Source organism: Canis lupus, chromosome 8 (genome assembly GCF_003254725.2).
Source record: "Canis lupus dingo isolate Sandy chromosome 8, ASM325472v2, whole genome shotgun sequence".
NCBI lineage: Eukaryota > Metazoa > Chordata > Mammalia > Carnivora > Canidae > Canis > Canis lupus.
The window spans coordinates 44417064-44549968 of record NC_064250.1 but is presented as its reverse complement, the minus strand read 5'-3'; the positions used below and the strand labels follow the sequence as shown (position 1 = coordinate 44549968).

Sequence of the window (132905 nt, the reverse complement as noted above, 5' to 3'; positions counted from 1 at the left end):
AAAGAAAAAAACTATGGTGCAGAAAAGGGAGGAGCCTCCCTTCAGGCCCTGGAGCCCCCAGCTGGACCACAGGAGCCCTTCTGGCCCATGGCACCAAACGTCACCTGCCCAGATGGTCCCGTCTCTTCTCACAACTGACTTTTGCACAGGCTACAGATTTGGGCTTTCAGAACCCCCAGCAAGCCTGTGCTGTCTTCTACTCCTATCATCATCCACCCTGATGTTCCTGGTGAAGTTGTAAGTGGAGCTAAGAGGGCAAACACAAATGGAGCTGTACACTTGTAGACAAGATTTGCTGACTGTGAGGAGAATCTTAGGTTTCCGTGTAGTCTTGATGCTCTCAGTGGCACTTGCCAGTTGTGTGCCCTTGGGCAAGCCACTTCACTGCTCTGAACCTCTTCTGGAGCAAGTTGACCACCAAGCAGCTTTTGTGCCTTCACTTCTGGGAGTATATGTTAGATGGAGCTGAGGGTGAAAGCAGATGGGAAGACGCCTGTTGGAGGCTATTCTCCCTTTCTTAGTCTCCTATTTCATCATTCAGCTGCATGGAAGACGCCTTCTGAAACTTCTATATTGACACTCTCATGCTTTAGTGCTGTGACTCTGTATCTCATGCCATATGGCTTAGCTTCATCCTCTGCAACCCAGGAGAGGTGACAAGTTCAGTTCTATGCTGGATGCTGAGACTGAGAAGAAAGATGACTTTTGGTTGAACTTCAAGGTGAGTTTGTCTAGGGCCCATGTAATCTTTAGAAAGCAGATTGGGCTAAGATGGAAAAATCCAAACTCCTTGCTAGAGAAGATGCCATGAAAGGTGCCATATGCCGTGTGCAGTCATGTGAATTGCTCCATGTTTCTGGAAAGCAGTTTGGCCGTGTGGCATTAATTCCATAACATGGGCCCAGAAATTGAATTCAGTAATAAACACTAGCTACAGTATGCCCAGCACTGTTAAGACTTGACCTATGTTATCTTATTCACAACATCTCAACATCTTTAAGAGCAGACCCCATTTTATCTCCATTATATATTGAGGCAAATGAGGATCAGAGTCAAATAATATGCTCAAGGCCACACAATTATGAAACGGTGGAACGGTTAGAATCTTTCTGATTCTAACATCTGCACTTGTATCACAAGATGAGTCAGATGAGGGATGTCTGGGTAGCTCAGTCAGTTAAGCCTCTGACTCTTGATTTTGGCTCAGGTTATGATCTTAGGGTCATGAGATCGAGACCCACATTGGGCTCCCTGCTCAGTGAGGTGTCTGCTTGTCTCCCTCTCCTGCTCTTCCCGCCCCCCCCACTCTCTCTCTTAAATAAATAAATCTTAAAAAATAAATAAAGTGCTCCTTATTTTTGGAATTTTTAAGACTTTTTCTTACATAGAATATATGTTACTTCTACATTCGGCAAAAAAAAAAAAAAAAAAAAAAAGGTGAATTCCGTAGTTTGGGGTATTTTCCCATGATACCAGGTTCTCCTGCAGTTGTTCCAGAAGTCTAGGCCACTTGCTTGAAGGCTGCTCCCTGCCCTGAGTAATGCAGCAAGGTGACTCCAGACCAGGGTCAGGATCAGGACAAGCTTCCAGGTCCTAATGGAATCTCCCCTGACCCCTTTTCTCATTTCTTCCTCCAGTTTGAGAGATGATGCTGAAAGGGTGAGTCATCTGCAGAATGCAAGCAGATCCTAGTGAGGAGACAGGAACAGAGGAAGTTCTGGAAGGAAGTACCACGGAGGTCTCCTAGAGGGCACAGCTTGTTAAGAATATCGGGTCCTGGGCGGGCACACAGTATGCTCTTACACTTGCAACACACCCACACAGCACACAGACCTCAGCACAAGGAGCTGGGCTGGGGTTGGGTACACCGCACCCTGTTTACTTGACTGTGGAATGTGCTTCATTCAAGGCTGGGACCCATGTGCTAATCCTCTGATCCCTGCGGTTCCCACCCAATCTAGTCTGACCAGCTCAAGTTGGAGAACATGTTTTGGCAAAGGTGGGTGGAGTCAGGGGTTGTCTGCTGCTCAGACCTGCTCCTCCTCTCAGACACTGGTCACACTGTGGCCACCCAATCAGGAGAGCCCCCTGCAGAGTCTCAAAGGCAGGCACTGGAGGCTTCTTTGTGATCAAGGGAAAAGGGGAGGGTTGGGACACCCCAATGTCTGTAGCAAGAGTTCCGTATTCTTTAACATGGCCTTGAGGGTCCTTCACAATCTGGTCCCAGCCTAGCATAATTTCCCTGCCCCTAGCACTTCCTCACACTCAGACTGTACCCTTCCCTGTTTCCCATAAGATTTAATCTTCCAGGAACGGAGGCCTCCTGCTGGAGAGAGCATTACCTTCTTTATGAGCAGATGCTCTTCTACCTACCCAGGTGTCTAGGCTGACTGTAACCTGATGAAGTGGTTGGATTTGGGGTGGGAGAGGCAAGAGAGCATTAGGCCAGGGATGGAGGGAAAGAGTAGAAAAAGAGACGGGACCCTACCCTCTAGAACACCACACTCTCCCTGGTGAGACAGAAAATGCTGGCATGCACTGCACACAGCAGGACTCCTATGACAAAGGCAGTCCTGGGGGCCACGGTCAGTGAGCAGTGGCCTGTTAAAGAGGTGCCAACTCCCATCATGCTCTGTGCTTTACCCAACCTGGAAAGAGAAGAATCACCCTTCCGACCCATGCTGACTGAGGGCCTACTCTGGGTGGCGATTCAATGTGATAGGCAAATTCCAGTCCTGTTGGGGCCCAGACAGGTCGATGAGGGATGTGTTCTTGAGAAGATAGGATGTGGTAGGGGGCAGTGGTGGCTGGAGAGGCCTGCCCCATCTGAGGGCATCCACCAAAAAAAAGAGTGCATAAACACAGCCCCCCTGTACTTTGAACTCTGAGAGTGGATGAATGAGACAGAAAAGGGCTGTTGCCTTTTAGGAATGTACCCTGTAGTGGAGAAAATCAGTTGAGGCCACAAGAAGGGCACCGGGGGAGTACACACAGGGTTTGTGGGGGGCGGAGGGAGGAAGTGGGGTCTAAGCTGAGGCCAGAGAAGAGTAAGATTCGGCCCCTGGGTGGTGATGGTGGCGGGGATCCCAAGGATGATTCTTGCAGTCCCTGTGAAGGGGCTTTTTATTCTCTGCCAGATAGCTTCTCTTGCATTCCTCACCTCACAAGGCACTTAGTTCTTGTAGCCTTGTCTTTATCCTAAGTGTTGGGCTTAGGTAATAAACCTTAGCAGAGATGGGAGGTAGAGTGGGTGCTTCCAGCTGGGATCCCCTGAGCTGTTTAGTTGGCTCCAGCATGAGGGGGACCGTGGATCTTTAAGGAGGCTTTCTGTGGAGAACCAGAAAAGGGTGTGGCAGTGGGGAATAACACATGGGGTGAAGGGTTTGGGGCACAGGGGGTCTTGACCCCCATCTCTCGGCAAGTGATATTAATGACAGGCTATAACAGCCCCTCCCTCCTTCCTCTGGCAGCGCATATTGAGAGGTAGAGCAACAATTTTCAAAGTCTATGGATTTTCAAGTCTATAGACCCCTGGGGGTCTGCAAGGTCAAAACTATTTTTCCAGTGATATTAACTGTTATCCTTTTGCTGTGTTGATAACTGCACCAAGAGTGCCAAACAGTGGTGCATAAAACTCCTGGCACCTAAGCACGTGTCATGGCAGGAACGCCAAACTAGACTGTACTTGTACCCTTCACCACCACGCACTCACAAGAACGGAAATGCCAGTTTCACTGAACAATGTTCTTGATAATACAGGAAACATTATTAATTTTTTTGCATCTTGATTCATGAGTACATCTTTTTAAAATCCCATGTGATGAAATGTAAAGTTCACATAAGGGCCTTCTGCAGCAGATGGAAATCCCAGGGTTGTCTCGAGGGAAAGCACATATGTGATTGAGTTGCCAGCTGAACAAGTTGCCATTTTTTCATGGAACGCTGTTTTTACTCGAAAGATTGATTGTCAAGCAAACTATGGTTATTTGGGCTTGACGACTTGGCAGATACTTTCCCGAAAATGAATGAAGTGAGACTGTTACTTCAAGGAAAACAGACGACACTATTTGTTCCCAATGATAAAATTCAAGCTTTCAAGTGAAAAGTACGATTTTGGAAAACTTGAGTCTGTCATGAGCTTGACAACTTCCCCACACTTAAAGCCTTTTCTGGTGAGATCAGTAGTGTAGTGATATTAATGAATGTGATTTTGATGTTCTATAATGAAATATGTCAACATTTGCAAGTTCTCCATAACTCATAAACTGATATTTTCCATAGGACAATGGCATAAAATCATGCATCAAAAATCTATTCAAAGTCCAAGATAGGGGCACCTTGGTGGCTGAGTGATTGAGCATCTGTCTTTGGCTCAGGTCATGATCCCAGGGTCCTGGGATCAAGTCCCACATCAGGCTCCCACAGGGAGCCTGCTTCTCCCTCTGCCTATGTCTCCGTCTCTCTGTGTCTCTCATGAATAAATAAAATCTTTAAAAAATAAAATAAAGTCCTTTGATGTATCTTGGACTTTTTTTTTAAGATCAGAGGATTTTTTTAAAAAGATTTTATTTATTTATTCATGAGAGACACAGAAAGAGAGAGAGATGCAGAGACAGGCAGAGGGAGAAGCAGGCTCCACACAAGGAGCCTGATGTGGGACTCGATCCCAGGTCTCCAGGATCAGGCCCTGGGATGAAGGCGGGGCTAAACTGCTGAGCAACCCGGGCTGCCCAAGATCACAGGATTTTTTTAAATCCCTGGGATGCAAAGCTGGTTCAACACTCATAAAGCAATCAATATGATAGATCATATCAACAAGAGAAAAAACAAGAACCATATGATCCTCTCAATAGATGCAGAGAAAGCATTTGACACAATACAGCATCCGTTCCTGACAAAACTCTTCAGAGTGTAGGGATAGAGGGAACATTCCTCAGCATCTTAAAAGCCATCTACGAAAAGCCCACAGCAAATATCATTCTCAATGGGAAAACTCTAGGAGCCTTTCCCCTAAGATCGGGAACAAGACAGGGATGTCCACTCTCACCACTGCTATTCAACATAGTACTAGAAGTCCTAGCCTCAGCAATCAGGCAACAAAAAGAAACAAAAGGCATTCAAATTGGCAAAGAAATCAAACTCTCCCTCTTTGCAGATGACATGATATTGTACATAGAAAACCCAAAAGACTCCACCCCAAGATTGCTAGAACTCATACAGCAATTCGGCAGGGTGGCAGGATACAAAATCAATGCCCAGAAATCAGTGGCATTTCTATACACTAACAAGGAGACTGAAGCGAGAGAAATTAAGAAGTCAATCCCATTTACAATTGCACCCAAAAGCATAAGATACCTAGGAATAAACGTAACCAAAGAGGTAAAGGATCTATATCCTAAAAACTATAGAACACTTCTGAAAGAAATTGAGGAAGACACAAAGAGATGGAAAAATATTCCATGCTCATGGATTGGAAGAATTAATATTGTGAAGATGTCAGTGCTACCCAGCGCAATTTACACACATAATGCAATCCCTATCAAAATATCATGGACTTTTTTCAGAGAGTTGGAACAAATAATCTTAAGATTTGTGTGGAATCAGAAAAGACCCCGAATAGCCAGGGGAATATTAAAAAAGAAAACTAAATATTAAAAAATCAATGCCAGATTTCAGGTTGTACTACAAAGCTGTGGTCATCAAGACAGTGTGGTACTGGCACAAAAACAGACACATAGATCAATGGAACAGAATGGAGAACCCAGAAATGGGCCCTGAACTCTATGGTCAACTGATATTCGACAAAACAGGAAAAGCCATCCACTGGAAAAAAGACAGTCTCTTCAATAAATGACGCTGGGAAAATTGGACATCCACATGCGGAAGAATGAAACTAGACCATTCTCTTACGCCAGACACGAAGATAAACTCAAAATGGATGAAGGATCTAAATGTGAGACAAGAATCCATCAAAATCCTAGAGGAGAACACAGGCCACACCCTTTTTAAACTTGGCCACAGCAACTTCTTGCAAGATACATCCATAAAGGCAAGGGAAACAAAAACAAAAATGAATTATTGGGACTTCATCAAGGTAAGAAGCTTCTGCACAGCAAAAGGAACAGTCAACAAAACTAAAGACAACCTATAGAAAGGGAGAAGAGATTTGCAAATGACCTATCAGATAAAGGGCTAGTATCCAAGATCTATAAAGAACTTATTAAACTCAACAGCAAAGAAACAAACAATCCAATCATGAAATGGGCAAAAGACATGAACAGAAATCTCACAGAGGAAGACATAGACATGGCCAACAAGCACATGAGAAAATGCTCTGCATCACTTGCCATCAGGGAAATACAAATCAAAACCACAATGAGATACCACCTCACACCAGTGAGAATGGGGAAAATTAACAAGGCAGGAAACCACAAATGTTGGAGAGGATGTGGAGAAAGGGGAACCCTCTTACACTGTTGGTGGGAATGTGAACTGGTGCAGCCACTCTGGAAAACTGTGTGGAGGTTCCTCAAACAGTTAAAAATAGACCTGCCCTACGACCCAGCAATTGCACTGCTGGGGATTTACCCCAAAGATACAGATGCAGTGAAACGCTGGAACACCTGCACCCCGATGTTTCTAGCAGCAATGTCCACAATAGCCAAACTGTGGAAGGAGCCTCGGTGTCCATCGAAAGATGAATGGATAAAGAAGATGTGGTTCATGTATATAATGGAATATTCCTCAGCCACTAGAAACGACAAATACCCACCATTTGCTTCGACATGGATGGAACTAGAGGGTATTATGCTGAGTGAAATAAGTCAGTCGGAGAAGGACAAACATTATATGGTTTCATTCATTTGGGGAATATAAAAATTAGTGAAAGGGAATAAAAGGAAAGGAGAGAAAATGAGTGGGAAATATCAGAGAGGGTGATGGAACACGAGAGACTCCTAACTCTGAGAAACAAACAAGGGGTAGTGGAAGGGGAGGTGAGCAGGCAGATGGGGTGACTGGGTGATGGGCACTGACGGGGGCACTTGACGGGATGAGCACTGGGTGTTATGCTATATGTTGGCAAATTGAACTCCAATTAAAAAAAAAAAAATGCAAGCGGGGCTGAAAACCACTTCACCAGATCTGAGCTTCCCCAAATGTAGCATGCACATGAACCATCTGGAGAGCTTGTTAAAACACACGTTCCAGGGATCCCTGGATGGCGCAGCGGTTTGGCGCCTGCCTTTGGCCCAGGGCGCGATCCTGGAGATCCGGGATCGAATCCCACGTCGGGCTCCCGGTGCATGGAGCCTGCTTCTCCCTCTGCCTGTGTCTCTGCCTCTCTCTCTCTCTGTGACTATCACAAATAAATAAATAAATACCTTAAAAAAAAATTTAAAAAAAAAAACACACGTTCCATATACTGATAAGCTCCCAGGTGATGGCTGGTCTGTGGACCCCACTCTGATCAGAACTGCACTGTGTGAAGTTGTGGGGAATATACAGATAAATAGGACACGACTAGGACTGAGAAACACACAGGAGAGGGGAGCGCAGATAGATACACAGATTGTTATTGTGATATAATGTGCTGAAAGCTACTGACTTCTGATCTCATGAAAAAAGTGCTGCAGAAACCCAAAGGTAGGATACCCCAATGGCTGAGGAGACTGAAGGCCACGTAGAAGAGGCTGTGGTTAAGTTTCATCTTGGGAGATGGGTTGGATTTTCATTAAATAAATTTTTTTAATTTAAATTCAATTAGCCAACATATAGTGCATCATGAGTTTCAGAGGTAGTGTTCAATAATTCATCAGTTGTGTATAACACTCAGTGCTCATCACATGTTGTGCAAGATGAGTTGGATTTTCCCAGGAGGATGGTAGAAAGGGGGATGGGGACTTGTGCTGGCCAGTGTGGCAGCCACCTTATCACAAGGGGCTCCTGAGTACTTGAAATGTGCTGTCCGGATTGTGGGGTGGCATGTGTGCAAAACACATACCAGGTTTCAAAAACATGCTATGAATTAAAGGATGGGGAAAAAAAGATTTTATTTATTTGACAGAGAGAGGATAAGAGAGTAGGGGGGTGGGGAGAAGAGGGTGAGGGAGAGGGAGAAGCAGACTCCCCGCTGAGCAGTGAGCCCAATGTGGAACTTGATCCCTGAGTAGAAGGCAGATGCTTAACTGATTGAGCCACCCAGGCCCCCCTAGACCAATGGATTTTAATATAGCATCGTACAAAAGTTCATAGATACGATTTCAGATTCCACATTCCAATTAACCTTTAAAAAAAACATAACTTGTTGAGTGTTGGTATAGTATCAAAAAAGAATACTGACAAGTATCTGAAAAAGCTATTAAAACACCCCTTCTTTTTCCAACTGCATATCTGTCTGAGGCCAGATTTTCTTCATATGTTTCAACCAAAACAAGATATTTCAACAGATGAATGCAAAAGCAGATATAGAATTTGGCTGTCTTTTATGAAGCCAGCCATTAAAGAGATGCGCAAAAATGTCAATACTGATGCTGCGTTCATAGAATTTTTTTGTTTTGGGAAACATGGTAACTTTTCATTAAAATATGTTATTTATGTGAAACTCTTAACAAAATAATTATTTTCATTTTAAAACGAATCAACAGGGATCCCTGGGTGGCGCAGTGGTTTAGCGCCTGCCTTTGGCCCAGGGAGCGATCCTGGAGAACCGGGATCGAATCCCACGTCAGGCTCCCGGTGCATGGAGCCTGCTTCTCCCTCTGCCCGTGTCTCTGCCTCTCTCTCTCTCTCTCTCTGTGACTATCATAAATAAATAAAAATTAAAAAAAAATTTAAACGAATCAACAGATTAAAACCTTTTTCTTGGGCAGCCCGGGTGGCTCAGGGGTTAAGCATCTGCCTTTGGCCCAGGGCATGACCCTGGAGACTGGGATTGAGTCCCACGTTGGACTCCTGCAGGGAGCCTGCTTCTCCTTCTGCCTGTGTCTCTGCCTCTCTCTCTCTCTCTCTCTCTCCGCCTAATGAGTAAATAAATAAAATCTTTTAAAAAACCCTTTTTCTTGGTTTTACTTTCAAATTAGATAAATATTGTGGGTACAATGCATGACCATGTGCAGGCACTCTTTTGGGGTCTGAAAGTACGAGAGGATTTGAATCACCACCAGATGGCGCTAATGGGAACAAAGAGGAGGTGGGGGTGCGGAGAGGGAGAGGGAATTAAAGTGGGATTTGCAGTAGTGAATTTCATAGTGAGAGATTTCCTAATAGCAATGATATTTGTACACTCCATAGGAAAAAGAGTGACAGGCCCAGGACTTAATCAGTGGGTTTTCACAATCTAAATTAGATAGGCAGATTTATGCCAAATAATATGTTGGACCTTTTTTTTTTAATGTCTTCTAACAAAAGCCAAGCACATTCCTTGGAGAAGCTCCCTGCAGCCCGGGGAAACTAAGCAGATTAAACTGAAAGAGCTCAGTCTTTTCCATTTTGTGTTGCTAATAAGATAACATTAATCTCTGGGGTTTAAGAGTGAAATTTAGGCAGATTCATTCCAGCAAGGAGAGCTCTGTGGAACCTCACAGCCTGCCGCTCCTTCCCATAGGCCTTTGGAAGGCCAGAGTGGAAGAGGAGGTGGTAGTTGGGGTGAGGGTGGAGAGAAGATCACCTCTCAGGGACTTAGCTGGCCTCTGGTGACAAAACAGTATAAATGTCTGGGCTTTGTTTATAAGGAACTATAAATGGGCCTTGGGAAAACTTGAAGCCAAATTTATGTTTCTTTCAAGGGCAGTGTGAAATAGCTGACAAAGGATAGAAATCTCTTCCAGAGGTGACGTGTTTAGTGGCAATGCTCTTTTAAGGGTCACCAGTGAAAGGAGCCAGACCTTCAGCTTTGGGCTGGCTTTCTGAATGCGTTTATCAGTTGCTAGAGAAGTGGGTGTAATGTGGTATGGACTCCTTCCCCTCTAGGCTGGGGTTTACATGTGCCCTCTGACAGTCATTCACTCATTCATTCATTGACTCATTTCTATCTACATAGTTTAGAGCTTGCTCCCTGGGTGCTAGGCACCAGGCCGGGTGCCAGGTCTGCAATAGAGGCTGAACCAGACATGGTTCCTACCCTTGGGTGGATTTGTTTGAGAAAACAAGTCAATACTGAAGAAATCTTAACATTGTCATGTCACCACCACCACAAACTTTTAAAAATGTTTCATAGTCCAGGATGCCCTGGTGGCGCCACCTTTGGCCCAGGGCAGGATCCTGGAGTCACAGGATGGAGTCCCACGTTGGGCTCCCTGCATGGAGCCTGCTTCTCCCTCGGCCTGTGTCTCTGCCTCTCTCTCTCTCTCTCTCTGTGTGTGTCTCTCATGAGTAAATAAATAAAGTCTTAAAAAAATGTTTAGTAATCCACTCAACTTGTTCCCTAGCAAAACTATCAATACCATCAGCCAAGCTGAATGGTCAATTTTCCACATGAAGATGGAGATGGGCGTTAATCTGCTAGAAAGAGTGGGTGGGGTGCTATTTTTTTTTCAGATTTAATTATTATTAAGAGAGAGAGTGAGAAGCGAAGGGGCAGAGGGAGAGAGAATTTCAAGCTGACTCTGAGCTGAGTGTGGAGCCTGATGTGGGGCTCTATCTCACAACCCTGAGATCATGACCTGAGCTGAAACCAAGAGTCAGACACTTAACTGACTGGGATGGTGACCCTGGAAGTGAAGAGAGGGAGACAAATATTCACCATCTCTGAAGTACAACACCCAGGTCTTACTGATAAATAATGTGGAAGTTCCATCCCTGAGCATTTCTGTGGTGCCTCCTTTGCTCTGGGCAAAGTGGTAGCATTTGCCCGGGCGGGTGGGGGGGGTGCGGAGTTCAACCCTGACCATATAGTGGCTTGCAGCTCTCATACGAATGCATTATGGGGGGTTGAGCACCTGGGTGGCTCAGCTGGTTAAGCGTCTGCCTTTGGCTCAGGTCATGATCTCAGGGTCCTGGGATGGAAACCAATGTAAGACACCCTGCTCAGTGCGGAGTCTGCTGCTCCCTCTCCCTCTACCCTTCTCCACCCCAATCCCGCGCACGTGTGGATACATGTTCTCTTTCTCTCAAATAAATAAATAAAATCTTTAAAAAAATGTGTAGTTGGGGCTAACATCTGTTTGGGATGATATACAAAAATGAGTGCACCGGGTTCAAGGTTCCCTGTCCCCTGTTATTCTGGCTGATATGTCTCTTAGGCACCAATTTCTGCTCATCAACCTAGAAAGGTAGGAGAAGCAGAGCTGATTTATGAATGAAAAGTAATCAAGGCTGGAACCCAAAGTCTCACTTTCAATTTTCAAAGCCACTGATGACGCAAAATCCACTCAGCATCCCCAGAGCAATCCAGGAATCTTGTGTTTCTCCGCTGGGAAAAATGGTAGCACAGTGACTTGGAAGCTCCGGGTGGGAGTGAGCAAAACTGTTGGTGTGAATGGCACCTGACCAAGGGGCTCTTGGCAGAAGTTGGAGAGTGATGGACAGGCATTAGGGAACAGGGGACTGTTTGGTGACAAGCATTAGTGTTACCAGGGAAGTGGGAGACCAGCAAGGACAAATTCTAACAAAATATTAGGAGCCTGTCTGTTCGTTTGTTTTTAATTGCAGAGAACGTGGTTGCCAGGATTTTAAATTGTAGTGCTCTAGGCATGTAATTAAGCGAGAGGGCTTAGTTGGCACCAACTGGGATGCCAAGTTGTTGATGCAGCTTATGAGAGTGATCTTCTGATATTAAAATTCAGAGGCTGAGTGTGTGTGTGTGTGTGTGTGTGTGTGTGTGTCCTTAGCCCTATTTGATGTTTTTCCTTAGAGTTCCCAAGCTCCAAGTAAAAAGGACCAGCCCTCTTAATGTTTTTGTTTTTTGCTTTGCTGCCGGTGGGAACATTCCCATCTAGGCCTCAGATTGGCCTGCGGCAATGATGCTCTCAGCTGAAGGAGTTTCTGGATCTGAAACAAAGGTGGGTCATCTCCGCTCCATCGTGAGCCATCCCATTCATTGCAAAGGCCCCATGTAATCTCTTCTTCAATTAAAATCACAGAATTTGGGGATCCCTGGGTGGCGCAGCGGTTTGGCGCCTGCCTTTGGCCCAGGGCACGATCCTGGAGACCCGGGATCGAATCCCACGTCGGGCTCCCGGTGCATGGAGCCTGCTTCTCCCTCTGCCTGTGTCTCTGCCTCTCTCTCTGTGTGTGACTATCATAAATAAATACAAATTAAAAAAAAAATAACAGAATTTTAGAGCTGAGTGTGAGCCTGGCCTTTATCTTCCCACTTTATCTATGAGAAATCTGAGGGCCAGAGTGGTAAACTGACTTGCTCAAGGTTGCTGTGCTGGTGGGTGCTACCAGAAAGTGACCGGGACCGAACCAGCACTGGACTGGCACGAGGTCTTCTCCGGTGTAACCCTGACACCCTCTGTAACGACAGAGCAGTCTCCTCTCCGTGGGCATGAATTCGCACCCTCTGACACAGGTCCTGCGTGCTGACTCTGCTGCAGAGCTCTGATGGAGAAAGAAGAGGAAGGTATTAGCCAGGTAATTGAACTGCTTTGTGAAATGGTAGAAAATTGTCACTTTTCGCGTCGTGGGGGACCATGTCACCATGGCAAAGGCAAACTTCCCAGTGGGCTGTGATGGCCTGCAAGAGTTCCTGCCCCCTCCTCAAGGTGAGCACTGTCCTCTGTTCAGCTGTGCCAGCACAGGCCCATCACATCAGGAAGGTACTGCGATGGGAGCCAGCCCTTTCAAGAGGTTCTCTTTGATCCTTTCTAGCAAGTCCCTGGGGCAGGGGAGGGGGGCAGATGGAGGTCCTATTCCTAGGATAGAAGAGGAAGGCACTCCTGAGAGTGACCAGGAGTCAGACCTGGCCTCCTGGCCTCCCCCCACCTCCTGCACTCTGTCCATTTGGACCTTGCTGCTACTGCAGATGGAGGCTTTAAAGGAGTCTCAGTTGTCTGTTCTGCAGGCCAGTGAAGGAGGAGATTCTCCACGACTCCTTATTTGAGGTGGATAAAGGTAAAGTAGCTGAGACTCTTTGGGATTGAAGAGCATTTGTGCTTTTTGCTTAAGGTGACCATGTCCTAGATGTCTTGGGAGCCCTGATCTACTGAAACTTATATTCTGATATTTGGTTCTGAAGATAGAGATACAATACTGAGTTGGAAATGGAATCCTTCACTCCCTTCCTGGTGGCTGATGTTGGACTACACAAAGCCCTCTCTGGAAAGAACAGAATCAACCTGACTCCCCCCCACACCCCTGCAATCATACCAGCCTATCATCTAGGGAGCCTGTGATGGGGACCAGCAAGGCAGTGGGTATGTCTGAGCATGAGTTTGGAAATCAGTTCTGGGTTCAGTTCCCAACATCCCACACCATGATTTACAGTGTTTTATAACTTCATCTCCTACTGCTCCTCCCTGTGCTCCTCTGCTTCTGAGCACTACCCAGCGTGGTCCCTCTAATACTTGGTATCTGCCTCAGGGCCTTTGCACTTACACTTCCTTGCCCTGGAATTCTTCCCCCAGAGATCCACATGCCTATATCCTGCCTTCTTCAAGACTGTAGTCAATGTCATCAGGTAGAGGCCTTCCATGGCCAATCTCTAAAATTGCAATCCTCCCATGCCCTTATCTTATCTCCTTCCTCTCTTTGTTTTTCCATAGCACTTATGACTCCCTAGCATAGCGTGCCCTTCCCTTAGACTTTTGTTTATTGTCTGTCTTTCCCAGCTACAACAGAAGCTCCACCTTTGTTTCAGATCCAGAAACTCCTTCAGCTTTGTTCACTGTGATATGCCCGTGTCTAGAACAGTGTCTGGTGATTGGCAGGAGCATAATGAATTTGCATGAATACATAAATTTGAGCTAGTAACCTACCTCTCTGAGACTATGTCCTTCCTCTCTTAAAAGGAAGGTGTGAGGGGTTAAATAAGACAACTGTTGTAGATAAAAATAATAACCAACACAAATTGCCTCTTATTCAGTGCCAGTTCTTAAACGTTCCAAGTGCTTACTATTATATATGGATTATTTTATCTAATCCTTCTCCCCAATCCTGTGAGGTATTTTGTTTTATCTTCATTTTACAGAAGTTGAACCTGAGGCTTAAAGAAGTTGTGTTACCTACCTAGGGCCACACAAGATTCAGGTCTACATGTGTCTGAACCCCAAGCCAGGACCCTTAACCTTGCCAACATAATGCACAGGGCCTGGTACATAGCCATGGCTCAATCAGCACTAGTTCTCATCTCCAAATCACTCAGTGAGTGAGACTTGTAGTCTGCCTTTTTTGTGTGTGTGTATGAATCTGTCCTTTCCACTGAAGACTGACATCTCGGAAGCTTCCCTTGTTGTCAGGAAACAATGTGATACTGTTAGTTAACACATTAAACATAGTACTAGAAGTCCTAGCCTCAGCTCTAAAATAAAAGGAAATAAAAGACATCCAAATTGGCAAGGAAGAAGTCAAACTTTCAGTATTCATGGATGACATGGTACTCTAAGTATAAAGCCTGAAAGACTACACCAAAAAATGGCTAGAACTGTTACACAAATTCAGTAAATACAAAATCAATGTATAAAAATCTGTTCCATCTTCCATACACCAATAATGAAGCAGCAGAAAGAGAAATCAAAGGATTGATCCCACTTAAAATTGCACCAAAAACCATAAGATACTTAGGAATAAATCTTATCAAGGAAGTAAAGGATCTGGGCAGCCCTAGAGGCTCAGCGGTTTAGCGCCGCCTGCAGCCCAGGGCGTGATCCTGGAGACCCAGGATCAAGTCCCACGTCAGGCTCCCTGCATGGAGCCTGCTTCTCCCTCTGCCTGTGTCTCTGCCTCTCTCTCTCTCTCTCTGTGTCTCTCGTGAATAAATAAATAAAAATCTAAAAAAAAAAAATGTAAAGGATCTGTATTCTGAAAACTATATAACACTTATGAAAAAAATTGAAGAAGACACAAAGAAATGGAAAAACATTCCATTCCAAAAATCACTTGGAAGAACAAATATTGTTAAAATGTGCTACCCAAGGTATCTACACATTCAGTGCAATCTCTATCAAAATACCATCAACATATTTCACAGAGTTGGAACAAACAATCCTAAAATTTGTGTGGAACCACAATGACCTCGAATAGCCAAAGCAATGTTGAAAAAGAAAAGCAAAGCCAGAGGCATAACAATTCCTGACTTCAAGATATCCTACAAAGTTATAGTGATCAAGGCAATATGGTACTGACATAAAAACAGACACATAGATCAATGGAACAGAATAGAAAACCCAGAAATGGATCCACAACTATATGGCCAACTAATCTTCAATAAAGCAGGGAAGAATTTCCAATGGAAAAAAGACATTCTGTTCAACAAATGGTGTTGGGAAAATTGGACGGCACATGCAACAGAGGGAAACTGGACCACTTTCTTCCACCTTACACAAAAATAAATTCAAAATAGATTAAAGACCTAAATATGAGACAGGAAACCATCAAAGTCCTAGAGGAGAACACAGGCAGTAACCTCTTTGACATTGGTATAGCAACTTCTTACTAGATTCATCTTCTGAGGCAAGGGGAATAGAAGCAAAAATGAACTACTGGGACTACATGAAGATAAAAAGCTTCTGGACAGCAAAGGACATAATCAGCAAAACTAAAAGGCAATCTTCAGAATGGGAAAAGATATTTGCAAATGACATATCTGATAAAGGGTTAGTATCCAAAATATATAAAGAACTTATCAACACCCCAAAAACAAATAATCCAGTTAAAAAATGGGCAGAAGACATGAACAGACATTTTTCCAAACAAGACATACAGATGGCCAACAGACACATGAAAAAATGCTCAATATCACAGAAGGGAAATACAAATCAAAACTACAATGAGATATAACCTCATACCTGTCAGAATTGTTAAAATTAACACAGGAAACAACAGATGTTGGCAAGAATGCAGAGAAAGGAGAACCCTCTTACACTGTTGGTGGAAATGCAAACTGATGCAGTCACTCTAGAAAACCATATAGAGGTTCCTCAAAAAGTTAAAAATACAGCTACCCTACAACCCAGCAACTGCACTACTAGGTATTTACCCAAAGGATACAAAAAGACTGATTCAAAGGGACACATGCACTCCGCTATTTATAGTAGCATTATCAACAATAGCCAAACTATAGAAAGAGCCCAAATGATCACCAACAGATGAATGGATAAAGGAGATATGGTGTATATATATATACCATGAAATATTACTCAGCATAAAAAATTGAAATCTTGCCATTTGCAACAATGTGAATGGAGCTAGAGAGTATTATGCTAAATGAAATAGAGAAAGACAAATACCATGTGATTTCACCCCTATATGGAATTTAAGAAACAAAACAAATGAACACAGGGGAAAAAAAGAGAGAAGTAAACCAAGAAACAGACTCTTAACTGTAGAGAACAAACTGAGGCTTGCTGGAGGGATGAGGTGGGGATGGGTTAAGTGGGTGATGGAGGGCACTTGTCTTGAGCACTGGGTATTGTATGTAATAAATCATGTAATTATATACCTAAAACTAATATCACACTGTATGTTAACTGACTGGAATTTAAATAAATATGTAAAACTAAAAAAGAAAGAAAAAAAAAGGAAAAAAAACTAAAAAAGAAAAAAAAAAGGAGGCAATGTGTATTGACAATGTTTTGTTCTCTAGGGGACCTAGATTCTGGTACTTCCTTTAACTTACTGTGTGATCTTGGGCAATCACCTCTCCCTGGCAACCTGCTTCTACTGTTGTGATGAGCACTGAGGTCTCTCTTAGCTGTAATAGCCCTGGACCGTGGGAGGACACCACAGGGTTCTGTGGTGTATGAATCATCTCAGGGACCCTGCCCCCAGGCCTTGACCTCACTCTGCTCAATAATGTAGTCTCTCCAGCCTTGATGATTATTGGCCTGCCCCCCCCCCGCCCCACACCTCTTGAGGTTGAGTTTCAGGCTGCTGGATTTGAGTGGGAGGACATAAGAGACAGCATTTCCAATGGTGTTCTAAGCACTTCTCTAGGGGCCAGACCAAAAGACAGATAAGGAAGATTTGAGAGCTTTCCTACCCAACCAGGGACAGAGTCACTACAGTAAAAGGACTTCTCTTGTGGGAATGGTCACTCAGGGGATCTGCTCAGCCTTCTGGAAATTCTGCAGAAGAGCTTGGGGACTACTTGTCTAAGAGGGCATCTGTCCAACAACCTCAATTTCCCACCACACTTCTTGCCAAAGTAATCCCGGTGACCCCCTTAATTTGCCAACCCTGACGCTGCCTCACTTCAGTTTCAACTTCTAAACTATGGATTTGTCCCCCTTCTTGTGAAATAGGGATGAAAGCTAGTAAGCTGAGCTAGCCAATGGCTTGGGTTATTTTCCTCATTTCATTCATTCATTTATTTATTCAACATTTAAGTGCTAGACTCTGCCAGGGATTCAAAGAGTAAATTATCCAGGCTGTGGCAAACTTAAATGGGGTAACTGGTAATTTGTGAAGAGTTTAATAAAAAGACTATTTTCAAGAGTGAGGACAGAGTATAGAAAAACAAGGGATAGGGCAGCCCCTGTGGTGCAGTGGTTTGGCGCTGCCTGCAGCCCGGGGTGTGATCCTGGAGACCTGGGATCGAGTCCCACATCGAGCTCCCTGCATGGAGCCTGCTTCTCCCTCTCCCTCTCCCTCTGCCTGTGTCTCTGCCTCTCTCTCTGTGTCTATGAATAAATAAATAAAATCTTAAAAAAAAAGAAAGAAAGAAAAACAAGGGATAGTGTAGTACCCTGGAGTTGGTAACATAAGGAAGAGATGATCAGCCCTGGGCTATAGGGATAAGAGTAGAGAAAACTCCCAGAATCCAGGAAAGAGCTGTGTGGTTAGGGCCCCCTGGCAGGAGTTGCATGACCTTTGGTTGAGGGACTCATCTAGCTGGTGAAAAAACACCTTCATCTCCCTCTTTTCTCTCCATTCATCTCTCTCTATTCTCTCCATGTATTCCATTGATGTAGTTGGGATGGGCCAGCCTCTTGGGGTTCACAGTAGAGCAGAGAAGGACAAACAAATCTCTAGCACAGAAATCAGACACAGCCTGTGTCCTCAAGGAGTTTGCATACTATCGGGGGAGAAAAGGAGTGCAAAGGCAGATTATAGCATGATGAATCCCTTAATAAAGCTATGAACAAGGTACAAGAGAAGTTCTGGGGTTAGGAAATAGGAAAAAAAAAAACTCTGCCAGGGAGGGTGTTAATGTGTTTGTAGGTTGGGGAAGGAAATTGGTTCCTGGGAAGGAAGACAGAGAAGTTGATTCTCAGATGAAGATCAGGCTTCTCAGAGAAAGTATGTCTAAACTGAGACCTGAAATGTGAATAAGAATTAGTGAGGACAAGAGGAGAAAGTAGTTAAGCCAGAGTGAAACACACATGTGAAAGCCAGAGGCTGAGAGAGAGCGTAGAACTATTTGAGAAACTGTAAGTAATGTGATATAATAAAGTAATGTAATATAGCAGTGTATAGGAGGACAAGTGAGGGATGAAGCTGAATACAGAAGGTCCCAGAGCATGAAGAATTCTTTTGCCAGACTAAGGAATTTGGAATTTTGTCTAAGGCCAGTGGTAAGTCCTTAAAAGGTTTTCATCAGGGGCATGATATCATTATTTGTCTTAGAAAATCACTTTGGTTGAAGAGAAAGAGTCATTAAAGGTAGAGGGATTAGAAAGAAGGTTATTTCTTTCACTGAGACGTGACAGTGCTCCAAAGTCAACTTGATGTGGTTTGAGGTGTTGGGGTTTGGAGTCAATGGCCAAAAAAGAATTCTTGAGATGTCTTGGTGCTAAACAGTGGTTTTATTAAAGCACGGGGACAGGACCAGAGTGCAGAAAGATGCTGCACTGGGATCGTGAGTAGTGACTGATTATAGAAGATTTTCTATCCTATGGAGGGGAGGGTGATGTTAAGTTTATAGGTTCCTGGGGATGGACTTTTTTCTTGTAAATCATTAAGACAGTGACAAACTGATGGAGACTCCTGTCCTGCATGACTGTGATCTCTATCAGCTAACCGCTTGTTTTTCCCTTTCCTTTGTTTTGGTGCAGCCAGGAGTGCCACATATCCCACAGGGTGTGGGGGGGCAGGGGGGATGTGGAGTGGTAGCTTGTGGTTTGCCCTCTGCTTGCCTTTTGTTACGTCATCAAACTGTTAGAAGAGTGGATGGAAAGAAGTATCCAGAAGGTAAAACCTGGTGGGAGTTTGGGATTGGATAGAAGAGGGAGGGAAAGTTTAGTCTTGGGAACATGGTGACATAGTTTGCTGCGATAAAGATCTTAAGAGAAGGAAGAATGAGTGTGTGCACTCACGCGCGCATGTTGGGGAGGAGAGTGTACCAAAGTGGAGAAGATGGAGGGTATTGATAAATAGTTTACTTTGGGGCATCCAAAGTAAACTTGGATGGTACCAGTAGGATGTGCAAATAGAAGTGTTGGTGCTTTGAACAAATTGTCCAGAAGCTGTCTTAGTGGAAGCTACAGATTTGAGAACCATCAGAAGGCAAATGATGATGGCAGCAATGGAGCACATGAGATCACCATTGAAAGAGTTAAGAGCTGGGAGGAAAGAATGCCAACAAATATGAGCTTTTTAAAGGTTGGTAGAGGTAGAGCAACTCATAAAGAAGTGGAGAAAGAGTGGCCTGAAAAGGAGAAATAAAAACAAGTGAAATCATAAAAGCCAAAGAGAATACAGGAAACTGCCACCCCCATCCATAAGGGTTATGCTCCCAGACACCCCAGGGGATGTCTGAAACCATGAATAGTACTGATCCCTATATAAAGTGTGTTTTTTCTACGCACACCAAGTTAAATTGATAAATTAGGCACAATAAGAGATTAACAATAACTAAATAGAACAATTAGAACAATATACTGTAATGAAAGTTATGTGAAAAAAAGTTATGTGAATGTGATCTCTCTCTCAAAATATCTAATTGCACTGTACTCATCCATCTTTTTGTAATGATGTGAGATGATAAAAAGCTTGCACGATGAGATGAAACGAAGGGAGCGACAGGTGCCATGACATAGCATTAGGCTACTATTGAACTTCTGACGATAGGTCAGAAGGAGGATTGTCTGCTTCTCGACCATGGTTGACCTTGGATCAGAAAGCAAAATCTGTCAAAGATGATGGAGAAGTCCTAGGCACAGGAATTCATTTCCTGAGCATCTATAGCGTGGATGCTATGGGCTGAATTGTGTCCCCCCAAAAGACATATTAGAGTCCTAACCCCTAGTACCTCAGAATGTAACTATTTGGAGATGGGATATTTAAAGGGGTAACTAAAGTAAAATGAGATTGCAAGTGTCAGCTCTAATCCAATATGACTGATGTCCTTAAAAGAAGAGATTGAGACACATTCACAGCAAGAAGACCACGAGAAGACATGGTGGAAGACAGCCATCTACAAGCCAAGGAGAGAGGCTTCCAAAGGAACTAACCCTGCTGACATCTTCTTGTCAGAATTCCAGACTCTAGGATTATTAGAAAATAGATTTTTGTTGTTTAAGCCACCCTGTCTGTGGTACTTCTTTATGGCAGCCCTAGCAACTAATATAGGGTTACGTTATGCTTTATGTGGGCATTTTAAAAAGCAAACAACACGGCCTAGGGGCCTCAAGGAACTTAGCACTTTTTTAGGAAAAGAAGAAGCGTGGAGATTAGTATAGTATAACCCCTGGGTTTGGGTAATTCGGTTAACAAACACTGTACAAGGTTAGAGAAGCGAGTACGTTGCTCTGGGCTGAGGTAACCAGGAAAGGTCTTGAGGAAGAAGTGGGATCAAACTCAGCTTTGAAGGACATACAAGATTGAGAATTGGCAGGGAAAAGGGGTGGGAAGCCTCTCTAGGGGGACAAGGCTAGCAAAGGGGTGGAGAGGAGAATGAGAGGTGGTGAGAGAGACAGTTCAGGCTGTTCAGGCTGACTGAAGGCGTGGCTCCTTGAGTAGAATTGTGGAAGATGGGGTGATATGCAAAGACCAGCACTGCTTGTATGTCCTCCTGATATCTGTTCTTTTATCCCTGGTAAAAGTAGGTTCAGCTGGTCACTTGGCCACCTAGCCAAAGACATTTCCTTGGCATTTTAGGTGTGGTCATGTGAGTAGGTTGTTGCCAAGAGAACGTGAGTGGAAGCGATGTGGACAACTTCCAGTTGTGTCCATATAAGGAAGAGGTATGTTCCTGTCACCCTTCTTTCCTTCTCCCTTGGGTATTGACAACACGTGGCTACCGTATCAGCCGTGGACTGCTTTTATTTGGCCTGTTACTTGAGAGCTATTCCTGTCTAGCTTAACCAACCATAATTTTATTCCTTATTATGACAAAGAGATATTCTAACTAATACGTACAGGATGGCACTAAATGGTGGCGGGTCCTCTGGTGTGTATTATATACAGTGGTAATTTCCAAAGTCTTTGTATGAAAAAATAGAGATTAGAGAAAGGAACAAATATTCACTGAGTGCTTATCATGCACTGGGTATTAAGTATGTGTTTTGTGTTAAAGTTATTTTATAATTCTTATGATGGCTCTGTAAAGTAGGTATTATTAGCCCTCAGTTAATATCAAAGAAACTAAGATTCAGAGAAGTGTTGTCACTTACCTAGGGGAATACAATCAGTAGGTGACAGAGTCAGGATTTGAATGTGGGTCAATGGTTCTTAACCAGAGGCAATTTTGTCCCTCAGGAGACATTTGGCTGGAGAAATGTTTGGTTGTCACAAGTGGTGCTGGTGGGGGTGGGTAGAGATGTGTTACCAGGTAGGAGGAATGCTGATCCAACAATGCACAAGACAACCCCCCTCCAAATAATTACTTGCCCCAAATGTTAATAGTGCTGAGGGTGAGAACCCCTGAGGTCTGTTCTAACAAAAGGCTCATGTTCTTTCCATTACACCAAACTATGGGGTGGGAGTTGAAGAGGGGTTTATGAAAAGCTGATATGGTAGTTGAAGAATGGCCTGGAAACATTATTTGGGGGAGGGTAAACCTAGAGTAGTAAAAAGATGAGCTGGAGAAACTAATGAAACCGAAAACCTGAGCTAGGAGAAACAGAAGCTGAGGAGACCAGTAGACACCACTGACCTGGTCCAGGAGAGGGGTAGGGCTTGAGGGGCTAGAGCGGGGCTGACAGAGGGAAGACCACTAAGTGTCAGTGTCAGAACCTGCTGACCAGAAGTATCTAGAGAATGGGAGAGGGGAAGAAGCAAAGTGGGACTAGATGACTCCACTTCTATCTGCCCTGCCCTCCCCCTCTCCGCGCCCCCTCCTCCTTCCTTCCCCAGCTCCCCCTCTCCTCCTCATCTCACTCTCCTTCCTTTCTTTTCCCTACAGTCTTCCCCCACCCATCCGCCTCTGCTTCTCTCTATCTTCCTTCCTGCTAACCCCTTTCTCTAGCAGGATCCTCTGTTTTCCTCTGACCCCAGTTCTAAGCTCCACCCCCCATCGAGTGCAGCGCAGAAAGATCTGTATTTCCTCAGCTTATCCCCCTTGACAAGAACCTGGCAAGCTCCCGCAGTGACAGGGCCAGACTCTGACTCTTCTCTTCAATCTTGCTTCCTTCACCATTTCCTGTTTGCAGGGTGGATTAAAATTTTTGACCAGTGTCTAGGATTGTTACAAGGACAGACACAAGGCTCCTGAAAGACCCCCGAGGGAATTTCTGACATGCCAGACGAAGAAGGAAATCCTTTGTCTCATTTTTGCTGTTTTCTCTGCAGTGTTTTCCAAAAACAACTGGCCTGCTGACAAGATACTCCGAGGGACTTGGGGTGGCCTTCCTCCTCTTCCTCACGCCTGGCCTGTGCCTGTCCTGGCAGCCTGCTGCCTGCGTCAGGGTCAGGGGGCTGGCATTGCCTGGCAGAAGCTTTAGTGTTTGGTCTCTGGGTCTGCTTCCCTGGCCCTCTCTCCCCCAGGACCTGGGGAGCCCTATGGAGAGGCCACCGGCATCTCACACCTTTGGAAAAACTTGGTCAAAAAGAAGGCTGCCATGATGAACGGAATGCTTTCTTTGCAGGGTTCTTTTCTCATGGGGTCAAAGAATGAATCTTGTGGACACAAAAGGGTGAGGTGATAGTTTATTTATTTATTTTTTAAAGATTTTATTTATTTCTTCATGAAAGACACAGAGAGAGAGGCAGAGACAGGCAGAGGGAGGAGCAGGCTCCTCGCAGGGAGCCCGACGTGGGACCCCACCCTGGGACTCCGAGATCACACCCTGAGCCGAAGGGAGACAGTCAACCCCTGAGCCACCCAGGTGTCCTGTGAGATGATGGTTTATTAAGTGAAGGTGAGAGCAGAAAGAAAGCTCTCTAGAGTGAGAGAGGTTCCGAATGAGTTGTCTCTGAGATCTTTTACGGTCGGTCTTTTACAGAAAACTGACCAGGGGACTGAAATCTTCTTGACGTCACCACTGATAGCACCATGATTACTTCAGCCTTTGAACAACTCTGTCTCTGATGTTTAAGACAAATGAGGTGGTCTGGCTCTGTTCGCTTATCTCTGGTTTCCTAACGCCTCAGCATTTCTGGGATTTTTGGTGAGCCTGATCACGTAGCCCCCTATCTGTCACTGCCTGGCCCCGCCTGGCCCTTACTTTCAGGCCTCCCACCCAAAGTCACAGGTTGCATGGGCCAGTCATCCAGACAGAGGTGCCCGCACCCAGGGGCATCTTCCAGTTTGTCTTTTTTTTTGTCCTAGACTTGAGAGGAGGGTTGGCCTCCTGGGGTGAAATGAGCAGGCCCTGTCCCACCCCACACTCCTCTATCACGGAGTACAGGATGTGCGGGGGGCCAAGTGCGTGTATGCTGGGGAAACAGGGAAGACAGGAGTGGGGAGGAAAGCCCCTCGCTGGAATCTGTTACACGAGCCGAGAGTGTCCCCATCTCCCTGTTGTTCCCCAACCTGGCTCTCCTGGCAAAGGTGCTGTGCAGAGTGGGAGCGAGGAGGAGAGGAAACCAGGGGTGCGGAAGGAGAGACAGCAGAGGGGGCCTAGGGGTGAGGAATGCATCTGGGCCGAACCAAGGGCAGCCCCCCCAGAAGCATGATGGGAGCTGGATGGGAATGCCCTCCCGCCTGGGCTGGAACCCAGGCTCTGCTCTTCACATGCAGCTTTGTGTATGTTACTAAACTTTCATGTTCTGGATTCTTCGATCCAGAAGTTGGAGCTAAGCCGAGGGGTTGCAAGAGCTCAATAAACGATGCGGCACATCGGACAGTGCCTGGAGCCGGGGAAGTTTTACAAGAATTCGATGTTGCTATCTTAGGTTGCTATCAACATAGGTTTAATGTTCTGTAGCTCAGTAACAGTTCTGCGCGGAGGACAGGCCCCCTTCCAGCCCTGGTAAGCTGGATCCAGGCCCATCGTGGGGTGACCGGGCCACGGGAGTGGCCGGGCCAGCACTGGTGATGCCCAGGATGGGCTGAGCCAGATCCCCTGCCAGCACAGTGGGCCTGAGACTTGGCAGATGTTGTGGAGGAGAGGAGTGAGTGGAGGGAGGGAATGGCAAGTGGCAGGATGTCATCATTCCAACAATCACCGGACTGCTGGTGAGCATCGGGCCAGCAGTGGTCAGAACAGGGAGCACCTGCCACTGCAGTAGGGAGACTGGAATGGCTAAAATGGAGAAGTTTCCCAGGAACCCACTGGGGATGAGTGGATGGGAGCCATCGCATGCGGGGGCTGATGAGCCAGTAAAGGCCATTTTAATTTTCACATCCCACCACCTTTCTCCCTTGTCTCTCCTTTCTTCTCCTGGGAGAGGCCCCTTGAAAAAGCCTCTGATGGCAGCCACCCTTGAGGGGAATGAGTTCAGGTTGTCTTCTGTGTCTTCTAAGTTTTTTTCCATATGGCAGGCTCTGGCTTTGATGAACAATATCATCACCCTGCAGGAGGGCCGATGGTGAAGGTCTAGAAGCCCCTTCCCACAGCACCTGGGTCAAGGGTGAGACCTTCCCAAGCAGGAGCAGCACTAGGTCCCCACACTCATCCTGGAGCACCACTCACATCTGACCTCCGGAGTCGTCCCCTGGGCCCTTCCCAGTCAGGGACCCTGCCTCAGATCCCTTGCTCCCTGCTTTTGGCTCTTTCTTGTGAAGGGCTGGGGACAGGGAAGGGGACTTTGGGGAGCAGGAGTGATCATATTGAATTGCAGGGCTGAGAGCCATGATGTTTAGGGCAAAGAAGAAAAGCTGCAGCAGGGTGGGGAGCAGGCCCCAGCTTCTAGCCCCCTCCTACCTCATGCTTCAGAGGGAGCAGAACTGCCTTGCCCATGAAGCACTGGGGGTAAAGCAAGGAGCGATAATGTCCAACAGAACCGGCTCTCCACTGGTTCATTAGGAAGAGAAATGACTGAGCCAAAGCTGCCAAGAACCAACTCTTTAGGATTGTTTTTTCTGGTACCTTCTGCGGCATTGCCAAGCTAAGGGAGGGATTGGGGATATCCAATGCTGGGAGCAACAGGGAGACTAAAGGCCCTTGAGGCAAACAGACATGTGTGCCTGCGTGATGACAGTGCCCAATGGCCCGACAAGGACCCTTGTGGTCTCCCTGGGCTCAGGAAGGGACTTATATGGGGTTGGTACCTCCAGACTCCCAAATCACACGGCCTTCCGCCCCGTGACTCAGCAGGAAGGGAGTTCCAGGCAATGCTGACTGTCTTCTGCAGGGATCTTGTCCTGAGAAATACCTGAGGCCACTGTGTCATGGTCGGGCCTGCTGGCTTTTCAACCCTCCCAGCAACCATCCTGCTCACCTCCCCCACTCACCGATACAATTGCTTTGTTTTTCCATCCTAAAAAAATGTGACGGAAAAGCATCTTCAAGCCAAGTCCCCTAGCCTCAGGGGTGATTTTCAAGAGTGCCACTTATTAGTCCTTTCATAGCATGTCAGGGAGGCTCGGGGGTCCAAGGGTAAGGGGCCTTGAGTGTCAGGGCAATGCCATAAAAAAGTGCCAATAAAAGCACTTACTTTTATTATATATGGGGTGGGGGTGAGAAGTATTTACTTTTTTTTTTCACTTTACTATAAAAACATGTAACATTAACTTTACCATCTCAACCTTTTTTTAAGAGTACCATTCAATAGTTTTAAGTATATTCACATTGTTGTATAACAGATCTCTAGAACTTTCTTATTTTGCAAAACTGAAACTCTATACCACTAAATACTAATTCCTCCTTTTCCCTCCCCTCAGCCCTTGGCAACCACCTTTCTGCTTTCTATTTGTAGGGTTTTAATTACTTTAGATACTTTATAGGGGTGGAATATACAGTATTTGTCCTTTTGTGACCAGCTTATTTTGCCTAGCGCAATGTCCTCAAGGTTCAAAGCACTTTAATATTTTAACGAATGTGTTTCTATGCACAGGTGTTGGGTGAATGTCAGCCCTGCCTCACCCCTACCTCAAACACACACCCTATTGCACAGGAGTTTTAGAAGCTACTCATGCCTGGATATTAAAGGAATCTCATTCCACATCCCCAAATCCTTCCTGTGGTTCTTCCCTTAGTGTGAGTTTCCAGAGGCTCTCATAGTGTGAGAAATCTATTTTGGTCACTTTTTTGGTCACAGTCTCATTTATCAAAGCTGGTGTGTCTCCTCTCTTTCTAGTTCATCCCCAAATATTTCCTCTTATATGCCATGCACTATCTAAATGGAATTCTTGCTATTTTTTCCAAACATACCCTAACCATCCTTATCTTAATTGGTTTTGCTCTTCTACTTTCCTTTTTTCTTCGAGAGAGAGAGAGAGAGAGAGAGAGAGAGAGAGAAACATGCCCATGCACATGGGGGAAGGGAAAGGGAGAGAGAGAATCTCAAGTAGGATCCACACCCAGCATGAATTCAATCTCATCACCCTGAGATCATGATCTGAGCTGAAATCAAGAGCTGGATACTGGGGCACTGGGTAGCTCAGTCGGTTAAGCGTCTGCCTTGGGCTCAGGTTATGATCTCAGGGTCCTGTGATCAAGCCCTGTATTGGGCTCCCTGCTCAATGGAGAGTCTGCTTCTCTTTCTCACTTTGCCTGCAGCTCCCCCTACTTGTGCTCTCTCTGTCAAATAAATAAATAAAATCTTGAAAAAACAAAAAAAAGATTTGGATGCTTAACCAACTGTGCCACGCAGGCACCTCTGTTCTTCCACTCTCCTTGACATGGGATGCCCTTCTCTTTTCTTACTGTGTCCAACTCATACCCATCTGCTAAGGCTGTCCAAATGGCACCATCTTCATGAAAGGCTCCAATATTTCCTTGTTCAGAAATGATTTCTCTTCCCTCTGACACCCTAAAATATTTTTTTCTGAAACTTCAGGATGGCATTATAATATCATCATTTGGTAGCATTTATCTACAAACTATTGTGTGCCATGAAATACTCTGTGCTTCACATCATTTGCTCTTCTATCTTGTCAAATAGTTACTTATGCGCATTTTCTTTCTAGGGGTATCATAATAAAGCAAGCGGGATCTGGCATTGGACAGACTTGGGATTGGACCCAGTTCTATTATCAGCACCAGGGCTTTGGGCAAATGACTTTGCCTCTCTCATGATATTTGTATGAGGGAAAAACAGATAGTAGTACTTCATATCAGTACTTGTCTTGCCTGAAATAATAGTCATGGTGAGCATTTATTGAATGCTTATGTGCTGGGAAGTTCTCCAAGCACCTTAATAATTTAAATCCTTATAACAACCCCGTGGGGTACTAGTTTACAGAGGAAGAATCTAAAACTAAGAAGGTTTAAGCCAGTAAGTGGAAGAGCCGAAATAAAAACTTTGACTTCAGGATCCTTACTCCTCAGCGTTACCAACATCTGCCTCCCAAAGGTGGTCAGCACGCAGCACAGGTGGAATGACATCTGTAGGATACTCAGCTCAGCACCAACAATTGTTTCCTGAGTGACAGCTGTGACTCTTATTCCCATTCCTATTGTGGGCTCTGGTCTGTCGGTGCATCTTCATTTTCCCCACAGCACCTCCCAGAAGTAATAAATGGCATTTGTTAAGCATTTTCCATGAATCTGCACTTGCCAGGAATCGTGGTAAGTCTCTAGCCCTAGCACTACTAGCAAATGAGTGATTGAACGATGAGTGAATGAAGAGAGGAGACAGAAAGTCTCAAATAGTGGACAAAGACTCTCTAAAAAGAGGGGTCATCCCTGCCTGGTGGTTGGCCAGGCAAGAGGATCCTGCAGCCCAGGAGAGGCCTCCCAGGGGTCTGACTTGTGTCCAGTATTCATCAGTGTTTTCATTAATGACTCAAAAGATGGAGTGCAGAGTATGCTAATCAAATTGGGGAAGCCTGTGAGGCGGGATAGAAGCTGAGCACTTAGGAGGCAAGCTCAAGCTTGCAGACAGTACTTGACAAATTAGAGAAATAAACAGAGTCAATAAACAGAGCTCCAGGAACTGCAGGCTTCAAGTGGCTCCGAGAGAGTAGCTACCTCTAATGGATCTGCCCAGAGAAGCTTTTGACCCACTTTCCTTTGTGCCTCACGGCCAAAGTCCCTGCTCCAAAAGCTCAGCTGTTCCCATGCTCCCTCCTGCCCTCTGGCCTCCTAGCCATTGGCTTCACTGGGGCTCATGGAGGGAAGGACAGGACTCCACCTGTTCCCTCAAAGACCTGAGACTTGGCAAAAACATAAACGTAGCCATGATGCCCTATCCCTACCCACCAAACTGGTGCTGCTCTTCTCTACTTCCTACACATTCTTATTATTGAGTGACTTCCTTTCTCGTTTAGGCTGCCCTGGAGGTTACTGTGACCTCAATTTCTTTGGTCAAATGCATTGGGTATGAAAGAAGGGACAAGGACACTGTGATCTTGTAGGGAGTGCCCTAGCTCTGCCCTTCCCTCCCTCTGGGAGGAAGGCAAGGTCTGGATGGTTTGGCACTTATAGAAATGTGCAGGCTTTGGAGATCTAGTTGCATCCTTCTGGAACTCTGTAGCATCAGGGAAGTTACTTAACTTCTCTGAATCAAGTCCCTTTGGTTATGAATAATTGAAAACCAGTTGGTTTGTCTTAATTGAAATGGAGTGTTCAGTTGGAAGAATAGGACAAATTCCCAGAAAACCTGAGTGCTAGTGGAAGAGCCACCGTGGGACCATGGCATGACCTCTCTTTCCTTCTCCTCTGGAGTTGCAAAATTCTCTGCTCCTGCTGATTCCTCTTCCTCCCCCTCCTACCCTTCCATACCACCCCCACATCCACCTCCTCCTTCTTCTTCTTTTCAACATTTTATTTTTAAGTAACCTCTACACCCTACAAGGGGCTTGAACTTACCAACCCTGAGATCAAGAGTCGCATGCTCCACCGACTGAGTCAGCCAGGCACCCCTCCTTCTTCTTTCTTAATTGGCCATCATGGTACATGTCCCAGCCCTACCTTTAGGGGAGCCTGACAGTGAAGACAAACATCTCTATATCCAAGGACACATTTCCTGGGAAAACAAACCTGCCCCACTGGGGTCAAGTTTCTACCCTGGCCCCTGGCCTGAGGAGTTGCTGGTGTGTGCCTGATAACAACATGCCAGCAGAAGCCCACCCTTATGGGTAGATGGAAGGTTCTCAGAAAAGAGAAAAAATAGGGTTGTGGTCTCTTAGCATCAATTTTGTCATGTAAAAATGGGAATAACATTACCGATTTCATAAAAATTAAATACTCTAGCCAAAAACACTTAGCATCACAATTAATACATAGTAAGTTTTGTTATTCATTGAACAATTGCTCTTATTCATGGTAAGGTTCTCTGGACTTGGCAGGTGGGTTTCTGAGCTGGGCTGGTCCTGTGTGGAAAAGGAAGCTCAGAAGGCATAGGTAAGGGGAGGGTTTTGAGTATGGGGACTGTGTCTCCATTCATCTTCTATTTGGGGAGACAGAGTTGTAAAAATCTAGGGAAAAGGATGCTTGAATGTTCTTGTTTGAGGAGGCCTGACTCCTAATTCCCAGCTGGAGGGCAAGTCAGCGCTACCATGTCAGGGGCTTATGCTCTCAAAACATGTTTTCATTCCTTTTCTCATTTAACTGACATCAGTTGAATACCTACTGTGCGCTAGGTACTGTTCTGGTTGCTGGAGGTCTAGCAGCATCCTGCATGGTATTTGTGTTCTAGTGAGAAAACAAGATAATAAGTAAGATAGATAAGTAAAATACGTCATATGTTACAGGCCACTGCTAAAGAGAAGAGAATAAAATGTGAAAGAAGTATGTGAAATGTCAGGCAAGTGGAGTGAGTGTTGACATTTGAAATGGAGGTAGTCAGGGAGGGCCTCACTGAAAGGTGTCTTTTGATTAAAGACCTTGAAAGAAGTGATAGGGCTATCCATGTTATGGGATAGGGGAGAGGATCCCAGATAGAGGGAACAGCCAGTGCAAAGGACCATGAAGGAATCACAGGGAGGCCAGTGTCACTGGAACAGATGGAGAGTTGTAGCGATGAAATCAGAGTATTACAGGACCAGCTCTTGTAGGATCACATAGTTCATAGTAAGGATTTCAGCTTTTATTCTGGGTAAGAGGGAAGCCATTGGAGGGCTTTAAGCAGAGGAATGACATGCTCAGACTCAAGTTTTAACAGAATAATTTTGGAATAGACTGAGGAGGTCAAGGACAAAAGTAGGGAGTCTAGTTAGAGTTTTGCTAGGATAGTAGAGTTCATATTTTAGACTGGAATGGTCATAGTAGGAGTGGAAAGAAGTGGTCAGATTCCAAATATATTTTGCAAGTAGCACTGATAGGATTTTCTCAACTTAACTACTGCTTTGTTCTACTAGCAGTGACATAAATTCCAATTCTGGGCCCCAAAACATAACTTGGCACATGGTCCTTCTTCCTGCCAGCAAATCCTTCCAATCCATGTCACTGCAGACATGTTCAAAGGTCACCCCTTTCCATGGAGACCTGAGGCATAGAAGACTTTCTTTCTTCTTTCTTTCTTTCTTTCTTTTAGATTTTATTTATTTATTTATTCATAGAGACACACAGAGAAAGAGAGAAAGGCAGAGACACTGGCAGAGGGACAAGCAGGCTTCATTCAGAGAGCCCGACGAGGGACTCGATCCAGGGTCTCCAGGATCATGCCCTGGGCTGCAGGTGGCGCTAAACCGCTACGCCACCGGGGCTGCCCCCATAGCAGATTTTCTAAGACCTCTAAGGTCACAGCCATGGCTCCTGGGGACTGGAAGCTCTAAATCCAAGTCCCCAAAGAGGAGATGTGAAGAATCTTCACAGTGGTGGCAGCTATCTTTCTTTAGTGACCTGACAGTGAAGCCCAAAAGTCCTTCCCTTCTTAGTTTTGAGGTACACATTTGGGGATCCCAAGACTGAGTTTCCATTCCAGGAAACAAATTGCCAATTTATCAAGACATGGAAGAACTAGCACCATTACAAAGAACTGAACTTGGACTCAAAGAACTAGATTTGAGTCCCAATCCTCTCGTTATGGGCCTCAAGTCTCTTTATAAGGGGGTTCAATTAGATGAGCTCCTTTTAAGCTCTAAAGGCCTGTGAAATTTGTGCAATGAAAGTATTTTGTTTATCTGAGATATTTACTTTTCCAGATTTGGCTTCTTCGGAGTCTTCACTCTTTTAACTTTAACCTACTATAATTTAAGAGAGATAGGTGAATGACGTTTTTGCAAAATGGCCTGATGTCAGAAAGGGTGCCTTTAAGCTAGGTGACCAGGCTATGACCTGGAAATCTCATCACCCTCCTGTCAATGGGCCTCACTTGGGGAGCCTGAGCTAATGATCCTCATCTCTGAAGGGAGAAGGAGTGAGTCAGCAGAAATGAGGGGTGAGAGAAGGTGACACTGCAGAGTTTACTTTCTTTATTCTCATGTTTCTTGTGAGTTGTCTTTCAGAAAGCAAATGAAACTTCTCTGTAAGCTCCAGGGCTATACACATGACATCTAGGTGACAAAAGGGCAACTTTCAGTTGCCAAGATGCAGACTTATCCACTTCTTGGGTGTCACCCTTCCCTCATTAGCTTTGTTGGGGGCCACCAGCAGGGGCTGTAGAAAAAGAATTTGAGCTCTCCTCACTTTGGACAGAGGGGGAGTCTCTATTCTGTGGTAACACAGGACCTGCCAGCTATCTTTAAGCCAGCATTGGAGTTATTCCTTCAAGCCAGTGATGTGAAAGCCCATATTCCTTTTCTCTTTTTTAAAAGATTTTATTTATCTATTTGAGAGGGGGCAGAGCAGAGGGAGAGGGAGATAATCTCAAGCAGAGTCTCCAGGGAGCAAAGAACCCAACAGGGGCTCAATCTCATGACCCTGAGATGATGACCTGAGCCAAAATCAAGAGTTGGCCATTCAACCTACCAGGTCATCCAGGTGCCCCTAGAATAGCTAGTTCTTTGGTCACTGTCCAAACATTCTGTGGATGAGAACCTTTCTTTTGTTTATCTGGAAAGATGCTCTACTGGTTCAAAGACTTGGTTCAAATATTTGTGATGCTCTTATCCCACACTTGTTCAGACTTTTCCTTCTAAACATCTGTGCTAACACATTCATCTTGCCCTTTGTTCTTATACATAGGCTCTTACTGGTGAAGCATCTCTGGTTCCCAATCCAAGAGATAATGGGCAAATGTTTCAGGAGATGTTTCTGAAGATGATAAGAAGGGAACTGACTGTTTGTCTGGGCCCTTATTCCTTGGCCCATACATATGGTCCTAGGGCATCCCCAGGTTCCCATTCTTCACACTTCTATCTTCTATTCTAGTCTAATATACTTCTACTCAGAGGTGCAAAGGCATAAACTAATCCTGGATCCCTCAAGCTGTCTGAAATTCGCCTCAGAGCTGACTTTGCTACTATCTTATTGCTTGCTTCTCTCTTAGAGGAGCAGCACAGGTCCCCGTAACTCACAGAAGCTAAGGAGTTAGAGAGTGAAGGCAAGAAAAATGAGCTACAGAAAGAAAATGGAGGGAACTGCCAGGTCACACATTGTGTTGTGTGCCCTCCCCAGCTGTAAGTTCCGATTCCCATTCTTGATAATGCCCAGAGGTCAGAAGCCAGACTCCAAATGACTATACAGCAATCCTAAAAGGAGAAACTGTATAGAGGTCCAAGTAACTGAATGAACTGGTGGGAGGGTAAGGGAACCTACACCAACTAGTTCTGTTGATATAAGTGCCTTTTGGTTGAAAGTCATAGATTTCCTCTTCTTTAAGTAGTATCTGGTGTAAGTATTACTTTACTTTTAGAATATCATTTAAGGAAAAATCAATCTATAGGTCCAGATGAAGAAGGAAGACACCACGTATGAACCTTTTTTGTCCTGCTCTTTCTCTTAGATTTGGACAGAAAGACTCAGGAGGGGAGGCTAGGGTTTTTGCAGGGAGATCTCCCCCTGATCCCAGTGGACGTAAATGTGCCCTTCTCCTCCTCAGTGTTTCATCCACAGACATTTAATGAGTAACGATGACATGCAAAAATAGGTCCTCCTGCCCAGAATGTCCTTCCCACTTCCCTTTCCAGCTGGGGCCTAATGAACAAGCATTAATCTTTTGGACCTAAGTTCCCTGAGACTTTTCTCCCTTGGTTAAATGATAAGGCTTATAATGCAAACTGCCTCAAAAAACCGATGGATGTGGAATCACTAGTAAGTGTTTTCAGATCTTTCTCTAAAAGCCACTTTCAAAGCGGAAGGAAAAGAGAATAGAGAACAAAGAGAGACAGAAGCTCCTGAAGAGAGTAGAGGAGGGGGCCATAAAGTGGTCCTATGGAGGGTAGCAGGTGACTCGGTAAGGGGAGCCTAGGGTTCTTGGAGATCACTCTAGCCAATTTCTCATGTGCTGAAGATGCTCAATATAGGATGGGATTGTTTTGGAGGGAGAAAATGAGGAGTGAATAGGCTTGAAAGAATGAATTATAAGGGATGGATTGGGGTGCCTGTGCAAAGAAGGATTTAGGGGTTAGCAGAAGGGGTTGGAGGTAGAGGTGGGGCATGGAGTTCTTATCCTGATTCTCAAGATGTTTGGGGTGGTGGAAATACCCTAAAGTCTCAGTAACACTTAAGAATATAGTGGTTTATTTATAAATAATACATGGCTAGATAAAGATATGGTCAGTGGAGGTCTCTGAATACAGAGTTGGGAACTATTTGACTCTGCAGACTGGCTGCCTCTACTTAGCAGTGAGTTCTCTGTTCTCTCCCTACTCAGAGTGTGGTCCACACATCAGCTGCATAGCATCACCTGGAATCTTGTTAGAAAGGCAAAATCTTGGGCCGTGCTCCAGACCTACTGAATCAGAATCTGTGAAGATTCCCAGGTAATTTGTGGGCATATGACAGCATGAGAAGCACTAGTGTTCTGGTGCTGACAACCACCCAGCTCAGTCCCAGGCTGTCCCCACAGTAGGATATGTGAGCTGCTGGGATTTTTAAACTCTTTGTTCCAGGATAGAATGGCATCACGTGAGGCTAAGAACCAGATTCCATTCTAAATTTAAATCGGCTTTATACTTTAGTGGGCTCATCTTTAAATAAAGTCTTTGTATATATGGTAAGAAGGGAACCACATCACCAATAAGCCTTTGACATATCAAATACAAACTTGTGTATATAAGCCTTCCTTGGCTTATATACACAAGTTAACATCAGCAATATTCAGTACAAGCTTTTTTTAAAATCACAAAACATGGGATCCCTGGGTGGCGCAGCGGTTTGGCGCCTGCCTTTGGCCCAGGGCGCGATCCTGGAGACCCAGGATCGAATCCCACATCGGGCTCCCGGTGCATGGACCCTGCTTCTCCCTCTGCCTGTGTCTCTGCCTCTCTCTCTCTCTCTCTCTCTCTCTGTGACTATCATAAATAAATAAAAATTAAAAAAAAAAATAAAATAAAATCACAAAACATAATTTCTCTATTAGTGGATTCACGAGACATTCCCTAATGGGTAACTTCTATAAATAGTCTTATTTGAAATTCACCTATTGCCACCTGCCAGTGGATGCAGGAAATCAATTCAAGCAACCTGTAGTAACCCTGAAGGGAGACCTTGAGGTCTCTGTGTAGTGAATCCCTGAAGGAGCAAAGGTCAGGTTGGCAATGCTCTTGCTGTGTCCATCATAGTTCCTTGGACCCATCACTGCTCTGTGCCTCAGTTTCTCACCAGCAAAATGATCAACATGATTGACCAAAAGAGCCCATTAAACAGCTCTCAGCTCCTTTTCTGCTTTCTTTTTTGGGTCTCAGAACAAAACTAGAAGCTGATAGAAATCTAAGCAAGTGCATGATGAGACCTAGGCCAGGACAGCCGACTTAGTAACTCCAGAGGTAGCTGTGGTCACAAGGAGTGGAAGGGAAATGAAGGAAGCTAAGGAATGTTTCCCTTCTAACAAACTCAGGCTCAGTTCTGATGGTACCTGAGAGCCCTGGGTTGCCTCGGAGGTTACACAGTCCAGTCCACTGGCAACGAGGTATCAGTACCTTCCTTACATTGAATCATGTGCCAAATAGGAGCACGGGCAATGCCTTTTTAATCTCTTCATTCCCTTATTATAGAAATGTCTACCATGCCTGATGGTCAAACACTCCAGTGTCTTTATTTCTACCCCTTGATGTTCTCTCAAAAAAAAAAAAAAAAAAAAAAGCCTTTCCTATCTTTGATTAACAAGCTTATTAATTCAAGCAAATACAGGAAATAAGCACATGGATCAGAAAGGACCAATTCTGTTTGGAGTCAGCAAAGACACCCTACTACATATTTATAGAATATTAACACAATTCAGTGATTCCCAAATATCAGTCTATGGACCAGTAAAGAATTTTAGCTTTTAAAGAAATGTAATTTCCTGAACCTCTCCATCTGTATTTTTTTAAAAATGCTGGCTGGGTGATTCTGAGACCCAGAGAGATTTTTGACCCACTTCCACCCATTTATAGATGAGGATGAGGTAGTGGAGGCCTGCCGCAGACTCAGGGTCCGGCAGCCAGTGAAGGCAGATCCAGGGAGGGTCAGGTCTCCTCGGTCACAGGTCTTTGTTTATCTGCATTTCCAATCCCACATGTATGTGTCAAAGAAACAGGAGCCCTATTGTGCTGAATCCAAAGTAATCAAAAAGTAAACATGCAAGTAACATTTTGGTAAGGTGAACTCTATTGTGGCAGAGTTGTCCCCTGGCTGAAAGATGAGAAGAACCACCATGTTCCAGTGTCCTTCCCCTAGTCCCAGCCCCAGCTCTGGCCCTCAGCCCAGGCCCTCAGCCCACATGCAGCCTGGACCCAAAGCCTCACTTACTGCTTTGGAGCTGAGGGAATGAGAGGAGAGACGAAGAGCTCCCTGTGGTTTTCGCAATTTCAGCAGATTCTAAGTCTAAGAAAATAATTTTCCTTGTAAGCTGCCAGACTCCACTGAGAGCTTAACAAAACAAATAAAACAAAACATAAAACTAGACCTACCAATAACATTAGCCAGGACCCCTGAGGCGACCATGGAAAACATCCTGGCTCTCTAACCCCAGGTGACTGGCCTGGCCCTGGGATCTCCTCCCTGTGAGCTCTTTTCCTCCTTGGCCTCTGTGCTCAGAGTTATGCATGTGACCCGGATCAGACCTTCCCAGGCAGCTCTGCCCCTTCCCAGCACACATCCCGCTGGAATGTCTTGTTGCCACCTCCCTCTTTCAATGCATTCCAAGCAGAACCCAGTCCTCCCATCACCATGGATCATCTCCCCATGCCTTTTGTTGGCCAATGCTTCCACAATGCTTTCCATCTCCTAAGCTTGAAAACCAAAAGGAGGTTTCTAGTTGAGTGCTGCTATACTCTACATCTTTGTTCTTATTTTTATGTTGGATTAAGGACAGAAGGAATTGTTGTCAAACCTGTAGATGACACAACGTTGGGGAAATTAGCAGATATGGGTAACAGAACCCAGATGAAAACATTCAGCACAAACTATAAAGGACAGACTGAAATCAATGTGGTTAAATTTATTAGGAATAAAACTGTGCATTAAGATAAAAATACAATGTTACAGTACTGTATTATTCCATTTATATGAATTTCAAGAACAAGTTTTGTTTTGCAAAACTTATCTATGGGGCTAAAATCAGAACAGTAGTTACTTCTAGGGTTTCAGGAAGGAGACTGATGGGAAAGGGGCATGAGAGAACTTTCTAGGATGAAGGCAATGTTCTGTATTATGATTGTTGTATTAGTTGAAGGAACGTATTCATGTTTAAGATGTGTCAGCTGACACTTGAGATCTGTGCATTTTATAAGTTACAGAATTATAACTCAATAATAAAAATTTTGAAATCAGTGGTATGAATGGAAGACGAAGCCACACGTATACTACAAACCAGCTGTGAAATAATCTGATAAAAATGCTAGGCACCTTTGCAGTAGAGATGCACAGAGACAATGTGGGTCCCCTGTTTTCTTAGCTGGCAGGTATGGTTCTGTGTGTGACATTTTAGGAGGAAAAGGAATAGTTGGAAAAACAAGGGCTAGCGCTGGAAAACCTGTGAGGGAAGAATTGTTGAAGGAACTGGAACATAGAGGTCAGAAAATAGAAGACTTTAAAGAGAATCCAGATGGAGGAATGTCATGTTGAAGAGAAGGCCTGGCTGGCTCCGAAGAGTGCCACATGCAGGTTGTGGATGGAAGCTACTGGAAGACAGGTTCTAGTCCAATAGAAGAAAGTAGATTCTAACAAGTATTACTACCTAAAAATAGAATGGGCTCTTTGATACAGAACTTCCTTTCCAGTCCTTAAGCAGAGAATCTACTGTTGGGGATACCATAGCTTCTGGTGTAGAGAGGTATGGCTTCCTGTGCGTATGTTATATCTGTTAGTATCTGCTGTGTGCCAGGCACTCCGCTAAAACCTAGAGACAAAATTAAGAATAGTAATTTCCCTTCCCCACCAAGAGAATAATTTTCTTCTTATTATTCCTGTTCTCCTCCTCCTCTTCACTATTATTATTATTATTCAATAATTAGTTAATACTAAACAATGCTTAATTTGTACCAGGCATCATCCATAGCAGTTTATATACATGACCACTTTTAATCTTCATGATAACCATATGAGAGTGGTGCTATTATTATCCCCAGTTTCAGAAATGAGGCACACATCTAATAGGTGTTAAAGTCTGAAGTTGAACCCATAGGACAGGACTTGACCCACAGGACAAAGGGTATATGACCACCATGGGGTCAGAAGTAGAGGCCCAGGGAGCAGATGACTGAACCCTCTGCTCCCCTGGCCCTCTCCCTCCTGCAATCCTGCAATCTTTGCTCCTCTGCCTTGGTTCAGTGACAGTAGCTGTGGAAGATCTAGGGGTGGGGACATAGAAACCCCATGAAGAAGCAGGGTTCAAAGAACCGGAAGGTTAATCTGGTGGCTGATCAGATAGGATATTTCTTGAAGCTCTACAACTCTGCTGTGCATTATAGTCACCATTAGCCACATGCAACTTTTGGATAATCAACAATGTAGCTAGTCCAAATGGAGAAGCACTGTTTGTGTAAATGACACATTGGATTATGAAAAGAGAATGTAAAATATATCATGAATAATTTCTGTGTTGATTATATAGAATCGACATAGATGGTAATGATCTATGTAATGGTAATGATATATTATTTTAATAGTTTTATTGATATAATTCACTCATTTAAATGGTAATTATATATTATTTTAATAGTTTTATTGATATAATTCACTCATTTAAAATGTACACATCAATGGCTTTTATATTCACAGACGTGTATCCATTACCACAATTGATTTTAGAACATTTTCATTACTTTTCAACATGAAACCCTGTACCCTTTACCCATCAGCCCCCATCTTCCCACCACTACCCCCCATTTCCTGGCTCTAGGCAACCCCTAATCTACTTTCTGTCTCTAGATTTGCCTATTCGGGAAATTTCATATAAATGAGATCCTACAATATGTGGTACTTTGTGACTAGCTTCTTTTCACTTAGCATAATGTTCACAAGGTTAATCCATGTCATGACATGCATCAGTACCTAATTTGGTTCTACGGATGTACCATATTTTATGTATACATTCATTAGTCGCTGAACATTTGGATTCTTTCCATTGTTTAGCTATTATGAATAATACTATTATGAACATCATTGTGTAGTTTTGTGTGGATATGTGTATTCAGTTCTCTTGAGTATATATCTGGGAGTGAAATTACCAGGTCATAGGATAACACTATATTCAACCATTCGAGGTACTGCCATCAGCCTATTACCAACAGCAGTGTATGAGGATTCCAATCCTCACCAGCACTTATCTGTCTTTTTGATAATAGCCCTCCTAGTGGGCATGAAGTGGTATCTTGTGATTTTGATTTGCATTTCTCTAGTGGCTAATGATGTTGAGTATGTGTCAATGTGCTTAGTGGCCATTGGTATATTTCCTTTAGACAAATGTCTATTCAGATGTTTGCCCATTTTTAAATTGGGCTATTTGTCTTTTTATTATTGATTTGTAATAGTTCTTTATATAGTCTAGATACAAATATCAGATATATGATTGCAAAAGGTGGGAGATTCTCTCCCATGTTGTGGCTTGTCATTTTGCTTGATGGTGTCCTTTGAAGCTCAAAAGGTTAATTTTTAATAGATTAAAAAGTTCATTTTGTCTATTTTTTCTTTTAAAAATAAAAAATTGTGCTTGTGCTTTTGGTTTCATATCCAAAGAAACATCACCTAACCCAAGATCACAAAGATTTACACCTATGTTCTCTTCTAAGAGTTTTAAAGTTTTAGTTCTTACATTTAGGTCTTTAATCCATTTGAGTAAATTCTTTGTGTGTATAATGTAAGGTAGTGATCCAAATTCATTCTTTGGCGTGTGGCTATCCCATTGTCTCAGCACCATTTGTTGAAAAGACTTTTTTCCTCCACTGAAATATCTTAGTATCCTTGTTGAAAATCAATCTGCCATAAATGTGAGGGCTTATTTCTTGACTATCATTTCTATCCCATTGATCTATTGTCTATATGCTAACACCACACTGTCTTGATTACTATAGCTTTGTTGTAAGCTTTTGGGAATTGTGGGTCCTCCAACTTTGCTCTTCCTTTTTAAGATTGTTTTGGCTATTCTGGATCCCTTGAATTTCTGTATGCAGTTTAAGATCAGTTTGTAAATTTCTGTGAAGAGGTCGTTGGGCTATTAATACAGATTGTGTTGATCTATAGATCAATTTGGGAGGTTAACATCTTAGCAATATCAAATCTTCCAGTTTGTGAATATGGGTTATCTTTCCACTCAGTTAAGTCTTTAATTTCTTTCAGCAATGTTCTGTGGTCTTCAGAGTTTAAGCTCTGTACTTCTTTTGCTAAATTTATTCCTGAGTATTTTATTCTTTCTGGTTATTTTCTTAACTTTATTTTTTTAGAATATATTATTGAAAGTAATTTTTCTGCCTACTTTTACTTTTTTAAATGTGGCTGCTAAAAAATTTAAAATTATGTAGGTGGCTCACATTTTATTTCAGATAGATAATGCTGTTCTAGAATAAAGAGGCTGAGATCAGAGGAAACAAAGGAACACAAAACAATGGTATATATCCAAGGCATTCATGATGCTATGCCTCTGGAGCTACATTTGTGAAACTTTGTGTAGAATTTTTGCCTATTATGGAAATCACTAGTCTTAAAGAGCTTCTGACTGCAATCAGAGACAACATGTGTAGTCACTTGTCCTTGTTCCACACAGAGGGGATTTAATCGGGTATAACCTGCAAGGTCTTCTGTGACTTCTCAGCCCTTGGGCCTACATAAATGGTAAAAGTGACATTGCCTGAGCCCAGGCTTGAAAAACTAGGAAAGGGGTAAGAAAAGATAGGTAGGTCATGATGACTGTCTCAAATCCTTTTATGTTACATCCAAGAAAAGGAGTAGCAGAGCCTTGCCATTGACCTTGACATTCACTCATCTCTCACCTATTCTGCTCTACCAATTGGTACCCACTCAGGAAAGTCTTCACTGATCTTCCAGGATTGATAAAGATGCCTCTTCCTTCTATGCCCTTGGTGTTTTGTAGCATTTATTACACAGATTTGAAGTTGCCTGTTTATTTTTCTTCCTTCTCTACAGACTCTGAGCTTCTCAAGCAGAGAAAATACTTTATTAACCTTTGACAAGTGAGGCAATGAATAAATGAATGTGAATGGGTGCTCTGTTCCTTCTTTCTCTAGAAGAGAATAATTTTACAGAATCACTTTTTTTTTTTTTTTTTTTTTTTAAAGATAGGTGTTGTTTAAGTGTATTTTGGCCTCGGGGACAGAATATTACATTTGTTGTCAGTAAACTCACCTCGTTCCAGTTCTGGCTTTGTTACTGACGAGCTGTGTGACCTTGAATACTTACCTTCTTGGGACTTGATCCCTCAGAGGTAAGATGAAAGGTTAAACTAGTGAGCTTTAAGATTCTTCCCAGCCCTAATCTGCTGTGAGATGCTGAAAACAGGGCATACTGCTTTCAGCTGCAGGCTTGCTTCCAGACAAGCAATTCAATTGAACAGCTGAGATCCCCAACCTTTTGCAGGGGCCTCCTCCCCCTCCCCCTCCTCCATGTCTTCACAAATATTAATAGCCAAGGGCCTCACTGAGTGTGGTTTTTAATAGAATCCAATTTCGGTCCATTTAGAGTGGGACTTTTCATGCTGACTTGGTAATTTGAACTCTGTCATGCCTGATGGGCTGAATGTATTTTCCCTGGCTATGTGGCCCGCCCTGGGCTGGGTGGAGAGGGCAAGTAGGTATTAGGAGCAAGATACAGGGGCACCTTCATCAGAGCAGCTGCAGATCAGCTGTTTCAGCCTTACAGCCAGTTTTGTCTTTCCTGCCCTGAGGCATATAAGTAGGATCCCAGGGCATTGGGAGGAAACAGGCTATGACTACTCTTTCCTGATGGTCACCTTCCTCCTGCAGCCCAGCAGCCACTGGCCTCTGCATGGAACCACAGGAAGAAAACTGGGTTGATCTTTGGGTGTGACTAGAAGACACTTGGTTCTGCATACCAGCAGATATATTCCATCTGATTGTTGTGGAGTCTCTGACATGTTAGCAGAGTGCATGTGAGAGAGCATGTGTCTTCCTCTGCCCCAACCTCCTAACCAAGTACTCATCCTGTTTGATGAGAGAGTCCTCTGAGGGCCTACAGGAAGTTCCTTCCTTCTAGAGTGCTGGGTGGGAGAATGGAGGATGAACGTAAAGATATTAGCCATAACATCACTGAGGAACCTGGGGCTCAGGAGGAGAAGGGAAAAGAATGTTTATCCTGTGCTTATTCTGTGCAGGGTACTGAGCTAGGAGGCAGTTATTTCTTAATCCTCCCAATGGCCTTTTAAAGAATATAAAATTATTCTCATATATGCGGGAGGAAAATGAGGATCAGAAAAGTCAAGCAATGGCCTCAAGGTCACACAGCTAGTGGATGTCAAAGCTGGTATTCAAACAAAGCTCCATCCGTCCACTCCAGGAAATCACGTGTTTAAAAATGGTGGAGCTGAGTGCTCTGATTTGTCAGCTGGTCTACCTCACAGCATTCCTTCACTTCGCTGGTTGTCAGAAACACTTTAGGAAGTCAAAAAAGCTATAGTATGTATCTTGAGTATTATCCGTGGGCGTCTGATTCAATGGATCTAAGGCAGAGGCTGAGATTATGTATTTTTAAAAAGCCACTTCAAGTAATTCTGATGTTCTGGAAAGCACAGCCCTGGAGCACGTGGCTTCTCTTAACCCAAGTCTCCCAGGGCTTCTTGGTTCTCAGAAGCACAGAGCCAGTCCAAGCCTGCATTTTCTCCAAGTAACATTTGCCACTGAATCCATTGTTCATTCTATTCCAAGTTCAGGGCTCAGCATTTATTGAGCATTTACTGTGTGTCATGCACTGTGCTCAGCATTCTGGCTGCAAAGAATGAATAAACCCCAGTGTCTGCCTTGAGGAACATCTAGGTAGCAGACAAGACAAACATAAACAGGAAGTTCCAATTCCTTGTAGCAAATGCTAGGTAGAGGCAGGTTCATGTTGCTTTGGGAGTACAGACCATGGGGTCAAGGAAAGCTTTCAAGCAGTGATGCCAACTGCTTGAAAACTTGGCCAACTAGGCAGAGGGAACAGCATGGAAAGGCCCAGAGACCCAGAGTCATGGGTTTGGGGAATCACAAGGGGCTGTGCAACAGTGGATTGCAGGGTACTTTTGGAAGAGGATCAGGAGGGGAGCCTGGAAGAGTCAGTGGGAGAAATTACATGGAGGACCTGTGTGTTATGCTGAGCTTAGGCCTTTATTCTAAACATGGTGAGGAGCCACTAAAGATGTTTAAGCTGTGGATGACATAATGAGATTGTGTTTTAGAAGGGGAACTCTGACGGAAACAAGAGGGTGAACCATAGACAGAAGGAGCTGGCAACAGAGATACAAATTAATTGCAGAATTAAGAATTTATGTGTGTCAAAAAGCACCATAAACAAAATTTGAAAGCAAAGCACTTGGAAAGCATTATTTGCAATGTTTCTTGACAAAAATAATATTCTTAATAAAATTACATATTGATAATAAAGGTAAACATACCAATATCAAATAAATAGAAAAATCACAAAGAAACAAGTACAAATGGTCAGTAGGCATTTGAGGATGTTATTCACTAATAGTCAAAGAAGTGTGAGTTCAAATAACATTGACATACTATTATTTTCATACCAGACTGGTAAAGATTTGGTAAGTGACAATACCCACTGTTAGTGAGGTTGCAGGGAACAGGGCACTCTCAAGCCTGAAAATAGGAGAGTGTAAAGTTTAGTACAAACTTTCTGAGGGCAGTTGGCAACATATATCAAAATTCTTAAAGATAGCCAAGCAATTTCCTTCTTGGATTTTATCCCAAGGAAATAGCCATAGGTGTGTGCAAAATTTAGCTATAAGAATGTCTGCTGCAACATTATTTACAATAGAGAATGGGAACAAATGAAATAATCACTAGAAGGAGACCAATTACAAAATGAGAGTCTATCCGCATAATGAGGATGCTGTTGAAAAAGTTTGAGAGACGCACAAAAAATGTTTCGTTCATGATATAGTAAGTGAATGTAGCAAAAGGTGCAAAAAGTGTGTCTGATATGCTACCATTTGTGACAAAAGAATATATACACATATATTTGAAAATGCGTAAATGTTTCTGGAAGGATGTACAGTACAAGTAATTGGAGGGAAACTAGATGCTGGCAGACAGGGTGGGAAGGAGATTTACTTCTTACTGTAGGGCTTTTTGTCCTTTTTGAATTTTGTATCTGTGTATGTACTACATATCTAAAATATAAATACACATTTTGAAAAGTAAATTACTAAAGAGTATATACAGTGTAATCCAGTTTTTGTAAAAACAAAGCAAAACAAAACTGCATGGCATGTGTACATTTATACCAAAAAGAACTGAAAAATAAGTCCAAAAGAATAGCAATGTTTGTCTTGGGTGATAGGATGACGGGTTGGGGTTTGTCTTTTTCTTCCCCCCACTAAAATTTCTACAATACACATGTGAAGCTTTCATGACAATAGCAAGAAAAGTATAATTTTTTTCCCCAGAGAGTCTATCACAAAAGTCCAAGCAGGAGATGACAAAGCAGGTCAATTCCAGGATTAGTGCTCCAGGTATAGTTCAGCAGTGACATCTGCAAACAAAGCGTGTAATTAAATCACAGTCCCTGTTTTGGAGAGGGATGGGAAACAGGAAGCTGGAAGGTCTGCTGAGGTGAATAGACTTGATTTTGCTTAACAGCTTTCTGAAGTCTCTGATGGACAAACACAGCAAATTCAATCACTCCACCCCAAATATCGAACAATACCCCCCAGGCAACTTTTTACTTTGGGATCACTTAACTTTGGGTCACAGTGAATGGATTCCAGTAAGCATGTGTAAGTGAACCACCAGATGGGCAGATGGCCTGTGCCCAGGGTTGTCCTCACCTGGTGCTGGTTTTCCACCTTTCTCTGTAGAGGGATGTTGACAAACTTATCCCCATCTGTCCAGCTCTGCCTCAATTTACTAGCTGAGGCAAGACCTCTCTCTTGCTCCATCTTGGGAATAGCCTGATCTTTCCTGATGGTATGAAGACCAAAGGAAACCCTATTACTCTGAACTGGTTCTGCAGTCCGCCTCTGACCTACCTCATCCTCATCCTTCAGACCCTGACAAGCAGTTTGTCAACTCACAAGCTTTCTGGGCTGGAGGCTTGGGAGCGGGGGAGGGGCAGGGGAGGTTTGCACATCTGCCTATGCTACGTATGCTGCAGGAGGGTTCTGAGTGGGGGACGTGTGGAACCATTCTGGAAGAAGAGAGCAGAGGGAAGGATATGGTAGGGGTGGGGAGAATGTGGCAGCTATAACAGCATTTTCCTTTTCCTCTTCCCCAGAAGTGAGCTATAGGCAAGCAACTGTGGGCCCCTGGATATTTCTAGCACCTTCTTGAAGCCCCGTTGGAAGCCTTTCAGGAGCTATGTGAATATAACCTGGACTGCTGGCTTCTGGGTCCCTCAGCAGTGATTAACTCCTGCAGAGGTAGAACCTCTGATTACACAAAGAACCCATAATTAACTTTGTGTTTCTTTTCAATCTCTACCTATAATTGTGAACCTTCCCCAATGCTGGGGGGGGGGGTGGGGAACCTCTAGGTGGGTTTGGATAGGCGCTGACATCAGAAAGTAGAATGAATAATACACAGAAATAACTTCTAGGTCTCAGTTGTCTTTTTCCTGGCCTGTCACTGCCCTGACCACTAGCGAGTCTGGTGTTAGGGATCTTTTTTAACCTTGGGCTAAATACAGAGGCAGCCCACGTATCATCATTCGCATAGTCAAGGCTCTTCAACTTAATATGCACTGTCCTGCTCTCCAGTGATTGTAACGGCTCAATATAATACTTTGTAGAGCAGCAGCTAACTTTAGCATAGTTAGTAGCTAGAGCTCTGGAGTCAGACAGACCTGGTTCAAACCCTAGCTATGTCACTTAAGGCCATATAACCTTGGGAGAGTTAATGTTTCTGGTTTTCAGTTTCCTTATCCACCTAATGGGAATAGTATCTCACAGGGTAATAGCAGGAAAGAAATGAGATTATACATGTAAGGGTCTGAGGATAGTGCATTTAATAAATGCTAACTATTAACATTATTGCATCTGTATATATTTTAATTTGTACAATATTGTCTCACTAATCACACAAAAAAATACACGAAAGTGCTTTGAAAAATTTAAAGCATCATATAAATTAAAGGTGTCATTGGTGATAATCTCATATGAGTATTTCTCAACTGTTCCATCTCCTTAAAGACCGGGACTACATCCTATGTCCCACGGCGTATTGCACAATGATAGGCAAACAATAAGCCCTCAGTAAATGTTTCGTATTTGACTGAAGCAACATGGCAGAGCGTAAAGAGCATAGATATCAGGAGACTAGGCTGGGATAAAATTAGTTTAAGGCAGGAGAGCCAGTCTGCAGTATAACTTATTCATTCAACAAATATTTGTTGAACACATTCTATGTGCGAGATATTGAGTCCAGATAATTTCATCAAAGGGAGGCTGTACAAGTTCCCACAAAGCCAAGTCCCTGGGCAGTCTCCACAACGCCAGCCCACTCTAATGCACAAAGGCAGCAGCCAACATTGTTTACCACTGGACAAATGGCCCCTTGCTTTGGGGGAAGCCCCGTCCTGCCTGGCTGTAAGTAGCTCTGACTCAGAGTTGGGGGAGGGAGTGACAGTGAGGGAGCGGGCTGCTTCCCACAGAAATGACAGGAATTGCTGCCTGTTAATTTATTTTTATTTACACTCACTCAGTCCACAGTTCAAAGCCCCAGGCTATACAATGCTCCTTCCCCTAGATGTCCTCTCCCCTCCCCTGCGTCACCTGTGTACGCGCTCAGGCCTTGGCCCGCTTCACCCTGCCCCTCCGCTGTCACAGCTGCCTGCTGGGTGGGAGCACGGGGAGATGGTATGTGTGGTCACCAGAGGGCACTGAGAGTGGGCTTCAATGGCATGTGAATCCTGGCAGTCTCAGATCCCCGAGTGGGGGAGAAGCCAGCAGGGGCGAGACAACAAGTGGAGGGAGGGAGGCAGGGGGTGAGGTTACCGGGGCTGGGCGTGGGGAATCCAGTGTACAAATTCACAAACACCAATGCTTCTGGTGTTTGTCTCATCCCTGGATTTGTCACGGCTGCCTTGAGATGCTCTGGTGTGTCCGGAGGTGTGGAGGGATCCGGCCCGTGGGCCGCAGCCTCTGGGGTGGTTGTACCTGTCGGGCTCTGTCTCTGTCGGAAGCACTGGCCAAAGTCAAAGCTGCAACAGCACGCTCAGCCCGAGTAAGAGTCCTCTCCAGCTGTCCCTGAAGAAGTTAGGTCCCTCTCTGCAGCGGACTCCCTACCAGAGAGGGGGAGTCTCCATGGCAGGCCACCCGCCAGACCCCAAATCTGCACGTCTCCTTTTCACACAGGGAGCGAACAGATTGTTGAGGGCAGCAGGAGGAAGAAGGAGGAGCCGGAAGAAACGGGGAGAAGGGAACAAACCCCAGGAGAGGCCCTTCACCAGGGGCCGCCTGGAGGTCCCCGCCCTGGCGCACGGCTGCAGCTCCAGCTCTGGCTCCAGCTCCAGCTCCGGCTGCAGCTCCAGCTCCAGCTCCGGCTCCAGCTCCGGCTCCGGCTCCGGCTCCAGCTCCAGCTCCAGCTCCGGCTCCAGCTCCGGCTCCAGGGAGGTGCTGTTACATGGCTTCCTTCTCTCTCTGGGAGCATCTGCTGAGCTTCATCTCCGTCAGCTGGATGTACCGAATCACGTTGGTGTCTGCGAGGAGAGAGAAACCTTAGGGAACACCCGTGGGGGCAACTGTTGGGTCTACGCAGAGTCGGGTCGGAGGTACGTCTGCAGATGGTGGCCCGCTGGGTCCAGGCACGGGAGGGGGCCGCCAGGACTCCGGCCCTCTCCTCCACCGCCCCCTACCAGCTGCAGTCGCTGGGTCCCAGGGGGCAGACAGTTAGGAGAGGAGGGCGGGACTCTGGCTTCCGTCGCTGTAGCAGCCTATACCCCAGTGGCGCTCCATGTGCGCAGCCGGTGGGGACCCTGCTTGGGCTTCGACCTCAGGCACGTCGCCCACTTCTCAGAGCCTCCATTTCTGAACACCCACTTTGTGCTTGTTACCTTCATCCCCTACTTAACCTCAGCACAATCCTGCAAGTACGGAGCCTCATCCTGGCCGGGACAGAAGGGAGAACTGAGCCCTCGGGGAGAGTGAGACGCCAGGGAGACGCACGGTTAAGTGGTGCAGCGGACTCTGCAGCCTGCCTCTCCGGGGGAGCATAGCACCTTCTTCATAAAACTGCTGTGAGGATCAGACCAGAAAAGTCTAAAAGGGCTTCATGCCATGAGCAATAAATATTAACTGAATGTAAATTTTTTTAGTTGAAGAGTTTAAAATGACTTTGCTTCCTTGTCTTGGTTTTGTCCTTATCAGTAAGGTCAGGCAACCACCTCACCAGAAACGGAGGTGTTTCCTCCAACTCTAGGCATTAAATTAGTGAGTAGGGCATGGCTGGGTCAGTGGCCTAGCTCTACACACACCCGAATATGAGGGTTACGGGGCCGCCTGGCATGTTATACTTTGGGAAGCAGAAATGAATGCTGGCTAATACTCAAAAATGCCAGGTGTAGCATCCAGAACAGTGCTGGCATATATAGGAGGTGTTCAAGAAAATTCTGTTAAATGAATCCAGTTCTCAGTCCTCAAGTTGCTTATGTAGAACATAGAACAAATCGATGACACATAAAAATAAAGATATGGGCATTCGTTAAGGATATAGACATGAGTAGACATTCGGATATTTTGCAAACTGATCCTGAAGTTCTTAAATTCTTCTTGGAAGGATAATTACATTTAAAAAAAATCACCTCTGTGAATAACAATGGTAACACCAAGTCACACTCGTTGTTTAAATATTACCTCCTCTGAGGCAGCCCGGGTAGCTCAGCGGTTTAGTGCCACCTTCAGCCCAGGGCATGATCCTGGAGTCTCAGGATCAAGTCCCACATCGGGCTCCCTGCATGGAGCCTGCTTCTCCCTCTGCCTGTGTCTCTGCCTCTCTCTCTATGTGTGTCTCTCATGAATAAATAAATACAAATCTTTAAAATTAATTAATATTAAATAAATAAATAAATATTACCTCCTCCGAGAAGCTGTTCCTGACCACCTGGCCTAAAACAGCAGCCCCTTTACTCCTGACTCTTTTACTCGGCTTTATTTTCTTCCTAGCACTTACCACGGCTAACTGTAACATTATCTATCTCTCTGTTTGTTTACTGCCTATCTGCCTCCGATATAACATAAACTTCTCGAAAGTGGGAGCTTCCTTTAGTTCACTGCTATCTACCCAGCCCCTAGAATAGTTCCTGACCCATGATAATGACCCCGACCATGATTATGACCCTGCTCATAAATGTCTGTGGAATGAATGAATGGCTGAGCTGGTGGATATGACTTTGAGTGAACGGTCCAGGTAATGCAGACTCTAAGAAACGGGATCCGACCAGAGAAGTCAGAGCATGCCTTCTAGAAGATGCTAAGCTTAGCACCAAGAGTAGCCATTCCTATTCTGTCCTGCCAACTGGAATGTGAGATCCTTACAAGTTAGGGGCTCCATCTTCTCATCTATGTCCTTGGTGCCCAGCACAAATCACGGCACCTAAGAATTCAATATGTAGTTATTAAGTGGAGAAAGCTGGATTCTGGATTGGAAAAAAAACACAAAGAATTCCCTATTCTCTCTGAAAAGGGGTATGCAAGCCCCCCGGGACCCGGACCCCAGGCAGATGCATGGACTGTTGACTCTCCTCATTTCAGGTCCCGGCCCACGCCTGGCCCTGCTGGCCATGACAGCATGCACCACAACGGGAAGGCCTTTGGAGCTGCCAGAGGAGACTGGTGGTACAAAAACAGCAGTTGCCACCTTACCTGTTGGCTGTCGAGTCCTCGCTTCTTTCAGGTAGTAGAGTGCTTTGTCATAGTCTCCCAGGTGGTAGAAGGCCACACCGGACCGGTAAAGGGCCTTAAAGTTCTCTCCTTCCTTCTTCAGGACTTTGAGGCAATACTCCTTGACTCGCTCGTAATTCACCAGCTCAGCCTGGAGCAGGCACGCTATGGACGCAGGGAGAGAGAAGGGAAAATGCTATCAGCACGCCAGACTCTCATTGTCTTTCTGTGGGTCTTTCTCCCTGCCCAGAAAAGATTTAGTAGTGTTGGGGCTTTATGCTGGGGGTACATGCCATGGGATCTGTCATCAAATAAACCAGGGTCTGGGACCCACCTTCAAGCTGTGTGACCTTGAGTGAATTATTTAGCCTTGTATTATAGGTTGAATTGTGTCCTCTCCAAAAAGATGTGTTGGATCCTAACTCCCAGATCAGAATGTGACCTTATTTGGAAACGGGATCTTTATAAAAAGATAATCAAGTTAAAGTAAGGTTGTTGGAATGGGTCCGAATACAATATGAGTGGCATCTTCACTATAGGGGCGCCTGGGTGGCTCAGTCGGTTAAGCGTCTGACTTTGGCTCAGGTCATGGTCTCAGGGTCCTGGGATGGGGCCTGCAACCTGGAATGGGACCTGTGACCTGGGATGGGGCCTGTGTCATTGGGCTCTGCACTCAGCAGGAAGTCTGCTTCTCCCCACCACTCTCACGGTGAGTAGGTCATGAGGGCTGAACTGTCATGATTGGGATTAGCGCTCTTTTAAGAAAGACCTTAGTGAGCTCCCTTTCCCTTGCTCCATGAGAGGACACAGTAAGAAGACGACTGTCTATGAACCAGGAAGCAGATTCCCCCCAGACTCCAAATCTACTACCTTGATCTTGGACTTTCTAGCCTTCAGAACTGTGAGAAATAGTTTGGTTTGAGCCTCCTAAGTCTCTGCTACTGTCATAGCAGCCCAAACAGACTAAGATAAGGGAGAAGTTTGGACAGAAGACGGAAGTACACAGGGGTGACATGATGGGAAGAAACACAGGAAAAAGATGGCCAGCTGAGGCTGGCAGGGGCCCGTGGTGGGGACCCTTCCTATTTTCTATCAGCCACCTTGGAGTAAACCATCTCTTGTTGAAGCTTTCTCTCACCAGCAATCAGCTACGGGGCCAGGAAGCTCGCGAGACCCTGGAGAGTGATGCCCTCTTCCCCTGTGTGCCCAGTGGCCTCCCCTACTTCCCCCAACTCCCTGCCCTGAGCTACGTACCCCTCCATGTGATCACACACATGTTTAGTAGGGATTGAGCAAAGATTGTGTTATACACATTGGAGGGATTACTAGAAAGGAGGAGGGGAAAAGGCAGGGAAAGGCACTTGTCTGCTTCTTCGAAGTGAATAAAAAGGGACATAGGTGGCATGGGTGCCAGGGTGTCTCAGTTGGTTGAGGTTAAGTGTCTGTCTGCCTTAGGCTCAGGTCATGATTCTGGGGTCCTGGGATCGAACCCTGCGTCAGGCTCCCTGCTCAGTGGAGAGTCTGCTTCTCCCTCTGCTCCTTCCCTTGCTCATGCTCACTCTCTCTCTCTCTCAAATAAATAAAATCTTTTTTAAGAGAGAGAGAGAGAGAGACGTAGGAGGCGAAAGTGCTCTTCCCGCCAAGACCAGACTGGGTGGTGGGAGAGAAGGCTGATGCCCGCTCCCTGTGCTCAGATTCCTCCCACGTGGAAGGAGCCGTTCTCTCTTTGGGATAGAAGCAAGTCACTGATTTAAATCTTCAGAGGTCTAACTTCAGCTGTTTTGATCCTTTAAATAACTCCCAGAGATAAGAATTGCTGATTAGGAGATCAGACCTTTCATTGGACATTTTGGGCAAGAAAAAAATACCCACCCACATCCTTTTTGCCGACTGAGGGGGAGGTGAACCACACAGTCTGAAGTTGAAGGTGTGAGAACCAGGAAGTGCAAGAGAATCAGCCCAGATCTAGAAACTGACCCATCAGGTTTCACAGGCCCCAAGGGAGAAAACCAAATAAATAGACAGAAGTGATAGGCTGCTACCCTCCCTGGGTGTGGGCATCTGTGGTCACAGAAAACCCGGATGGGCTGGCAGCCGAGAGTCCATCCCACTGAGCCGATGCCACCAGTTCCCTTTCTTTCCTCTCCTCCCCTCCCTCCGCTGTGGGGACCCCTCCCACCCCCAAGCCCTTGGAGCCCACCCTGGGGCTCCACACAGCTCTGCGGATGGGAAGGGGTTTCTGTCAAGAGGTTCTTGTGCAGCAATCTCACTGCTACCTGTGTGGGACTCAGCTCTAACACCTGATCCCAGAACTAAAGGATTTCCTGTCTGGGCTTCCATGTGCCGCATCTGGTGTCCTCTCTGCCCAGCAGGGCAAACCTCTTCCTGTCCATCTTCAGACAGACACTTCTGTTTGCTGACCTGAGCAGTATAGGAAATGGGCCTTCGTTTCTTTTAAAAACAGTTTCAATTGCCTAAAATGAGGGTGGGGTGGTGGGGGAAAGGAAGCAAAGAGGCCTGGAAATGGAAAAGATCTTCCTCTCCCAGGGGAAAAGAAAGGCTAGCCATCAAATTCTGGGAATCCTTCATTGAAAATGTTTTGAATTCCCTTGTAGATCCAGATCCTGTGGGAACTGTGATACCTGGAGGTGGACCAGGTTTCAGATCTCATGGGAGGTGGGGCCAGGCAGGTTGCAGGGTGTGGGGCCCCTGCTGACACCACAGGCAGAGTCCAGGAAGATGGACAAATCTAGAGTCAGCCTGGGTCCAAATGGGCTGCCGTCCTGAAAGCTGGGCCGGGGGTGGAATCCAGGCAAGACACCTGTGGTGCCAGCCAGAGCTCTTAAGAGGGTCTGAGATGGAGACGGTAAGAAACAATCTGGAAAGCTACCCTCAGCCCTACCTATAGGTGATTTTTAGATGCCCCTGTAGTTTGGGTGGGGAACTATTTGGGGTTCATGTAACAAGCCCAAGGGAGAGGTAAGATGGGATGTTTATAGGCACATCCTTAGAGTGGAGAAAGTTCAGGAGAGGTTGCCTGGCAGTCTCCTGATGTTCCTTCTGCATCCCTATGTCCACTCCCCAGAGCCCATGGGCTGTGGTCACATAATCCCCTTGCCCTTGCTTCCCCTCACTGGTTAATCCCTCAGCCTATGTCAGAGGTGGTGCTCAGTACCTTACTTGTACTATGTCTTTGCATCTTCACGGTAACTATGAAACAGGTTCTATTTTGATGCTTCTTTTGTAGATGATGAAACCCATTCCAGAGAATTTAAGTAACCTGCTCAAAGTCACTCAAGTAGGGTGGAAGAATTATGATATCTATCCCTTTCTGCCAGGATCTCCAGACTATTCTCTTGACCATGGGTATCTGTGGATCTGTGCCTGAAGCCTTCCAAAAGCCATGTAACCCCCGGTGAAAGCCACATCACCTGCGTAAACTTTCTCTGTGTTCCAGGGTCGACAAAGTGAAAAAGCAATAGCTAACTTCACTGGGACCCTGTACAGAGTGCTGGGGTCAGTGTTGAGCCGAAGGCTCCGTTCTGTCCTGGAGCTAATAGGCTGGTGGGGAAGGTAGATGTTCTATTATCTCGAATATTCCCATGTGCCAAGACTGAGAAGAAGGGAAGAGAGGGAGTATACTGAGGAGGGGCCCTCAACCAACATAAAGTATCATGGGAGGGCATCATAGAAGAAGCGGTATTTAAGCAGGGCTCTGAAGACTGAATGTTTCTCAACCTTAGCACTCTAAACATTTTAGGCTGGGGAACTTTTTGTAATAGGGGGATGCCCCATGACATCCCTGGCTTCTATCTACTAGATGCCAGTTGTGACAACCAAAAATATGTGTCTAGATATTGCAAAATGTCCTGTGGGGGGACAGTGATCTAGGTGGAAAGGAGCAAAAGATTTCTAGGCAGAACCAATAGAGAAAGAGGTTGGAGCAGGGGGCGGGGGGTAGAATGACTTATTCAAGGAGTTTTGAGGAACCATGCCTGACTGGAGCAGAGAGACTGAAGGGAAGGGTAAAAGGGAGGGAAGTTGGAAAAACAAGAGGAGACCAGGACACCCAGACCCCTCTGGTCCATGGTGACGATCTAGGACTTTATTCTTAGTCACTCTGAGATGATGAAATGGTTTCTCTAGGTTGATTCAAGTGGAGGCAGAAAGACAGGAGAGAGGCATAGAGGCATCTAGGAGACAGAATTGACTAGCATTAGGGAACCTCTGAAATATTTTCCCTCCACTGTTACATTCATGTGGTTAGAGCCCTTCATTCAAGAGGGCTTACTTAGACTGCCATTTTGGATTCACTGATGATTCAGAAATTTATTCCACATTGTTGTAACCTAGTCTGTATTTGAATTAAGGTTTATGTACACAGTCTATGTGCTCTGCTATATGGAATGGATCAATATTTTAAAGAGTACTAGGCCGGGAATCAGAAGAGCTAAATTCTAGCCCCACCTTTGCCACTAGCCAACAGTATGAAAATCACTTTCCCTTTCTGGGCCTCAGTTTCCTAGTTATAAAAGGGGGGACCTTCACTTGGCTGAATAATCTCTACTCTCCATTTCAATCTAACAGCCTATGAATACAAATGCTGGCCACGTAATAGAAGGACGACATTGTTTCACTGGTTCCCTTTCAAAAGGAATTCTGTTCTCCCTACTACTTATGGTGAGGCATCTTCTGTTGGGGATGACACTCAGAACTTGTAGGGTAGTGATCAAAAGGGTTTCTGTAAGACAATTTTCCCTCTACATGGAGCCTGTTTTTGGTATTGGTTTTGGTTTTGGTTTCGCATAGAGATTCCCAAGGCCAGGCTCTGGGGCAAGATCTTCCCAGAAGGAAGTAAGCTCTGCCTCTGTCAGTGTCTCAGCAGAGGAGGCTATGAATTTGGAAAGGCAGGTCTCATGCTGGATGGAGAGGGAGCTTGTTCTCACGTATGGCCTCAACTTTGGGTATATATATTTGGATTCAAAGATGTAGTCATTCGGTGGCAGAAGGGGTACAAAATGGGGAGACATGTCCACAGCGGACATGTGAAGATGGGCCTGGGCTTCCAGACAACCATATTTGGAAGCCCTTTTGAGAGAAATGTTATTAACCTTCTGGTCTCTGGGACTTTCAATGTGTTTAAATAAATGCTACAGCTTGGAATCAGCCAAGCTATGAAGAATTTAGAGAAGCTTATAGTCATGGGTGAGAAAAGGTCCTAGAAGAGAAAAGCCTTCCCCAAGCTTGCAATGGGGACAGACGTGGTGGACAGTGAAAGTTACAGGAGAAAGTTAAATTTGGGGCAGCCCCGGTGGCACAGCGGTTTGGCGCTGCCTGCAGCCCGGGGTGTGATCCTGGGTACACGGGATCGAGTCCCACATCGGGCCTCCTGCATGGAGCCTGCTTCTCCCTCTGCCTGTGTCTCTGCCTCTCTCTCGTTCTCTCTGAATAAATAAATAAATAAATAAATCTTTAAAAAAAAAAAAAAGAAAGTTAAATTTGGGGGCAAGAATTGGGCTGTAAATGTCTAATGATCCTTTGTACATGGAGAATCTTCCACTGTGAATCTTGGGTGGTTAGGGTATGGTTTTATGAAAGGAGCTGGTGGTCTTCCTTAGCTCCACAAAGGGAATCCATGGTAGGAAAGGCTAGAGAATCAGCAACTGAGAACCCTGCTGCACAGTCATGTACTCAGGACAGTGGAAATCATATGTTTGACGTTCCCCAAAGTAGCCACACTGAGACCTCAGGCTAAAACATGTCAGGTTCTACTGGCTCTGGCACCTGCTTTGTTTTTGTTTTTCCTGGTACACACAAGGCATAGTGACTGCCTGGGCAAAATGCCACTCACTGGCATGAGATGAAGGGAAGCTGGATGAGAGGAGGAAGAACAAGTTCATGCAGCCATTGGTTTTCTTCTTACAACTGATTCGCTATAGTTGCCCCGCTGCCCAGAAGGGAAAAATGAGCTGGATGGGCGGGAAGGAAAGACCAGACTGGGGCCAGGAGAAGGAGGTTGCCTCATTTTGCGGGTTGAATTGTGTCCTCCCCAAAAGAGATGTTGAAGTCCTCATTCTCAGTATCTTAGAATATGATCCTATTTGGAGTAAAGGCCTTTACAGAGATAACGAAGTCAACATGAGGTCACTAGAATGGGCCTTAATTCAATACAGTTGGCTTCTTTATACAAAGGAGAAATTTGGACAGAGACACACACATATAGGAAAGACGATGTGAAAAGACATAGGTAAAAGGTGGCCATCTATAAGCCAAGGAACACTAGGCTACCAGAAGCTAGGAGAAAGGCATGGAACAGACTCTCCCTCACAGCTCTCAGAAAGAACCAGCCTACATACCTTGACCTTGGACTCCTAGCCTCCAAAACCGTTAACAACAGCCTTCTGTTATTTTAAGCCAGTTTGTGGTGCTTTATTATGGCAACCTTAGGAAACTAATACACTGTGCCGGTTATTCCTTCGAGAGGTGGGCTCAGGAAGTGGCTATCACATTACTTGGGGGAAAATTTCTCAAAAGTGGGTAAAATCTTTGGTTTTCAGTTTTATTTTAAGGAGCAATGGCATAGTAATAAAGTGGATGGAATTTGAATCTGGATGTAGGTAACACTCAGAATATTTAACAACTGGAACAGGTCATAGCCAAACCAAAGAGGCACATAATATTGTGCCAGTTCTGGGGTGTCCTGGCTGAACATCAATTGCGGATCTGGAGATACAGTCCTGGGCTGTGGTCCAAGCTCTGCCACCTACTAGCCCAGGCCGTTGGGCATGTTACTTAATCTCCCTTGGCCTCATTCTTCTCATGTATTAAATAGAGATAATAATACCTATTTTCTGGGAACTCTTGTGAGGATAAAATGAGATAATTCATGTATGTTATATGCTTCACACAGTGCTGGGCACAGAAACGGATTCTGATAAATGCTAGCTCTTTAGGAAACCATTTGTCAAACATGGTTTCCCCAGCAACAATGTACATTCGCAGGAGAGAATCTCCATTTTGAGTCCTACATGCAGTGTGTGATACATACACAGAGCTAAAGCATGATTTAAAAGCAAATTTTCAAGAGTAGGTCAGAGACATTGTGGTGGGTGATTTAGAGGGTCTTCCTATGGCAGAGCAATGGGAATTTGGCCTGTGTGGTGAAATGACAGAAATTATACTTGTGAGGCTCCAAATCCAGGACTGCAATGACCCACCCATGAAAGTGCTGGTTTTCCCCTCTACACACATAAATGATTGCATTCAGGGTTCTGAAAACAACTCTCTTCTTTTGATTTCTCATTTTTGTTTCATGATTGAGGGTGTACATAAACTCACGTTTGCTCCAAGTGTTACCCAAACCTAGGTTTGATGCTTGGCATTACCTATCAGTTTTCTTTTCAAAGGTGTATTTTTTCTATTGGGAGCATGTGGGTACATGCAGAGAATATGACAAAAGTAGCTTTGCAGGGATCCCTGGGTGGCGCAGCGGTTTGACGCCTGCCTTTGGCCCAGGGCGCGATCCTGGAGACCCGGGATCAAGTCCCACATTGGGCTCCGGGGGCATGGAGCCTGCTTCTCCCTCTGCCTGTGTCTCTGCCTCTCTCTCTCTCTCTCTCTGTGTGACTATCATAAATAAATAAAAATTTTTAAAAAAGTAGCTTTGCAGCCAGAAAAGTGGACTTAAAGGAAGGCATGAAGAGGGGCTCGGGTCTATTCTCACTTACACATGAAACAGCCCTGAGTTAACAGGTGGTTCTACCCTCAGCTCTCTACACCCCCCAACAGCAAAGAGTAGTGCTGCTGCCCACACCTGCACCTGCTCCCTCACTGCAAACAGATGAATGGGCTCCATGGTCAGTAACTGGCTGACATCTTTATGGATGGGGAGGGGATGGACCCAAAGTAGCTGAGCTCCTCTGGGGTCCTAATAATTCAGGAGAGGTAGGAGCTCTAAACACCAGCAATGGCAGGAAAGTTAATAGGCCTAGATCTTGACTCTATAGGGCGTTAGAGAATCTGGGAGGGAAGAGGAAAGTATTTTTAGCAGAGAAATTGCTGGCCAGTTTCAGAGCCTCTGAGCTAGCTGATTCAAGACAATGTCCCTGGCACTGGCATTCATGCGAGTGTCCTTGGGTTAAGACACCTCACCTCTCAGGACTGAACTTGCAAGTGCATAAACATAAAGATCATTATGGTTGCTATCCACCTTTTCCTTGAAGGCTTGCTAGCAGGATGAAAAAAGTCTGACATCTGAGGAGAACCCTCGAGACAAATGTTTCACATTAAATCATCTGTGGAAACTTGTTTAACACGGAGATCCTGGACCATATGCCCAGTCATGCAGGTTCCAAAGGAATAGGGTGGAGCTCACTAATACACATTTTTCATTAAGTCCCCAGTGGGCACCTGCAGGGGCCCTTTACCTCCTGAGCTGGTAGTTTACGTTCTAGCATTTTGGATATTAGTTTCTTAAGGACCATGTAGTTGGTTAAACCTTGAGAACCCAGCACAGCCGTGAGGAGTTCGAGGATTACCCACGAGGCCAGACAGGTCCCAGATGGCCAAGTCCTAGAGCTGGAAAAAATCTGCACATGTGGGAAAATAATTGTTCTCAGACAGATGATCAGCTGGTGACATTTTGTTTTTTTCTCTTCCTAGTGATTAGAGATTTCTGACTGGAGGACAGAAGCCCAGGCCAAGGAAATGGGGAAACACAGCAGAAGGCTAAGATGCTCCATGATGAGCTCAAGAGAATCTAGCCTTGTACCAGTGGGCAGTGTTCCTCAATCTTTCTAGAAAGATAATAAGAGTAAGAGCAGAAAACTTTTATTAAGCATGAATGGGCCAGGCACCATTCTAAGCATTAACTCATTTCTTCTTGATAACAATCTAAGAGGTAGGTTCTAGTATCTTGTCCATTTTCTAGATTGGGAACCTGAAGCCCAAGGAAGTTCAGTCACTTGCTCAAGGTCACAAAGTGACTGTCAGGGCCAAGGTTTGAACCTAAGCCATCTGGCACCTGAGACTGTGCTCCTGAGCATTACACACACTGCCCTCCTAGTATGCTCAGCTGCCTGTAATTTATTTTATTTTTTTTTAAGATTTATTTATTTATGATAGACATAGAGAGAGAGAGAGGCAGACACACAGGCAGAGGGAGAAGCAGTCTCCATACCGGGAGCCCGACATGGGACTCGATCCCAGGACTCCAGGATTGCGCCCTGGGCCAAAGGCAGGCGCGAAATTGCTGAGCCACCCAGGGATCCCCTGTAATGAATTTTAACTCATCTCCTTCATTGGACAGATTTAAGGCATGAGTTTTGCTTCTCATGAGACATAACTGTGAGGCCTTGACAGCGCCAAACTGTGCTCACTTGATATGTCTACTTCTCATCATATCACAGTTATATCACAGTTATATAGGAAGATTGCTGGAATCTTCCTATATAACTCTCTAGATCTAGAACACTCTACACTACTTGTTTCTCTGTATCAAAAGGGAAAACAAACAAACAAAACCAAGTGCAGAGTTTCCACCAAGGCTTTTTTTTTTTTTTTTAAGTTCTAAAACCACCAGCATCTCCAATTCCATCGAGAGCCTACTGTTATCCTAATACGGTTGACATGACAGGTCTCTGGTTTCTTCCTGAAACAACCCCTACCTTAGCTGGTGTTTGTAAAACTAATCCCCACAGTATTATTTTTTAATTGAAATTTTTGTGGAGAGAACTGTAGATTCACATACAGTTGAAAGAAATAATACAAAAGCTCCCCTGTACACTTTACCCAGTCTTTCCCAAATGGTAACATCTTATAAAACTATAGTGTAATATATTAACATAACATTGACACTGATACAATCCACAGGTTGATTTTTACAGCTTTATTTGTATGATTTTTACAGCTTTACTTGTATTCGTGTGTGTGTGTTTAGTTATATACCATCTTATCATAAATGTAGATTCCTCTATATACCTCCAAAGTTAAGTTATGAAGCAGTTCCATTACCTCAAGCATCTCTCCTACTGCCCTTTTAGAACCACATCCATGTCCCTCCTGTATCCCTAACTCCTCTTTAACCCCTGACAACCACTAGTCTATTCTCCATCTCGAAAATTTTGTCATTTCAAAGTATTACATAAAGGGAATCGTACAGCGTGAAGCCTTTGAGAACCAGCTTTTTTTTTTCACTCTGCATAATCCCCTTGAGATACATCCAAGTTGTTGCATGGATCAATAGTTCATTCCTTTTACTGCTGAGTAGTATTCCACACTGTGGGTGTAACCATCGTCTGACCATTCACCTGATGAAGGACATCTGGACTGTTCCTGTTTTTTTTTTTTTTTTTTTTTTTTGGCTAATGTGAATAATGCTGCTATGACAGCTTTCATTTCCCTGGGACAAATGCCCAAGAGTGCAGTTCCTGGGTCATGAGGGAAAGCATTCAATCTGTCATCATTTAGTATGGTGTTAGCTTTCGTTGTTTTGTAGATGCTCTTTATCAAGATCAGCTAATTTCCTTCTATTTCTAACTTGCTGGGAAATTACTGTTTTCCTAGTACCTGATGATAGTGGTTTCATGTTGGGTAGTCTTTTTCCAATGAGGTCAGATCTACAGGTACAATCATCAAATTAAGCCTTTAGTTTTCCAAAGAATATAATTATTTTTCATAGTCACAAACTCAGATCATGCCTATCATTGCAGTTATTCATGAAATTTGTCTTCTTTGCCCTTCCAGACAAGCATCTGTAGGGCATCTTTTTGGGGGTTTTTTGTTTGTTTTTTTTTTTAAGTAGACTCCATCATGGAGCCTAATGTGGGGCTCGAACCCATGATCCTGAGATCAAGACTTGAGCCAAGATCAAGAGTCGACATTTCACCAACTGAGCCACCCAGGCACTCCTTGTAGGGCATCTTTAAATCACCACACAGCAAAATGGCATCATTGTGGTTTGCATACATTGTATGCTCAATAAGTAGCAACACCTAACATTTGTATATTGTTTTCTAACTCACTTGACCTTCATGATGACTATGGGAAATAGATATTATTAGCCCTGCTTCTAGAAGCTGAGGCTTAAGGAAGTTTAGTGACCTGCTAAGACCATCTAACTTGTAATGAAAGAGCCAGTGTTATCTAAACCCAAGTCCCATGTTGGTTCCACTCCAGCTGAGCTGGTGATAAAGAATGGAAACCTGGACTCCATGATTTCTAAGGGTCTTTTCTGAGTCCAGTGCCCCGAGAAGCTCTAAGAGCAGGAAGACGGCAGTATCCATTCATACCAGACTTGCCCAGCCTGGTGCCCAGGCAAGAGTTCTCTACTGATGCCTCAGCTCCCCCTTCCAGGAGTCATGTGGCTCTGTCTAGTGGGCTAAACCTCCTCCGATTCCATTCACATTCACTTCTGACCTTCTGTTTTTCCAGTCCATCACATGCTTATTTGATTCAAACAAACATTGCCAATGATTTCTTTTGTTTTCCTTGTTTAGCAACACTGTTTTTGGAGATGTCTACTTTGCCCACCCTTTGAGTTCATCACATGGATGTCGCCAGCATTCAAGAACCAGGGATGCTGCATCCCTCCGACCATCACCACACAATGTTGGGCAGAGGCTCTTAGTAAACTTATTTGATAAAGAGTCATTCATCATGGCCTATGCCTGGGGCTTCATAAGGAAAACAGAGAACGTTGAAAAGATACTGATATTTTTAAGGAACTAATATTCTTCCTTTTCACCCTCTTTTGGCCAGCACTGAGGTGGCAAACTGGCAGGTGAGAGAGTTAAAGTGAAAAACCCACTGAAGATGCTATATGTTGAAGGCTCATGTTGACAGTCCTTTTGGAGATATCAGAGTCTGCTCAACAGAGTTGTAAAGCCAGAGCCTGAGGTCCCTTCCTGTTGTTGATGCCCATCAGATGCCACTGTTCGTGAAAGAAGCACCTGGGTGCTATGGCAGTGTGCTTACGATTTTTCCCCCCTGGCCCCAAGCTCTCACTCTTGACCTCATTGTGATACACACAGAGACAAAGAAGTAGAAGGAAGAAGGTAGGACATGATTACTGCATATTGGAGTCTTCATTAATGCCCTTTTGTTGGGTTAGAATTGGAATGGGAGATGGCCAGCTGGGCCATTTGTAATGTGATGATGAATATATACGCAGCAACAGAAGAAACCCATTGCCCAAAATTATCTTTATGTGGCTGGCTCTGGCCAAGATACATGTCATGCTTACTGGCAGGAATTCTCAGACAGGATGAGGGGAAATCCCAGAAGCCAAAATCCCATCCTGTTCTCCTCTGGACTTTAAAGGACTCTTTTCCTGGTCTAATCACCTCTCCCAACACCCCTTTGCGACCCAGCAATATCTCTCCTATTCCTATTGCTTTTCCCAACATCCTCCCATGACACCAGTGTAAACATCACATCACTAGATACTTTGGGGGTAAGTTAGTTAACAGGCACATATGTAATAGAAAGAGCACCTCTGTGGCCTCTCTGTGGCAGCACCATACGTAACAGCAAAGTGTGGGAAATAACCAAAATATCCACCAGTAGGAGATTGGTTAATCTCCTTGGCCAATGGACCATGACACAGACATTAAAATCATACTGAAGAAAAATACTTTATGACACCAAAAAAATGTTTTTAGTGGAAAATATTGGTGGAAAAATAAAAATTGTAAACATTTGTGAAGCACAAATAAATTTTGTGAAAAATAAATGTGTGTTTATATCAGGGTGAGGAATTTTAATAGCAGGCATCAGAGTTCCTCTTAGGGAATAAATTATTATTGTTTTAAGAATACCCTCATTAACTGCTGTAGTGGGTAAGGTGAAACATCGAGATCAGTGAGAAGCAAATAAGGTAGCAAAAGATGCAAAAACTGCTCTGCTTTTGAAATGACTCGCATTTGAGAGTGGAAGATCCTAAGAAACAGAGAAGAGCTAGAGAGGGGGTAAAAAAAAGAGCCTGAGAAGCATGGTAGGTTGTTGCAACCTGCCAAAAATGTTCAGCAGTCACTAAGAAACTCCTGGTAGTCCAACAGCCAGGTGAGTTTTAAGAAAAAGAATTCTGAATATTCAGTTTTTGAGATGTAAACTCCTCTGTATCTTGTAACCGTCAGGAACTCTGCAGCCTGAAGTGGTGGTACCATGGCATGTGAAAGGGAAGAAGCAACAGAAGGAAGCAGATCTGCCCCTCAGCTGACACTCAGGGAGAGTGAATGGCATCCTGAAGGATGGGGGAAGGAGACTAGGGATTCCTGGCAGTGGCCCCAATACATATGTCACAAACTCCTTGTTTCCTAAATAAACTGGAAAAAGGTAGACCTCAAAGGGAGCTAGCTGATACATGTTTATATGGACACAGAAGAAAGACTGGAAGGAAATAAACCCAAACAGGAAAGAGTTGGCTGGATGACAAGTGAGTTTTACTTTCTTCTTTGAATTTCTTTGCAATATCTCCTACAATTACAATGTCTTATTTTTGTAATAAGAAAACAATGTTAATCCTCCCCCCCCCCCCCCCCCCCCCCCGCCATTATGTCTTCAAAGAGAGCAAGGGTGGAACTCTGAAGAGATGCAGAAAAGGCTGAAGGGTTTCCTGAGCAGAAAGCACCGCCTGTTCCCTGAGGCCCTGCCTTGGGAAGACCTGGGGACATAAGAGGGCTCCGGACATCACGGACATCACGGCAGAGGTGCACCTCCAAGAGCAGGATCACAAGGAGGGGCCAAAGGACATACCTTCTAGTGCTTTCACTCTTGGATGCCTGAGCAAGCCAAGGGCTTTCCTCATCCGACACCAGGGCAGAAGCTCAGGAAGCTGGCCCCGGCATGTGACACAACAGGGCAGACAAAGCAAGCGTGAGGCTGCCACAGATATCTCCCTCTCAGAGAGGCCTTGCTTTCCTCCATTTCCCCTCCCCACCAGTAAGCTTTCTTGCTCATTAAGCTCCTGAAGGAACTCAACTGATCACCACACATATCTTCTCTTCTGGCAAATCCTGTACTCAGCTCTCAGATTCTGAACTGGTCTTGCTTGTGAGAGACCCCGGGTTCTTCAGCTACTCAATTGGTTCAAATAGAGGGCCAGAGGATCCTGAGGCAGAGGATGGAAAGTGGCAGAGAATAGACTCTAATTGAGGCTTATTCGCTTGCACAATCTCAGGCCAGAGACATGTCTGCCTAGAACCTAGCAGTTTCTAAACATCTCCTGGACCAACTTGTATTCTAAGAAGCTGGAAGTAGGCACAGACTCCATGGCCCAAGGGCCCGTGGTTGTGCTGGAGTTCTGCTGCGCTTCAAAGGAAGCCGGATGGGTTACCAGTTCACTCAGCCTCCTGGGCCCAGGAACATACCAGGTAGGCAACACCCACACAGAAGGCTGTTAGTTTACACCTTCTCACCTCCCCTGCCTGGAGCCACTGACCTCTCTTTTGTCCTCTTCTGTTTCCTCCCTTGCTTCCCAGATTCCAGAATAACCTCCTTTGTGGAGTCCTTTTTTTCCTACCGTCTCACATGCTTTCCTGTCTTAGTGCCCCCTGGAGTGGGAGTTAGATTCACATAAGCCATCACTTATTAAGTGTCTGTTGTGTACCAGGCCCTGTGCTAGGCATGTGTGCATGTATCGCTTCATGTCAATCACCGTCACAATCCTGTGTGGTGCATATTATTGCTCTTATCCTATAATGGGAACAAGCTCAGAGAGGTCGGGACCTGTCCAAGGTTAATGATAGGGTCAATAGGAAGTCAGGACTCAAACCTAGTTCTGTTTATGCTAAGTAAATTTCTCTCCCATTAGGCCACATTGCCCTGCAGGTTTTCTGCCTGTCTGTTCCTCCGTGTTCTCTTCCCTCCCTCCCATACTCAATGGCAAACACAGGTGGCAAGCCCTTCTCCCTACATAGGTGTCAGGGAAGAGTCCACACATGTTCCCAATGACCCGATGGCCTCCACAGCCTGAGGGTGGAGGCCCATTCGAGCAATGAGCTCAGTTCTGACTCAGAGTGAGCAATAGGCCCAGAATCAAATTCCAAAATGCTTGGATCTGGCCCAGACTCCTGAGGGATCTTTAGCTTTGCGGCAAGAGTGGCAACTATCTGAGACACTACAACTTAGCCACCTGTTGCATCTTTCTCTCTTTCTCTCTCTCTTTTTTTTTTTTTAAGATTTATTTATTTTTAGAGAGAGAGAGAGTGGGGGTGGGGCAGAGGGAGAGAGAATCTTCAAGCAGACTCCACACTGAGCACAGAGCCTAACTCGGGGCTCGATCTCTCGACCCTGAGCCAAAACCAAGAGTGGGATGCTCAACCCACTGAGCTCCTCAAGTGCCCTGACAGTCTGTTTCTTAAAACTTTTTATTTTTCTTGCCACCAGGACTTCCTAACCTAGTATGACCAGCATTGCTAGGTTTCTGATGGTGAATGACTGCCTGCTCAGAATCCAAGTCTGAATTTTGGAATAATCTGGAAAGATCTAGCAGTAATAGGTAATATTTGGTGACATTGTTTTAGATTCCAGAGCCCAGATATCATTTGAAATAGGCTTCACTCCTTACCCTGGTTTTTTTCAGAGACCCTCTTTTGGATTCTATCATCCTGGAAGGCTGTGAGGTGCTTTATTTTGGTTTACCCCACATTTGCAAGGGTTGCCTTGGAAATCTTAGTTGGGATGTTTTATGATTATTTGTCAGCACATACCAGTAAACTAGAATAAAAGAGAGCTTGTTTCTTGTCTCTTTCCTAATCTGGCTGCTCCCAGAAAGAGAGGCTGGGGTAGGCGGGTAGCTAGACGGCCTTCAAAATCCTAGACGGTTCAGTACTCGTGAAAGGACACTGAGAGGGCACTGACCCAACCCCGCTGTTTACGTTTGGGGAAACTGAAGCTCAGAGTGATATGACTCGTCCAAACTCAACAGAACAAGTTAGCGGTAGACTCTGGACTAGAACCCCAGTTCCCACTACCCCCATGCCATAGCGAAGGCTTAGATTTGGGCTGTAAGGAGCCATGGCAAGTGTACAGTAAAAATTCAGTGAATAAGTGAGTTCCCTTCCAATGTTGGGGCTGCTGTGTCTGAGGTACCAATGGTCAGGATTTCTGAAATTCAGGTGCCAATCAGAATCTTGGACACTAGGTACACATGCTGTTCCTCAACACCAGAGGCACATTACTCATGTTCAGGATCAATTTACATCACAAGCTCTAACTGAACTCTCTTTCCTACCTCACCGGCAGATTCAAACAGTCACCAACATGCTGAGTCCAGAGGGACAGGCATCCTTCTACTGGGGGTTCCACACTGTCAGGATCTAGTTCTGTGTGTGGATAGGGGCGGTAGGCACTGCAGAAAGGGGGATGAATCCTACTGTTGAATATTAAGAGAAGTTTGGGGGCTTGGGATTATTTTGCTTGACATCTTTGGTGTTACTGTCTGACAAGGCTAGACAAGACATAGATAATATGCAGAATGGCACTAAACATTATGTTTATAAGGTGGGTTTTCTTCAGGAAAATAAAAAGAAGAAAGCAAAACGACCCATGATTTCTCTAACAGATAACCCTGTCATCATTTTTTTTAAATAAAAGCAATCATGCCTATAGTTAGGAAAGTCCAATAGTATAGAAAGATTTAAAATAAAAAGTTAAAAAAGACATGGAGGAACTTTAAGTGCGTATTGCTAAGTGAAAGAAGCCAATCTGAAAAGGCCACATACTGTATGATTCCAACTCTGTGACATTCTGGAAAAGGCAAAATTATGGAGGCAGCAAAAGACGAGGGGTTGCGAGGGTTGTGGGGTAGGGTGTAAGAGATGAACAGGCAAAGAATAGACGATGTTTAGGGCAGTGAAAACATTCTGCATGATACCCTAATGACAGATACCTGTCATTACATATTTGTCTAAAGCCATAGAATACACAACACCATCAGTGGACTCTAATATAAACTGTGGACTTTGGGTGATTACAAGTGTCAACATAGGTTCATCGTTTGTAACAAATGTCCCACTCTGGTAGGGGATGCTGATAATGGGCGAAACTGTGCAGGTGTGCAGGCAGGGCTGTATGAGAAATCTCTATACTTTCCCCTCCATTTTGCTGTGAAAACTGCCCTAAAAACAATGAAGTCTTAATAACTAAAACAAAGAAAAAGTTAAAGTCTCTCCAACTCCTCTGTCCAGTCCCCTTTTCTTTCTTTCTTTTTTAAGATTTATTTATTTATTCATGAGAATACACAGATAAGAGAGAGAGAGGCAGAGACACAGGCAGAGGGAGAAGCAGGCTCCATGCAGGAAGCCTGACGTGGGACTCGATCCCAGGTCTCTAGGATCACGCCCTGAGCTGTAGGGGATGCTAAACCACTGAGCCACCGGGGCTGCCCCCAGTCCCCTTTTCAAGTGAGGTTAACAGCTTCACTCCAGGGGCACCTGGGTGGCTCAATCAGTCAGTTAAGCGTCTGCCTTCTGCTCAGGTCATGATGTTGGAGTCCTGGGATCGAGCCCCACATCACGCTCCATGCTCAGTGAAGAGTCTGCTCCTCCCCCTGCTCATGCTCTCTCTCACTCACCCTCTCTCTGAAATAAATAAGTAAAATCTTAAAAATAAAACAAAACAACAGCTTCACTGGAATGATTTCAGATAATCTTCTTGACACCTATACATTTATGCCAGTTTATCTTTTCTTACACAGGGAATCATATAAAACACTGTTCTGCATTCTACCTTTTTATGTAGTAACAGCTTCTGGAGACTGGTCTGTATTTGCTCCACAGAACTACCCCATTCTGTATAAAGGCCACACAGTTCAGAAAGAATGGCATGAAGACAATCTTTCTTAAGAGCTGGAAAAGACCTTGGAGACCTTGAAATCCAACCATGGTCTTTGTAAGTAAGAAAACTGCAGAAGAGAAGACTCCTTGAGCCAAGGAACCAGCATGTAGAGAACTTGGAATCCAACTCCTTGTTCACCAAGTCATGCTTTCATTGTGTTCTCAAAGGTAGGGATGTCAGAAGAGAAGCAAGGAAATCTCAGCCTTGAGAAAACACCCTTCCCATTCTCTATCATTAGATGATTTTTTTTTAAAGCAAGTGTTTTTGTGTGTGTGAACTATGAAGCAACCAGCATTTGGGGGACTGTTTTAGTATATGTGTGCTTGAAACAATATGGGAGAGTCAGTGTGGATAGATATTTAATACAGAAACCGGGCATCAAGAGAGTTTTCCTCATGGATTCTATTCAAGTATCCCTGTTATCTTAAAATTGTTAAAGTTGGAGATGAGCATTTTCCTTCATTGGGTAGGTCCCACTTTCTTTCTATTTTTTTCCCTCCTACATATCCCTATCCATTTACAATGCTAATTTACACTTCTAATACTTTATAGTTTAGGAAATACATTCACATACATTATCTTCTTGTTCCTTGCCTTTATCCTGTGAGTCAAGCTAGCATGATTATACCCATTTAATAAGAGAAGAAAACCAAGGTCAGGGATCTTGTGAACAGATTAAGTTCACGTATGGTGAATGAGCCACCAGCTGTCATATAAGTCTACCTCAATTAATGTTCCAATACACACAGGGCCAGCTGGTCTCTTTAGCACTGGCTTTGGACATTCTTTGTTTTTGATTCTTGAGAGATGAAGTCTTTGCCCACAAAGCCAGAACCTAGTATCAGCCAGTCATAAAAACACAAACTAAAAAGTAAATATTACTTTCCAGGATGTTAGGAGAGCAAATGTTCCACACCACACAGAATAATATGTGTCCAACTTCACTTGGCACTAAAACTGAATAATATTTTTAAATGATGGTATATCACTCTTATGACATTAAAACGGACTAGGTCTAGGGTAATGTATTTGGGGTATTCTAGATTTTATCATCTAGTGGGTCATTTCTCATCATTGAGCCTGCGATGATTGAGACAGTAGTGGCTGAAGTGAATTCTCACTCTCAACACTTCCACTCAAATTTCTCAGGACCTCTTAACTGGAATTTGCATGAGCTGAAGCAAGGGGGACAGAAAAGAGGAGGAAGTAGGGTGGAGCTACTGAAGCCTCTTAGGCTCACTGGAAATTGTGACTCACCAGCTACTCACACCTCTCTGTCCATACAAATTCAGGTCACCTTCCTAGTGACAAAAGGGAAATTCTGACCTGGTTACAGAATGCAGGACACTTTCCTCTTACCCACCCAGGATGGTCATGGAATGGGACTCCTAATCATACAAGGCACAATCACAGTAAAAGGACCTGCAGAATATAAGATGGGAGGATCTGCAAGCGAGTTGCCCTAGAAATGCCAAGGCTTGTCCTTGTTACAAGGCTGATGAGATGAGGTCTGTGAGATGAGATGTAGTCTATGCTGCCGCAAAGGGTATACCTGAGTGGCCTTTGATTTCAGCTCAGGTCATGATCTCAGGGTTGTGAGATGGAATGGAGCCCTACGTCAGGCTTCTGGCTCAGTGCAGAGTCTGCTTGTCCCTCTCCCTCCTTCTCTGCCCTGCACCTCCTCCCTGCCCCACCGCCGCACATGTGTGCTCTCTCTCTCAAATAAATAAACAAATAAGTAAGTAAGTAAGTAAGTAAATAAATAAATAAATATAATCTTAAAAAAAAAAAAGATTGATCCATATAGATGGATCAATGAAAATTTCAGGGCGGCAAATTTTAGTATTTTAAGGAAGAAACTCCTAAAAGTGGAGGTCGCGAGGTGACTGGTTAAGATGACAGGCTTTGGAATTGTAGAGTGGCAGATGAGAAATCCCAGCTTGCCACATACTGCTTTGTGACCATGGGTGAGTGACTTAACTGTTCCAAGTTTGAGTTTTCTGTCTCACAAGGTGAGATCAAATGAAGTTATATATATTAAGTATATATATTTATAATATATTATAAATTAAATATATATAATATAATTTAAATTATAAATTATATATAATTTATATAGATTGTTTATATGCTTATATACATATATGTAGTATATGTGTATGCATGTGTATATATATTCATTAAAGGCAGTGACCTTGTCCTTCATAGTCAGGCTTCATGCCCAGGGTCTACCACTTATTAAATGCATAATTAATATTCATGGAATGATAGAATTTACTGGATTCTTAATATGAGACAGCTGTTGGAATAAGCATTTTCATTCATTTCTAACACATTCATGAAACATTGAATGGGTGCTAGGAACTGGGTTTGTCATGGTAGACTTTACTGCCATTACTGCTACTATGATCATTATTATTATAGTTGTTTTGTGGTGGTGGCTGTTAAATGGGTCACTTTAGGTGGTGATGAGTACCTCTATTGTTGGACATGCCTAAGCTTATGCTAGATGACAAGCTGGTAATGTTAACAAGAAAATTCACACACCTGTGTAAGGTTTGGGGTCACATCAAGTCTGAAATTGCAATTCTGATTTTACATAAATCTTGTCTTGAGACAGCTAGTTAGCACCACTTCTCACTTTTGTTCTTTACACACAGAAACATGATGGGAGGGAAGCATTTGTCCCTTGAGCTTCCTCCATGTAAACCTTGTCTATAATTTGAATGCTCTTTTAAAGTCCTTTTGGCAGAATGGAAAGGGAAGATCTGCTTGGATACATTTCAATCTGAGATTCTTCTAGTTAAAGTCAACCTTCTTTGGCACTACATATCCTGCTTTCTTTTCAAAAATATCTAGGAACTGTTGGTTTGGGTCCTACTAGATATGGCATCATTTTACTGCTGATATGAAAATATATATGTACAAAAGAAATATAATGAGTTTTACATTGCTAATGAATGATTTTGAGGCCACATGAATACCACCAGGATGGCTAAACTCCTTTAATCTTCGATAGCTTTATATTTGGTTATTTTATGTCTGATACCATGGTCAGTGCTAGAGGTTTTTGCTATGTGGTTGGGGCAGGACTAATTATCTTGGTGAAAATGGAAAACTGTCTCCAACATGAATATCTGACTTCCTAAAGTCACTTGGGAATTAGGAACTTGATGACTGGTTGGTTGAAACATTTGGTTTTGATCTTAGCTATCTGGAGTAGGCATAATCTGGTGGTAAAAGAGAAGAGCTGTAAGAAGAGAATGTCCCATCTGGAGGTCACTCCCAACTTGCAAAGCTCTGGGACCAGCCTTTAACTGTTCCAGATCTTGGCCTTCCTGTCCTCACTGCAGCTGAGTCCCCTGGCCTTTGACACTCCCATGTATTTTGGCTGTAGGGACTCTGACTGTAAAGCATCCTAAAGAGTTTCTGGCTAAGAGCCACCCAACTCATTTCCCTTGCAGGTAGATGAAGGACCTTCAGAATCTACTTTAGAAACTCAGCCCAAAGTCTACATTCAGAATGTTCTTTCCTTGAAAGCACCCTACAAGTTTCAATTCTCACATCATTTCTTGGAAAATGATCTTAGAAGCCACATTTACAGGCAGAGATTAATTGGCAAAGGTGCTGCCCAAGGAACAGCCTCAAAGCAACAACGGCTTGGCCAGTCAAGCTCTCTCACCCAGATGGCAAGCTCTTGGCTGAGCATCTCAGCATGAAGCCTCTCTTCTTTCCCTTTCCTTTGATCAAGTCTTACTCTCCAAACTTATCTTCTGGCTACTGGGTTACCAGTTGTCTCTAGGTATTCATGTCCTTTTTACCACTGAGCTCTTGGATTTGTAATTTATTGATCTTTATGCTTGGTTCTCTGGTTCCACATCCATTTCTGTTAAGTACCCTTTGTTTTAGAACCTGCCTCAGAGTCTATATCTAATTTTGTCCACCTTAGATGTATCTACACAGTCATCTTCTGGTACCCCATTGAGGGTGACTTCAAGAGTGGGTGACATATGTAGTCAGAAGGGTCCTGTATTTGGTTTAATGCTCTGTTGTTGCTCCCTTGAAATTCCTAACAATTTTTATCTTTGGAATAGTGTTTTGTAAGTGAAGTTCAATGGAACAATGGAACATGAACATGAGCAGAGGAGACAGGCACAACCTTTCTTTGCAGCCCCTCTTGCATACAGCATTCATGATGCTCCATGAGCACAAAATTTTGTGGACCCACAATGCGTGAGAATTCAGCAAGACCCAGCTTGAGGATAAGATAAGATCGTCAGGTCTATAACTACGTAGGCAGACATGCTGACAGCCCCAAGAGGCAGGCTTCCCATTCAACCTAGAAATTGCTTCAAATACAGAAGGAAAGCAAAAAGAAGCATGAATGACCTAGAGCCCCATCATATCCTTTCTTACTTATGTTACCATGCTGTACTAGCCAACCACTTATGCTGAAAATGATGACATGGAAGGAAAGAGTAGGGTAAAAGTAGGGAATAGTTTCTTTTCCTTCCCTTCCTCACTAAAAAGTCAAACTTGGTGGAAAGTGCACGCAGACAGAATGCATATAAGGAAATGAAATAAAAATAGTTGAGTTTGTTTTGTCAGCATTTTCACTGTTTTAGTAAGAGTAAACTACATATGCCTGTATAAGCTACAAAATGTGAATTGTGTAATTTACGTGATTTCACATACAAGGTAAGTACTTTCACATTTCCATTTAAAATTAGCATCGTGCAACATGAGGATGTACAGTAAAATTCTTGCCAATAATTTAAATTTTTAATTTTCTTGTAATGACATTAAATAGCAAATAAAAGCACCATGTCAAATCAAGAGAGAGAGAAATCATGAAAGAAAGGAAAAAAGCTTTATCTTCTAACACCTTTAATGATATTCCACCTCCACCCCCACTTTTTGAATAAGGAGCTCCACATTTTCATTTTCCACCAGGCCCCACAAATCATATAGCCAGCCCTGGTCCCATGGCTTTAACACATGTCCATTCCAGGCTTTTTCCCAGTGTGTCCTCTCTAGGCCTTGTCATACCTCTGTCCTGGGGCTTCAAATAAAATCAGTGGATATTATCTGCCCCTTTGGTAACATAAACAACAACAACAAAAATCTCTTAAACACAGCTCTAAATGGATGGGAAAATGGGTAAGTGACGTGGTAGGGTCTTGACCAAAGTCACAGGGTATGCCAAGAATAGAGGCACAAGCTGACTCTCATCTAGCCTTCAGATCCAATGCCACGGCCTCTTGGCACTTATCTTCACTCCTGGCATTTGAGTCTTGACTGTCATTTGAAAATACCAACAAAGTCATTACATGTTGCAACCTTTTGATCACAACCAGCTGGGACTACCACAGCCCCATAGAAACCATGTGGAGCAAAAGGCTCTGCCTTTCAAGAGATTCTGCATGAAACATTCCAGGGCCTCAGGGGAGTCCTGTGTCTTGTTCAAGGTCAACAACAGTCTATCAACAGGGCAATACAAGTTTCCTTTGCAGCTTTGGTAGGGATTAGAGTCCTACATTGCTCCAGGCAGGTCAGAATATCTTTACAATCACTATCAAAGTCATATGAAATTCTGAAAGAATAGAATACCTCACATCTTTTGTTTGTTTGTTTGCTTGTCTTAATTCCTTAAAGAATGAGACAGGTAAAATCAAGTCTAGGGGTCTTGCAGTACTGGCCAGATCCCTCCTAATCAGGAGGAACTCCAAGCCAGAACAGACCACAACCATGGGCACTTTGACAACTGCCTGCACACCCTTCATGTGAGCCTCTCAAGTCATCCAAATGGATTTTTAGACTAACGTCTTTCGGCATGATGCACATTCTAGCTGCCCCCTTGTTATTCATTTGGAGCCTTCGGTGAAGAGTACCAGACCTAGGTTTTCTCCAGAAGCCTCACAACAGCCTTTTGTTTGGTGCTGAGATGGCCTTAGTAGCATAGCCTAATCCTCTGGCTCCTTCTGAACTAGTCCAAGTTCCTTCCAAACCCCAAACATCTCTCTCTATGGACAGCTGCGCAGAAGGACAGATCTCTGGGAGCACAAACGTCTTCAGATTGCTTCCACCAGGAGCTGGCTGGGCTGCTCAGCTGGCACTGCAGCCGGGATGGAAGGGTCAGTTGCCTTTCTGCCAGAAAGAATGTGCAGCTGCTGTCTCCTTCCTATCAGCAGGCACCAGGGGAACAGGGTATCTTAGGGACTACACTGCACTGTTCTGGCTCTGACAACAATAATAGTTTTTCTTCCCTTTCTATCAAACGATAATCATAAACACACACTTAAAAAATTTTGTGTCGCCATTTCAAATAATCTTCACTAAAATATTTTAATAGGATGTAAAAATGCTTCGGATATAATGGTAAGTGGGAATAAAAGTAGGATACAAGAGGTCCTTGCTTTGTGAACAGTTTACATTTATGCACAAAAAAAATACAAGGAGGAAATACATCTTTAGTGGGATTAAGAGTAATTTTGCAAAAAAAAAAAAAAAGTAATTTTGCATTTCTTCCTTAAACTTTTTGATATTTTCTGAAAGAAAATACATTTTAAAGGCATGTATTACTTTTGTAATCCAACAAGAAAGGATATTATTTCTATTAGCTAGGATTTCTGAGACAGTAGTAAAGATTTTCTACATTATCCCAAAGGAAACCAACATCAAGCTTCTACTTCCTCTCCAGGTGACTTCCAGGATCCCTTCTCCCAATTGAATTTTGCATACAGGATACAGATTTTGGCTTTGACACGACAGCTCAGCTTGTAATTACTCTTCTTTTCTCTTTCATTGAAACTTGAAAATATTGAGAAAGAGCCCTATCAGAGTTTTGAACTAAGGTAATGTATTTCTTTCTCCTGGTTACCAGGGCTCAGAGCTCCAAACAGAATTTTCCAAGTGTAGAGCTTTAGAGCCCGCTTGAGACTGGATTCAGGGAGAGAGAGGCCTAGAGACAGTGACTTTGTGCTCAAAGTGTGATGTGCAAGAACCTTGATTTTGGAATTGAAAGGCTCTGGAACCTTGGGTTTTTTGGGTTTTTTTTCTTTGCCATCTTTTAGCCAGTTGTTTTAAAGACGAAAAAGTGCATTGTATGTAGAGTGCCTAGCACCATGCTCACAACAAATTATTAATACGAAGAAGGGGAGAGTGCTGGAGAAGATAGCAGAGGGGAAATGTACTACTACTCTCCATTCTCTCCCCACCGAAGTTTTCCGAAGTGCCTCTGGGGTGGGAGTGGAGGTGGAGGAGTTGGCTGGATCCTAGCCCCACCCTGGCTGGGCTTGCCTGACCAAGGACACATCTTTGGTTTCACCATGGAAATGTAACCACTCCTCGGGTAGGAGATAGGCAGTGCTAGCCACAGGCCAGCAACCAAAAGCCTGGGGTGAAGAGCAACCCTAGAATGCCCATGGACAGTACTAAATATAAGACTCCGTTACCACTCTGAAATCACCGCATTAGTGATCCAGAGTGCCTCTTCCTCCACCCATGGCCACTCTCCCCTTTAACTATTCATCAGGCAGAAGCAAGTTGCCAGAGGCTTACAGGAAATAAGGAGAATCAAGCTGTACATTATGATGGATTGAGATAGTCCCCCTTTGCTATACTACTACTTTATCTACTGCCGTTATTACTAGCACTGCTATCGGCACCACCATTTTTACAACTACTACTACTAGTCTATTAATCCCTTACATTTGTAAACTACAATTGATAAAGTGGATGGGTTTTGCCCAATTAAAGATGATACTGGGCATGGCATTATGGGAACAGAGAGGCAGGCTGGCACTAAAAACCTCAAAGGTAACAGAGCAGAATTACTGATATTTTTTTTTTCATCCCCCAACTTCCTGTGCCCAAAACACATTCACCATCCCCGGCCACACCCAGTCACTCTCCTGAAGCTACTCCGCTCCAACTGTCCAGAGCTAGTTTAGGCAACTTCAAGGGTTAGGGACACTAGGAGTAATGGCCTTTTATTGGGCCAGAGGAGCTGGAGCATGCCCCCAAATCCCACCAAACGAGGTGAGAGAAGAGTACAGAATGCCTTTCAAATCTAAGGCCACTGCACCTGCCAACATCTCCCACCTTCTCACAGGAAGGCCCTGGAAAGAACCAAGCTCTTCCTGTTTGTTTTTTGATTTTTTTTTTTTAAAGACACTTTACATTTCCTGTGCCAAAGTAAATTCTTAAAAAAAATGCTTGACTTTAACCTAAATCCCCGAAGTGAACTCTGGAATGTACACCTCACTTTCTCATCCCCACCTTGGGTCCCCTTCCTCCGCAGGCCCGGCAGCCAGCTGGGGAGAGGACCAGGGCTTCACCGAGCGAGCGAGCGCGGATGTTGCCCGCAGCTCAAGCCCAACCAACTAGGTTCCCTTTGAGATCGCTCTTCACCTGGCAACCGGGGGCCCCAGCAAAGCTCAGAGACAAGAAAGTGGCGTTCTGGAATCCATCTTGCTCAAGATGCTGAAGGCATCGCAGCAAACTGCCCTTTGCCACCGAGGCCGAAGGAACGTGGGGAAGGGAGGAGCGTACCCGCTGGGATGCGGTCAGCTGGGGGCAAGGTGAGGGCGAGCTCTGGTGCCAGTGATCCCGGAGGAGAGCGGCCGCTGGCACGCGGTGGGTGGGGGTCCCGCATGTGGACCCAGGCTCAGCGGCGAGCAGGAGCAGCGGCAGACGCCACCAGGCCAGCTGGGGCTCCTTCTGTCTGTCCAGTTATTTTTAGGTGAGATTTACGCCGGATGAGGGGGAAGGGACAACGGGATGACAACCGAGTTTGGGGAGCTATCACCGCCAAAGTCACTTTTTCCGAAGCGCCCCCCTCCCGGGCCTCCTTCCCGGAGCAGCTCGGGGCGGGGGGGCGGGGGCCGGGGCCGGGGGCCGGGGGGGGGGGGCCGGGGCCGGGGCGGGGGCCGGGGCGGGGGCCGGGGCCCGGCGCGGCGCGGCTCACCTGCCAGGCTGTTGTAGCAGTCGATCTCGATGGCTTCCACCGTCTTGCTCTGCTCCTCCGAGAGGCGGCCGGGCGGGGGGGCCGCGGGCGAGTCCCGCTCCTGCTCGCCGGGCGCCGGCAGCAGCCCCTTCAGCTCCAGCAACGCCCGGTGGTATTTGCCGATGGCTTCGCGGAATTTCTTGTCCTTGTAGCACTGCGCCCCTTGGCTCTTGAACTCGTGCGCCCGCCGGATGAACTCGGCGGGCTCGGCCGCCGCCCCAGCCTGGCCGCGCGCCGGGACCCCGCCGCCGCCGCCGCCGCCGCCGCCGCCGCCCGGGGCGCACATCGGCGGCCGCTGCGCCTCGCCGGGCGCGGGCGGGCTCGGGTTCCCCTTGGCCGCGGCCGCCGAGCCCTTCCTCTCCATCCGGCCGCCGCCCGGCGCCCCGCGAGCGCCGCGATCCGCCCGCCGCAGCCGCCGCGCCCTCCCGGGTTTAAAAGCGGCGGGCGCCGGCCCCGGCCCTGACACCCCGCGGCGATCTGGCGCCCCGCACTCCCATTCTCCGCGCCGGCTGCCGGAGGCTGCTCCCTCCTCCCCCTCCCCCTCCCCCTCCTCCCCCACCCCTCCTCCTCCTCCTTCGCCTCTTCCCCCTCCTCCCCTTCTCCTCCTCCTTCACCAAGCCTCCTCCTCCTCCCCACCCCTCCTCCTCCTCTCCCTCCTCCCCCTCCTCCTCCCCCCTCCTCCTCCCCCTCCTCGGATTGCCGTCCCCTCCCTCCCTCCCTCTCTCCCTCCCTCCCTCCCCCTGTCGCGCGCCGCCCGCCCTTCTCGCCCTCCTCCCCTCCGGCAACCTGCGGGCGGTGGCGACCTGGTCCGCGCGCGCGGGGCCAGCGGGATGGGGGACCGCGGGCCCGACCGGGGTGGCGGCGACTGTCGCTGACCCGGAAGGAGCTGGGCTCGCCCGAAGGAGGGGAGGATTAATGACAAAGACGGCCCGGTTCTTGCCCATTCAACCCAACCCTCGGAGACGCGCCTAGTCTGAAAGAGACGCAGGGGGGAAGGGTGTGTGTGTGTGTGTGTGTGTGTGTGTGCGTGTGTGTGTGCGTGTAGCGAGGGGGTCCACCAGCGAGCAGACGCATGCAGACTCACCCCCGATAGACTGAAAACTAGAAAGAAAGGTGCGGCCGGGAGCAAGGGGCGTAGGCACAAGCCCTAGCCGCTTGCTCGCGGCGGTCGGCATCAATACGTGTAAGGGGGCAGAGGCTCCCCCAGGTTGTCGCCGCCCAGGTGTGTCTCCGCGTGCGGCCGCCCAGGCGTCCGGGACACCGTGCACAGGAGGGTGTGGGGCGTTGTCTTCTGGGAGCCGCGGACACCTCTGTGGGCGGGCAGCTGTGCAGAATGAATCACAGATACTGGAGATGGAAAACACCTGTTACCGTGGGTCATCAGGCTGGGCTGCATGCGACCCGGTTCCCATTTACAGGACCGTTCCGTGCCCTTCCTCCGGAGGGTCCATTCTTTCATTCACTCTTCCAGGCAGCCTGAGTGCCCGCTGTCTGTCACATGCTGGGAACTGGCTGAGGTCAAGGGGCAAAGATACCTGAGAGACTCCTAACTCTGGGAAACGACCAAGGGGTGGTGGAGAGGGAGGTGGGCGAGGGGGAGGGATGGGGTGACTGGGTGACCGGCACTGAGGGGGGCACTTGACGGGATGAGCACTGGGTGATATGCTATATGTTGGCAAGTTGAACTCCAATAAAAAAATAAAATTTAAAAAGGGGCAAAGATGTTAGAGGGTTAGAAGCATTGCCCTAGGTTTGCAAAGTCCAGAAACCAAGGGGAGAAACCCCCAATCCTACCCCATCACCCAGATATATTCCTTGCCGCTATTTTGCTGTAATTCCCACCCCTTGTTTTCTCCACATCCTTATTTGTACAGTGTTTTTTTTTAAACAAACATGAGTGGTATGGGGTGATATATACAGTTTCCTGCTTTTTACTTTCTATGTGATTAAATAGTCTTTTAAAGCCTCGTTTTTAATGACTTTGTAATATTCATTTTATGTGTGTATCATGGTATTCTTAGCTGTTTTTCTATGGTCAGATACATTGATTCCAACTGTTTGTTATTATAAATAATGCAAAGATAATAAAAATAATAGATCCACTTATATATAGTGCTTTCTTTGTGCCGGGCACTGGGTTAAGTACTTTACATATAATAATTCATTTAATTCTCATAACAACCCAGTGAAATAGGCACTATTATTACCCCCAATTTGGACACCAGGAGACAGAGACTTTCCCAAGCTCACACTGCCAGTAAGTAGTGGAAGTGGGATTAAAATCCAAGCAATCTGGCTTCAGAATCTATGCTCTCAACTATTTTTATACTTAAAATTTTGTCCTAATTTATTTTTCCTTACAAGAAATTATGTCGATTTTTTAAAATGTCTCAAGCCAGGGCGCCTGAGTGGCTCAGTGGTTTAGCACCACTTTCAGCTCAGGTTGTGATCCTGGAGACCTGGGATCGAGTCCCATGTCGGGCTCCCTGCATGGAGCCTGCTTCTCCCTCTGCCTGTGTCTCAGCCTCTCTCTTTGTGTCTCTCATGAATAAATAAAATATTAAAAATAAAATAAAATGAAATGTCTCAAGCTCCCACCAGCAAGGTAGTAGTTTCACAACATCATTGCCAACACTGAGGGTTAAACTTTAAAAAGTATTTTCTAATTTGATGAATGAGAACTGTACATTGAATGACCTGGGGTAACTTTAGTTACAAGGGTGAACATTTTTTACATGTATAGTTGCCATTTGTATAGTACCAAGGGCTTTTATTTGGACATGATCTTAACATACTAAATTATACCTTATATGTTACAGTATCTTACTTTTCTAGGTGCGTTAACATCTTTAATCCCATTTAATCCTTACATTAGCCCCAGAGAAGGAAAATGATTCTTTACCCACACAGGGAGTTCGCAGTGTTTTTTGACAACTGAAACATTATATTATTGTAGTGGTTGAGAGGCTTTGTACTTAAGATGTACGTGGGGTTTTTATCTTTGCTGCTTCCTCGGTAAGTTACTCAATTTCTGAAAACTTCAAATTCCCTCACTTGTTATATGGGGATACTACTTACTTCATAAGGTTGTGGTCAAGTACATTATAAGTGTTCAGCAGATGGTAATTTAATCATTATTCATTAAATCCTGTCATTATTGGATCCCCTAATAATATGATGACAGACTTGTTAATCCATAAATGTTTGTCAGCCTGTGGCGCTTTTTACTATAAGGTATTATATCAGGTAGAGCAAAGAGAGGAAATTGGGATTGAGTGCTCTTCCTACTCAGGCAAATGTTGGACAAAGATCCAGGCCTGGGATTTTGGTACTGTTGGAACTAAGGTATGCGTTGGGTCGTGACAGTCACAACTATTTAAAGGTGACAAATACTGCTGTGCCAAATTGCTTTTTGTTATCCTACCATATCCTGGCTTAGTGGTGCAGTATCTCATTCTTAGATTTTGGGTTTGAGGACTGGGCTGCAAGAGACATGTGATGCATGTGGTTCTATACTGTGTGTGAGACAGAGCCCAACACAAAAGCTTCTTAGTAGCTTGGATGAAGGAGAGCATGAGTGAGGAAGGGAGAAAATATTATGGGTGGAGGGATGGAGTGACAGGAAATTTACTATGCCCATCTGTCCTACTCTGCGGAGCTGTGTGTGTGTCTACAACTGTTTTGTTTGCTTGTCTTCAGTGTGCTTCTGTCTCTAAGCCACTCACTGGTGAACGTGTGCTGGTTTCTCAGAAATGAGCTTCTCCCTTCACATGGAATTAAATAGGTGCCAAAGAGAATTTCTCAAACATCCTTTCATTAACTCTTGACCGTATGCGGAGCAATACTTTTGGAAGCAAGCAAAGATCAAGATGACAATTTGGGCATGGATTTAGGATTCGGAAACTCAATACTTCTCAAGCTTTAATGTGCATGTGAATCCCTTGGAGATTTTATTAAAATGCTATTCCCAGATTCCGTTCATCTAGGGCGAGGCCCAAGATTGTGCATTTCTAACAAGCTAGATGATGCTGATACTGCTGGTCCAGGGCCCACATTTTGAGGAGCAAGTATTTAGAGAAAAGAGCACTCTCATCTCTCCCCTTCTCTCCGGACCTTTATCTTCTCCCAGGGAGGACTTGTTCATTAGATTGGTCAGATTCCAGGAAATTAATTGGGCCATATTGAACAAGGGCAGGGCTAGGAACCTCCATGCAGCTTTTTCTTCGACTTCCTGCAGCAGGAATAGGTATGCTAAACCAAGGCCTGCTCTTGGGGATCTGGCCATCTTGTTTTCTCTTCTTCAGTTGCATAGATGAGCATACTTTTTATTGCTTCCATTTCTGATCCAATATGGCAGGACAGAGTGTGAGAAGATTTTGGTGTGTAGTGGGGAAGGAGAGGCTTGGGCAGGCCTTTACTGTCAGCTGCTTGCTCTGACTTTGTTTTCACAAGAGAGCTCTGCACTAAGAAATTCAGCATCTATTCAGGTGAAAATAAAGTAGTATTTTGACTTCTCATCTGTCGATGGCTCTTGAACGTACTGTGTGCTGGTGAACCTCACAGGGGAGAAAGGTAAGTGACCCACAGTAGGTTTCTACTACTTGAGGTCCTTTGGCTCAATGTCATCAAAACCTCCCCTTTCATCCCTAACAGGTAAGCTCTGGGCGAGAGCCAGTGAATCCTATGGATGACCTTACCACTAATGGAATAGCTCATTACTGCTGGGATACGTAGGGAGGTTTCTTAGAGAAGATGTATGTGGAGCTATTTTGTGGCAAGCACTTGGTATGGTACACAGCAGAAGGCATGGTGCTCCTGCTGGCTTTATGGGCCTCAGATTCTGTCCTGGGTTCTGACCTTGTTTCTGCTTCTCTGAGCCTATGCCTTTCTCACTGCCTACTGGTCTTAAGAGACTAAAGCCCCTTTCCTGCTTTCACCATTTCAGGCTCTGAAGCTTACATAGCTCCTAAACAGATGGCATGTGCTGCTTCCCTCTCCTTTCAGCTCAGTTTCCTAAGCATATGCGAAAGACATATATTTGAATCTCTTTTATACTAATCTAAGCTGTTCAGGGTTTGGTCACATGCCAACCAAACCAAAGCTATTTTGGGGATGTTTTTCTAATTGCATTCAACTTCACAATTTACCTGAGAAAATTACAGCATTTCCATCACCAGAATTTATCCATATTGAATCTTCAATCATCCCCCTATGGAAAAATGGGAGATATTTAACCACTTCATGCCCAAATGTAGCATTAGCCATAGGAGGCTAATATGAGCTTCGTATTTTCATTCTTCCCACATCTGTCCACTCACCCCCAACCAAACAACAAATTTCTCCAGTCTAGACATTAATAATTAATTTAATAATTCCAATCTGGCCTTATTTAGAAAAATAAGGCCTCTCTACCTATCCCTACCTTTTCCTACTGCTCAATCCACTCAGCATGCCACAACCTTCTCATACCCAATATCAATTTTGGCCCTCTGTGGGAGCCAATATGTCAGCTTTTTGGATCCACTAGCATCCCTTCCTTAGGGGACCCTTCCTTCCCCTATTCCATATGGTCCTGGTGAAGCTATCAGTCATGGTGTCTGAGGTTTGTCTCCCCTCCCCCCAACTTGCTACCACTTATTCCAGGCTTGGCCAATCATATTATTTCATCTCCCTGTTCCACAGTGATTGGTTAAGGAAGGGGAATCAGATCCAAATAGAGACAATCAGTGATTTCCAGGAGATTTACATCCAGTCCTTGGGAGAGAAAAGTTCTTTAAGTTGGGAGGATTTGAGGTAGAAGCTATCAATGGCTATCTCTCCCACCACCTGGAGGAGTATCTGAAAAATGAACAGAGGCAAAAGGATATGAGGGTAGACAGAGCTCTGGTGGTATCAATAGAGTTCTTCGATCCAGTAGTTTTTAAGGCCAGGTACACCCTGTGCTCCCTAGTATGTGAACCAATGAATTCCTTTTTATATTTGAGCTAGTTTGAGTTGTCATTTACAGTTAGAAGACTGTTGATTTATATATTCCTTGTCAGGTATTTACCTCTCTCTCTCACGCCTATTGCCACCCCAGTTTGGCTGCTGCTACATGTGGCTGGTAAATATAGCTATGCCCCCCTGCTTACAGCACATACATTTTTAAAATTCTTTTATACTCATTAAAAAGAGTTTAGTTATTCATTGACTCTTAACTTCATGTTATGGAAAATTTTAACATAAAGAAAGAACAGTATAACAAATCCTCAAGAACCCATCACCCAGCCAACATAAACAACTACCAGCAACCAATATTTATGGCCATATGTTTGATTCTGCATATGTACATTCTCTCTTATATCTCTGTGCCTTGGGACTTGACTTTCCTGTGTGTTTCATCTCTCTGTATTTCATCTCTCTGTATTTCTTATTTGCTTGCTCTTAAAATATTAGGTCTTTCAGTCAAAGGCACTAGGCTTGCTTCAAGATTTGTCATCTCTCCTGTGAAGCCTTGCTGACCTCCATATACAAGTTCAGTGGGTTTTTTTTTTTAAAGATTTTATTTATTTATTCATGAGCGACACAGAGATATAAGGCAGAGACACAGGCAGAGAGGGAAGCAGGCTCCCTGTGTGGAATCTAATGAGAACTCAATCCCAGGACTCTGGGATCACAACCTGAGCCAGAGGCAGACACACAACTACTGAGTCACCCAGTTGCCCCAAGTTCAGTGTTCCTTATGCTTTGCTCTGGTAGTTCCTTTTTCATGCTTTTATGTTACATAGCAATTATTCTTTCAACAAACATCTACTGAAAAATTTCACCATTTTAGGCATTGGAGATCTACCAATGAACAGAACAGGCAAAAATTCTCATCTTCCTGGAGTGGAGGGAGTCTGACAATAAACACCACAAATAAACAAGTTATGTAGGATGTTAGAATGTGATAGATGCAACCAAAGAGGGGGTAGTTTAAGTGTGTGTGTGTGTGTCTTTAAATTTTAAATAAACACTTAACTACTCTGCATGATGATTATCCGCCTGCTTTTTTGTCCCTGCAACTGAACTGTGGCCACTTGAAAGCAGGGGTGGTATTTTAATTTTTTGGAACCCTACACCTAGTATAGTAGTAAGCATTTTAGTAAGTAATAGTTGTGGAATAAATGGAATAAGCAGCAGAATATGAGACACAGACTAGGAAGACTGTTGGTGTCAAGGGAGGTTTTTTTTTAAGATAGTACATATATATGGAAAAAATTCCAACAGTACTTTCCATAAAAGAGCATATAATAAAAATTAATTTTTCCTTCTTTTTTTTAAAGATTTATTTATTTATGATAGACACACACACAGAGAGAGAGAGAGAGAGAGAGAGGCAGAGACATAGGAGGAGAGAGAAGCAGGCTCCATGCCAGGAGCCCGACGCAGGACTGGATCCCAGGACTCAATCCTGGGACTCCAGGATCACGCCCTGGGCCAAAGGCAGGCATCAAACTGCTGAGCCACCAGGGACTCCCTTAAATTTTCCTTCTACCCTAGACTCATTCCTCCAAAATTCTTCCCAATGGGCATTCACTGTTACTTGTTTCTCATGCATCACTCCCCAATTTGTCTACCTACCTACCTATGTATATTAAATTATAAGTATTATAAATCTCCTCACCTCTCTGGATATTATTTAATTTTACCATAACCCTATTAGGTTATCATGATGCTCATGTTACAAAAAAAGAAAACTGAGATTTTCAAAGGTGAGGTAATTTGCCCAAGATCACATAGTTTGGAAGGCTGGCTGGACTCCAAAAGCCATGCTTTTTGCCACCTTTGGAATTTTTGGACTTCTGCTCTAGGGACGAAACTAAGAGAATTTACACAGGCTGGTGGACTGGCTTAGATGATTTTTAAGATTCTTTAAGAGTCTGAAAATGCTCTGCTGCTGTGTTACCCCACCATCCATTCTCTGCTGTTTTTCTGTCTGGCTTTTTCCCTGGAAGACTGACCTCATGTACCAAGTGGGCTCCTTTGTCCTCTTGCTTCCGGTCAGCTTTGCCCAAAGGAAAGCATCCACATGATGAGACTGGAGGATGAGAGTAGAGAGAGATGAATACATTTCTTTCCCATTTCCTTCCTGCCTTGACACCATGGTTCTGGGGTGGCTATGTCCTCTTATTACAATAGTTATGACTGGTCGCCCCCCTACTTCTGGGTCCACCTGTCAGTGGACTCTCCTAACACAATTTCTTGCCTTTTGCCCAAATACCTTCCATAGCTGGCTAATCTCTGGAAGCTTCAACATTCTTTCTTGGTTCCTATAACCATGCCCACACTTTTGTAAATAGTCTCCATGTTATAAATCTCTTCAGATGAATCATTAGTTAGCTTTTATTCCCTGTCATGACCTTATGGTGAATGCTATTTTAAGATGTTATGCTTTCCAGAAGACTCTCAAAGACCTGATACTATAAGACCCAGTGAAATTTATCTCTACTGGTAAAATTTCAGGTTAGTAGGGTAAGCTATTTGGAACTAATCTGGACCTTTTTACTCTCAAAAATCTACCTATTTGGCAGCAGCCTATTTGATCAAGTGCTGAGAGGGGCTCTGCTTTTGGTATGTGAGATTATGAGTATGCATTTTTTGGTCATTGTTCCATTTCTCATAATTTTACATATGTGTCAGCAAGCATTTAACATTTTAACAGCTTTTTCTGAAACACACACACACACACACACACACACACACACACACACATTTCCCTTACAGAATTGCTGGAGAGATGTACTGGCTATGTACAGCTGCATAACAAATTATCCCAAAACTCAGCAGCTTAAAATATCATTTATTATTTTTAAACAATTCCACAGTTTCAGTGGGAGCATCTTAGTTGGGTATTTCTGACTCAAGGTGTTTCAGAAAGTTGCAGTCAAGCTGTTGGCTGGCACTGAAGTCATTATCTGAAGGCTCTACTGGAGAAGTTTTCAGTTCCAAGCTTACTCACATCCATGTTGGCAGGCCTCCATTCTTTGCTATCTGTTGGCTGAATATCTTCATTCCTTACCAGGTAGGTCTCTCAATAGGATTCTTGAGTATCCTCATGGTATGACACCTGGCTTCCCCCAGAGTGAGAGATCTAAGAGAGCCATAGTCTTTTAAAATCTAATCTCAAAAGTGACATACCATCATGTCTGCCATATTCTGTTGTTCACACAGACTAACCCTGGTACAAGGTGGTAGGGACTACACATGGGCGTATATATTAAAGGAACATTTTGAGGGCTAGCTACTTCAAGAGAGAAGTAGGTATTATTATTATTTTTTTTTATTGTATGTAGCTACTAGCTAGAACTTCAGAGGGTGTTTATATTATGTTAAAAAAATGAGTTAAGCTAACTATTGATTACGATATGTATAAAAGCATGCATTTTTATCATAAAGGTCAGGTGAAATTCAGGTCATTGAAAGGAATTTGAAACTCAAAGCTCTTTAGGTTTTCGGGTTTTTTTTTTCTGTAAATTTAACCTCCTCATTGTAAAAATGAAAAATATTATCAATGCATGTTTAAGGTGTTACAATATCATTAGTTCCTAGAACATTGCTTTGAAGCTAATATGCTAATAAAATTATTTTGTTGATTGCTACTTTATGGTTCATTTGGTTCCTAGTCTTATGGGGGGACAAGGTGTGGACTGCTTTTGACAAGTGTTGTCAATGACAGAATCTAGTGGTAGGGGTCAGGTGGCAGTATCCAGTGCCTTGTGCTGCCAATATTGTTCATTTATTTCATGGCATGAGTTGGGGACATTGTTCTTGCCTGTGTAGCCCTGAATCTAGCCCTGGTGATTCTGTAACCTACCCAATAGCAGTTTTTTGGGCAGTATTTCATTCATTTCTATTGGCAAATCTTTGGGAATATTATGTAATGGATTGTGAATGTGCTATGCCAGGGAAAGTGGAACACAATTTAGGTTGAAGTGTATTCATTGATATAATCACACTCATTGGTTATTTTGGACTTAGTGCATCTTTAAAAATTGTGGTAAAATACACAAAACATAAAATTTACCATCTTAACTATTTTTATGTATACATTTCAGTGGCATTAGATACATGCACATTATTATACAACCATCACCACCATCCATCTCCCAAATCTTTTCATCTTGCAAAACTGAAACTCTATTCCCAATAAACACTAACTCTCCCCTCACCTCCTATAGTCTTTTTTTTCTATTGTGGTAAAAAATATAAAATATACCCTCTTAATCATTTTAAAGTCTATTTTCAATTGTGTTAAGTATATTCACATTGCTGTGAGACAGATCTCCAGAACTTGCTCATCTTGCAAATATGAAACTCTATACCCATTAAAAGACTCACCTCCCCCCTCCTCCCAGCCCCTGGTAATTACCTTTCCATTTTTAGTTTTATGAATTTGACTAGATATCTCACAGAATATTTTATTTGTGGCCTCAGCAATTACATAAAACATCTTAAAGTTATAGCATTCTATTTTAAACTCATAACAACTTAACTTCAATTGCATATAAAAATTCCACTCCTTTACAACACCACCCCTCCACTTTTACTTTGTCACAACTTCTATTTTTATTACTGTATATGAGTTCACATAAATTTATAGTTATTTTTAAATATTTTTGTCATTTAAATTCTATGTACAATATTATAATAGTACAGGTTTCTATATTTGTCCATGCATTTACCTTTACCAGAGAATCTTATATATTTCACTGCAGTCTACTCTCCTTTGATTTCAACTCAGACTCTTTTTAATAATTCTTGTAGAGCAGGTCTAGTGGTAAAAATCCTCTCAGTTTTTGTTTATCTGAGAAAGTTTTAATTTCTCCCTAATTTTTGAAGGACAGTTTTTTTTTTGAATACAGTATTCTTGGCTGACAATTTTGTGTTTGTTTGTTTTCCTTTCAGAATTCTGAGTATATCATGCCACTCTGTTCTGACCTATAAACTGTCTGCAGAGAAATCCATTGATAATCTTATAGAAGGTCCCTTGTAGGTTACAAATTACTTTTCTGTTGCTGCTTTCAAGATTCTGTCTTTGATTTTAAACAGCTTGATTGTAATGTGTCTTAGTGTGGTTCTCTTTGGATTTATCATAGTTCACTTTAAAAAAAGATTTATTTATTGAGAGAGAGAGAGCATGAGTTGGGGGAGGAGCAGAGGGAGAGAGAATCTCAAGTAGGCTTCATGCCATCTGGAGCCTGATGTAGGGCTTGATCTCACAACCCTGAGATCATGACCTGAGCTGAAATCAAGAGTCGGACACTTAACTAACTGAACCACCCAGGTGCCTGTTCATAGCAGGATTCTTTAAGCTACTTGAATCTGTGTGTCCATTTCTTTCCTCATATTTGAGAAGTTGGGGCCATTACCTCTTCAAGTAAGCTCTCAACTCCGTTCTCTCTTCTTCTGGATTCCCTAATATGTGTATTAGTTCTCTTGATAGTGTCCCATAAGCACCTTATGTTTTCTTTGCTTTTCCTCATTCTTTTTACCCCTCTGACTCAATGATTTCAAATGACTTGTCTTCAAATTCACTGATTCTTTCTTCTGCTTTATGAAGTCTGCTATTGAGCTCCCCTCAATGAATTTTTAAGCTCCATCTTTTCTGTTTGGTTATTTTTTATAGTTTACATCTCTTTGTTGATATTCTCATTTTATCCATTTCCCTGATATTTAGTTGTCTGTGTTCTCCTTTGGCTGATTGAGCATCTTCATGACAGTTATTTTAAATTCATTGTCGGACAGCTCATAGATTTTTTTAAGGGGTCAGTTTCTGGGGTTTTATTTTTGTTTCTTGTTTGCCTTATAATCTTTTCTTGGGATTTGGGCATTTAAAGAAGCAGCCACTTCTCCCAGCAGTGCTGGTCTTTGTCTACTCATTTTGTGCAGGAGAAGACTTTCACCAATCAGCTCAGCTGCAGATTCTAGGACACCTTGAACCTTTTCTAATCTATTGCTCTCCATGGTGTCTACCCGTGGTTCTGCAGCTCTGGCATGCTCTCATCTCTGTTTTCAGTGGCTTCTAAATGAGTACCAGCTTCTTAAATGGTCCAAGTCAGGCAAGATAGAAACCAGTCACTCAGGCAACCCCTGGACAAACTAAAATGTTGGGCACATGGTCCACTCTTTTGTTTCTATCCTGATGGTCTGAGGGATTTCCTCCCAGTTGCTCAGCATTATTCTGCATGAGGGAAGGGCGAGTCAAATACTGCAAATTTCCATACCCTTTATGTTGGAACTCTTTCTTGGTTTTACAATGCCTTGAGTGCTGTAGCTTTTTATCTGGTCTCTAGAGTTGTCATAAAAGTATTGTCAGTATATTGTTAATACGGTATCTCTCTGGGGAAGGATGGCCTGTAGCCTCTTAGTTCATTATCCTGCTGTTGTCTTTCTCTCCGTCCATAGCCTTTAATGAACTCTTTTTACTCAAACCAGTTGAATTTGAGTACCTGACTCATATGATATTATTCCCTTGGCATCATAATGTTAGAACCAAGGAACTATCACTTTTTGATGAATGAGTTGGGAATTTCAGGCTGAGAACTTTTTTTGATCAGGTAACTCTTTTCATGCACTTCAGATAACACCTTTGACCACCACAAATGTTTGGAGTGGGACTGTGCTAGTTTCCTTATGATAACTGTGAAGTGTGGGTTTATAATTATGGAGCTGCTGAAGACAGCCAGAGTTTCTTTCCCTTCTCTTGTACTGAAGAGCTCTTCAGATCTGCAGAATTGCATTTAAACTCCTGCAGATTCTGCTGCTGTTGCAACTATATGTCACCAGCCAAACTTATCATCCATTATTTATTTCCTTTCTTTACATTCTGCCCCAGCCCTCCCACTCACAGGCTGCAGAGGTTTTGTCAGTAAATGCAGGGCTTAAGTGAGAGCCTGGGAGGAAGGTATTTTAACACAGGGTGGGTAGTGTGGAGAAAAAGAATGAAGATGAACATACAGCTTCATATACACTTGTTTCCCAGATAATCTTGTAATGGGAGTATAATATATCTACCTTATCAAGACCAAAGATTCAGGGCTCTGAACTTTCTCAGCAGAGCTCAGGCTAACTGGTGGGGACTAAGGCTTCTTAAGCCTAATATTAAGAGAGTAACAGATGAAAGCACGTATCACACCACATAGAGGAATTTACTTTCCTTTTTCTCTCTTTCCTCTTCCTTTATTTCTATTTTCCAGCCACTAAATTGCACTATAGTTGATACATTTGTTCCACAGCCAAGTACCTTTTTTGCTGAGAAGGTAAGGTATTACATTGTTTCAAGTTGGCTATTACTGGCAAAGTGCTAGCATTAACAGGGGTACCTTGGCAGAAGGCAGAAGACAGGGAAGGTCTGGAGAAGAGTACAGAATCAAAATAGATAGGCCTGAATTGGGGTGAGGGAGGGGATGGAAGGGCAGGACAAAAATATTGTCGAAATGGAGGATGATCAGATAGCTAGAGTACAAGTACAAAAAAAAGCATGCCAAATGTACATTTCCAAGTTTAGTGTATTAGCTTGGAGACTTGGGGGGCATCATACTCAGGATCTATCTTAAAAAATTTTTGGAATTATAGTTGCCTGTTACTAATCCTTTCTAAGTTAAAAAAAAAAAAAAAAAAAGCCAGGGGCAGCCCTGGTGGCTCAGTGGTTTAGCTCCACCTTCAGTCCAGGGCCTGATCCTGGAGACCCAGAATCGAGTCCCATGTCAGGTTCCCAGCATGGAGTCTGCTTCTCCCTCTGCCTGTGTCTCTGCCTCTCTCTCTCTCTCTGTGTGTGTCTCTCATGAATAAATAAATAAAATCTTTTTTAAAAAAGCCAGAGAAAGGTAAAATATTGTCTCATTTTGTTTGTGCCTTTTTTTTTTTTTTTTTTTTTGTCCTAGTAAATCTGGGTTCTCGTGTTCCTCCTGAGCACTGAGAATAAAATCCAGTCTCCTGTTTCTGGATCTAAAAGAAGAGCCAATAGGATATTGTTTTGTGAAGCAGAGACCCCTGCTGGCAAAGGTGGCTTCTATTATATGGTGAGGCACCAGGCTGTCTCCCAAGCTGTGGAGTGGGAAGCCCTATCTCTGCACCTTCAGGGTTGAAAAATCTCACTACCTCAACTTGGCCCTGGGCCAGCCTATTTCTGGCTCTATCTGCTTCTTCCTTAACTACTTCCAATGCTTAAGCTAGACAAAAACCTGTTAAACCAGAAAACTCAACACAACCATTCAAAACCATACTTTTAATGGTGTAACTTATGTGAAATAAAATGTGATAAGGCTCCATGGTACAGAAACAAATCACTGACTCTTTGAACAGGTGGCAGCAGGGGGTTGGGTGGTGGGAGAGGAACCTGAGAGGTTACCCCAACCAGAGTGGAGTGATCACAGAGAGGATTCTGAGGTCAGGCTTTTGTGTTCAAATCCTGGTTACCTGTGTGCATTCAGTAGGTGCTAACTTCTCTGGGCTTCAGAATCCCCATCTCAACAGTGGAGACAACAGTGCTTTGTAAAACTGTTGTGGAGATTAAATGCCAAATCTTTGCAAGATATTTTGAGTTTTGGGGGCATAATAAATGTTCGATACATGTTAGTTATTTTTTGTGGTAATTATTGACACCATCAAGATTAAGATATTAGACAGAAAACGGGAGCCAATATAGCACTGTTGCTAAAGAATGTGGGCTCTGTGACCTTGGGAAAGCTATTTAACTTCTCTCATCCCCAGTGTCCTCTCATAGGATTATTGTGAGGTTTACATACCAAAAAAAAAAAAAAAGAAAAAAAAGTCTCTCCTTAGCTCAATCTCTGACCAATTGAGTTAGATACAGAGACGTTTGTTGCCAAACTAGAAAATCACTTCAGTACTCTAAAAAGGAGTGGGGGATGTAGAAGAGGTTGGGGTTTCAAGAAGCTCAGCATGCTTTGAATTCAAAGGTCTAATATGTTTCAAAAGCCATACACGTCAACCTAACTTATGTTTCTGCAAGAGCTACCATCATTCTAGTCTAGGCTGGACCTTCCCGGGAGAACACCTAAGTTTGCAGGGATGAGTTAGGGTTCCAGGAGGCACTTATGGAACTGTTTGTGTGCCTGCAGCAGCTATACAGGACATGAGACATCACCCTTTCCTAAATACTTAAACAGTTAGTTGTCATTGTTTGTATTGTTTTCAACAAGCATTATGACTTCCATTACTACTGTCTTCCAGTTTCCTCTGAAATGTAGCCCAGGGAGATGCCTAGAAAGAAAAGGATCTGGATTTTAGCAGTTGTAATCTGCTTCATGACAAACACCAGGTTTTGATGTTCAGCAAGTATGGCCAGGAAGCCAGGACAGAAGATTAAATCAATGTAAGCCCATGATGGGACCATAAAAAATATCTACCAAATCCATTTCCTCTAGCATTTTTAACACAGCCCCAATATTCTACTATAAATTCAGTGGCTGCAAGGGTACCTAACTTTACATATGTCACTCATAGATTTTCCTTAGTTTTATCTGCCCTATACACTTCTTCACTTGTATCATTCACCAGCACTTCAAACACAACTAAAACAAAACCCAACTAGTCTACCCCCTTCCCCAAACTGCTCTTCCATATGTTTTCTATCTCCGTAAATCATCCCACCCAACTGCCAAACTAGCTTTCTTAAATTCTCCTTCTTCTCACCCTGGGCTCTTCACCAATTCCTATCAATTGCACCTCCTAAATATAGTTCATTTCTTTCTATCATTTGCTTAGCATAGGTCATCATCTTTTCAGGCTTAGATTATGATAATATATCTAAATCCAAATCTGACTTTGTCACTTGCCTCCTTAGAATCTTCCTCTAGCATCCCACAGCTCTCAACCCCTTGATGTAGTTTTTCAATAATCTTGCTCCTGATTTCCGCTCTAGCCTTATCTCTCCCAACCTTCTTATATATTCTGTACTCCAATCATTCTGAACATTTTTCAATTTCTTGTTCTCTCTTGCCTCTTGGCATTTGTTCATGCTCTTCCTTCTGCCTTGCATTTTCTTACCTCTCTTGTTCATATGGTAAACTCCTACTTCTCTTTCCTGTCTCTGCTTAAATATCTCTTCTTCCAGGAAGCCTTCCCCCATTTCCATCATGTGTTTTATACACTCTTTTCATGCTCTTAGACCACTTCGTTTCCTCCATCATGGCTCTGACTCAATTACCACATTCTTATTATCAGGTTCACATTAGACCAAAATGTTGAGACTATCTTTATCTTATTCAGTGTTATTTCTCTGTCACTTCACACAGTGATTGGCACAGGATGTTACATTCTAAATATTTTTAATGAACTATGAATAATAACACAAAAATGTCATTTTTGTATACTGTAGCTGTCTTAAGTTTAAATCACCTATATTTGGTGAAATCAACATGTAATAGAAAATTGAAAGATCCTGAAGTTCTCTCTTGATCTGCATCTTTGGCAAGTCCATCTTTGGGACTTTTCAACCCATCACACGCTCAGGCCAGTGCATGTAGTCTAGAGAAAAGAGTGAGCCAGGTGCTTGATTTAGGAGTGTTGAAATTCTGACTATAGTAACAGTCAAAAGTTTTCATGCCTTACAGATTCAAGAACCTATAAAGTCACTGGACTTCTCATTGAAATATTTAGGAATGACATTTGACACACAAAACACACTGAACAATCAACAAATATTTACTGAACGCTTACTATGTGCTGGACTCTGTTCTGAACATCAGACAAAAATGCTTTCAGAATCTCTCATTCTTGAGGCTTACTTAATCCTCTAACAAACTAAACCTGCTTAGCCCTCATTACTAATCCTAGAGTAGCATCTGTGAGAAACACTTGGTTAAACTTGTGTGTTTGGTTGGCATGTGGGTTGGATTTCTTATAACCTGGAAAAAGGAAAATTATTCCTGTATCTGGGACATTTGTGCAGCATAGCTAAACTGACAGAGGATATCTTTCCAGGAAATTTCCATTATTATTCTTTTTTTTTTTCCTGTTCCTTCTATGAGGTCCACTGAATTGGTTTCTTTTTTTTTTTTTTTTAAAGATTTTATTTATTTATTCATGATAGTCACACAGAGAGAGACAGAGAGGCAGAGACACAGGTAGAGGGAGAAGCAGGCTCCATGCAGGGAGCCTGACGTGGGATTCGATCCCGGGTCTCCAGGATCACGCCCCGGGCCAAAGGCAGGCGCCAAACCGCTGCGCCACCCAGGGATCCCCACTGAATTGGTTTCTGATAAAGAATTCAGTGGTGCTTTCTTTTCCAAGAGACAGAATATAAGTAGAAAAAGGAAATGTGGCTGAAAAATAGAAGTTTAATAACCAAAGCAGCCCCAATATGCCTGTGTAAGGTAGAATGGTAGGCAGTTGAAAAGACTTGAGATTCTTCCCCAAAGAAGACAAGGAACAAAACTGCAGTCTATCTTTTAAACAAACCTTACTATGGGAAGCAATGGAAATCTCATACTGTGCAGGTGGGAGTGTAGAGTAATAAGTTACTTTGATAACAATTTGGTATTTTCTTCCAAAGTTGAACACATGTGTACCCCATGACTCAGAAATCCCACTTGGAGGTTTATACACTACAGGACTGCGTACACATGTGCACCAGGACACAGGTTTAAGAGTAATGCATAGCAGTGTTACTCAAAATAGCCTCAAAATGAAAACAATCCAAATGTTTACCAAGAACAGAAAGTATAAATTATGTAATATTAATACAACTGAACACTATTCAGGAGTAAAAATGAACAAAATACAACTATAAGCATTTAGATCAACTTAAAACATAAAGTTAAGCAAATAAAGACTCAACATGTAAAAAGAGTTATTATATGATCTCATTTATATAACACCCCCAACTACCAAAAAAGGCAGATGTAATCAATTATGTTTAGGAATGCATTGTTAGGTGGCAAAAATAAAGACAACCAAGGAAGCCATTATCATAAATGTCAAGACTGTGGTTACCTTCAATGCAGAGAAGGAAGTTGGGATAAGAAGAAACACAAGGGTAGCCACATTCTATCCTTTCACCTGGGTGGTGGTTAAATGACATTCACTCTGTAATCATTAAGCTTTGTAACTTTTTTTATACACACATATGCAAATACACACACACACACATATATATATTCCTCCTCTCCAATAAACAAGGTTAGGAAGGCAGTCTTCCGTGGTTTGGGGCAGTCAATAGTAGTGGTTAAGAATGTAAGCCTTCCTAACCTTGGATTATTGTGAACTTGACTATGAAAATCATCTCTAAAGTCCTTATTTACAAGACTATTTGATCCAGACATACTACGACAGTTGGTACTATTCTGATAAGTTGGGGATGGCTGTTTTTAAACGACTTTTCCAAGGACTGATAGTTAGGAAAGAAACCCTGGTCAGGGGGTTAGACTGATATTAATCAGGAGTTTTGAGTTCCATTTTCAAATGAATCAAAACAGGTACATTCCTTTCTTCCTCTTAAACTGTGCTTCTCAATCCCGGTTATATGTTGGAATCACCTGGGGTAGCTTTAAAATGCTGATGCCCAGGATCCATCCTCAGAGATTCTAATTTAATTGGTTGGGGTTGTAGCCTGGGCATCAGGATTTTTAGCCTAATTACATTAAAATCTCCAGGTGATTGTAGTGTGCAACTAGAGCTAATAATCAGTGCATAAAGCCTAATTTCATTTTGAGCACATAAGTCAAAGTACACGGTATTCCTCATTGATGAATGAACCATATAGAGTGAGAAATTCTGAATATTATTTCTTTTTTTAAAGATTTTGTTTATTTATTCATAGAGACACAGAGAGAGAGAGAGAGGCAGAGACACAGGCAGAGGGAGAAACGGGCCCCATACAGGAAGCTGGACGTGGGACTCGATCCTGGGTCTCCAGGATCACACCCCAGGCTACAGGTGGCACTAAACCGCTGTGCCACCAGGGCTGCCCCCTGGATTTTATTTCCAGACTTGCTCCTAACTAGCTCTGCAAGTTCTTCCCTTTCCTGTGCCCTAATTTACTTATCTGCAGAGCAGGGAAAATGGGCCTCATGACATCTAAGGCTTTTTTCTATCCTGACTTTCCTTAGTTAATACTAATGGTTTCTTCCTATTTTAAAGCTACAAATGACCCTTGAAACCTTTGTAGGATTTTGTATGTTAGATAAATAAAATGAAATAATAGTGCCACCATTCTTCTTTGGCCACTTAATTTTCACTGAACAACTTTAGAAAAAATATATTTATCAACTAAGTAATAGGTGTCAGGCACTGAACAAAATTAATATTTTTTCTCTCTTAGAGTCTGTTGGAGATAACACAGGAGGAAGAAAATGGTGAACAAATGGAAATATTTGTAATCACTGATAGATGCCATGCAAACAAACAAGCCCAGCAGGAAGCTCATGTAGAATTAAAGGGGGGAGGGAGGCTGCCCTCAGATAGTGTGATCATGGGGATCACAATGAAATATTGACAGGATAGGAAGTGTTAATTCACTCAACATTAACAAATATCTATTGACCTCTTCCTACAGGCCAGGCACTACTCTTGGTCTTAGAAATAGAGCAGTAGGAAAAACAAAAACAGAAACAAAAAAACAAAGTCTGGGCCTCAAGGAGCTTGCATTTTGGAGGTGACAAGAAGGCCCAGAAAATTTGAAGTCTGTATGTGTATACAGGAGTAGTGAGTGGGATGGGTAGGTATTTCAGGTCAAGGAACTATCTACTGTAAAGGTCCTGCAGATGGCAGCTGGGTATTTCAGGAACCTAAAGCAGGCTAGTGTGCCTGGAGCACAGAAAGGGCAGTGAGACTTGTTTGGAGAGGCAGACTGGAGCTAGTTTGTAAGAGGTCTCCCAGGCCAGGAAATGAGTTAAGCAAATATGGTTTATGCAAAGCACCTAGACTGAATTTGAATGGAGTCTGCTGAATGTAGGTTTAAAATCACTGTTCTGGGTTAGTATCTTAGCTGATGATTGAGCCCCACATCCATTCCTTCATCAGCTATATTCTGGAATCTGAAAATGCAAGAACTACTGCAATGTCTGCATATTACCCATGGGGCTGTTATTTTACCAGTTACTTGGTGGGGTCATGGAGTGGTGAGTATGTGTGCATCCCTGGGAGGGAGGATAGGGCTGTAGCCTGTCTGGATCCTTAAAAGTCGAAGATCTGTGACCCATAAAAGAAGAGGCTTCATGAAAAGATTTGGGCCAAAGAGATCTACAATAACACCAAGAATATATTGGTCATATATTCATTTCTTAATTCCACAATGGACATTTATTGAAAACTTATGACCACAGGAGTTACCCCAAAGAAGAGAGACAGACAATCTGATTATTATAATATAATGTGGAAAGTGTTGCAGAGATGGGGACATGGAAGAGAGCTACTGTTATAACTCACAGTGGTGATGGGAAGGGTCTGGGAAGAATTCCAACTCAACTAACTTGAGTTGCTTCAACTAAATTTTGAAGGGTTTTTAGGAGTTGGCTGGATAAAAAAACAGAAGGGTATTCTAGGTAAAGAGAACTCCTAGGGCAGAGGGATCAAGATGAAAGAGCTTAAAGTGCCTTGCTAGAGACAAAAGGTAGAGAGATGGGGTTGGAGAGGAAAACAGAGGCCAGGTCATAAAGGGCGTTGTAATCCATGTCAAAGAATCTGGAATTCATCCTGAGGTCATTGGAAAACCATTCCATAACTTTAAGGAAGGGAGTGACCCATGATAACTTTAAAAATGAATCATAATAATTAACAATGATTGATTCCTTATTGTGTGCCATGCAGTCTTTTGAGGCCTGCCAATGTACAATGACTCACTTAATCTCTAAATTCCTTTGAGTTGAGGACTATTATTAGCATCATTTTGTAAATGAGGAAGCTGAGGCACACTTAATGCAGGAACTTCTCTCAGGGTGGCTCAACTAATAAGCGGTTGTACTAGAATCCAGAACCAGGCTGTTGGCTCCAAAGAGAAGCACATATAAGTACTATGCTATCTACTTAATTCCTTGTCACCAAAGTAGGGTTCCTGGACCAGGGGTGTTAGCATTACCTGAGAACAAATCCTGGGCCTCACTCCAGAACTACTGAATCAAAATCTGAATTTTAGTAACATTTACCAGGTGGTTTGTATGCACATTAATGATTGAGAAGCATCAGCTTAACCCACATGAGGCAACTGGGCCAGAGATGATGAATTGGAAGCCAAATACCCCATCTAAAGAGAAATACCGTTCTAGATCCTGTTGATTGGTGAATGCTGAAATGTACTGAGCACCCCCACTCCTACTGCAAATTCATTTTTCACATTTTGATGGTGGGGAAGGGATATGGATTTTTTAGAAAAGCCATTTTGTGGGGGCATCACTGTATTGGCCGGCAAAAGATGTTTGCAAGTAGAATTTGGCTAGCAGCTGCCAGTGTAAAATCTCTGGCTCACAGTTTAGAGATTTAGGGGCAGGGAGAAGCTTCTGTCCCCTTGGGTCACTTTAAGTAATTTCTTTGTCTCTAAGCTGACAAATATTTGAGAATAATGACTAGGAGTAATAAGTCTAGGAGTAAGGAACCAAAGAAGCCCCTTCATCTGTGTTTCGCCTAAAGTTTTGAGAGCTGCCTGTTCTAGGTGGTGTTTATGTTGGTTTGGGACCAAATCCATAGTTGGTAAGAAAAAGCAATTATTTTCTTGGTGTGTCTTATGGTGACAGAGGAAGACAACTTGTCAAGAATATAGGGTTGGGGATTTTGACTGTCTGTCATTGTCTTTCCAGAGACTAATCAAAATGCGTATGGGTTTGGGAACCCAGGTACCTTGGGAACTCGGATGAGCTTCTAAGTCAGTGGGGTGGCCATGGGTGAGGGGGGTCCTCTGTGTCTGAAGCTGGGTACCAGAGGGGGACCTGTGGTCTGCTTGCCTGCCACAGGAAGCCCAAGCGGCAGGTTCTAACCTGCTGTTCTCCCCCAGGTTAGACCCTCCCTCTGCATCCAGCTGGCGCTCCCCAGAGGTGGGTCTGAACCCTCCTGGCCCCATGTCTGTGATGCAGGCACAGTGGCTTCAACTGGGGACAGGGGGCATGGAAAAAAAAAAGTACCTTTGGAATAACTGTACAATAGGTACAATAATGTACCTTTTATGATGTATGCTATAAAAAACAGGTGTTTTTTAGTGAGATTGCACTGTTCTCTGCCAAGAAACCTAAAGTAAGCAGCACAGATTTTCTTTTGCAGACTTGTAGGTAGCAACTAGAAGTTTTAAGTGATACGATATATATAAATTTTATTTTAGAAGTATCATGGGAATATGGAGAATAAGCTGGAAAGGGTAAAGACTGATGACCAATAAAGAGGCTATTTGAATGGTCCAAGAGAGGAGTGAATGATATCCATGCATTCACTCAAGTCAAATAACTGGGAGTCACCTTGGACTTTCTCATTCCCACAGCCATTCAGTCACTGAGTCCTTCAAATTATACTTTCTTGATGCCCATCACATTCATTCCTTCCTCTTACTTCCATTGCTATTTTCCCTATTCAGGTCCATGTTCTTTTTTTACTTAGACTGTAGGCAGAAGTGTCTCCAGTCACTCTACTTTACAACCTGTCTTTCATGTAACTACCAGAATGGGCTTTCTAAGACAAAAATCTGACTTTTTCATTACTCTAAGTAAAAGAATTCTCCAGGGGCACCCAGATGGCTCAATCAGTCAAGCATCCAACTCTTGATTTCTGCTCAGGTCATGATCTCAGTCAGGGTGGTGAGACTGAGCCCCACATTGCAGCAGCCTTGGCACTCAGCTGGGAGTCTGCTTCTCTCTCTTTCTCCCTCTCTCTCTCCCTCCTTCTGCCCCTCCCCCACGCATACACACCCTCTCTCTCTTTCTCTCTCAAATAAATAAATAAATAAATAAATAAATAAATAAATCTTTTTAAAAAGTTCTCAGGGCGTCTGGGTGGCTCAGTCGGTTAAACATCTGTCTTTGGCTCAGGTCATGATCTGGGGGGGGGGGGTCCTGGGATTAGCAGGTCTGAGGCTCCCTGCTGAGCCCCTGCTTCTCTTTCTCCCTCTGCCCTTTTCCTCACTCATGCTCTCTCTGTCTCTCTCTCTCAAATAAATGAATAAATATTTTAAAAAATAAATAAAAATTAAAATTAAAACATCACAAATTAAAAATAAATTTCTCCAGTGGAATATAAGCACTTCAGGGACTGGGCTACAATTTGCTTCTTTGCTGTATCTTCTACTCATTCATCTTACTCATTACCCACTTAACCCCCAACATCCAGATATTAGAGAAATGTTTGCAAAACTTTGAATATGCCAGGATGCTTCATGTTTACATTTTTCCATTTCCTTTCCTTTTTCCTACCTTCTCCCATCTTTTCTCCCCTTTCTGCCTCATTTGGAAAAACATGTTCATCTTGCCAATCAGCTTTTGCTGAAAACTCCATCCCAATGCCTTCATTATTTCCTGGGAAGAATTTCCTAACTTCTAGTGTGTAGCAACAGCATAATAAATATTTTTAATAATTATTTATTGAATAAATGAAAACATGGGTGTGTGCTCTTTTCCTAATTCATTAGTGTAAGAGTTTGGTGGTTGTTTCCTAATCCCACATCACTGTTTAGGAGAGCTTGTTCATTCCCATGGGCTTCAATTATCACCTCTACAGAAGTAACTTCCAAAGAGGCTTAAATTCTGTGTCCCTTATTGCTTCCTAGATATTCTAGTGGGAAAAATAAGCCCCAAGCAGGTCAGTGACCAGAAGTCTATTACAATAGTCTAAGTGAGAGGCAGTGAGAATGAAAATTAGGCAACAAATTGAAGAGACATCTGAGATGTAAGTTGCATCCAGGCCAGATGGGGAGACTCTTGCTAGTGTTCTGTAATGACACAATATGTGCTGTTGTCTGCTTTTCCTGTGATGAAGGGTGACACAGGGAGTGCTTGCAGGACTGAGGAAGGACAGACATTGTCAGAGCACCCCTCCTTTTTCCTTCCCTTTTTTTCTCAAAGTCGGATTTACAGATGAGTGAGAAACCAATGGAGTTGGTTACCAAGAAGGGAAAATTCTAGTTTCTCCTCTAAGCTCTAGGTCTAATCTTTGGTCTCATGATTCCCAGGTCTATAAAATCAAGACTGCCAAGTACTTTTAGTAATTGCATGACATTAGACCAAAAAATGTCCTTTATGCCCTTTATTCACAATTTATGGCTTTGGCAGATTGGCGTGGTGGACAGCTGAATCTACCTCAATTGACTACCAGATCTGCTGTCTCCTGGATTCACCTAGAGGACTGTAGCTCCAGGACAAAAATCCAGGCAATTACAAGGCTTTGCCTGGCAGGCATCCTGGGGGAAGCTGCTCTTCCCACACCAGACTTGGTATGCCGCCAGTGCATCTGGAAGAAGTTGCAGTCAAGGACTCAAGCCATTTTTGAGCCAACCATACTCATGTGCCTATCTGCATTCCCAGTCTAGGAACCTCTATTTGGAGGCCCCTTTATGGTGAGGCTTTTGTTGATACACTGTTCAAGCACTTCCACCAAGACCTTGGCCAAGGCAGTTTTCTCCACTTGGACTCAGTACCTTTTCACACCATGCTCTTTCCCCTCTTCCTTCCTGTGGTCCCATAAATCCATAAAAAAGCAGGAGCTTTTTTGTTGTTGTTGTTCAGAATTCCTTGGCAGTGAGATGATATCCCCATTCGTGCTTCCGTTTGATATATGCCTCATGCCATTCCATGGGGAGAAATAGAACACTAGTGAGTTAGTGTCTTCCTCCTTTCCCTCTTGCCTGCACTGTTGTAGAAAGCAAATAAAAAGGTTTGCTTGTTATTTTCATTTTTGGCCTGTTATCCTAATGAACCACCTCAACACCTGGCAGCTTGGCCCACATCTGTTTAGGAGCCCTGTTGTTTAAATAGGTGTAAGAATATTCCATCCCAACTCCCTTCTGCTAGGGCTCTGGGCTCTTGAAATAAGAGCTTCTTATTATACATGCTATAGATTCTGTGTTTTTCCTTTCACTATAGCAAGATTCAAACATGTTGAGAAAAGGAGAATGGATAATCCAGATGCACATTAGATTGCATTAGAAAAAATATTGAAACTTCTGAAACAAAACTAGCATTTTTGCTTGGCCTACAAAATAATGTGACTAATTTTGGCCAGATGGAGCATGATTATGAATTAGCTACATGTAGACTGGATTTGAGACACTAAACAATGACCCACTACATTGCTTTAAATTACACAGATGAGACTCTTTGCCCATGGTAGTTTAATTATTTTCTTGGAAGGCATTACAATTCTTTATCCAGAAAGCCTAATGAATTTTATAATTACCTTTTCCTCCAAAGTCCACAAATGATGATTCCCCATTTGGATTGGTAAAGAAGAACCCACAGTGGGAAGCATTACTGATGTGTAAAAAACTCAGGACAGCATTCCTTTGCTGACCATTCCCATTTTTTGCACATATCCAAGAGTCAATTGAGGTCCGTGCACCTCTGGGCCTGGGGGAGGAGCAGAGCAAATTTCTTTTACCCCGCCAAGGCTCGTATCTTTATTACTTTCAGAGCTCCTGCCTTGGATTAGTCCAGCACTTTTGTCTGGATTGTTAGGAGCTATTGCTTAGTAGGCATCCAATTCGCCCCCCACATTGACATCTGAGTTCCCATTATCAAATACAAGCCTCTATTGACTAGCCAATGCCTTTAGGATCAAATCAAAACTCCTAAGCAAAAAACAAACAAAAAACACCTAAGCAAATAAGATCTGGAACACCAGTCTCATTTTCCAGCATCATCACATTGTATGCTCAAGGCATCATATCCCTGCTCTCTTTGAACAAAATCCCTTCTACTTCTGTGTCTTTGTACCAATTATTCCCCTGGCTAGAGCAAAGTGCCCATTCTCATTCCTCTTCTAGGAGCCATCATACTCACCTTTTGATTCCAGTTTGAATTTTAGTTGTTATGTTCAATACGTTAAAGATGGAAGAGCAAAATGGGAGAGAGTAAGGGTACCTAAAGCTTGGACTGCACCACCCATCGCTGTGAATTTGAGTGACTTGTTTATCTTCCCCAAGCTTCTGTTCTCTCAAAAGTAAGTTGGCAACTTTTTCCTCCCAGCTTCACTGAAGTAAAATAGACAAAAAACTATATATATTTATATTGTAAAATGTAATGGTTTGATATATGTATAGATAATGAGGTATTTACACAATCAAGTTAACACATCCATTACCTCAGTTACCTCTGTGTGTGTGTGTATAGTGAAGACATGTAAGATCTACTCTCTTAGCAAATTGCAAGTATATAATACAAATTATTAGTTATAAACCATCATGCTGTACGTTAGATCCCCAGAACTTATTCATCTTACAACTGAAAGTTTATACCCTTTGACCAACATCTCCCTATTTCCCTCAGCTCCTGGAGACCATTCTACCCTCTGGTTCTGTGAGTTAGAGATTTAATAGTCACTACGTATGAGACTGTTGGGAGAGCTAATTGCAACAACCTTTTAAAACTGCCAAAAAAAAAAAAAACTGCTTAACACTGTGCCTGACATATTGTAAGTACTTCATATGTAAACGCTATTATGTCTATTTGACGACATTTTCTCCAATTCAGTTGTATTTTGACTTGTTATGCTTTAGCTTAACTAGCTTTTATGCTTAGAATTGTATTAGTTTGCATGAATTGAATGACCAAGGTAATAGTCATTATCACTTCTAGTTTATTTAGGCCTTAACATTTACCACAGCTGTATCTTATGAAGTATGGTTGAAGAACTTATATGGAACTACCATGTGATAGTGATATTGTAAATTTAATTCTATCAAGAACTATTAAGCCAGGATCAAGTTTTTGTATATTGGGGATTCTTAGAGTCCAGTCAGGTATATTTAGTACTTTGCATTAATAACAAGCAACATTTACATAATCAAATAACTTAAAGACTCTACCTTTGTAAATTCTTTCTATTTATGTTCGCTATGCTTATATAAAGAAAAGTATTTTTACTGAATTTATACACACGAGTGTTATTTTGAATACCATTTTGGACTTATTCATTCTAATTTCAAATTTGACTTATTTCAATTACACAGCAAGGTCGAATTTATTTCCATTCTATATCAAATGCCCCAGATTTAATAGTGATTTCTTTAAAAAAAAAAAAGATTTTATTTATTTATTTGATAGAGCCAGAGAGCACAAGCAGGGAGAGCAGCAGAAGGAGAGGGAGAAGCAGACTTGCTGCTGAGTGGGAGCCCTTTGAGGGGCTCGATCCCAGGACTCTGGAATCATGACCTGAGCCAAAGGCAGATGCTTAACCGACTGAGCCACCCAGGTGCCCCTTATTGTGATTTCTAAACTAGCTTTTGAGATCTGATCAACTTTTATATATAAATAACAATTTTCTGCCAAGAGGGGTAATATAATTTGCAGTAAAAATTATTTTTGAATGACTAGCTTCATTTTTGAGTGTATACATGTGTACAACTATGTTTCACTCATCTAAAATTACAAATTTAAATGTGTTAAGAATAGAAACTCTCCCCCATTATTCCACAGCTCCACAGGAGCTTTACAGTTACTGACTTTTCTTCTACAAACCTATAATAACTTGTAGTACCTCACTTTTCACTTTGTATCACAATATTGGTTCACAAGGCCATTCTGTGCCCATCCACAACTGACAACTGAATGAATAAATAAAAATGAATAGATGAGTGAATACTTAAAAGCCAAATTGTTTCTTCGAGTGATCTATCCATGAATCAGACAGATGTTCTCAGGTTAGGCTATGGCATATTAAAATACAAAGTCCTGTTTGACTGTTGTACCTGATCCCCTGCCCGATATCCTTCACCCAGCTGAATATGACAAATTTTGGGAAACTATGGAAGGGCACAAAGCCAAAGTTGGCCTAAGATCCCCAACTTAAACAGTAGTACCTGCTCTGGCACAACGACCCCAGCCACCAAGGGCTCAGTGAAGATCCTGTCTTGATCAATACCTACCCTAATTTCAGACCCGCTTCTGAGACCTCATTCTTAGGAGTTCAGGTTGGAATCTGGTCCCTCTTCTCCTGGTATGTTTTCAAAACTGACAGAGATAGAAAAGAAAAACTTACTCAGGGAAGAAAATTGGATCAAATATTTAACACCGCACATTAAGCCTGGTAATAATGACTAGATGTATCACTGTCCAAATAAATTTTATATTAATCATTAAGAAATAGCAAAATAAAATAAAATACAAAGCAAAATAAAATAAAAAATACAATAAAATAGCAAAATAAAATACAAATGTGAGCACATGTATAATATGGTTTCACATTTTACATGGATATACTGTATATCCACATGGTATATGCATTGGTACTCTTCAAGTCCATGTAATTTGGGAATGACTCATATCAGGAACTGGTGACAAGAACAGGCACTGTATTACAAAGTCTGGCATTTCAAACATTTTTGCTGTTTTGATTTTTAAAAAATTCAAAAATATTTTATTTATGTATTTGAGAGAGAGAGAATGAGAGGGAGTGTGAGAGGCACTCTCCCTGCTGAGCAGGAAGCCCAATGTGGCAACTCAATTCCAAGACCCTGGGACAATGACCTGAAGCCAAGGCATCTGCCTGAGCCACCCAGGTGCCCCATATTTTCTATTTTTCAAGTCAATTTTTAATCTTTTTAAAATCTGGATCTGTGAAATGACATTGAATCTTACGTTTGAGCACGGGAAAGTAAAGAATTAGCTCACATTATATGCCAGGTTCACATAAATCCATACTCACAAGGACAGAGCTCTGTTAAGGAACGGGTCATTTTATCTGGCAGGAGATAGAAAATGAACCCAGAAATTTTCTTTCTACCAATAAGTGTTTGGTAATGGTAACATAAATATATTCCATATGTGGTGCTAAGAAAATAAAATTACTTTTTTTTTGTCCATGTATTTTAGATTTAGAAATAAAATGCAAACCGCAGGAAAACTCGGCAGGAGATAGTTACTGGAGAATACAAAGAGCATAATTATTAGGAAGGCAAGCCTGGTATCAAAGTTACCAGGCAGCCAATCCCAAGAGAAAGTAACATGAAAGTGGATTGGGAGGGTCATCCAATCATCTAATCCGACCTTGCTGTGTAATTAAAATTGCCTGGGCAATTAGGTGTTTGGGGAGAAGTGGAAATGAACCTCTTATTTCATGGGGACTTAAGAAAATTTCCTAACAAGTCAGCAGAGAGCAAATGAAGAGAAGGGGACTATTTGCCAATATAGGTACTATTAACCATAGCCTGCCTTCTCCCAACTCACCTGCTGTCCTCCAACTAAAGTCACATTAGTCCTAAATTGTCAACATCTGCAGAACAATAAACTTAAAAATACTTTCTCCTTCATCCTGATATTGCTTACAAAGGGGTAGGCCTTTCCAGAGGGGGTGTGTGTGCATGTGCATGTGCATGGGCATGCATATACATTTGCTTTCCTAGATATGGAGCTTAGGGTGTGAGTGGGGGAGGAAGAAAATAGCATGCAAAGTTTTCATGTGGAACCACTTCCAAGGGCTCAAAGACATAACATCCTGTGCAGTTCCAGAATCCATGAGAAGCTCAGTGTTGTAGGGGTTCAGTGTGTGGGGTTCTGGTTTGGGGTTGAGACATAAAGCTGAAAAGAAAGCTGGGTACCACTTATGCCCTGTGGGCAAAAAATAAGGAGTCAGTAGAAATTTCAGAACAAGAAAACATTTCTTTTAAGATTTTATTTATTTATTAATGAGAGATACAGAGAGAGAGAGGCAGAGACAGAGAGAGGCAGAGGGAGAAGCAAGCAGGTTTCATGCAGGGAGCCTGACATGGGACTCAATCCCAGGTCTCCAGGATAACATCCTGGGCTGAAAGCAGCACTAAATCGCTGAGCCACCCGGGCTTCCCAGAAGGCACCTTTAAAAGCAAAGCTCCCCTAGCAGCAATGTTGAGGCAAGACAGAATGGATGTTGGGATTAGAAGAGCAGCAGTGGCAATGCCAAGGAGGAGCCTCATAGGAGCTTGAGGAGAATGGACAGGACTTGATGCTACACTGGATGCAGGCAGTAAGGAAGAGGGATGGCAAGTCTTCTTAGCTAAGAGCAAGAAAACAGGCAAGAGAGAAAGTCTTGCAATCCAGGGCATAGAACAGCCAGTTGGAGCTGTCTAGTTGGCCATTGTAAATATGTTTCTGGAACTCAGAAGAGAGGTCTGGATGAGGCTACTTTGTAAACCATGATAACACAGATGGAAACTGAAGACCCAGGATGAATTAGATCATCTAAAGAGGAGAGTAAAAACCAGAAAGATAGAAAAGAAGAGGCATGGAACTAAGGATTAGAGAATCTGTGGGTAAAACAAAGGAAGAGAAGCTGCTGTAAGAGATAGAAAAGGAATGGTCTGAGCGGCTGCTGCTTCTAGCACAATAGAGAACAGGAAACACAATTTTGAGAAGCTGGGGTGTCTCATGCTTCCAGATTCTGTATTCAACACTTAATGGATACATATTCTTCTTAAGTACAGATGATCATATAAGACATAAAATAAATCTAAACAGGGCAGCCCGGGTGGCCCAGGGGTTTAGCACTGCCTTCAGCCCAGGGTGTGATCCTGGAGACCTGGGATCGAGTCCCATGTCAGGCTCCCTGCATGAAACCTGCTTGCTTCTCCCTCTGCCTGTGTCTCTGCCTCTCTTTCTCTCTGTGTCTCTCATGAATAAATAAATAAAATCTAGAAAAAATAAATCTAAACAAATATTAAAGAATAGGCATTATGTAGAATACGTTTTCTGAGAACAATGTAATTAAGTTAGAAGTTAATCACAAGAAGATAGGTTTAAAATTCTACATGTTTGGAAGTTAAAAACACACTTATAAGTAATTTTTCAAAGAAGAAACCGAATTAGAACTTAATGAACACTTAGAGCAAATGATAATGAAAACACTGTACATCAAATCTTGAGGTTTACAATGGAAATGTTCCTCCAAGGAAAATTTATAGCCTTGCATGCTTATTTAAAAAATGGACAGAGGCTGAAAATTAATGAGCTAAATATTTATCTCAATAAATTAGGAGAAGATTTACAGAATAAAATCAAAGAAAATAGAAGGAAAAATAAAAATACAAGCAGAAATAAGTGAAATACAAAAAGATACCATAGAGTGAGTTGATAAAACAAAGTTTTTCTTTAAAAAATTACAAATTAAAAAAATAAAAAATACAAATCAGACAAACCTTTGGTAACATTAATCATGAAAAAAGAGAAGAAAAAATTATGGCTAGAAATGAGGATATATGGACAGAAATAGACTAGATTAAAAAAACTATATGAGAATACTATGAACAATTTCGTTACTAATAAGATCTAGGAATTACTATTTTCTTCTTCCCTGTTATCTTATTTAGGAAGCCATCTAATCCTCCATTTGAAGAGCCCTAAGAATAAAGCAAGGTCTGCCAGCAGATTTCCAAGCTATTGCCACAACAACCCCCCTCCCAAAATTTGCTGGGGTTGCCACTTGAGATTTAGCAATTTGACTTTCAGCATCACTGTTGGGGCCCTACTTACCGTATCAGTAGTCAGTCAAGGATCTTCCTTGGGATACTTCCTTTGCTTCACGCTGGAATTAGCCAAGCATCCAGGGGCATACACAACCCAAAGGGTGTGAGGATTCTTAACTGTCTTTGAATGCCATACGGGAATCTGATCAATCTAGTCCACCTTTGCTATTGCTTTTTGATGCATCATGGAGTCTTACCAGGTTTAGTGCTACACAATCTCATGAATACATGGTTACTGTCCTGCAATGAGAATAAAAATCCAATGAGAGGTTCTTGGAAGGATTCTGTGTCCCTCTGTGTTAAGCTTATCTATGTTTGGGATTCTAGGATTGAATTCTTAGTAATTAGATTTTTTGAACTGCTGCCTTCAGAGGTACTAACCCAGGTCAGCTTTTGGTATTTGCCATGAAGGGTGGTGTAGATTTCCTCACAATCCTTAAACTATAAAATATTTGGTACCATATCTCTCCCTGGACCATCAAGGCCATTCTTAGGGGTTCCCGGGTAACTTTTCAAAGATACCCCCTAAGTAATTCTGAGGTAATTTTTTGCCCTGGTCTACATTATAAAGTAGCTGGCTTTTTCCTCATTAAATAAGAGAGAGAGAGAGAGAGAAAATTCACATATTTAATACTTGCTAAAACACTTTCCTGGTAGGAAACCACACAAAACATAGTCATGTGTTTATCTTTTTAGTTTATGGATTTCCAGAACATTAGCATACAAAAAGAAGCAGTTGGTCTACATTGTTCTAAGATCAAGAGAGATTTTAAGGAGTTTTCTTGTCATTTCTCATAAATCCATTTCCATTTCATAATCATGCCCAGGAGCTTGTGAGGCACAATGTCAGGAGTAAGGAAGGAAGCTCCGATGCCCAGTTCCAAGAGATAAACCAAATCATATCATCCCACCCTCTCTCTGCCCAAAGGCTGTCCTTTTACATAAATAGAACAGCCCCAACATTGTTACAGAGATACGTGTGTAGAACAATATTACAGCCCAGATCTTCTTCCAACCCCTTTGTTTTAAGCTTCTAAGAGATCCTGAAGAACCAGGAAAAAAACTAGAAGATAGAGATGCTGCTAAATATCCTACATGGCAAAGGACAGCTCTCCATATTGCCAGTAAAGAATTGGCTGGCCCAAAATGTCAACAGTACAAAAGCTGAGAAACCCTAGTGTACAGAATATCTTGCAGAGACTTCATGTACAACATTGTTATGGACATGCTCAAAAATGAATCGTTATTCCTTTTTTTCACCTACTCACTTTTGTCACTTGTCATTCCTAATCTGATTAATGGTATCTAGTCTTATGAATGCATATCTTGAAAATAATTTTTATTTTCTCTCTCTCCCTCATCTTGCTTATGTTAGTTCCCTTCCCATTTTATCTCCTAAATATCTGCAATCCTTCCTCCTCCCTCCGCTACCAATCCTTTGTGTGAGTGTAGGCATCCTTTAGTTTGCAACTGTCTCCTAAATGGACTCCCTGCTCTGAGTCTTATAAATGCCTCCAACTCATACTCCTTGAGTATTCTAAAATGGAAGCCTAACTGCATTTCTCTCACTGTCTACAAGATAAAGGCTGAGCTCTAAGGTCTGGCTTACCATGATTACCATGTGTTTTATTATCTGCAGATCCATGTTCTAGTGCTCTTTTTCCCAATCTCCTTCCTTTCTAGTAAAACCCAAGAAAACAAAACCAACAAAACAAAAACCTTCACACTTCTGTTTATTGGACATGATGTTCCCCCTTTTTTTGGAATGCCCTCTCCACTAGCACCCCCCCTCCCGCCCCTCCTGAAAGTTTCCTCCTGGAAAAATGTGTCTTTTTAAAACTCTGCTCTGTGCATGTGCATACTTCTATTGGGACACATACCACCTCAGGTATAACATCCTAGTTCAAAAGTTGAAATGTGACAAAGCAACATGGTCTATTTTTATTCCACTCAGATTTTAAAATTTTGAATTTCCATGATATAAGGTGAAACAGTCACAGTAAATTCATGGTCCTCTCCCTTTGCTCCTCAGTTGTGGTTAAATTCTGGGGGAGCCCTCATAGTATCTAAGTTTTGGAGGTGTAGGCACTCACGCCTCATCCCTGTACATAGAGCTCCTTCAGATTTGGAGGTTCTTTTCTTAAGTCAGTGTCTTGCTTGTTGATAACCTCATCATTTTGCTTTGAGAATTTTTCTGAGGCTTTCTACGGCTTCCTTATACCACACAACTATTCCCTTCACAGGGCTGCTTCCTACCCCAAATTACCTGGACATTAAATCCTTAATCAGAGACCTAGAGGTATTCCTTTTCTTATAATCTTGTTAAAAATCTTCCTTCAAAAATATTTCCTGTCTTGTGAATTTTTTGTCTTAGAGGCATCAAATACTTTCTTTCATGGGTTTAGACTTTTAATAGGTTTAGTCCCTTAAAAGCTAATGACTCTCAAATTGTTTCTGCTTAGTTCTGTAGCATCCCATATTTGAGGCAGGACGAAAAACAGAACAGAGTAGCTCCTAAATCTAACAGCCCTTTGGATACACCCGGGGGAACTTTTAAAATTGAAGATGCGGGCAGCCCGGGTGGCTCAGCGGTTTAGCGCCGCCTTCAGCCCAGGGATTGATCCTGGAGACCCGGGATCCAGTCCCACGTCGGGTTCCCTGCATGAAGCCTGCTTCTCCCTCTGCCTGTGTCTCTGCCTCTCTCTCTCTCTTTCTCAAGAATAAATAAATAAAATCTTTATTTAAAAAAATAAAATTGAAGATGCTCCCCTGCAACTCTGCATCATCAGAATGTTTGTTTTTTAAAAATCACAAAATCTCTCATTGGTGGGAGTGGGGCAGGACTCCGCTCAATTCCTTTTTCCTTAAAGTCTCCAATTATTTATTTTATTATTATTTTTTTTTTACCTACAATGCTTACTCCCTGCAGGTTCCCCAACCTCCACAACCCGGCTCCGCTCCCTCCTCCTCGCCCCGCCCCTCACCTCTGCGCTTCCAGTTCACCTTCCAGCCCCGCCCCGTCCCGCCCCGCCCCAACCCCGCCCCAACCCCGCCTCCCCTCCCGGCCCCGCCCCTCCCATTCCCAGCCCCTCCCCTCCCATTCCCAGTCCCGCCCCCTTTCCTAGCCCCGCCCCTCCCGCTCCCAGCCCCGCCCCCGGCCGGCCCCGCCCCCTCTGCCAGCCCCGCCCCCTTCTCCTTCTCAGGCCTCTCTCCAGGCGGCGCAGTCTCCGCCCCTCCTTACGTTCCCGCCAGTCCTTGCGGTCCGCAGCGCGACGCTTCCGTCGTCCGTGTTACGTTCACGGGGCGCCGGAAGGAGGAGCCGTGAGCGCTTTTGGAATTATGGCGGCGGTGGATATCCGAGGTAACCTGCGCGGTTACCCGTTGTTTCCTGATTGGCTGGGGGCCTGGGCTGGGGGTTTATAGCTCTCGGGGGCAGGATCCAGGTTCCTTTGTGGTGACTCCCAAGCGCGCATGAGTGGTTTCTGCAGACGACCCAAGGCTCCAATCTGGCGAAAACTCGTTTTCCCCGGCTCCTCAGGGGTCTCTTACAAGCTTCAAAACCGAGGAGTTGGAAGAAGCTCTGGGTCCCGAGCCGCCAGGCCTGCAGTACTGTGGCAGACACATATCTCTACGACGATACTGGGGTGGTTCTGCCTGGGTGGAGGGACGGCTTTTGGGCCGAGAGTGGGGCGTGATGACGTGATTGGTTCATCTCCGGGGACTGGGCGTGGGGGCCGCCTTACTCCTGACCCTGCGCCCCCCGCGTCCTTGGGCAGGAATCCCTAAGATTTTCTTCTGTAAGTTTTATTTTTGAGTCTGTAATACCTTCCATCGAACACCCACTATTGAGGGCAGGGACCGGTCCTTTTTCGCAGCTGAATTGGAAAGGTGCTCAGTTATTTGTTTAATCAGTAAAAAAAAGAAAAGGAAAGGAAAAAAAAATACAGAGAGGGCAGCCCGGGTGGCTCAGCGGTTTGGCGCCGCCTTCAGCCCAGGGTGTTATCCTGGAGACCGAGGATCGAGTCCCGCATTGGGCTCCCTGCATGGGGCCTGCTTCTCCCTCTGCCTCTGTCTCTGCCTCTCTGTGTGTGTCATGAATAAATAATACAATCGTAAAAAAAAAAAAAAAAAAATACAGAGAGGCACAACCCGTAAATTGCTACTCGATTTCCGTATCCGGCCATACGTGCACACGCATCTTTTTCAGTGCATTCGTAAAAACAACAACAAACCAGCCTAGGAATTGTGCTCTGTGATTCCAAAGAGTGAACGAAAGGGTATTTAAAATATAGCTTGAAGCGTGAGAACTTAGTTTCAAACAGTCCAGGTTCCTCCAGGTCGGGAGGAGGTATCGTGGAAGTGACCTGTTAACGAGAGTGAGAAAAATTTATGAGACTGAGAGAGCGCCTGTGAATATCTTTATTTTTTTACTGTTGTGGTGGCTCCCACAAAGCTTATTAAACTTGTATCAAGACTCTTAACCTGTATTTGTTTCTATTTTAATTCTTATTATTTCTAAAAAGTCGGAACACGTTTGTATTTCTGGGTTATAATATGATGAGTATTAATAAAAGCATAAAAATTGAGAACTAGAGAAAGAAGCCATTATTTTTGTCTTTCAAAGTAGAGAAAGGCTTCGTAGATGTATTGACATTTGAAATGAGTTCAACCTAGCATGACTAAATTTTCTGCTAAACTTACACCTTTTTGAGAGTGAAAGGGTTCTCTACTTTTTTAAAAAAAGGCATAAACTGTACTAGTGGGATTTAGTACTGTCAGTGATATGAAACATTGCAGTCAGTAGCCAATAAAAGCTCTTTAATTAAAGCTCTCTAGTTCTATTTACCATGTCTTTTTTTTCTTTTTGCATTTTGAAAAATTGAGTTAATTCTATTCTGAAGTATGAAATTGTATGGATGCAATTAAGGGCATTCTACTTCTCATTTGCTTTATAACTTTTACACCATTATCTCCTCTATATAAGCTTCCTAACTGATTTCTGTCCCTAATTGGGAGGTCTCAAACTGGTGGCTCTGACTGTGTTTCCTTTGGGATACATGTTTGAAAATTTTTGAACATATGAAAACTCAGGATTTTCTTTTTTCTTTTTTTTTTTTTTTTGAGATCTTTCTAGGTTTCAAGTCCTCTCACTTCACCTAATCAAACTATTCTCTAACCATATACATCTGTATTTCTCTACCTTTGTATGTGCATTCTCTCTGCTTGGAATGACTTTGCCCCCTTTTGGTACATGATGAGCTTCTATTTATTTTTTAGTATGTAGTGCCAAAACCTGCCTCCTCCTTACCCTGCGAAAAATCATTCCTATTCCTTCAGGTAAGGTGTTCTCCCTCAATTATGCTCTGATAACACATTTATTCATGCCTTTGTTATAACACTTGTCGTGTCATCTTGTCATTGCTTTCTTGCACACTTAGGTCTTCTGTGAGAATATGTAGGTTAAGATCTATGTCATTTTTATATTCATAGTGCCTCCTGCATTAGATGCATAAATAATGTTGGATTGGCTTTCTTTTTTCTCATCCTTTATCATTTTGTTTCTTTCCTATAGATAATCTGCTGGGAATCTCTTGGGTTGACAGTTCCTGGATCCCCATTTTGAACAGTGGAAGTGTCCTGGATTACTTTTCAGAAAGAAGTAATCCTTTTTATGACAGGACGTGTAATAATGAGGTGGTCAAAATGCAGAGGCTGACATTAGAACACTTAAAGTAAGTTATTGTAAGAAGGTAGCAAGCATCTTTGCCAATTAGAGGTTTTGAAATGAATGGTTCTTTCAAGCTATGGATGGAAGTACAGAGCAGAAGTTTTGGAAGAAATGGAGTTTTGGGGAGGTTTGTACAAATTTGACATTCAACGAAGTTAATCACAGGCACTGATAACCTGGGAAGGCTTTTCTGATAATTTCATATATTACTGTCCAGTTAAAATATACCTATGAGGTTTAGATGCGGATCCAGTTAGTGATCTTAGCAATGCAACTGGTCTCTACCAGATGACCATACTTACTGTCTCTCTCTTTTTTTTCCCCAAAGAGTTTAGTCATTCATTAGAGAGTGCACACAAGCAGGCGGAGCGGCAGGCAGAGGGAGAGGGAGAAGCATGCTCCCTGTGGAGTAGGTATCTGGTGTGAGGCTCAATCCCAGGACACTGAGATCACTACCTGAACCGAAGGCAGACCCTCAACCTACTAAACCACCCAGGCACTCCCTTATTGTCTCTTACATCAAATTTAATGTCTTAAACCATAGTCTGACTTATAGTAGATTTTTCTTTGTATGACAAAGTTTTAGCTTGACGATTGCAAAGTAAGAGTCTTCAGACTTCAGATGCTAAATAATAAAGAATTTATTGCTATCACAAAAGTTTCTGAAGCAATTGTACAATAGTTTTTCATTTGTCACCTAATATCAGGGAGGGGTTCTTGATAAATTTCTGAGGTATTTTAAATAGCTTTTCTTAGGAGGCAAATATTTATGATTATTAGGACAACTGGCTTTTAAATAATACATCAGGTCAAAAAATTTGTCGGAGGCAAGGGTAAGGTTTTTGATGTTTTATAGTTGAGTATGTATAGTTGAAATGTATGGTCAAAGCATGTATAGTCTTCATGTACTATGTATTTTTAGATTTTACATATATTTATATGTCTCAGGAAACATTGCAGTATTTTGGTTGTCTTTTTTGAAAGGTACACTCTTCAACGTACTTTCATGAGTGAATACTCAGATTTAAGTTTATTGTGAATTTTTGTAGAGAAATTTTGTTGTTTAAAAATCAAATCTTACTTTATCTATATTCCACCTACCTGGGAAAATAGCCAGTTTTATTGGACAGCTAGTTCTTAATATCAAACATAGTTTTAATCTGGTTTACAGTGTTGCGTACTTTTATATAATAATCTGAATGTTCTACACAATTGTTTGTAGGGCATTCATAGATCTCTGGATGTCTGTTCTGTTTTCAGTCAAATGGTTGGAGTGGAATACATCCTTTTACACGCTCAGGAGCCCATTCTTTTTATCATTCGGAAACAACAACGGCAGTCCCCTACCCAAGGTAAAAATGTGTAAACTTGAGGCATAATTTTCTTCTTAAAATACCATGATTTATTTAACCTTCTGAGCTACATGTTCTTACTTTTTTGGATTGGGTTCTGTTTTGGGGATCCCTAAGACCACATACATGTTCAGTGCTTTGCTAAGAGGACTCCGCAGATTCAGCATATGGGTCTGTTAGTTATACCTGAGATTTGTTATGGTAGCACAGTAAAGATCCACTGATGAATCAGTAAGGGAAAAAGCTACATCAAGTGGGACTGTAGGAATCCATGTGTAAGCTTCCTTTGCTTTCCTTTTTGCAAGGGGACACACCAAGTGCATTCTCCTTCCAGCAGCCCCCACACACATATTAGGTGTGTAACCTATCTGTTTAGGGAAATCCTTTTGATCCTCGGAGTCCAGAATTTTTATGAGAGCTAATCTTTTTTTTTTTTTTTATAACAAGTTAAGGAATTTATTATCTTGTGTAACAAAAAGTCCAAAGGAAAAGCAGTTCCAGGATTGGTTAATTCAGAATCACAATTAAGGTGCTTTCTATCTGTGCACCCTGCTATCCTCAGTATGATGGCTTTCATCTTTATGCTTGTTCTCTCTCAGTTATCATCAGATGGAAGAGGAGATGATAAATGTACTATATGAGCACTGACCCCAACCCACTGAGAAGATATGGTTTAATGAGAATTGGTGTGCCTAATCCAATTGTCTACCCCTCTGCTCTTGGGAAATAGTAATTAGGGAATAAAGATAAGGAACCTTCAACCAGCCCTTCTACACATGGGGAGAGAAGCTGAAAGTCCTCTGCCTACCAAAATTCCAGACTCTCAGAAGGAAATGAAGTTTCTACTATAATATCGTTTGTACAAATTGTTGAGGCACACTAGTAGAGCAGGCATAAATTTACCACTTAGGAAATGTTTCAGAAGCCAAGTTCCACTAGTTCTGTGCTTGTACACAAGAGTCTAGGGACAACTCTCCAAGCACTAACAAAGTAACTCACTACATTGAAGCCATCTTCTGTGAGAATATCTGTTGGGAACCTCGAACATCCCAAGTAACTTCTCATCTCAGTCTACTATGTCTAATTCTATTAAAAAATGCATGGTAGATGCAGTTGTACCAAATTCATAGAGGATCCATTGAAAATCCTCATTGACATATTCAGCCAAAATTCTTACCTGACTTATGTTATCAAACATAAACTTGGTTTAGAAATCACACTGAAGAGTATAGAATTCAGATTTGACTTTGAATCAAAGAGCTAGTTACTATTCCAGAAATGACCAACTGCATTTCCTCATTAAGACATTTAAGAAAAACCTTCAGCCTGGTACTGATTCCAGGGAATGACTTGATAGAGAAGCTGTGCTTCCATAGTTAAGAATCCACATTTAATTTCAAACACAAAAGATCTAGAATCCTTGCCCAGAGGGAAAAAATAACCTTAGAACAAAGGCAAGGCCAGGAACAAGATTTCCATGATGAGAGGGTTCAGGTCATGGGAAGTGATACAAGGTGGTACCAGCTTTACTAGCAGCTGGTTTATTCCTTAGGACCCAGGAACGGGGCACAGAGGCAGGTTTAGTGCATCTGATATCTTCATCCTAGGTGCTAAATCTCTCACTCTGAGGTCTTATTCCCCAAGCTGTAACTGACTAATAACAACATTGGATGATCTGGGAACTTGTTAGAAATGCACTATCCCTACTGAGTAAGAATCTGACTTTAACAAGATACTCGGGTGATTCAGATATACATTAAAATTTGAGAAGCATTGCTCTAGTTGGCAAACTGTTTCTGTGATGGTCCAGAGAATAAATATTTTAGGCTTTGTGGGCTTCAGAGTGTCTGTAATAGCTATTCAACTAGTGTCATAACAGTCTTAGATAATATAAATGAATGATTATGGCTGTTTTCCAATATAAATTTATTTACAAAAATAGGAATTGCCAAACCTCGCCTTAATATGGGAAAATACCAAATTTTAGTTGTTCTTTTTATGAAAATATTTTTATTTGTGGCATAGCTATATTCATGAATATTTTTATTTTCACTGCTTCAGTTATCCCACTGGCTGATTACTATATCATTGCTGGAGTGATCTATCAAGCACCAGACTTGGGGTCAGTTATAAACTCTAGGGTGGTAAGTGTCTTCACATTCTTGAAACACTAAAGAAAACTTTTAATCGAGCTACTTTGTTTCCAAGAATCCAACAGAAGCTTCTCTCCCTTGTATATGTTGGCATGAAGTGTTGATTATTAAAATGTCTTGAACACTATGGGCCAAGTCCATGTTGAAAGTACGTATTATAGCCCCAGCTGTGTAGTGATTCAAGTTCTGGGGGGAAAAAGAAAAACAAAACTGGAAAATTGCTGCCCTCGCATATGTAGTATTTCGTGGGTATTTACTTTGGAGATTTTAGTTGATCTAATGAGAAATTCAGAATTTGTGTTCTTTTTAAAAGCTTACTGCAGTACATGGCATTCAATCAGCTTTTGATGAAGCTATGTCATACTGTCGATATCATCCTTCCAAAGGGTATTGGTGGCACTTCAAAGATCATGAAGAGCAAGGTGGGTAGAACACCTAGACCTTCTAAGAACCCTTTTTGGTAATTCTGAGACTGAAGCGGTTTTCTTTAGGAAAACAGCTATTGATTTCTAGGTGTGTTTTATTTATTTATATATTTTATTTGATTTTATTTCTTTAAAGACTTTATTTATTTCTTCATGAGAAACACACGGGGAAAGACAGAGGCAGAGGCAGAGGGAGAAGCAGGCTCCTTGTGGGGAGCCTGATATGGAACTTGATCCCAGGACCCTGGGATCACAATCTGAGCCAAAGGCAGACGCTCAACCACTGAGCTACCCAGTGCCCCTCTAGGTGTGTTTTAGATAAGAAAACTTCATAGGATGGTGACACTGTCATAGCTACAGTTCCTGTAACTAGATGTGGTAACACTAGTTTTCCCATAGGAACAGAAATTTTAATGTGTAGGTAACTGGTAATCTTTGGTAAGTTGATTCAAGGTTTTAAAATATTTGGAACATAGGATATTAGTGATTAATGTATCCTGCTTACCTAACTGTTGAGTCTCTTAAAATCTGGAACCTCAATCTCCCTAGTATTTCAAAGTAGGGGAGATGCTTTTATAGCCTTATCTCCAGATGACCAGTTTATTTTCTGATCTTTCCATGTTATTACCTGTTGTGATGCCAGGACCTCTAGTTTCCATAGCTGCTAGTCTGCTATTGGTTCTGCACCATATTTTACAGTAAAAGTATTCTGTACTCTGGAAATGTGTCTGTAGCAGTATACCCATATTCTGAATTTCCTTCTTTGAGAAATAACAACTCAGAATAAATTACTGAGGGAAAGATAGCCTTTAAATGGAATTCAGACCTGTGAGATGAATGATCTTCCAAATATATTTATTCTTAATAGTAGGTACAGGGGTAACATCATTTGACATAGGATTTAGGTAATTATGGAAAACTTTAGCCTTGAAAATTTTAATGTCTATCTATGCTTACATATTAAAACTGAAGTATCCTTAAAAAACTTAATCAGTTTTTTAAATGTTAAAATGTTAACTTCATTTAAGAGCGAAGAGTTAAGAACACTTGTTTCTGTATGTTGTGTTTAATTTATTTGGAGGGATAATCTTTGGAATAGCAGCCATTAAAAATAATGACATTTGAGTATATTCATGGCAGATAAAGATTTGTAAAATGTAAGACACCAAACTAGGCAGTGTTTTGATTTGGACTTCATATTTTAATAGATAAAGTCAAACCTAAAGCCAAAAGGAAAGAAGAACCAAGCTCTATTTTTCAGAGACAACGTGTGGATGCTTTACTCCTAGACCTTAGACAGAAATTTCCACCCAAATTTGTGCAGGTAATGAAAATGCATGTGGTTAACTTTGATTTGACACTTTTTCCTGGAATATTTATTTTTAGTTGAGAACTGTTTCAGATGTGGCCTAAAAATAGTTATTTTCTTCATTAGTTAAAAATGGTCTCTGGGGGAGAGAAAAGGGTCTCTGAATCAAAGGAAAGGTTTTCAAAGACTTAATGGAAGAAGTGGGCAAAGGAAATGGAATTAACAGTTTTATGCTCTTTAAGGTTATTTTCTCGTTAAATCTTCATAAAGACTGCATTCTCATTCCAAAGTTGCTAAAAGTGTCACAGATGGTAACTAAACTAGAATATGAAAAAAACAAAACAAAACTAGAATATGAAACTCATGCTGTTTTTATTCTGTATGCTGCCTTTCAGCCTGATGTAGTAGATATCTAAGTCCTTAAATGATAGACTAGTTAAAATTTTTTTAACAAGTGGTGCTTAGCTGGCTCTGTCAGTAGAGCATGGGACTCTTGTTCTCAGTGTTGTGAGTTTGAGCCTCACACTGGGTGTAGAGATTATAAGTAAACTTAAAAAACAAAAACTTCTGTAACAAAAAGAACAGAACATTTGAGGTGAAGGGTTTGGCATAATAAATGGAGGAGTAAAAAACAGACTTCCATTTTTTGGTGATTAAGTTATATGAATTCTAGTATGTTATTTAGCGTAATAGTAATAGCAAATCCACCTGCCATTCTACTCAATGAGCTCCTGAAGTGAATTAAGTATGAGATGGAATATGTGCACGTTATTCTCCTAGTTAGTCTCAGTTCATATATACAGGGCTGTACACACAAGATCATGTATACTATTATTCTTGTGGGGGGAGGGGACTAAGATTTTCAGGTTGGTTTTAGATTAAATGAGATTTTTCACACTTTGGGATGACTTTAGAACAGGCCTCACCTTCTCCTTTTCCTGACTCCACTGTGTGAGTTATGTGCTGTTGGAGTGGTGATGTGGTGAAGGGAATGGAGGTCAGAATGGAATGTGTGACAGGGAAGTCAATTTAGAGAACTCTCATGAATTGCATTTGAAGATAAAATAGTGTCTGTTGAATAAGTAAATAAATTATAGTGTGTGTAGGAATATGAGTAACCATGATAGTGTGGGAGGTTAGTTGTGGTTGACCATTCAGCGAGTACGTAGTTTATATGAGTGAGGGAGGCTGAGGGAAGAACATCTTGACCTATACAGTACAGTATCCATTCAGCACATGTGACTATAGAACATTTGAAACACAGCCAGTCTAAGTTGAGCTGTGATAATAGTGTAAAATGCATACTGGGTTCAAAGACTTGGGGGGCAGGGTGCAGAGTAAAAAAATTAACTACCATCTTGCATTTGTGGCTCACATATTTCTTTTGGATAGTGCTCATCTAGAAAATGGGAACAACACACAAAACCAGAAATATGAAAGAGTATTAATGGAGATATTAGTATTCATATTAATTAGTCGACATACTAATAATAATAATGGGTAGATTTTTCAGAAACCAGAAATCCTTAGTTTGTTGTTCTTTTTCTAGTTCCTTGATCTGTAAATTTAAGATTACTTATTTGAGAATTTTCTTTCTCTTTAATGTGGGCATTTATTACTATAAATTTTACTCTTAGTACTGCTTTTGTTGCATCCCGTAAGTTTCGGTATATTTTGTTTTCATTTTTATTTCTTTCCAGATAATTTCTGATTTCCTTTTTGATTTCTTCTTTGACCCATTGGTCGTTTAGGAGTGTGTTGTTTAATTTTCACATATAAGTTAGCAAAAGGAAGGAAATGAAAAAGATAAGTTGAAAAACAAATGAAATAGACTAGAAAAACTCTAGAAAAAAATGAAACTGTTGGTGTTTTGTAAAGATAAAATTGACACTTTTTTTTTTTTAGATTTTATTTATTTATTAATGAGAGACAGCGGCAGAGACACAGGCAGAGGGAGAAGCATGCAAGGAGCTCGACATGGGACTCGATCCCGGGTCTCCAGGATCATGCCCTGGGCTGAAAGTGGCGCTAAACCACTGAGCCACCGGGGCTGCCCAAAATTGACACATTTTTAACTAGATTAACAAAGAGAGGAAACTCAAATCAAATTAGAAATGAAAGAGGAGATGGAAACAAAAGAATCACAAGAGACATATCTAATTATGTGTCAAAAAAATGGAAAACCTTAAGAAATTCCTAGAAATGTACAACTTAACCCAGACTGAATCATGAAGAAACAAAATCTGAACAGACCAAAAATGAGTAGGGAGATTAAATTAGTAATCACAATCCTCTCCATGAAGAAAGGTCTAGGACCAGATGACTTCGTAGGTAAATTCTACCAACATTTAAAAACATGAGAATTAACACCAATCCTTCTCAAACTCTTTTTCAAAAATTGAAGAGGAAGGGAACATTGCCAGATTCATTGTATGAGGGCATTAATCTGATACCAAAGACAAAGACACTACAAGAAAAGAAAGCTACTATATTTAGTATCTATGATGAATACAGATCCAAAAATCCTTGATGAAATACTAGCAAACCAAATTTACCAGCACATTAAGAGAATCATGCACCATGATCAAGTGGGATTTATCCCTGAAATGCAAGGATAGTGCAACATAACTGAAATCAATCTTGATGGTATACTGCGTTATCAGAACAAAGGTTAAAAATCACACGATCATCTCCATAGATGCAGAATGAGCATGTGACAAAATTCAACACTCTTATGATAAAAACATTCAACATACTCAATAAGAAAGGAATGTGCCTCAACATAATAAAGGCCATATGTGTGATAAACCCACAGCTAACATACTCAGTGATGAAAAACAGTTTTTCCTCTAAAATCAGAAAGAGGACAACAGTATCCACTTTGCACAGTTCTAGTCAATATAGTACTGGAAGTTCTACTAGAGAAATTAGGCAAGAAAAAGAAATACAAGGCATTCAAATAGGAAAAAAAGTAAAAGTGTCTCTTTACATGACCCCTGATATGATTTTTTACATACCAAACCTTAAAGATTCCACTAAAAAGCTTTTAGAACTAATCAGCAAATTCAGTAAAGTTGCAAGATGCAGAGTCACTCAAAAATGGGTTGCCTTTCTGTATACTGACAACAAATTATCTGAGAAAGTTACCTGAGAAAGATATTAAAGTTGGTAAATTCCATTTACAGTATCATCAAAAAATACTTAGTAATACAGTTTTTGTGGTAAATTCCATTTACAGTATCATCAAAAAATACTTAGTAATAAAGTTTTTGTTTTCATCTTTATTGAGATATAACTAGTATATAGCATTATGTACATTTAAGATACAGTGTGTTGATTTGATACACATATATTGCAAAATGTCAGCTGACCCCATAGTATTAGGTAGCCTCCATCACATCACGTCACATAATTACCATTTCTTTTTTGTGTCAAGATCATTTATGATTCACTCTTTTAGCAACTTTTGAGTATATAATATGTTATTAACTATAACCACCATGCTGTAATTGGATCCCCAGAACTTATTTATGTTATCAGTGGAAGTTTGCACCTTTTGACCAACATTTTCCCATTTCTCCTGCCAACCTCCACTCAAGCCACTGATAGCCATCACTTTACTCTCTTTATGAATGTGGCCTTTTTAGATTCCACATATAAGTGATACATAGAGTATTTCATGTTCTCTTTCTGGTATATTTCACATAGCCCTCAAGTTTCATCTTTATTGCAAATGGCAGCATTTCCTGCTTTCTAATAGCTGAATAATATTCAATTTCATACCACATTTTCTTTATCCATTCATCTTTTAATAGATGGTAGGTTGTTTCTATATCTTATTGTTGTGAATAATGCTGCAGTAAACATGGGAATGCAGTTATCTCCAATATCTTGTTTTCATTTCCTTTGGATACTTGTAAGTGGACTTGCTGGATCATGTATTTCTATTTTTAATTTTTGTGGGAACCTCTGTACTGTTTGCCATACTGGCTATACCAGTTTACATTCCTACCAGCAGTGTGTCAGGGTTCCCTCTTGACATCCTCACCAATACTTATAATCTCTTGTCTTTTTGATGATAGTCATTCTAATACTTGTGAAGGGATATCTCATTGTGGTTTTGATTTGCATTTCCCTGATGATTAGAATCTTGAGCACCTTTTAATGTACTTGTTTAATGTAATGTAGGTCTTCTTTGGAAAAACATTTATTCATTTCCTCTGCTCATTTTTTAATTGGGTTGTTTGGGGTTTTTGTTTTGTTGTTCTGCATTGAGTTGTAGGAGTTCTTTATATATTTTGGATATTAACTCCTTATCAGATATTTGTAAATATTTTCTTCCATTCTGTAGGTTGCCTTTTCATTTTGTTGATGGTTTTCTTTGCTGTGCAGAAGCTTTTTAGTTCGATGTAGTCCCACTTGTTTATTTTTGATTTTGATAGGTTTGCTTTTGGTATCAAACCCAAAAAATTATCTCCAAGACTGATGTCAAGGAGCTAATAGCCTGTTTTCTTCTAGGGTTTTATGGTTTCAGGTCCCATGTTCATGTTTTTAATCCATTTTGAGTTAATCTTTATGTATGGTGTAAGATAGTGGTCTAGTTTTATTCTTTTGCACATGGTTGCCAGTCTTCCCAACATCATTAATTGAAGAGACCATCTTTTCCCCATTTTCTCCATTGTATATTCTTGGCCCTTTGTTGTAAATTAATTGACCGTATATGTGTGGTTGATCTTTGAACTGTTATGTTCCACTGATGTATGTGTCTGTTTTTATGCCAAAATCATACTGCTTTGATTACCACAGCTTTGTAGTATAGCTTGAAATTTGAGATACAAGCATTTTTACATTTATTGCAGCAGTATTCACAATAGCCAAGATGTGGAAACAACCCAGATGTCCCACCACAGATAAATGAATAAAGAAACTGTGGTGTATACATATAGTGGAATATTATTCAGCCTTTAAAAAGAAGGAAATTGTACCATTTGTAACATCATGGAAGGACCTGGAAGATGCTGTTAATTGAAATAAGTCAGTTGCAGAATGATGAGTATCATATGATTCCACTTATATGAGGTATATAAAATAGTCAAACTTTAGTAGTCAAACAGATGCAGAAAATGTGGTGGTTGCCAGAGGATGGAGGAAGGGGGGGACATAGGGAATTGTTAAATGGATATAACGTTTCAGTTATACAAGATGAGTAAGAAGTTCTAGCGATCTGCTGTACAACATAGTGCCTATAGATGGCGTTAAACACTTAAAAACTCTGTAAGAAAGTGGATTTTTGTGACATGTTCTTAGCGCACAATAAAACCTAAAATCATAGGAATATAAAGAATCTTTTGGAAGTAATGGATGTGTTTATTACCTTGATTGTGATGATGATATCACAGGTATATGTGTATGTACTCATCAAATTGTACACATTAAATAAGTGCTGTTTCTATATATCAGTTATACCTCAATATACCTGAGTGGAGGGTGAGGTAGAAACAAGAAAATACTCTGAAATTTTACTCTATGTGATTGTGGTAGGGAAGAGTAATGAAAAAATACAAGACATGAAAGATGGTTAGGGTTAGATTGAGGATTTTGTATGCTAAACAAAAGAATTTGTGGTTAATTCTGTAGCCTAGTACTTAAATATTTGCTATTTTAAATCCATAACCACTTGGACAAATATAACAGGTTTCTAGCTGCATTAAGTAATTTGAAGTATTTGAACTATCATCACTACAGACAAACCAAAGCAGTAGCAATTTTTGTATATTCATTTTAAAATACATGCTCTCTAAGGGTGCCTGAGTGACTTAAGTGCTCTAGGAGTGCCTGAATCAATTAAGCATCTGACTCTTGGTTTTGGCTCAGATCCTAATCTCGTGGTCATGAGGTGATGGAGCCTTGTCTTAGGCTTTGCGCTCAGTGCAGAGTCTGTTTACATTCTCTGTCCCTCTCCTCCTGCTCTTGCTCTCACACTCTTTCTCTCAAATGAATAAAACCTTTAAAAACCTTTAAAAAAAAATAGATACACCCAGTGCTCATTACATCAAGTGCTCTCCTTAATGACCATCACCCAATTATCCCATCACCCTTCACTTCCCCTCCAGCACACCTCAGCACTTCCCCTCCAGCACACCTCAGTTTGTTTTCTGTAGTTAAGAGTCTGTTATGATTTGTTTCCCTGTTTTCATCTTATTTTTCCTTCCTTTCTCCTATATCCATCTGTTTTATTTCTTAAATTCCACATGTGAATGAAATCATCTGGTATTTGTCTTTCTGTAGCTGACTTATTTTGCTTAGCATAATATGCTCTAGTTCCATCCATATCATTGTAAATGGCAAGATTTCATTCTTTTTGATGGTTGAATAATGTTCCATAGTATGTGTGTGTGTATACATATATATATGTACTCTGTATACACACACATATACATACTCTGTATACACACACACTACATTTTCTTAATCTATTAATCATCAGTCAGTGGACATCTGGGCTCTTTCTGTATTTTGGCTGTTGTGGACATTGCTTCTATAAACATTGGGGTGCATGTGTCCCTTTGAATCACTATTTTTATATCCTTTGGATAAATACTTAGCAGTGAAATTTCTGGGTGGTAGGGTAGCTCTATTTTTAACTTTCCTAAAATAAGTTTTATTTGTTGGCTATTTGCATGTCTTTTTTTTTTTAAGATTTTATTTATTTATTCATGAGAGATACAGAGAGAGAGGCAGATACACAGGCAGAGGTAGAAGCAGGACTTGATCCCAGGACTCCAGGATCATGCCGTGAGCCAAAAGCAGATGCTCAACCACTGAGTCACCCAGGTGTCCCTGTGTGTCTTCTTTAGAGAAATGTCTGTTCATGTCTTCTGCCCATTTCTTGACTGGATTTTTTTGGGGGAATTGAGATTGATAAGTTCTTTATAGATTTTGGATGCTAGCCTTTGATCTGATTAGACATTTGCAAATATCTTCTCCCATTCAGGAGGTTGTTTTAGTTTGGTTGACTATTTCCTTTGCTGTGCAAAAGCTTTATATCTTGATAAAGTTCTAATAGTTCATTTTTACTTTTGTTTCTCTTGCCTTTGGAGACCTGTGTAGCAAGAAGTTGCTGTGGCCTAGGTCAGAGAGGTTGCTGCCTGTGTTCTCCTCTATGATTTTTTTTTTTTTAAGAAAGAAGCTCTTTTTTCTTTTTTTTTTTAAGGTTTTTCTTTTTTTTTTTTAATTTATTTATTCATGATAGAGAGAGAGAGGCAGAGACACAGGCAGAGGGAGAAGCAGGCTCCATGCTGGGAGCCCGATGCGGGACTCGATCCCAGGACTCCAGGATCGCGCCCTGGGCCAAAGGCAGGTGCTAAACCGCTGAGCCACCCAGGGATCCCCGTCTCCTCTAGGATTTTGATGGATTCCTGTTTCATATTAGGTCTTCCATCCATTTTGAATTTATTTTTGTGTATCTTGTGGGAAAGTGGTCCAATTTCATTCTTCTGCATGTGGCTGTCCAACTTTCCCACCATTTGTTAAAGAAACTGTCCTTTATCCATTAGATATTCTCTCCTGCTTTGCCACAGATTAGTTGACCATAGAATTGAGGGTCCATTTTTGGGTTCTCTATTTTGTTCCACTGATCTATGTTTCTGTTTCTGTGCCAGTACTACCATTCTGTCTTGATGATGCAACTTTGTAATACAACTTGCAGTTCGGAATTGTGATGCCTCCAATTTTGTTTTTTTTTTCTGACACTGCTTTGGCTATTTGGGGTCTTTTCTGTTTCCACACAAATTTTAGGATTGTTTGTTCCAGCTCTATGAAAAATGTTGATGGTATTTGGTAGGAATTGCACTGAATGTGTAGATTGCTCTGGGTGGCATAGAAATTTTAGATCCTTTACCTCTTTTGTTAGGTTTATTCCCAGGTATCTTACAGTTTTTGGTGCAGTTGTAAATGGTATCGATTCCTTGATTTCTCTTTCTTCTGCCTCATTGTTAGTGTATAGAAATGCAGCTGACTTCTGTGCATTGATTTCATGTCCTGCGACTTTGCTGAATTGCTTGAGGAGTTCTAGCAATTTTGGAGTGGAGTCTTTTGGGTTTTCTACATAGAGAGTATCATGTCTGCAAAGGGTGAAAGTTTGACGACTTTGCCGATTTGGATCCAGCTTAGATTTAGACTTGGTTTTGATTGATAACTAAAATTTAGAATATAGGAAAAGAAACAGGTTGTGCTTTAAATATTAACTGTTAAGGGTTCTATTTTCATCAGTCAGTCTCCATAGCATTTAGTAGCTTATTGCTGTGCCTGGGTTCTTAGGTATTTCCAGCCAAATGGCCTCTTTTTTTTCTGACCTTAAATCCCATATGCTTTCATATCCTGATGAGCTAGGCTGGACCGTGTAGAAAACTCAAAGACTCTCTTGAATCTTAAACAAAGCAAAGCATTTTTTGCTTTATAGAAATTTAAAATAATATATGAAAGAATAATTAAGAACGAAACCCCCATATGCCTGTTACCTGGCTCCAACAATTGTCAAACGTGGCCAGTCTTGTTTTGTGTCTTCTTTCTCTACTTCCAATTATTTTGAAGCAGGTTGTAGACTGCATATCATTTTAGTGAGGTTTTTATGTTTTATCTTTCATTTATCTTTCAAGATTTATTTATTTATTTTAGAGAGCGAAAAAGAGCATGCATTCATGTACATGGGCGTGGGGTAGAGGGTTGAGGGAGAGGGTGAGAATCTCAAGGAGACTCCCCACTGAATGTGGAGGCTGACACAGGGCTTGATCTCACAACCCATGAGATCACTACCTGAGCCAAAGCCAAGAGTTAGATGCTCAGCCCACCGATTCACCCAGGTGCCCCCATTTTTCTTTTAAAGTTTTAGCCGGAGTCCTACGTCAACTGTCATTTTCTAGAGCCCCCACCTTCTTTTAACCGTCCAAGGGCCAAAGCCAACTCCCAAAGAGAATGTCTAACTCTATATAACAGAACTAGGAGAAAGATAGCTCTCTCTAGAATTGTTAATCCCTTTGCTCCTACCCAAAACATTTCTCAGATCTAGAGAAGAAAATAGATTCTTGGTTTACTTGAAGTCTCCTACAAACTCTATTTACCCATTGTATCTCCCAGAACTATTTGTAGCTCAGGACTTCTTCTTACTTATCTATTGTATTTGACAGTTGAGCTTCTGGGTTACCCCTATGAGGAGTGCTTAAAAGAATATTAGAAAAGTCTTGCCTGCTTCCTTGGAATTCCTTTTTCCATATTTTAATTCTCATTACTACTGAAAGTTACACTGATACTGATGTGATGGGAGTTCAGGTCCTTTTACAGTGAATGTCTTTTCAGTGCTATTTTCAGAAACTGCTAGAATACCGTAGTGTTTAGCTAGGTTTATCACAAGGTTACTAATTAAATTTTGTCAGAAAGGTGCCCCCATTCTGCTTTTCTATCTGAAATCATATCCTATTAGTTTGTCTGACAGTATTCACTAGAAAAGATGAGAGAGTGTATTAGGTACATAACGACATTATTCAAATGTTCAGATAAAGTCCAGTGTCCAGTATAGTTCAAATGATTCAGTAGCAGATAATAAAACTCCCTCTCAATTTCTCACTTCCTCAGTGTTATGCCAGGTATTTCTCTCCTGTTATAAAGTAAGAAAAATTCTTTGTTCCTTCAGATTACTTTAGACATGCTTAAATCCTAATATGTTCATAGGATATGTGATAAGGTAGGTGTGTTGGAGGTTACCATGAGCACCTTCATGTTTGGAGATTTGCTTAAAGGACTCACTGGATTTATTACAGTGACATAGTAAGGATATACAGCCAGATTTAAGGAAAAAGACAAGTAGAGTCTGGAGGAGCCATGTGCAGGCTTATATCCTCAGTTTCCCATTAGGGATTACACAAAGTGCATTCTTCTTTTAACAGTGAAAATGAGGCAATATGTGTGTGGTATTTTTGCCCAAGGAAATCCAGGAGAGACTTGGTGCTCATGTTTTTTTTGGTAGAGGGAAGAGGGTTCATCACGTAGGTACTCTATCTAGCTCATACCAAAATTCACATTCCTGGAAGGGAGGTAAATATTCAGCATTAACAGTGTTGTACAGTCTAAACACAGTGAGCCACCACTATCAGGGAATGATGGGAACCTTCTGAAATCCAAGTTCCTAGTCATTAGCAAGAGCCAGCCTTGCAAGCTGGCCTAAGGATAGCAGCCTTGCGCTTTCTATGTTAGTCTTTTCTATATAGTGGATAATATGGAGCTGAATTTTGTTCTTATTAAGTGTAATGTTCCCAATAAGAGACAGCTAACTCTGGGAAATGAACAAGGGGTAGTGGAAGGGAAGGCAGGTGGGGGCGATGGGGTGACGGGGTGACAGGCACTGAGAGGAGCACTTGACAGGATGAGCACTGGATGTTATGCTATATGTTGGCAAATCGATCTTCCATAAAATATATATATATATTTTAAAAAAAAGTGTAATCCCAGAACTTGCAGTTGGAATGGGCTGGTACACAGTTGATAGCATGAATCTGGAACATATGATATCAGGAGATTTTGTAGTCTTTAGTCCTAGGAATTGATGAGAAAGCTTAGGGAGGGCATGTAAATTCAGAAAGAAATTCAGAAAATACCTGGAAACATTAACCTTAAAAATAAAACATTTTTCTTTTGGGATGTTGGAGAAGTCTATAAAGCTACTGTGTGTGTGTATTTATGTATGTGTGTATGGGTAAAGGAATAATAAGTTTGAAGGAGTTAGATGGGAGGGGACTTGGGGTGTTGACATTCTTATTTAAAAAAACGAGATATAGAGTCATTGGCTGCAAGTGAAGAGTAAGTTGTGATCCTTGAGGATGGAGGAGGAGGACAGTGTTTTAAAGCATTTAAGTTAGTTAATAGGAAAAAGGAGATGACAGTAATCGGATAAAAGAACTGCTCTACAGAATGGGAGGATCTGATCTTTTTCCTGACTCATGATCCCCTCATCATTTCTTTCCTATACTTCGATTTTTAATAGTACTTTCATCAGAAGCCTTATGTTCATAGAAAAATACTTTTTTTTTCCTCTTTGCTTCCCATACCTGCCAACTTTAAAAGTTGGAGTGTTCTTCTGTATTTCATTCTGCTTTCTTCAAGTTCATTATCTCCTAAACAAATAAGCCTCTGGAATTTTGAAAGACTCCATTATTCTCTCCCATTGGATTTTACTTACTTTTTGTAAAGCATTACAGCCTGGATGCAGAGGCACAGGGCTATGTAGATAGATGTCCAAGGGAGGATTGTTTATGTTTGACTCTTTTTGTTCTAGTTATAGTTTTGTGTCTTTTCTGGAACAAAGAAATAAGTAGAAAATGATAAATTTACTCTTTATGGTATGGGAATAGTAGTTTCTCTTTATGGAGTCATTTTTAATATACTTTAAATGAATGTATAATTTTAATAAGAATTATGAAGTCAAGAAGAAGAAAACTTTGCTAATCTGCCCTATTTTTTCCTCTCCCCTCCTTTTTTTAAAATTATAGCAAAAGTCTGGAGAAAAGCCTGTCCCAGGTATGGTTCCCGATATTCTTATTAAACTTGAAATAAAACCAGTCTGTTTAACTCAGTAACAACTGTAGCATGTAAGATGAGCTGTGGTCCTTTTGTCCTTCTAGACCTTCATGGTAATTCATTAGTCCTAATTTTTGAGATCTGCTGAACTACCAAAAGATGGTGCTTCTGTGATAGTGGTATTAGTATTTAGAAGATTAATTCAAGTGGAAGAGTAAGTATTGAGCAGGTGTGGAGAGGCCGAGATGATTTGAGTTTGTTTTTAGTTCAAATCTCAGTATGAAAAAAGGTGTTCTATTTCATCATTGAAAACAGGTATTGTAATATCTGTTCAGCCTGGGAAAGACTATATATCTTGTTTATGCATATTGTCTTATTTAAATGTCATGTGTTTCTGTCTACAATCACAAATTTTCCTGGGTTATCAGGTTTTTAGGTTTGTAAATAGGTTCTTATATATTTGCCTGATGGAACAGCTAAATTTAGAACTTGAGATAGGCAGTTCTAAATGAACTTGAGCCTGAACCGTTCACATTGTTGTCTAAATTGATCTCATCCCTTCACTTTCCTCTCCCTTCCAAAAATACCTGCTTTTGATGTCTAGTGGATCAGACAAAAAAAGAGGCAGAACCTATACCAGAAACGGTAAAATCTGAGGAGAAGGAGACCACAAAGAACGTCCAACAGATAGTGAGCACCAAAGGCCCCCCTGAAAAACGAATGAGACTTCAGTGAGCAACGGATAGGAGAGAAGCTTGCAAGACTCCTCTTGCCCATTATTGATACCTCATTACTGTGACAGGCTCTTGAACTTTAAAATTCTTTACCACAATCCTTCCATTTGTATGAATGTGTTTGTTCTTTAAGAAAGGATGTAAGGATCCTCATGCTTTTGATATAAATATTTTTTATGTATGTTTTGTAACCTTTCCCCTACTGGACTTGAGCAGCCTCCTTACTCAAATGTATACTGCTATATACATCTAAAAACAAAATAAAGATCTTTGTATAAATCACTTTATCATGACTTCTTCCCCTTATTTCTCTTGCCGAAATGTTTCTGGATGCACTTTGTAAACACAAAGGATTAACGTGAAAGGAGTAACTAAGCTCATTTTTTCTTTTATTAGTTGTGTACTTCTCAGTATTAAAATAATAAAGTTACTGACAATTTGAAAGATAAAAGGGAAAAACGTCCCCCTACTAATACTATAACAGTGTTGTGAAATTTCTTTGTGCACATTTTTAAAACTGTAGTTTGTAATTATTCTGTTCATGCAATTTTACTTTTATCGTATAACTATGTCTTTTGTAAGTACTTCTCCATGTTTACTTAGTTTTCATAGACTTTTTAGGGACTGAATAGTTTCCATGAGTGACTGTTTTCTTTAAGCTCTCCCTGTATCCTACTTAGAACTATAGTGATCACATTTGTGTATAATGACTTTTCAGTATTTTTTTTAAACATTTCTTTTAATTTATTTATTCATAGAGGCACACAGAGAGAGAGAGAGAGGCAGAGACACAGGCAGAGGGAGATGTAGGCACCATGCAGAGAACCTGATGTGGGACTCGATCCAGGGTCTCCAGGATCACGCCCTAGGCTACAGGCAGCGCTAAACCGCTGCACCACCAGGGCTGCCCGACTTTTCAGTATTTTGTGTTTTTCCTTTAGGATAGAGTCCCACTAGTAGAATCATTGGAATTTGAAATCTCTTCTGTCTCTCTCCCTTTTTTTTTTTTTAACTCTTCAGTTCATATTGTCAACTGGTTTTTCTCAAAAGATTTGGAACCGGTTGTCATTCAAACA

The 132905-nt window shown here is 42.5% G+C and overlaps 2 protein-coding genes and 1 long non-coding RNA gene across 5 annotated transcripts; 1 reads left to right on the top strand and 2 right to left on the bottom strand.

The window, feature by feature from the left end:
* Positions 1-43525: 43525 nt before the first annotated feature.
* Positions 43526-77464, bottom strand: TTC9 (tetratricopeptide repeat domain 9). Its single transcript, XM_025443083.3, has 3 exons — positions 76916-77464; positions 50095-50277; positions 43526-47933 (listed from the first exon to the last, which is right to left on the bottom strand). The coding sequence occupies exons 1-3, from the start codon at positions 77316-77318 to the stop codon at positions 47854-47856; spliced, it is 666 nt and encodes a 221-aa protein (XP_025298868.3). The 5' UTR covers positions 77319-77464; the 3' UTR covers positions 43526-47853.
* Positions 77465-79659: 2195 nt separating this feature from the next.
* Positions 79660-111939, bottom strand: LOC112657084 (uncharacterized). Of its 3 annotated transcripts, none has more exons than XR_004817755.2 (9): positions 111802-111939; positions 108568-108800; positions 104991-105075; positions 102907-103097; positions 102305-102474; positions 101547-101758; positions 84937-85013; positions 82102-82163; positions 79660-81433 (listed from the first exon to the last, which is right to left on the bottom strand). It is a non-coding gene; the product is annotated as an uncharacterized LOC112657084 (long non-coding RNA). The 3 variants fall into 3 exon arrangements; XR_007412435.1 differs by having other exon boundaries at positions 102988-103097; XR_004817756.2 differs by lacking the exons at positions 79660-81433; positions 82102-82163 and adding an exon at positions 82202-82792.
* Positions 111788-132111, top strand: MED6 (mediator complex subunit 6). The gene is made up of 8 exons (XM_025442891.3): positions 111788-111921; positions 114133-114292; positions 115549-115640; positions 117702-117784; positions 118107-118215; positions 119427-119542; positions 131068-131095; positions 131700-132111. Exons 1-8 carry the CDS (start codon positions 111900-111902, stop codon positions 131828-131830), a joined length of 741 nt encoding a protein of 246 aa, XP_025298676.1. The 5' UTR covers positions 111788-111899; the 3' UTR covers positions 131831-132111.
* Positions 132112-132905: the final 794 nt, after the last annotated feature.

Bases quoted from the DNA above. Each gene is read 5' to 3' on its own strand.
- TTC9 (XM_025443083.3), bottom strand. From the start codon at position 77,318: ATGGAGAGGAAGGGCTCGGCGGCCGCGGCCAAGGGGAACCCGAGCCCG. The intron at 50,278-76,915 runs GTGAGCCGCGCC...CTGCGTCCATAG, and splicing joins CTGCTACAACAGCCTGGCAG to CGTGCCTGCTCCAGGCTGAG. The intron at 47,934-50,094 runs GTAAGGTGGCAA...CTCTCCTCGCAG, and splicing joins GAGGACTCGACAGCCAACAG to ACACCAACGTGATTCGGTAC.
- MED6 (XM_025442891.3), top strand. From the start codon at position 111,900: ATGGCGGCGGTGGATATCCGAG. The intron at 117,785-118,106 runs GTAAGTGTCTTC...TCTTTTTAAAAG, and splicing joins CAGTTATAAACTCTAGGGTG to CTTACTGCAGTACATGGCAT. The intron at 119,543-131,067 runs GTAATGAAAATG...TTAAAATTATAG, and splicing joins TTCCACCCAAATTTGTGCAG to CAAAAGTCTGGAGAAAAGCC.